The following is a 144,179-nucleotide window of genomic DNA, read 5'->3' on the forward strand; positions in this document are numbered from 1 at the left end:
ATCTGTTTTCAAGTGCAAGGAATAGACTTTTGAAAAATATTATCTGAAAAATCATGTTTTGTTATTTACTTTATTACAGTGCTTGTCAAATGTATCAATGAAAGGACAACTATGTCACACCGGAGTCCATATTGAATCATGATACATAGGCCATTCATTCTAACTACCTTGTTTCCTCCTTGAAATAAGAAGCACTCCTTTCTGGCACTTCAGATGATGGTCACACATGAAAATGGAGCACTTATTCGAAATAAACCTGATATTTCAGCGCCATGTACAGTGTGATTAGCCTCTTGATTCAAGATGCAGTATTACCCCATTCACATAAGTTCTCTCCATTTGAACGTCAAGTGAATTCAAAATGACTGGAGGTTGAGAGCCACTGAGTGAGAAGAGAGCACCACCCACAATTGGATTACTGTACCATTCTTTCAGAGTGATTACAGCAAAGGCGCAGGTTTATGTCCCAAATAGCACCCTGTCATGTCGTGCACTAGGAATAGGGTGCCATTTGGGACACGGCCCGCATCTCCACTGTGGCTTTCTTCATTCTGTTATAAAGGATTAACCACTGTGCAGCTGCAAGCAGACGAAGGAAATTACATCATCCAACACTGAATTTAGCTAGTTTCTGCACAAATGAAAAAATATACACAACTGTTCAAAAGTTTGGGGTCACTTAGAAATGTCCTTGTTTTTGAAAGAAAAGCACATTTTTCGTCCATTAAAACAACATCAAATTGATCAGAAATACAGTGTAGACATTGTTAAAATTGTAAGTGACTATTGTAGCTGGAAATTGCAGATTTTTATGGAATATCTAAATAGGCGTACAGAGGCCCATTATCAGCAACCATCACTCCTGTGTTCCAATGTTACGTTGCGTTAGCTAATCCGAGTTTAACATTTTAAAAGGCTAATTGATCATTAGAAAACCCTTCTGCAATTATGTTAGCACAGCTGAAAACTGTTGTGGTTTCGATTACAGGCTCAAAATTTGATTTGATTTGATTTGAAAATGGTCAGAAACAAAGCACTTTCTTCTGAAACTTGTCAGTCTATCTTGTTCTGAGAAATTAAGGCTATTCCATGCGAGAAATTGCCAAGGACCTGAAGATATCGTACGACGCTGTGTACCACTCCCTTAACAGAGCAGCGCAAACTGGCTCTAACCAGAATAGAAAGAGGAGTGGGAGGCCCCCGGTGCACAAATGAGCAAGAGGATAAGTACATTAGAGTGTCTAGTTTGAGAAACAGACATCTCACAAGTCCTCAACTGACAGCTTCATTAAATAGTACCCACATAACACCAGTCTCAACGTCAACAGTGAAGAGGCAACTCTGGGATACTGGCCTTCTAGGAGTCTTATGGCTTGGGGGTAGAAGCTGTTTAGAAGCCTCTTGGACCTGTTTAGAAGCCTCTTGGACCTCTCTGAGGTAGCAGAGAGAACAGTCTATGACTAGGGTGGCTGGAGTCTTTGACACATTTTAGGGCCTTCCTCTGACACAGCCTGGTATAGAGGTCCTGGATGGCAGGAAGCTTGGCCCCAGTGAGGAACTGGGTGGTTCGCACCACCCTCTGTAAGTGCCTCGCGGTCGGAGGCCGAGCAGTTGCCATACCAGGCAGTGATGCAACCAGTTGCTCTCGATGGTGCAGCTGTAGAACCTTTTGAGGATCTGAGGACCCATGCCAAATCTTTTCAGTTTCCTGAAGGGAAATTGGTTTTGTCTTCATGACTGTCTTGGTGTGCTTGGACCATGTAAGTTTGTTGGTGATGTGGACACCAATTAACTTGAAGCTCTCAACCTGGTCCACTGCAGCACCGTCGATAAGAATGGGGGTGTACTCTGTCCTCTTTTTCCTGTAGTCCACAATCATCTCCTTTGTCTTGATCACGTTGAGGGAGAGGTTATTGTCCTGGCACCACACGGCCAGGTCTCTGACCTCCTCCCAATAGACTGTCTCGACGTTGTCAGTGTTCAGGCCTACCACGGTTGTGTCATTGGAAAACTTAATGATGGTGTTGGAGTCATGCCTGGCTGTGCAGTCATTAGTGAACAGGGAGTACAGGAGGAGACTGAGTACGCACCCCTGACCGGCCCCTGTGTCGAGGATCAGCATGGTGGATGTGTTGTTATCTATCCTAACGACCTGGGGAAGGCCCATCAGGAAGTCCAGGGTCCAGTTGCAGAGGGAGGTGTTTAGTCCCAGGATCCTTAGCTTATTGATGAGCTTTGAGGGCACTATGGTGTTGAATGCTGAGCTGCAGTGAGTGAGTAGCATTCTCACATAGGTGTTCCTTTTGTCCAGGTGGGAAAGGGCAGTGTGGAGTGCAATAGCGATTGCATCATCTGTGGATCTGTTGGGGAAGTATGCAAATTGGAGTGGGTCTAGGGTTTCTGGGATAATGTTGTTGATGTGAGCCAAGACCAGCCTTTCACAGCACTTCATGGCTACAGACATGAGTGCTACAGGTCGGTAGTCATTTAGGCAGGTTACCTTAGTGTTCTTGGGCACAGGCACTATGGCACTACTAAGGCACTACTAAGACACTTGCTAGTTGGTCAGCGCATGCTCGCAGTACACGTCCTGGTAATCTGTCTGGCCCTGCGGACTTGTGGACATTGACCTGTTTAAAGGTCTTACTCACATCGGCTGCGGAGAGCGTGATCACACAGTCTTCCGGTACAGCTGGTGCTCTCATGCATGTTTCAGTGTTACTTGCCTCGAAGCAAGCATATAAGTAGTTTAGCTTGTCTGGTAAGCTTGTGTCACTGGGCAGCTCTCGGCTGTGATTCCCTTTGTAGTCTCCAATGGTTTGTAAGCCCTCCCATATCCGACAAGCATCGGAGCCGGTGTAGTATGATTCAATCTTAGTCCTGTATTGACGCTTTGCCTGTTTGATCGGAAGGCATAGCGGAAGGCATAGCGGGATTTCTTATAAGCTTCCGGGTTAGAGTCCCACTCCTTGAAAGCGGCAGGTTAGTGCGGATGTTGCCTGTAATCCATGGCTTCTGGTTGGGGCTTGTACTTGGTCACTGTGGGGACAATGTTGTCGATGCACTTATTGATGAAGCCAATTACTGGTGTGGTGTACTCCTCAATGCCATCGGAGGAATCACGAAACATATTCCAGTCTGTGCTAGCAAAACAGTCCTGTAGCTTAGCAGGCAAAGGGTGGCTATTTGAAGAATCTCAAATATAAAATATATTTTGATTTGTTTCACACTTTCTTGGTTACTACATGATTTCATATATGTTATTTCATAGTTTTGATGTCTTCACTATTATTCTACAATGTAGAAAATAGTAAAAATAAAGAAAAACCCTTGAAAGAGTAGATGTTCTAAGATTTTTTTACCGGTAGTGTACAGTAGGCACACGGTAAGCGTTTAAAAATGTACATTTCTACAATTATCGACTTTTAATGTAGTGGGAGATACTGTATAGTCCATGTGAAGTACGTTTTGGAGTTGAGTTTTTCTTAGCTAGGTTTACACCTGTTGTATTCTGTGCACGTGACAAATAAACATTGATTTGATTTGGTTCTGTTAATGTGACAGGAGCGATCTTGTTAATATATTGGTATAATAATCATACATGCAATCATTAAAGCTTCAATCTAATATCACTAATGGCCAATATGGTAATTGTGGACCATTAAATGTCTTAACCTTCACATAATGTCTCTTTAGTGAATTTATGACCAGGTTTTGTTTTATTGCTTTTCACACATTCTTCTCCAACTTTTGGTCATTTCTATAATTGCATTTGATTTTATGTGATGCAATTAGTGAACGGAGCAAACATTCAACATCTATTAAAAGGAATAACATGTTTTTTTAATGTACAGATAAGTGCTGTGTGGTTAGTAAAAGTTGGAACAGGTAAATAAGGTTTTTTCACCTCTGCAATGAAAACGAAATATTCTGCTCTCCAAAACAATTACGAAGCTTAACTACTGTAACTAAATCTTGAGTAACAGCACCTGCATAAGCTTTGTTAGTTACATTTGAATATGCAGGAATGTATATTCATTTATTGATGTAAAAAAATGGGTACCAACTCACTAGTACATATCCCATTGTTCCACTTGCAGCAAAGGAAAAGACCAGCCAAGTTGTCTTACGCTTGACAGATTCAATCTGCTCTGTGATGACTGAATAATTAAAAAATCTAACGTATGACCATCTGGCAGCTGTGAATGCTACACATCCAGACTAGTTCTTCAAATAGCTTTTGTGACCAAACTAGCCTAGTGACTGAGAAGCCTCATTATCGATATTATATACAACTGTATTAGGAGGTTGATCATCTTCTAATGTACTAATTGATATTTGTGGCACTGCGTCCAAAGTTATGCTTTGGATGCATCTTTATCAAATACCGACTTCAGTGCCAAATTATCTAGGGCATTGTCAGTAGAGCTGATGATATGGGTTATCTGCTAATTGTCCTATTATATAATGTCATGACAGTGGCAAGCATGAAGCCCCTAGAAAGTCTTTCAAATAGTAATTGGTACTATTGGTTTTATGGATATTTGAGGACTTCTCCCTGTCAATAACACACACAATTTGCCCTGGTTATGAATTATTTACATTCTACATAGCTGAGGATTTTTATATAAAGGACCACATGTGTTTTTATGGTAGGCTAATTTGATTCACATTTGAACATGGAAGTTGCACTAGCCTACTTCACAAGAAACTTATTGCACTTGCTCCGACCATCACCTTTCTTGTCTGAGCAGAGCTGCATGTCTTTTCCGCATCCAGCTTTCTTCTCCAAGAAACACGCCCAAACTCTCAACATCAGTCGTCCGTCAGAAGTCTGCTGCTACTGGTCGAGGTCTGTGGTGGGGGGCGATCCTATTGTATTTGGAACTCAAAAGCTTGAACGCGCATATTCCAACAGCACAGTATTTGTTCAAGGTCCCCTAAAACCAGAGAACAGGAGTGGACGTACTTGAATGCAGATCTAACATTTCCGCGGGACAGCTCTGAGATTCACCAACAACATTAATATCCCAATAATTTAGCAGATTTACACCTGTCTTCTTATCGCCAAGACTGGTGACAGTCTGGAACCATCGAGATGATTGTTTAGAATACTTTGAGAGCATATGAAAACAGCCGACCAGAACATTTTCTAGACGACTCGCTCCGGGACACTCTTCCGGCAGTGTGTGAGACGGAGAAGCACCTGCTCTAGCCTGCGGGAAGTTGATTATGTGTAGGCGCTTTCTGACCTCTACTGCGTCAGTTTTTGTGCATTTCGCTGCTGAGAGGATAGCCGGGTCCCGAGGAGGATGCCGAACAGGTACAGTAACATTTTGCTGGTTCAAAACATTTTTTTAGACGTGTCATGCGCTTCACAATGTCGGTACAGCGCTGGGTCCTGACTAGGCTGTTTTCTACCGACTAATTCGTCACTAAGGCATTTAGACAGGTAACTAGAAGGAAGCATAGGCTGTATTGACATATTTTAAGTTTTCATCCCAAAGTAACTTAGTTCATAGAAATAATAGGCCTTTGCATTTTCCTCCATAATTCCAACTGTCAGGGCAGAGCTCAAATTGACCTTCTAGACATCATTATTTTTGCCCATGATTTAAAAATATAATATGTATAAACAAACAAACAAAGGTTTTCTTTTTGTCGGCCTTTCAGTTCACAGTTAAACTAACTTCTGTATTGGACACAAAGTATACTATATCTCCATCTAATAACCATGTAATAACCTCCAGAATTTCAAACATATTTCCACTAAATTCATTTGTAACACTTTATCACCTGTTTATAGTTGATGTATTATAAACATGCACAGCCTCTACAGTATGGGTTTATGCTGTTATTTGCTGTAAATTGCTTTATGAATTCTTATAGCATGTTTTAGTATATACCATACTATGGGAGTGATAGAGATCACTAAATGCATTACACAGGCAGTTCATAAAAATTGTTGATGATAAAACAAAACATCATATAGAGATAGCTTTTGAGATACATTCACTTACAGATTGCTTTTTAGAATGTACTATAATACACTATATAAAGAAAAGTATGTTGACACCCCTTAAAATGAGTGGATTTCAGCCACACCCATTGCTGACAGGTGTATAAATCGAGCACACAGCCATGCAATCTCCATAGACAAACATGACCAGTAGAGTGGCCTAACTGAAGCGCTCATTGACTTTCAACGTGGCACCGTCATAGGATACCACATTCCCAACAAGTCAGTTCGTCAAATTTCTGCCCTGCTAGAGCTGCCCCGGTGAACTGTAAATGCTGTCATTGTGAAGTGGAAACGTCTAGGAGCAACAACAGCTCAGCCGCGAAGTGGTAAGCTACACAAGCTCACAGAACGGGACTGTGCAGAGCGTAAAAATAACCTGTCTTCCGTTGCTCTTCCGCTGTTCGAAGAACAGATGTCCACATACTTTTGGTCATGTACTGTATTTTCTTAGACCTGTTCTCAAAGTTTTCACTTTCATCCAGCAAATTAAAATCAATAGAACCTGATTACTCTGATGTGCAAATAGAGCTCCCATGTCAGACATTTTCAGATCTTAAAACAGGTCTGGGCTTCTAGTGATTGGGTAGGTAGATTGAAGAGGGTCTTTGCTTTATAAACACAATATTTACTGTATTTTAATGTATCATTCACAGGTTTACTCTTGAGGTTTCTCTGTGTTCTCTTTTGAAGGATGGAGACCAAGGCATTATTTAGACAGGAAAGTGCTGGTTGTATTGCACCCTAAGTTTGCTTTGTGCTATCCATTCATATTTTTCCAATGCCAATGAAATTCATGAGTTTTAAGTGATACCAGACCGACCAACACAATGCAAACACACATACATACATACACATTACACACACACACACACACACACACACACACACACACACACACACACACACACACACACACACACACACACACACACACACACACACACACACACACACACATTATCTATCCTGGTGCCTAGTCACTTTGCCCTGCCTTCATGTACTGTAAATATGTACCTCAACTACCTCTTACTTCTGTACATCTGTTACCGGTACTCACTGTATATACTATAGCTCCATTCTTGTGTATTTTATTTTATTCCTCCTGCGTTAGTATTTTATTTGTTATCTTTAACCTCTGCATTGTTGGGAAGGGATCGTAAAGCAAGCATTCCACAGTAAAGTGTACACAAGTTGTATTCTGCGCATGTGACAAATACAATTGGATTTTGAATTGATTTCGATTTGATATGTAACAATACCACCAAATAATGGATAACATCAACAGTTTCTCTCTCTCTCTCTCTCTCTCTCTCTCTCTCTCTCTGTGTCTCTCTCTCCCCTCTCTCTCTCTCTCTCTCTGTCTCTCTCTCTCTCTCTCTCTCTCTCTCTCTGTCTGTCTGTCTGTCTCTCACTCTCGCTCTCTCTCTCTCTCTCTCTCTCTCGCTCTCTCTCTCTGTTGTCTCTCAGCCTCCACTCTCTTTCATTTCTTATGTGTAGGCTCTTTATTCTGTGTGTTCGTTTTTATCTCTTTGTGTCTTTCCGCTCATTTCTCTGTGGTGATTTAGTTTCATTACTGTCTACAGATGCTTTTTGCAGTGTAGATTGGGCTGTCATCATTATTCTGCATTTATATATATAGGTATTTTATAGGTATTTTGCAATTAGTTAAGTGTCCAACCTCATCTATAACAGTCTGTGTAAACAAAGACATAAACCACACAGACCAATACTGAATAATGTGCAATGGCAGAATGAACCACATTAGTATCTACACATTGCAGTACCATGTTATTGGATGTTCAACATGGGTAAAAAGACAACGGCATAACTACCTTAAGCCACCTGCCTCTGTGTTCTCCAGCTCAGTCTTGAACATGGGTGCAACTCAGCCACGCTCATGGTCCTAAACAATAACATAGCCGCTATTGATAAAAGACAGTGCAGCCGTCTTCATCGACCTGGCCAAGGCTTTCGACTCTGTCAATCACCGCATTCTTATTGGCAGACTCAATAGGCTTGGCTTCTCAAATGACTGCCTCGCCTGGTTCACCAACTACTTCTCAGATAGAGTTCAGTGTGTCAAATCGGAGGACCTATTGTCCGGACCGGTGGCAGTTTATATGGGGGTGCCACAGGGTTCAATTCTCGGGCCGCCTCTTTTCTCTGTATATATCAATGATGTCACTCTTGTTGCTGGTGATTCTCTGATTCACCTCTACGCAGACGACACCATTCTGTATACTTCTGGCCCTTCTTTGGACACTGTGCTAACAAACCTCTAAACGAGCTTCAACGCCATACAACACTTTCCGTGGCCTCCAACTGCTTTTGAATGCTAGTAAAACTAAGTGCATGCTCTTCACCCGATCGCTGCCCGCACCCTCTCGCCCGACTAGCACCACTACTCCGGACAGTTCTGACTTAGAATATGTGGACAACAAATACCTAGGTGTCTGGTTAGACTGCAAAATCTCCTTCCAGACTCATTAAGCATCTCTAATTCAAAATTAAATCTAGAATCTGCTTCCTATTTCACAACAAAGCCTCCTTCCCTAATACCGCCAAACATACCCTCATAAAACTGACTATCCTACCGATCCTTGACTTTGGCAATGTCATTTACAAAATAGCACCCAAAACTCTACTCAGGAAACTGGATGTAGTCTATCACAATGCCATCCGTTTTATCACCACAGCCCCATATACTACCAACCACTGCGATCTGTATGCTCTTGTTGGCTGGCCCTCACTGCAAATCCGTTGCCAAACCCACTGGCTCCAGGTCATCTATAAGTCTTTGCTAGGTAAAGCCCCACCTTATCTCAGCTCACTGGTCACCATAGCAACACCCACCCATAGCACGCGATCCAGCAGGTATATTGCACTGGTCATCCCCAAAGCCAACACTTACTTTGGCCGCCTTTCCTTCAAGTTCTCTGCTGCCAATGACTGGAACAAAATGCAAAAATCACTGAAGCTGGAGTCTTATATCTCCCTCTCTAACTTGAAGCATCAGCTGTCAGAGCAGCTTACCGATCGCTGTACCTATACACAGCCAATCTGTAAATAGCACACCCGACTACCTCATCCCCATATTATTACTTCCCCTCTTGCTCTTTTGCAACCCAGTATCTTTACTTGCACATCATCATCTGCACATCAATCACTCCAGTATTAATGCTAAATTGTAATTATTTTCGCCTCTAGGGCCTATTTATTGCCTACCTCCCTACTCTTCTACATTTGCACACACTTTACATCGTTTTTTCTATAAAAAAAAAATTGTGTTATTGATTGTACGTTTGTTCATGTGTAACTCTGTGTTGTGGTTTTTGTCGCACTGCTTTGCTTTATCTTGGCCAGGTCGCAGTTGTAAATGAGAACTTGTTCTCAACTGGCCTACCTGGTTAAATAAAGGTGAAATAAATCAAATTAAAATAAAACATGGGCACCAGTAGACTTCACTAGAGAGCTTGATATCCTTCTCCTTCTCAGCAGAAACTGTAAGTAAAGGATGGATCTCATGAAAGGAGTGTCTTTCCCCTCTCCACTCACCTTCCACCCCACATAGGCAACAGTACACCACAGGGATGAACTAAGGGCTGCTGAATTGTCGAACGCCTAATTTGAGATAATAAATGCCATAATGGCAAACAGTGGGAGGCAGCCAGGGCACCATATTGTTGTATTGATCTTAATGATTCCCGCTGGGTAGGGCTGCAGCAGGGTTCCCAGGCAGGAAGCTGAAAGCTGAATACAGGCCAGTCTCTGTTGACCTTCTGGAGGTAAAAAATGAGGTGTCCTGCTACTGGCTGATGAAACAACAGGCCTGGCTGGAGAGCTTGCCAAGCACTGTAAAACTCCCATGAAAGAAATATATATATATATATATATATATATATATATATATATAGAGAGAGAGAGAGAGAGAGAGAGAGAGAGGGAGAGAGAGAGAGAGAGAGTAACCTGTCACTCAGAGTTTACAGTGTCCTTTATGGTGAATACATTTTCTCCATCTCTCAAAACCCAAGCTAGTTATGTTACATTTTATTCACGTTTGGGAGCAGAAGCATTAATTTAATGTATTTAGTATACAAGATAAACCATTAAAAACATACACAGTGGAAGCATGCCCTTATGAAGCAGTGTCATCATTTCTGATCCATAATAATCCAATGTGTTTGCAGAACAACAACAGAGATGAATTTCTTGCTTGCAATGAATGCAATTAGAGAAAGAGAAGAGATGGGCAAAGGTGTTAAAAGCTGCTGCATATCATGTAAGAAATGTGTCAGTCCTCTGTGCTGACACCCCTATCTAAGTCATCTACCTGTGGCTGGTGAGTTATAGCTAAGGTGACTGTGGTCATTATTCACAGACCGATCTGCTCTTCCCTTGCATTCTGTTCCTCTTGGGTCTGATCAAGTGTGCTCTGTTATACCTCCCAGTAATGATTTGTGGAGGTCTGGCTGTGTAACGTCTGAAGGACAGCGGTGCGTACTAGCACCTTCCATAACAATATCACAATCCACATCCTTTGGGCATATGGGTTTCATTCTCAGGATTCATCTGAAGCTATTTAGACGCCCTGGGTTTACCATTGGAATCCTTACATTAGAGTTTGTGCTTCTGATTCTCCTTTTCTTTTTTCCAATTGAGCTTCTCTTTCAAACACACATTTTTATTTCACATATGATATAAGCAAGGTTTAATTAGAAATACAAAAATGCATGCCATAGTATTGGTGATATGTTGAGTAGCTTTTGCTACAGGTTTTCGAATCAGTCGCAGGGTAGATCAGGAATTATATCCTTTTTCGTTTGTGTTTGGATGAACAATGAAAGTGATAGCTCTCCCTCTGCGGTGCTTGTGGTTTTAAAGCCGTTGAATGAAAACGCAGGGAATTACCCCTATCATGGCTCCATATTTACTACCAGTGCTCTGTACTGTGTGTAAATGACTTTGGAATGCATAAATAATGACGACGACTCCTCCTGTGAGTGATGCCTACGACCTCGCTCCCTCTCGTGTTCCTCACCGTCCCTGTTGCAAGCTCTCGCTGTTCATTACTTATCGTACCCCACCCAGTCTCTGTTGTAGGCTAAACCATGATAGCGCACCTGTAGCAGGGCTTCTATTAGGAATAGTGAGTGATCTGAGTGGAGGAATGTGTGTACTGTTCTGCACTGTATGTTCAGTTCCCATGGACCCAATGCAGAAAGCTGCAGAGAGAAGGTCAACATTCATAATAACAGGCATAATCTCCTCTATGTATGTCAGTCATCCCTTGTGTGTCTCTGTCCAGCTCTTTCCACAGCTTTCAATCATATGACACAAGTGATTGACTGTTGACTGACCATATTGGCCACTGGCTGAATACAAACACAAGATCTATGCCAGAATTAAACATTCATTTAAAACGACATCTTATAAGAGACACTTTATGTATAACATTTGAACGATCTTGAATGATCGATGATCGATGAAAAAACACACATAAAGTGTCTCTTATAAGATGTCGTTTTAAATGAATGTTTAATTCTGGCATAGATCTGGCAACACAAAAAAAGATTCTGGGGAAGATATTACAATCTCCCCTTCCCCCTTCAAAGCTTCATAAAGTCTCACGCTTGTGAATCAATTGATAAACATCAAGTTTTATCCGATCTGCCTTTCTCTCCGGCTGTGTCCAGGGTATCATTCTCCAGCCTGACCTCTCTGTTGACAAAAATGATGAGAGCAAAATTTGTTTGTTGTCTGACTGCAGAGCACTCACTCATCACTTCACAGACAGACAGAGGTTGTGGTGTTTTTTCCCCTTCTCCTCTGTGGCGTGTCGAGTTGCGTCAGGGTTCAGCGTTTTCTTGTTTTCTTTTGCATTAGTGCGTCGCTGCTGAAGTCTTGACCGTAAACAATATACACTGTTGAAGCTTGGTTGACTTATGGTATACATAACTAAATGAGAGTCAGGTTCATCAATTTCACAGAAAGCACCTTCCTGGCCCCCATGTCTGCCAGGAATGAGGGGGAAAAGGACAGAGAGAGAGAGAAGGGACCTCATTTCTCTTCTTCAATTCACTCTGCTGAGAACAAGATATTCTATAATGTTACCTTACAAGTGGCATCACAAACAATACCACCAAGTCATATGTCTGGTTTAGTGTTTACTACAGTATATAGACTTGAGATTATTTTTGGTGATTTATGCTCGTGAAATAACATCCCATTCTTGGCGAAGATGATTTGATATTTTTTAGGACGTCTAGACAAGTCTGTCAGTTTTTTTAATGTAGTGATAGAGTACTCTCCTAACTTGGGCCACACAGGAGCACAGAGTTACGGGGATACAGATTTGATCTGTCTGACAGTAGAATGCAACACAAAGTGATAGAGAAGCGTGATTCATTTTGAGCTGCTATTCACCGCTATCAATTACAAGTTTTATAGGGAGGTGCTCTCAGAGTTGCCATGGCAACCCCATGTCTTTGGGAGAGCTATGCATCCCCTGTAGGGCTTGTGGATGGAGTGCTACAAATTTTACTGCCCTGTATCCTTTTAAAGATTCAAAGTCTTCGTCCAGGGACAGAAACAATAAGCATGAATACTTAGCAGTGTTTTGCAGAGCGAGCATAGTGTGTACCGTGGACCTAGTTTCTCCACTGGGTTCTTTAGGCTTAGCTAGGATTGCTGAGGCTATTTCTTGCAAAAAGATCGGCTTTGACAATTTTGTGCCGAGGCAAGAGTCTTTCAGAGGCAGTCATACAGCGGCATCGGTTCCAAGCCCCGGAGTATGTTGAGTTTAATATTTCCACTTTTCAACAGGAAATTGCCTGCGATAGGACAGTTAGACAAGCCTCTTAGATGGATCCAGGCAAATGAAAATGGATGGGTTGACAACTTGATTCAAGTCAAATAGTATTGAGATACAAATTCTGTACACAGTCTCCTCTGATTTAACCCTCAACCCTGAGTTTGCATCCACAGACTGAAACATCTAGGAATCTGCCATCTTGAACGTACTGCTACTGGTGGCCAGAAGAGGTGAACCTGAAACATACAGAGATGAATGGAGAGACAGGGACATCGAGTCTGGAGTGCTTGATGTCAGTCAGATCTGGCTGAGCCACTGGAGAGTGATGCTGATGAGGAGTAATCTAACCGGCCCTCTATCTCTCTCTCTCTCTCTCTCTCTCTTTCTAGTCTACCCACTTTGAGTTATGGGCGGCATTTATCTGATGGAGTGCTTAGTTGCTGTTTGAGCCTTGTTTTCAGGTCCTTTTTTCACTTACGTTGTATCGATCTCTGTTGCCAGAGTGTTAATGATGAGTCATACTAATAAATGGGATGACCCACACCGTATTCAATTACCTCCCTTTCTTATAGAGATGGCCCCTTGTAATTGAGGTCTAAGCAGATGCACTTAGAAAAGAAGAACAGCAGGCAAAACACAATTACCCAGAGAGCCTTCACACTGATACCAGTAGAGAAGAAATATGGAGCAGAGCAGATCTAAGGTTGTGTAAGTTTATAGTTCTCATTTTTTATTGGCTTTTCTCACTAAAAGATATGAATGATTCGGTGAAACTAGTGAAATAAAATACTGGTGTGAAACTGACAGGATAATAATTTATTGGAATTAATAGGGGAGCACATGCTTTTTTAATTCTTACGGTGTGGTATTTTCCCCAAGTTGACTGTACTGTAGGTTGTGTTGGGAATGTGCAGTCACAGTTGTAGATGTAATGCCGAGGGCCTCCGGTCAGGCTAAGGGTTTATATACATGAATAATTAAATGTAACGAGGCTGTGTAGGACAGAACTGTGTAACCACAAGGCAAAGTGCTTCTGTTCAGCTCGTCATCACTCGAGACATCTTTTGATGTAGGCCACATGGAATGTAAAGAGTCTTAAAGTTGTATGTTGAATTCTACTGACTTGCTGTATATTTTTAGAGAGGAGGAGGAAGAGGAGGAAGAGGAAAAGGGCTATGGGATATTCTTGTCAGTGCTGGCCACACTGTCTGGGTGTGTTATAAGCAGTGGAACTGGGGGGGAGCTGGAGGCTGCGTGACTTTCATCTAATAGCAAGCTGAATAATTCAAGAGAACCAACCAAGGAAGGTTTTAGGTAGAAATGGTCTGGATGTCTCCTGGGCACGTCTGACTTCTCATAGGAAACCAGTTAGAACACTCTGCTGCCCATTTAAACTATGTTCTGAGAAAGAAGTTGACCCAGGACTGCTTTGATTCATGTGAACATGTTTTCCTAATGCATAAGAACGTTGATCACTTAAACCATGACAAAACCTTCATGTTTGATCTCCAGTGCTTATGTGGATCAACGATTACATTTGATTGATTTGTGTTTTGCTTGCAGGCAGCATAACAAACATGAGGATCAAGTTTACAAGGTTTCAGAATATCAGTCTACCAGCTCCTCTAAAATGGATTCATTTCATAGCCAGTTTACTCCCTGAATCTCTGAGAGGGCAGACTCCTCTCCTCATAACTTTATTATATTCTCAGGACAGTCTTGTGTCTGATTGCGTATTCAGGTCACCCTGTTGCAGCCCGAGGGGCGTTAATAAGAGACATGTCAGAGGCCATAAAGGCTGTGAAACTGGAAAGTTTCTGCTGTCAAAACAGCAAAATCCCATTAATATTCAATTGGTCTCACATAGCAGAGCTAGGAGGCTACAGCATTCCTTTAGTCATCAATTAGCCCACGGAGTAGGGCACATAGGCTGAGTGACGCCCAGTGCTCGCCCACGTCAAAGCCCTAAAATAGTCCGTCAGAACACCAGCATTGTCCTTTAGTTTGACGGCCCTGACTCCAGTGCTACCCTACCACCAATAATAATTAGAGAACAATAAGAGAATGATGCTGTTGAGGACACTGTTTTGAATAGACAATGCAATCTGTTGCATGCATTTGAATAAGATATTCAACATTGGGTTAATGCAATAGACTGCAGGCCCTTTCTTAAGGCCGACAGGTGAAGGAAGAGCTGCTAGATCATCTTAACTACAACTCTTACTGGCATCTGATTAACTATGTTAGAACAACTATGTTCTAACTATGTTATGGAGCATAATGGTTTAACATAGACTAAAAAGTATCCTAGATTTTAGTGACGTGTTTGTAGAAGGTAGTGGGTCGTTCCACCAATTCAGTGCCTTTTGTTTAAAGAACGAAAAATAACAGATCCTCAGCACTAATTACTTGTTACTTCTGTGAACTGTCATTATCCTCCCCCCTCATGAGGGACAGAAATGAGAAAATATCTTAAAGATATGTGGGTTTTTGGTAATGGACTTACAATGCAAAAGTTACTGCTTCTTACAGAAGGTAAATAATTTATCCAAAACTAAATATGTGTTGATATTAGTTGTCAGGGGTTTTTATGTCAACATTATTGTGTGTTGATGTACACTGAGTGTACAAAACATTAAGAATCCCTTCCACAAGGTGAAGAAAGCTTTCCACAGGGATGCTGGCCTATGTTGACTCCAATGCTTCTCACAGTTGTGTTGAGTAGACTGGATGTCCTTTGGGTGGTGGACCATACACACGGGAAACAGTTGAGCGTGAAAAACTCAGCAGCGTTGCAGTTCTTGACATAAACCGGTGCGCCTGGCACCTACTACCATACCCCATTCAAAGGCACTTCAATATTTGGTATTGCCCATTCAAAATGGCACACATACACAATCCATGTCTCAATTGTCTCAAGGCTTAAAAATCCTTCTTTAACCTGTCTCCTCCCCTTAATCTACACTGATGGAAGTGGATTAAACAAGTGACATCAATAAGGGATCATAGCGTTCACCTGCATTCACCTGGTTTGTCTATGCCATGGAAACAGCAGATGTTCCTAATGTTTTGTACACTTAGTGTATTTCTGATACCTTTTAAGGCTTTTTCTGGTAGATGTTTTCTACAATCCCTTTTCTATCTGTTTATCCAGAAACCAAAGCCTTTACTTATGCCTAATATGTAAGATGGAAAATGGTTGAAAATGTATATACTGTATGCCTTAATTTCCCCAAAATATGGACTCTTACTGTAACTTTCATTTGACACCCAATTTGATATGCTCCTATGAACTTCCCATGGGTCCTTTTTGATGGATATGCCTTGCTACAGCAAACAATATTACTATCATAAGATCATTACCCTCAAGCAGAACTATCAGGGACCTCGACTTAAAGTACTCTGACACTGTTGGCTTTTTGAAATATTAAAATCATCCTGAAAGCAAAAACTGTCACTTTTGCTTAGAAACTCATGTTCTCACTCGGCCAAACGTACAGTTTTGTGTCTGAACCCTCTCCAGGCCTGAGAGTGCAGTGCCCTTGCCCTTGCCAGTTAAATAAAGGTTAAATAAAAAATGTAAATTAAAACAAGACTCACCTAATGCGTTTCAATGTCAGATCCCACAATTACAAATACTCCCCTTCCCTCTACTTTTGGAGCATGTGCTCAAGTATTAATGTGCAGGGTTGTTTCATGGCTAGCTTTATTTTCTGTATTATTTTTTGTTGTGTCTCCTATTACAGTGGAAATAACCACACTCAAATGCAGTATTCAATTTGGGAATATTAGTGTGTAACATTTGCTGAAACTGTTCCAGTGCACCTCTTGCACTCCCCTGCTCTCTCAGATGCACACACAATCCATCATTACATTTTTTTGTCACGGATAGAATGAGGTGCAAGTGGAGCTTGGCACAAGTCAAGGTACAGTACATCCTCCGGGATGTAACCTACAGGTTTTTATCCTCTCAGAGCTGCAGCCTTGCCTGCTGCATAACATCTTCTTAATCTTACTGAACATAATTCCGTTTTCAGTCATTTTTGTTTCGACATCTCTGTGTTTACACATTGTAAGCATGTTCCATGGTTGTATGCAGTATCTCTCTCTCTCTCAAATGACGTTTTCCTGAGCTGTGTAATATCTCAGAGGTCTCAATTGTAAGTGTTGATGGTATTTTAGTGTTCAAAGTGGTTCTGTTGACTTTCTGTTTCTCTGTTTACTCCACAACACTCCATCAGCCATCCAGTTTGGCCCTTTCAGCTGCATACAATTGTGTTTTTACACAACATCACATTTGCTGGGTTGTCTTTTAAATTTGCTAATTATATTATATGCAGAAATCTGACCGAATGCTAATGTACCAAAACACTGTAACCAACACAATAATGTAACTACAGTAGAAGAAAAGTACACTGTTCAAGCTTTAGGTTCATTCAATTGCTTCACTACTTACCCTAGACTCTGCTACTTACACATGCAGTGTTGAGTTCATATGAACACAATACATGCATGAACTGGGATTTATTATTCATTCTCCCATGTTTCTCTCTGAGTTTTGGATGACGTGGTAGGTGGTGGGGGGTAAAAGCTGAGGCAGCAGAAAAAAAGGCCTTGAGAATAACAGTTTGCGTTGAGCACCGGAGCTGATGACCTCAGGGTCAACAAATGCATTTGCAGGTCATAGGTGCTCTCCATCTCCGACAGCCACTTCCATTAAGCAGCGGACAGCTGAGCGTCTTCCAAGATTAGGTGCAGCCTCTGCATCGCAAGGTGCAATGGAGATGAGGAGGATGGGAGTAAGGGAGGGGGGTATGGACACGGACCGGGGGGAGATGGACTGGGGGGTTGTCTAGGTCAGTAGATGTACATATATACACTACCGGTCAAAAGTTTTAGAACACCTACTCATTCATGGATTTTTCTTTATTTTTACTATTTTCCTACATTGTAGAATAATAGTGAAGACATCAAAACTATGAAATAACACATATGGAATCATGTAGTAACCAAAAAAGTGTTAAACAAATCTAAATGTTTTTTATTTGAGATTCTTCAAATAGCCATCCTTTGCCTTGATGACAGCTTTGCACACACTTCTACAATATAGAAAATAGTAAAAATAAGAGTGAGTAGATGTGATTTAGTGGTTCTCTCTAAATCAATACACATGACTAATCTAGCTCCAGAACCAGCCATTGAGCCAGCTGGCTAATCTTTTGATTATGGTGTAGTTAAAAAAACAAAAACAATAACAGATAACATTAGCTAGCTAACTAGATAATGTTAGCATGCTAGCTAGCTACACTGACAGCTGTCAGTGCCTTATTTGTTGATGTTTATCAACTCCACGTGGAAATTCCCCAAACCCAATTTTTGAATATGTATCAGTAGCCTTCGTCATTCTATAGAGGTGAAACCTAAACATACATTTTCTCTATAGGACAGGAAATTGCATCTAAATAGTGGTGGCAACTTCCTCTGGGGTGTTCCTTTAAATACTATTGAATAAATATATTTACATTCAAGTGTTAGACATCGACAGCTAATGTGTTGGAACCATTACCAATGCAACCAGTGGCATAGACAGACCACAGAACTATAATGCAATGATATGTCTATGGGACAGACCTCCCTCCTAGACTGTGTAGGGCAGGCTACAGTATCCTCAGCCCCAGGGCTTCGTAGTACAGGATCTATAGATGAGAGCAGAGCAGGGCTGAGTGAAGGAGTCTGCAGTGTTGCTGTCCATGGTGCTGATTCAGCCCAAGGAGCAGGGAAAGCTATCACTCAGACTCAACTATGAACACTTTTACTAGAGTGAAGATACATATTTGCTTTTGGTCTGAATAATTCCATGTCTGCGAGTCTGCGAGTGAATAGATCTGTGTCTCAATTATCCCTCATGCTTATCATTTGACAGATATTAGGTGTATTTATTCAATTCAAATATGTCCCTGAGCAGTTCCCAAGTAGTGCATAAGCAGTGCTACTCATTTGTGCAAATATATTGATTTATTTCAAAGGTATGCCGTTGTTCTTATCAGTAAAACTCTGCATCATAGTATTGGTTCAGCAGAATTAAATCCAATAGATGTGGTTCTGTGTCTAAATGGATTTGCTGATCTGTGATTTGTGGGATCGGTAGTGTCCTTTTAACACAATTTCACGGAACAAGAGATTATTGATAACAAGCCATGAATATAATGGCTTGTAGCGTGCGTGGTCAGTGAGGACGGAAGTGTCATACGTTGGGGAAGATTGATGCAGGCCACGCTGTGTGGGGTCAAACACATTTCCAGAGCTGTGGCTAGGAAGCCATGGCCAAGGTAAAACTCTACATCTACATACTATATGTGTAATATATCCTGTCAAACAGTTCTGCACTATGAGCCCAATGCAAGGGGAAAAAGTTGTAAATAAACCCATTGCGATGCGATATGCATTACACAGCTCTGTCTAGACATGATAAAGCCATGAAAAGTTTAGACATGATATTATTGTACAGTATCTGCAATTCAAAGAAAATAGATGACTATCAAAAGTCGGGTTATGAGGCAGAGTTTTTATGAGCTCTAATCATTGGAATGCATGTTTATACCCACTGTAAATAAACCATGGTAACAGTGGCCATGGTTAGATGAGCCTCCGTAAAAACCGCAGAATCCTATTAAAAAATATATTAAAGTGGCCATGTTTTATGAAGTCAAATCCACTCAATATTATTTCCAAGGTTCATAGCTTAGCATTGGGACTTGGGAGGGAGCAACTGACAGGATCTTATTACACAGGATGTATCAATGGACAATAACAATCCATAGATCTCAGGGCCCTCCACATTGAAGTCAATGTCTCTTGTATTCCATTTTACCGGAAAAAGTATTCATTTTGATGTCATCGGTTCCAATCAACAACCTCTCGTGTGATAGCTGAAGAGTTATGTCTCTCTGTTGAGCATTGACAAGTCACTGTGGTGCTGTGCCTCAGAGAAACTATGTTCACCTTCCAGCCATCACAATAACAACTGAAATAGAGCCGTCCGCACTTCTACGCTTCTAACCCACCTGAGCTTTCATTTTCTGCTGGGTTTCTTAACTAGTGATGCATCACAGCACACAGCATGCACAGAAAGGGCTGCTTCGTGGGAATAGCTGTTGCCTTGGCTGTTACATGACTTTTGGCTGAGTGTGTGATTTAATTTACTCTGTGGCCCCAGCTGATGCACTCTTTATTATTTGTCAACACAGCAGAGCATGACTTATTAATGATTTCTTCATGGTTTATTAATCTCACAGTCAAGAAACTTCACTGGGGACCTCTTTGGGGTAAAATTCCCTTTCTCTCCTCCCACTGACAAAACAATTTCATGCTGAAAGAAGTTTTAAAAAACAGTTGTTTTTGCTTTACTCACAACACCTGAGTCACTGTACTCAACACGGTGTAAGGAAAACGATACTCCTGGGAACTTGATCATTACACAGGACTGGATTACTGCTTGTGTGCACTTTGCCTTGCGGCCATCTTGGAGCAGATTGTCCATGTTATTGCAGAGCTGTGTGTGCGGTATCAATCAGGCTTGCGTACCCTTAACCATTCATCCTTCACCCTGTAGATGCCATTTAGAGGCCCTCCTGGTCAATGATTTCAGCAATCTACAATTATCACCGCCTCAACAGTGAGTGGCGGCCATGCCAAATGGAGCCACAGTCGGCCAGAAGAAGAAGCAGTAGTGTGGCTCCCCTGCCCGGCCACCTCAGATCAGGAAGCACTGCCATTAAAAGGCTCTGCTTATTTTATGCATGGCTCCTTTCCTCTACCCTGTCTGCATTATGGATGTGACTTGCTCTTGGAGCACATGGCAGCCTTGGAGTGAGACTATAAATTTACTTTAGAGGGGGTTCTCTCTACCCTCTACAGTCTACACCGAGCACTGAGGTCTGAGAGACAGATGTTCTTTTCCTGATTCTGTTTACTAGGTGGGCTCGGAGCCACCGAAGCCAAGTTTACCACTGTGCTTGTTACTTTGCCTGTATCTATGTCTAGACCAACTCCAACTGTGATGTTCATGCAAAAAAAGCAGAAGAATTTTAGAGTTGGCAGGAAGAAATGTTCAGAATGACTCATTGTAAAACTAGATATTAAATCAGTGATCAAATAGTTCTCTGAGCAATTGTGTTAGTATAAAATAAAATAATTTCCCCAATTTCTTTTGCTTACAATATAGATCAGTATTTGTGTTATTTATTTTCTACATCATTTTTTGCTCATCTTTATCAAGGGTGCCAATCATTTTGGACATATATGTGTGGAATTGTCATGGGTCTAGTTATACAATGACAACCCAGAGACTCTTCTGGTGTTTTTGCGCTTAGAGACAAATAAGATAACTCATCAGTTGGGAATGACTTCATGTTGCTACATCTCAGCTCAAGTGATCAAAGTAGAGAGAAAACAAGCTAATTGGATCTCCTCAGGGAAATCAGGCAGGAAGACAGATCTTGCTTGAAATGTAGTTCAAAACACTGAAAAGACAGTCTAAATATATACAGTACAGTGCAATACTATTTACAGTGCCTTGCGAAAGTATTCGGCCCCCTTGAACTTTGCGACCTTTTGCCACATTTCAGGCTTCAAACATAAATATATAAAACTGTATTTTTTGGTGAAGAATCAACAACAAGTGGGACACAATCATGAAGTGGAACGACATTTATTGGATATTTCAAATTTTTTTAACAAATCAAAAACTGAAAAATTGGGCGTGCAAAATTATTCAGCCCCTTTACTTTCAGTGCAGCAAACTCTCTCCAGAAGTTCAATGAGGATCTCTGAATGATCCAATGTTGACCTAAATGACTAATGATGATAAATACAATCCACCTGTGTGTAATCAAGTCTCCGTATAAATGCACCTGCACTGTGATAGTCTCAGAGGTCCGTTGAAAGCGCAGAGAGCATCATGAAGAACAAGGAACACACCAGGCAGGTCCGAGATACTGTTGTGAAGAAGTTTAAAGCCGGATTTGGATACAAAAAGATTTCCCAAGCTTTAAACATCCCAAGGAGCACTGTGCAAATGATAATATTGAAATGGAAGGAGTATCAGACCACTGCAAATCTACCAAGACCTGGCCGTCCCTCTAAACTTTCAACTCATACAAGGAGAAGACTGATCAGAGATGCAGCCAAGAGGCCCATGATCACTCTGGATGAACTGCAGTGATCTACAGCTGAGGTGGGAGACTCTGTCCATAGGACAACAATCAGTCGTATATTGCACAAATCTGGCCTTTATGGAAGAGTGGCAAGAAGAAAGCCATTTCTTAAAGTTATCCATAAAAAGTGTTGTTTAAAGTTTGCCACAAGCCACCTGGGAGACACACCAAACATGTGGAAGAAGGTGCTCTGGTCAGATGAAACCAAAATTGAACTTTTTGGCAACAATGCAAAATGTTATGTTTGGCGTAAAAGCAACACAGCTCATCACCCTGAACACACCATCCCCACTGTCAAACATGGTGGTGGCAGCATCATGATTTGGGCCTGCTTTTCTTCAGCAGGGACAGGGAAGATGGTTCAAATTGATGGGAAGATGGATGGAGCCAAATACAGGACCATTCTGGAAGAAAACCTGATGGAGTCAGGAAAAGACCTGAGACTGGGACGGAGATTTGTCTTCCAACAAGACAATGATCCAAAACATAAAGCAAAATCTACAATGGAATGGTTCAAAAATAAACATATCCAGGTGTTAGAATGGCCAAGTCAAAGTCCAGACCTGAATCCAATCGAGAATCTGTGGAAAGAACTGAAAACTGCTGTTCACAAATGCTCTCCATCCAACCTCACTGAGCTCGAGCTGTTTTGCAAGGAGGAATGGGAAAAATGTCAGTCTCTCGATGTGCAAAACTGATAGAGACATACCCCAAGCGACTTACAGCTGTAATCGCAGCAAAAGGTGGCGCTACAAAGTATTAACTTAAGGGGGCTGAATAATTTTGCACGCCCAATTTTTCAGTTTTTGATTTGTTAAAAAAGTTTGAAATATCCAATAAATGTTGTTCCACTTCATGATTGTGTCCCACTTGTTGTTGATTCTTCACAAAAAAATACAGTTTTATATCTTTATGTTTGAAGCCTGAAATGTGGCAAAAGGTCGCAAAGTTCAAGGGGGCCGAATACTTTCGCAAGGCACTGTATGTCATTTCAAATCACGTACACAGAGATTAGCATATGTTAAAACAGGCGCAGCGAAATGCTTGTGTTTCTAGCACCAGCAGTGCAGTAAATATCTAACAGTAAAAATACTAACAACTAATTTCAAAAGATGAAAAAAAAAGAAAAAGAACGACGAATGTCGGAGTCCGGAATATAAATATGTGGTGTGTATAGACAGTATGGACAGTATATAAGTAGGAAAATGTATGTATAACAGTAGATAGATAGGATGAGCTATGTCCAGAAGACAGTATGGACAGTTGAAGTCGGAAGTTCACATACACTTAGGTTGGAGTCATTAAAACTTGTTTTTCAACCACTCCACAAATTTCTTGTTAACAAACTATAGTTTTGGCAAGTTGGTTAGGACATCTACTTTGTGTAGGATACAAGTAATTTTTCCAACAATTGCTTACAGACAGATTATTTCACGTATAATTCACTGTATCACAATTCCAGTGGGTCAGAGGTTTACATGCACTAAGTTGACTATGCCTTTAAACAGCTTGGAAAAATCCAGAAAACAATGTCATGGCATTAGGAGCTTCTGATAGGCTAATTGACATAATTTGAGTCAATTGGAGGTGTACATGTGGATGTATTTCAAGGCCTACCTTCAAACTCAGTGCCTCTTTGCTTGACATCATGGGAAAATCAAAAGAAATCAGCCAAGACCTCAGTAAAATAAATATAAATTATAAACACCATGGGACCACGCAGCCGTCATACCGCTCAGGAAGGAGACATGTTCTATCTCCTAGAGATGAACGTACTTTGGTGCGAAAAGTGCAAATCAATCCCAGAATAACAGTGAAGGACTTTGTGAAGGTGCTGGAGGAAACAGATACAAAAGTATCTATGACGTCAGTAAAATGAGTCCTATATCGACATAACCTGAAAGGCCGCTCAGCAAGGAAGAAGCCACTGCTCCAAAACCGCTGTATAAAAGCCAGACTACGGTTTGCAACTGCACATGGGGACAAAGATCGTACTTTTTGAAGAAATTTAATTTGGTCTGAAAATTAGAACTGTTTGGCCATAATGACCATTGTTATGTTTGTAGGAAAAATGGGGATGCTTGCAAGCTGAAGAACACCATCCCAACTGTGAAGCACAGGTTGGCAGCATCATGTTGTGGGGGTGCTTTGCTGCAGGAGGGACTGGTGCACTTCACAAAATAGATGGCATCATGAGGTAGGAACATTATGTGGATATATTGAAGCAACATCTCAAGATATCAGTCAGGAAGTTATGGGTCTTCCAAATTGACAATGACCCCAAGCATACTTCCAAAGTTGTGGCAAAATGGCCCTAAGGACAACCAAAATCAAGGTATTGGAGTGGACATCATAAAGCCCTGACCTCAATCCCATAGAAAATGTGTGGGCAGAACTGAAAAAGCGTGTGTGAGCAAGGAGGCCTACAAACCTGACTCAGTTACACCAGCTCTGTCAGGAGGAATGGGCCAAAATTCACCCAACTTATTGTGGGAAGCTTGTGGAAGGCTACCCGAAACGTTTGACCCAAGTTAAACAATTTAATGGCAATGCTACCGAATACTAATTGAGTGTATGTAAACTTCTGACACACTGGGAATGTGAAATAAATAAAAGCTGAAATAAATCATTCTCTCTACTATTATTCTGACATTTCACATTCTTAAATTAAAGTGGTGATCCCAGCTGACCTAAGACAGGGAATTTTTACTGGGATTAAATGTCAGGAATTGTGAAAAACTGAGTTTAAATGTAGTTGTCTGAGGTATATGTAAACTTCCGACTTCAACTGTACATATAAAGTGAGTAATCAATTAGCTTAATTTCTCAGAAATCAAATTACATTTCAACAAAATAATGTTGCAGGGATGCTAATCTTACATGCATGAAATGATTTCAGAGCAATAAACATTATGTAAAAATTATTTAAGTGAACAGTTTTCAATTACTCATTTACATTATGGCAATTCATCTTTTCATACACTACTTGACCAAAGGTATGTGGACACCTACTCGTCGAACATCTCATTACAAAATGATGGGCATTTATATGGAGTTGGTCGGTCTCCCCTTTGCTGATATAACAGCCTCCACTAGAGGTCGACCGATTATGATTTTTCAACGCCAATACCGATTCTGATTATTGGAGGACCAAAAAAAGCTGACACCGAATAATCGGCCGATTTTTAAAATGTATTTGTAACAATGACAATTACAACAATACTGAATGAAAACGGATTTTAACCTAATATAATACATCAATGAAATCAATTTAGCCCCAAATAAATAATGAAGCATGTTGAATTTGGTTGAAATAATGCAAAAACAAAGTGTTGGAGAAGAAAGTAAAATTGCAATATGTGCCATGTAAGAAAGCTAACGTTTAAGTTCCTTGCTCAGAACATGAGAACATATGAAAGCTGGTGGTTCCTTTTAACATGAGTCTTTGTTATGAAAACTTGAAATCGGCCCTAATTAATCGGCCATTCCGATTAATCGGTCGACCCCTAGCCTCCACTCTTCTGGGAAGGCTTTCCACTACATTGCAGCTTGGACTTGCTTCCATTCAGCCACACGTGCATTAGTGAGGTTGGGCACTGATGATGGGCGATTAGGTCTGGCTCAAAGTCGGCATTCAAATTCATCCCAAAGGTGTTCGATGGGGTTGAGGTCAGGGCTCTGTGCAGGCCAGTCAAGTTCTTCCACACCAATCTCGTCAAACCATTTCTGTATGGACTTCGGTTTGTGCACAGGGGCATTGTCATTCTGGAAAGGGAAAGGGCCTTCCCCAAACCGTTGCCTCAAAGTTGGAAGCACATAATTGTCAAGAATGTCATGTATGCTGTAGCTTTAAGATTTCCCTTCACTGGACCTAAGGGGCCTAGCCCGAACCATGAAAAACAGTTTAGGCCATTATTCCTTCTCCACCAAACTTTACAGTTGGCACTATGCATTGGGGCAAGGTAGCATTCTCCTGGCATCCACCAAACCCAGATTTGTCTGTCGGACTGCCAGATGGTGAAGCGTGATTCATCACCCCAGAGAACGCATTTTCACTGCTCCAGAGTCCAAAACCATTTCATGAAGCTTCCGACTAACAGTTTTTGTGCTGACATTGCTTCCAGAGGCAGTTTGGATCTCGGTAGTGAGTGTTGCAACCAAGGACAGACGATTTTTACACGCTACACGCTTCAGCACTCGGCTGTCCCATTCTGTGAGCTTGTGTGGCCTACCACTTTGCGGCTGAGCCGTTGTTGCTCCTAAACATTTCCACTTCACAATAACAGCACTTACAGTTGACAGGACAGAAATTTGACAGGGTAGAAATTTGACGAACTGACTTGTTGGAAAGGTGGCAACCTATGACGGTGCCATATTGAAAGACACTGAGCTCTTCAGTAAGGCCATTCTACTGCCAATGTTTGTCTATTTTTTTGTACAACTATTTTCTACACCTGTCAGCAACGGGTGTGGCTGAAATAGCCGAATCAACTAATTTGAAGGGGTGTCGATATACTTTTGTATATATAGTGTATCATGCAACTCATGTAATGAAGCATCCAATAAAACTTCATTTTTAATAATTTCTCAAAATGCAATTTGCCTGAAACCATTCTAAACACCGCACCTGATGCAAGCGGCATGCCAGTGACACTGATGGACTGGTTTGTGGTTATGCTAGCTTTAACTAACATTAAATGGCACTTAAGTTTGACACTTTCTATAGACTGTAAGAGCAAAATTGGTTAAACTTCTTCAGGGTAGTGTACTATTTAGGAGAGGGGAGGATTGCTCAGGAGTTTTTTAAATAATAATGTATTATTTTGGGGGTTTTGGTCAATCTGATTGGGTGGGCCTGGCAGAGCCTGGCTCGCCAGGCCTGCTCGCTGCTGAGTCATAACTCTATTTTCAGGGTGGTAATAGTTGACTGGCACATGCAGTCTGTCTGAGCTGGGTAATTACGTGGGCAGAGAAAACTACATTATCTGAACACTTGCAGGCAGCCGCTTTAAAAGCTTCCACGTCTGCCATGGGAAAGAAGAAGAAAAGGAAGTGCTGGTACTTACTTACCATCAAGCTTGCTGTGTGCCCTCGCCCCTCTGTGGAGTTGCTCCCGCACTCTTGTATCTTCTCAGAGGCTGCACCTACTCTATTGTGTCTATTGTGGGTAAACATTGGATTTGTGCCGTTGGGTTGTGTTGTGATGGTGCATAACATTTGGATAATGTGCAGGGCTCGACACTTGCCCCGCTTGCCCGGGAAAAAAATGCCTGTCCTCTGTCGAGTTGATCCAACACTCTTGTATCTTCTCAGAGGCTGCACCTTCTCTATTGTGGGTAAACATTGGATTTATGCCGTTGTGTTGTGATGGTGCATAAAGTTTGGATGATGTGCAATGCTTGACACTAATGCTTGTCCACTTTCCCAGGGCAAGTAAAAAAAAATGTCTCACAACAAGAATATAGATTTCAGTTGTCCGAACGGACAAGTAGAAAATAAATCACAATATCAAACAAATACTCCAATCAGAATTGGAACAGAGAGGCCAACATGGGAATAATATTCAAATCTATTTTTCATAAATACAAAGGCCTACATGTCAAATTGTAGGTGACATGCATATTGGCTACAGCCTCATGTCCAAACCGATGCTGAAAAGAGGGTGGCGCCAGAAAATGTTGCCAAAAGTTAATGAGACTTTTAATTACATAAATATAGCCTAGGCTAAACGGCAGTCGTGTTTGACTAATATAATGAAGGATAATTAACATCTAAAGGCTTGATTCTGTCAACATACTCGAGGCACGGTTTATTCAGATCAAATGGTCACAAGACCAGTGAGTGAAGGACAGTGCCTGCCCTGTTGCCCACTGCACATCACTTACCTTGAATCTGAGTGGAGGTGGTCAGCATTTTTTTACTATTTAACCATAAACTTCAAACCTGGACGTTTTATGTAATTTTATGAAGCATGTCTTACTTTGTTTCAACTTAGCTTAGTCCAGAAAAACTACCACCATAGAAATGTTGAAGGAATTATTTTATAAACGCTCCATATGCCATTGAAACCAGCATTTTCTCATGTTCTATTGGTTTACAAATCAACGTTATTTTATTGTCCAGCAACCAAGGGCATAATCCAACAGTGGCGAACAGTGCATATTGAACCTAGGCCTTCAGTTGGGGAAAACATTCCAATATAGCATATCAAATTTTTAAAAATCGAGAAAATAACAGAAACAGAGAATCACTTAATGCGCCCAACATTATATTGTGTAGGCCGACGGTAAGAAAGGCTAATCTGCTCCCCTCCTCTCTACCTAACTTTCCCTCACAGTCCCCTTAGTTCCCCCACAACCCCCCAGCTATCCATCTCAGCACTTCGGATTCAGCCAATCAGCATGCCCAAATGCACATCTGGACTCTTCCCCCTCCCGCCCCAGGTCAGAGTGTTATAGTCCTCGGAAGAAGACATTGTTTTTGGCTGATGAACAAGTTGACGGTGTTTACTAGAAAGATTGTGCTTGCATCTATGAAAGAGTTGTAGGGCCTACAGTAAGGGATTTTAAGCTGCTAAACGATGCTTAGTTACTAATAGTACTTGTATTGTATTGTAATAGTACTATGTTATCTTGCAGCTAAGGTTTGTGTATATTTCAGATTGTGTATGTTGTTTTATTGTCTAAGTTGCAAGCATTGCCTTAATTGCATGAGAATTTGACAGTAGATGTTATTGTATAGAGATTGTTATTTGTATACCCTGTATGCGTAGCGGTATTCTGCGCTTTCATGGTTCTTGCTACTGTTATGCCATGGTGAGTTCTAGAACCTGCCAGAAGTCTCGGAGACATCTAAGCTCTCGCATGCACGGTAAGATTTAAGACTCTGTGGCACCAGACACAGATCAGATAATATCTCCACCTGCTGGCGCGAGAGGGCAATACATCTAGCCTATCAGAGTAATTCGTTTCTCTCGCAGAGATTTGTATATACTTACACTACATGACCAAAGGTATGTGGACACCTGCTCATCGAACATCTCGTTCCAAATGTGCATTAATATGGAGTTGGTCCCCCCTTTGCTGCTATAACAGCCTCCTCTCTTCTGGGAAGGCTTTCCACTAATTGTCGGAACATTGCTGTGGGGACTTTCTTCCATTCAGAATCGTCTAGAATGTCATTGTATGCTGTAGCATTAAGGTTTCTCTTCACTGGACCTAAGGGGACTAGCCCGAACCATGAACAACAGCCTCAGATCATTATTCCTCCTCCACCAAACTTTACAGTTGCCACAATGCATTGGGGTAGGTAGTGTTCTCTTGGTCTCTGCCAAACCCAGATTAGTTTGTTGGACTGCCAGATGGTGAAGCATGATTCATCACTACAAAGAACGCATTTCCACTGCTCCAGAGTCCAATGGCGGCGAGCTTTACACCAATTCCAGCCGACACTTGGCATTGCGCATGGTGATCTTAGGCTTGTGTGTGGCTGCTCGACCATGAAAACGCATTTCATGAAGCTTCCGACTAACAGTTATTGTGCTGACGTTGCTTCCAGAGGCTGTTTGGAACTCGGTAGTGAGTGTTGCAGGCGATTTTTACGCGCTACGCGCTTCAGAACTCGGCGGTCCCGTTCTGTGAGCTTGTGTGGCCTACCTCTTCTTGGGTGAGCCGTTGTTGCTCTTAGAAATGTCTATTTCTCAATAACAGCACATACAGTTGACCGGGGCAGCTCTAGCATGGCAGACATTTGACGAATTGACTTGTTGGAAAGGTGGCAACCTATGACATTGGCACTTTGAAAGTCACTGAGCTTTTCAGTAAGGCCATTCTACTGCCAATGTTTGTCTATGGAGATTGTATTGCTGTGTGCTCGATTTTATATACCTGTCAGCAACAGGTGTGGCTGAAATAGCCAAATCCACAAATTTAAAGGGGAGCCCACATGCTGTTGGTGATGTCGTGTATTTTGATGTGTGTATGTGTGTAACGGCCGTTGGTGGAAGAAGGTGAGGACCAAAGCGCAGCGTGGTTCGTGTTCATCATTATTTAAATAGAACTGAACGCTAAATACAAAGTAACAAAAAGAACAACCAAAACAGCTCCGTCAGGTGCAAAACACAAAACAGAAAGCAACTACCCACAAAACCCATGTGGGCAAGAGCTACCTAACTATGGTTTTCAATCAGAGGCAATGATAGACAGCTGTCCCTGATTGAGAACCATACCTGGCCAAAAACAAATAAATACAAAAACTTAGAAAAAGGAACATAGAATGCCCAACCTAGTCACACCCTGGCCTAACCAAAATAGAGAATAAAAGGCTCTCTATGGCCAGGGCGTGACAGTATCCCCCCCCAAAGGTGCGGACTCCGGCCGCAAAATCTGACTCTAAAGGGGAGGGACCGGGTGGGCCTTCCTTACGGCGGCGGCTCGGGTGCGGGACGTGGACCCCGCTCCACCTCAGGCTTGGCCCACTTAGGTGGCGCCTCTGGAATGGGGACCCTCGCAGCGGGCCCCGGACTGAAGACGCTCGTAGATGGCGCCACTGGACTGAGGGGTGCCTCTGGACTGAGGGGTGCCTCTGGACTGAGGGGTGCCTCTGGACCGAGGGGCTGCAATTCTGGCAGCTCCGGAGTGAAGGGCGACTCTGGCAGCTCCGGAGTGAAGGGCGACTCTGGCAGCTCCGGACTGACGGGCGGTTCTGGCGCCTCTGGACAGGAGGGCGGCCCTGGCAGCTCCGGACAGGAGGGCGACTCTGGCAGCTCCGGACAGGAGGGCGACTCTGGCAGCTCCGGACAGGAGGGCGGCTCTGAACAGGAGGGCGGCTCTGGCGGCTCCGGACAGGAGGGCGGCTCTGGCGGCTCTGGCGGCCGGACAGGAGGGCGGATCTGGCGGCTCCGGACAGAAGGGCGGCTCCGGATAGGAGAACGGCTCTGGCGGCTCCGGACTGATGGGCGGCTGTGGCGGCTCCGGACTGACGGGCGGCTCTGGCGGTTCCGGACAGGAGGAAGACTCTGGAGGGTCCGGACTGGAGGGAGACTCTGGAAGGAGAAGACGCAGAGACAGCCTGGTGCGTGGGGCTGCCACAAGGCCCACCAGGCTGGGGAGCCCTACATGAGGCCTGGTGCATAGAGGAGGCACCGGATAAACCGGGCTGTGGGGGAGCACTGGAGCTCTGTGCTGGTGTTGGTCTTTCATTTATTGTTGAAAGTTAGTCTTGAAAAGGGTGATCTGAAATTAAACACCAAATACTTCTCAACAACACCTGCTACAGCCACTACCATTGTCACTGACATTGTGACACACGCTACAACAAAAGCTTGGGAAGGCTATCGCTCACTATTGGGTCTCAATCAGAAGGCCTAGACACGTCACATTTTTTTCCCGAACAGTCCCACCCATTGCAAGTCAAAATGTGAGTGGTTCATTCCACTGTCACTCCACAATTCTGCCCTAATACAGTTCAATTGCTGAGGCCTTCTGTCCAGCGTTTGAAGGCCTAGCCAATGGCTGGCTGAGCTACCTAGATTTTTCTACTCAGATACCTCCAAAGAAAAATCCTGATTTTTATATATTTTTTCTGTTCAGTATTAACCCTTCTCTTTCCAACACAAACTGAAAAACAAAAGGTCATTCAAATTATTTTACATATTAAATAGAAATTAAAACAACATTTAATTTGAAAAAATATTAGATATTAATTAATATTAGGCCATGAGGGTTCCCCACTGAATCATATTCATATTAGTAACCCATGCTAGTTGATGCATCTTTAGATCTCCCCTTTCTTAATTTCTGATATATTCATCTCCGTCACATGAAACCACTAGCAGGTATGGTGCGCTTTTGAGAAGAGTGTTTTCCAGCTAATTACATTTTGGAACATTTGCATGTAGCCTACAGCCATGTGTGCATTGTTGATCTGTCAACCCAGAACTGTCCCATAGTCTTTTTTGAATCATATACATATTATTTTGCCCAAGGGATGACATACGTGGTTGGAATTATTTTATAAAGACAAAGTATTTGGTTGTCCTTATGGAAGGTTCTCCCATCGCTACAGAAGAACTCTAGAGCTCCGTCAGAGTGACCATCGTGTTCTTAGTCACCTCCCCGACAAAGACCCTTCTCCCCCAATTGCTCAGTTTGGTGGTTCCAAACTTCTTCCATTTAAGAAATGGAGGCCATTGTGTTCTTGGGGACCTTCAATGCTGCAGAAATGTTTTGGCACCCTTTCCCAGTTCTGTGCCTCGACACAATCCTGTCTCGGAGCTCTACGGACAATTCCTTTGACCTCATGGCTTGATCTTTGTTTTGACACTCACTGTCAACTGTGGGACCTTATATTGACAGGTGTGTGCCTTTCCAAATCATGTCCAATCAATTTAATTTACCACAGGTCGACTCTAATCAAGTTGTAGAAACATCTCAAGGATGATCAATGGAAACAGGATGCACCTGAGCTCAGTTTCGAGTCCCATAGCAAATGGTCTGAATACTTATGTGAATAAGGTATTTCTGGGTTTTTTTTAAACATGATTTCGCTTTGTCATTATGGGGTATTGGCTGTAGATTGCCAAAGATTTTTATTTCTTTAATCCATTTTAGAATAAGGCTGTCATGTAACAAAATGTGTAAAAAGTCTGAATACTTTCCTAAGGCACTGTACTGTATGTAGCATGCTACATTGTACTGCCATATTAATATACTCAAAGTGGAGTTGATTTATGACTTGTGTTGCTGTGTAGATGTCCCTGGATCCTGACCAAGGCCCTGGCCCAGTTTGCATCCCACATTTTTGGGGTGCCAAATGGGAGCCTATTCCCACTACTTTTGACCAGGGCCCTATGGGGACGCATCCCCAGAGTGTGCCTCTAAGCAGCTCTGACTGGGATAAAGTGTGGAACTTCTCAGCTATTAATAATTAGCGTCCGGCACTCAAGGACATATATTTCCCCAGGCTGGATCAGCACATAAATACAGTAACTTGATGCAGGAGGGCTAAAAGTGAACTCACTGGGTGACACTGCAGTTTCTCACCAACCTTTCTTTGTCTTCATCTTGGTCCAATGCCAGATCATGTTATAAATTAGTGGATTAGCATTTGGTCTCCTTTCCCTTTCCCTACCCTGATAAAAACAACAGCCCATATTAGAGCAAGTGGAAAAACCCTGCCTCACAGCTGTAAAGAATGGATAAGACCTGAGTGGATGCTAAAGCCATTTGTTATCATAAAAAAATTGACTGCTGGGTCAAAAGGCATTCAAAAAATAGAGGGGGGATCCTGGCGAGATTAACCTCTTCCCTCTGTTCTACTGGTCACTTGATAATAAGATGGGTGACCTTCGATCATGGATTTGCTACCAATGGGACTCCCGAAACTGCAATATTCTCTGCTTTTCTCAAACATGGCTCTCGGACGACAACACCCCCAATAGCCTATCCAACTCGATGGGTTCTCCATTCACTGTGCGGACAGGACAGTGGAGTCAGGGAAATCGAGAGGGGGAGGGGTTTGCCTCTTCATCAACAACAACTGGTGTGATGATTCGAGCGTGGTGGAGGTGTCGACCCATTGTTCACCCGTCTTGGAATACCTGATGATCAAATACCGACCCTACTACCTCCCAAAGGAGTTTTCAGCTGTTGTCTTGACTATTGTATACATTCCACCTCAGTACAATAAAAATAACAAACTGGCCCTTAATGAACTGTACAAGGCTATAAACAAGCAGGAAGACGTACATCCAGTGGCTTGCTTTTCTGGTTGTCGGCAATTTTTATTCTCGCGTCATCAAGACACTTGATACATGAAGTCCCTCTATGACCTCTGCAGAGTCATCAACCGAGCAAAAGGACAATATAGGAATACGGTGGAATCCTATTACACAGGCTCTGACACTCCATTACGGATTACAAAGGAAGATCCAGCCATGACCTGCCCACGATGCCTCTCTACCAGACAAATTCCATGCATTTTATAGACACTTCGACAATAATAACACCGTGCTTGGTGTGTGGGCCGCCACCGACTTAGAGGATTGGGTGATCTTGCTCTCTGAGGCCGACGTGAGTAAGCGCTTTAATCAGGTCAACACCCGCAAGGCCGCAGGGCCCGGTGGTATTCCAGGGCGCGTTCTCAGAGCATGTGCAGAACAGCTGGCAGGCATATTCACAGTCATTTTCAACCTCTCCTTGTCCCAGTCTGTAATACTCAATTGTTTTAAGATGGCCGCCACCACCATTCCTTTTCCCAAGAACTCTAAGGCTTCATGCCACATTGACTACCGCCTTGTAGCTCTCACATCTGTAATTATGAAGTGCTTTGAGAGGCTGGGTATGCCACACATCAACTCCATCATCCCAGACACTCTAGACCCACTCCAATTTGCATACCACCCCAACATACGTATAGACGACGCAATCTAAGTTGCACCCCAATGAAACTCTCTTGCCCATGTTCATTCCAATCCAATGCTTTTTAAACTTTAGTAGTAGATGTAAGAAGAGGAAAAACTATAAGTCACGGCACATTTCACAATGTGCAAACTCCAAGCTGTGTTATGTTTATACAATATTAAACATGTATCACTGACTAACCCCTTCATATAGGGTTAATAAAAACAACAGCAAAAACATAAGCAATTCAACACTTTTTACAAATCTATCAGTTCACAGCCTGTGTGTGTGTGTGTGTGTGTGTGTGTGTGTGTGTGTGTGTGTGTGTGTGTGTGTGTGTGTGTGTGTGTGTGTGTGTGTGTGTGTGTGTGTGTGTGTGTGTGCATGTGCGTTCCGCAGATTACACGTGGCACTTAATGCCCTGCCAGGTTGCCCCTCCGGCTGGACAGTGACCTCAGACACAAACTTCGATGTGAGAAAGCTATATTTCTGAAGCACTGTGGTCAAGATGCTTGCTGGGTTCATCATGCTGGCATCTTCCCAAGCACGCCCCTATCCATATCGACGGGACCGCAGTGGAGCAGGTGGAAAGCTTCAAGTTCCTCGCCATAAACATCACTGACGATCTGAAATAGTCCAACCGCACAGACAGTGTGGTGAAGAAGGCGCAACAGAGGATGGTGCGGTCTGCCCAACACATCACCGGGGGGAAACTACCTGCCCTCCAGGACACCTACAGCACCCGATGTCACAGGAAGGCCACAAAGATCATCAAGGAGAACAACCACCCGAGCCATTGCATGTTCACCCCGCCATCAGAAGGTGAGGTCAGTATAGGTGGATCAAAGCTGGGACTGAGAGACTGGAAAACAGCTTCTATCTCAAGGCCATCAGACTGTTAAACAGCCATCACTAGGTGGCTCCCACCCGGATACGTAATCCTGCACCTTAGAGCCTGCTTGCTTCCCCATATACATAGACTTGAAAGCACTGGCCACTTTAATAATGGAACACTAGTCACTCTAATAATGTTTACATATTTATGCTTTACTCATCTCATATGTACAGTGCCTTGCGAGAGTATTCGGCCCCCTTGAACTTTGCGACCTTTTGCCACATTTCAGGCTTCAAACATAAAGATATAAAACTGTATTTTTTGTGAAGAATCAACAAGTGGGACACAATCATGAAGTGGAACGACATTTATTGGCTATTTCAAACTTTTTTAACAAATCAAAAACTGAAAAATTGGGCGTGCAAAATTATTCAGCCCCTTTACTTTCAGTGCAGCAAACTCTCTCCAGAAGTTCAGTGAGGATCTCTGAATGATTCAATGTTGACCTAAATGACTAATGATGATGAATACAATCCACCTGTGTGTAATCAAGTCTCCGTATAAATGCACCTGCACTGTGATAGTCTCAGAGGTCCGTTAAAAGCGCAGAGAGCATCATGAAGAACAAGGAACACACCAGGCAGGTCCGAGATACTGTTGTGAAGAAGTTTAAAGCCGGATTTGGATACAAAAAGATTTCCCAAGCTTTAAACATCCCAATGAGCACTGTGCAAGCCATAATATTGAAATGGAAGGAGTATCAGACCACTGCAAATTTACCAAGACCTGGCCGTCCCTCTAAACCTTCAGCTCATACAAGGAGAAGACTGATTAGAGATGCAGCCAAGAGGCCCATGATCACTCTGGATGAACTGCAGAGATCTACAGCTGAGGTGGGAGACTCTGTCCATAGGACAACAATCAGTCGTATATTGCACAAATCTGGCCTTTATGGAAGTGGCAAGAAGAAAGCCATTTCTTAAAGATATCCATAAAAAGTGTTGTTTAAAGTTTGCCACAAGCCACCTGGGAGACACACCAAACATGTGGAAGAAGGTGCTCTGGTCAGATGAAACCAAAATTGAACTTTTTGCCAACAATGCAAAACGTTATGTTTGACGTAAAAGCAACACAGCTCATCACCCTGAACACACCATCCCCACTGTCAAACATGGTGGTGGCAGCATCATGGTTTGGGCCTGCTTTTCTTCAGCAGGGACAGGGAAGATGGTTAAAATTGATGGGAAGATGGATGGAGCCAAATACAGGACCATTCTGGAAGAAAACCTGATGGAGTCTGCAAAAGACCTGAGACTGGGATGGAGATTTGTCTTCCAACAAGACAATGATCCAAACCATAAAGCAAAATCTACAATGGAATGGTTCAAAAATAAACATATCCAGGTGTTAGAATGGCCAAGTCAAAGTCCAGACCTGAATCCAATCGAGAATCTGTGGAAAGAACTGAAAACTGCTGTTCACAAATGCTCTCCATCCAACCTCACTGAGCTCGAGCTGTTTTGCAAGGAGGAATGGGAAAAAATGTCAGTCTCTCGATGTGCAAAACTGATATAGACATACCCCAAGCGACTTACAGCTGTAATCGCAGCAAAAGGTGGCGCTACAAAGTATTAATTTAAGGGGGCTGAATAATTTTGCACGCCCAATTTTTCAGTTTTTGATTTGTTAAATTTTTTTGAAATATCCAATAAATGTCGTTCCACTTCATGATTGTGTCCCACTTGTTGTTGATTTTTCACAAAAAAATACAGTTTTATATCTTTATGTTTGAAGCCTGAAATGTGGCAAAAGGTCGCAAAGTTCAAGGGGGCCGAATACTTTCGCAAGGCACTGTATATACTGTATTCTATTCTACTGTATTTTTGTCCATGCCACTCTAACATTGCTCATCCTTATATTTGTATATTCCTTAATTCCATTATTTTACTTGTAGGTTGTGTGTTGTGTGTATTGTTGTGACTTGTTAGATATTACTGCATTGTTAGAGCTAGAAACACAAGCATTTCGCTACACCCGCAATAACATCTGCTAAACATGTGTATGTGACAAATTTGATTTGATTCCTGGTGTCCTGCTGCCCCACGGCTGTACGCTCAGATTTTCTGAAGTACAAAACACTGTTTCCCTCATCAGTTGCATAATCTCTGATGAGTGAAGTGCCAGAGACACACTTAGGTCCATCAGGCAAGCTGCTGTAGGGGTTGGATCGAAGTTGGCTGCCGGAGGATTTAGTATGCATGCGAATTGCTCATGCAGTGACTATAGTGCTATTTATATTGGGAAAATTACAGGAGATGTTGTTCCACTTGAAACCAATAGGTTGCTCAACCATATTCATTGTTTCATCACACATAAAGGTGGTGGAATTATGAGGGAATTAAGTCAAGGTCAGAATATGGAGTGTCTTAGACACACCTTCTCCATACCTTAATTTCTTTGATCTTCACCCAAAACGAATAGCGGGTGTATAGCATGTGTCGTGGAAATTCTTACACAGGGACACTCAAAGTCAATGTTAAATGAATCAGTGTTTATTATCAGAGTGCTAGAGAGGTTCCAACAAACTTGACACACCATAGTGCATGATTTAGCTTATTCATCATTCATAATTGATTAACGTTTGCTTCATTCGTGTGACTGACCAATACTGGTTCATGCATGTGGCAGACCAATACCTCACGAGGCTTCTTCTCTCTAAGCTAAGACCTTGAAACTGCGATATCATTCTCAAAACAAGGGTCTTGGCATACTACCAAATTGCAGATAATACAGTGAGGATTTCTCCCAGGCGTTCAATCAGTCACTTGCATGAACACAGCAATTTGTTTATAGAAAAGCACAAACAGAACACTGAAATGAGTTATTTAGAAAAGCATAAACATTTCCATCACATTCCATCCTTTTATTACTTGTAATAATCATTACATTTTAATGTAAGCATTTCATGTTTAGCTTTTATATCATATTTCAATTAAAGTAAGGGAAATCAAAACATAAAACCAGACACTTCATATTTTCAAACCCTTTGTTCTGGGTTATACAATCTAATTAGTATGGTAATACTATCATCATAATAAAGGTTATCTTCTTACGGCTGAAATCCCGTTAACGGGATCGATTTGACAACAGCCAGTGAAAGTGCAGGGAGCCAAATTCAAACAGCAGAAATCTCATAATTAAAATTCCTCAAACATACAAGTATTATACACCATTTTAAAGATAAACTTGTTGTTAATCCCACCACAGTGTCCGATTTCAAAAAAGGCTTGACGACGAAAGCATACCATGCGATTATATTAGGTCAGCACCAAGTCACAGAAAAACCAGAAAAAGCCATTTTTTTCAGCCAAAGAGAGGAGTCACAAAAAGCAGAAATAGAGATAAAATGAATCACTAACCTTTGATGATCTTCATCAGATGACACTCATAGGACTTCATGTCACACAATACATGTATGTTTTGTTCAATAAAGTTCATATTTATATCAAAAAATCTCAGTTTACATTGGCGCGTTATGTTCAGTAATGTTTTGCTTCCAAAACATCCGGTGATTTTGCAGAGAACAACTTACAGAAATACTCATCATAAATGTTGATGAAAATACAAGTGTTATGCATGGAATTAAAGATATACTAATGCCACCACTGTGTCAGATTTAAAAAAAGCTTTACGGAAAAAGCACACCATGTAATAATCTGAGTACAGCGCTCAGGCACCAAAACAAGCAATACAGATACCCGCCACGTTGTGGAGTCAACGGAAGTCAGAAATAGCATTATAAATATTCACTTACCTTTGATGATCTTCATCGGAATGCACTCCTAGGAATCCCAGTTCCACAATAAATGTTTGTTTTGTTCGATAAAGTCCATAATTTATGTCCGAATACCTCCTTTTTGTTTGCGCGTTTAGTTAACAAATCCAAATTCAAGAGGCGAAGGCACTTAGTCCAGACGAAAAGTCAAAAAGTTCCATTACAGTTCGTAGAAACATGTCAAACGATGTATAGAATCAATCTTAGGATGTTTTTATCATAAATCTTCAATAATATTGCAAAAGGACAATTCCTTTGTCTTCAGGTATGAAAGGCTCACTTTCATGGCCGCGCGCATGATTTAGCTCATGGCATTCTGCCAGACATCTTAGTCAAACAGCTCTTATTCGCTCCCCCTGCACAGTAGAAGCCTGAAACAAGTTTCTAAAGACTGTTGACATCTAGTGGAAGCCTTAGGAATAATAATAATTGGAAATGGTCAAAAACATGTTATTCAATTATTCATAACTCTGTCCCAAATTCCCACACTGTCCTTACCCCTTCACTGTGTCCTGTACAACCAGTTTGAGTACAGTGTGTACTGGCGTCTATCTATTTTTCTACAGGAAGCTTATCTCTAACACAAAGACCAGATGGCTGCCTCTAATTTTATATCAGTCCCAATGCTCAATCCCTGTTTGTCATGTAACCTTGTGTTGAAACATTTACCTCTTCACATTACTAAGACATTGCATTATTGGAATGCTTTCTGAAAGCCAATCACCATTCACTTTGTTACTTTCACTGGTCTCCATATCCGTTTCCTTCAACTAGGACTCCCTTCCCAATAGGAAGACCTCAATCACTACTGCTAATAGACACAGATCACTCTCAAACACATTCTGCTTTTCCACCTATTGCAAGGTTTAAAATGAAACAAAACAAACATGATAACTTTCTCTATATTGTAAGGCATTGTTTTAATTTGAGTCTACCTTCTATTTGAGTCTACTTTATATTTGTATTGTCAGTCTCTGTTGGATATTCGCTTTCTGCTTCAATATTCATTATTTTAAGATTAATATTTAATGCTTTGAAGGGGTCATTATGTATTAACTGAGCTGGCACTGTCTATCAGTCTCCTGTAGATACTACAACCCTACTGATGGAAAACTGCTCCAAGGAACACTACTTCTAAGGGCCTCTCAGATGAAGGGGGGGGGGGTTAGGGAGGTGCACAGATTGACTTGTTTATCACCTCAAGGTAAAGCCTTGGGGTGAAATGTAGTGGTGTAATAATGTTATATGATGTACTGTTTTATCTTTTGTTTTATATTGTAGCAGGCTCAAGGGTGTGGGGTTTCCATGTCACCAAGTTCAATAACAAAACATACACCAGTAGCACAACAAGAATGCAAATGGGGAGTTTATTATGGATTTTTGTTCATTGGGGAAGAAGGGGGAATTCACCAATTACTTCACAGTCCACAAGCCATTCTTGTAGTCCATTCCGTTCTCCAGGGGTAATCCTAAAACTCTGGTCCTCAGCCAATCCGGTTCAGTACAAAGGGGTGGTAATCCGTAGTCCAGGTCACAACGGGTAATCTCACAGATTTTATTCTCTCTTCTCCCACTCTTCATAATGCACATTGGTCTCTCCTTACTCTGCCCCTTTATGCAGGCTGCTTCCTCCTTTATCCCCCAGCACTCCCTGGCTTATAACGAACATCAGCCTCGTCTTGTTGGGGCAGGAAGTCCATATAAGGCTCGGGGGTGGAGCCAGCGGGCTGCAAGATATCTCCCCTCAATAACCACTTCCCTCACCATTCCCTGCCGCCTACCACAATATGTAATGTAAGTGCTTTAATATGTTTGGACCCAAGGAAGTGTAGTAATAAATACAAATACAAAGGCTGCCCGTGCACATGTTTTTGTTCTCTACATTCAATTGCATATAATGGTATTGTATATGTAGATACAGTGTGGAAATAGAGAGGTAAGAAGAAAGGAGAGGTCATGAAAATACAGTGCATTCAAATCAAATCCAATTCTATTGCTCACATACATGTGTTTAGCAGATGTTATTGTGGGTTTTGCGAAATGCTTGTGTTTCTAGCTCCAACAGTCCAGTAATATTTCCGGCGCCGACAAAGATGGCCGCCTCGCTTCGCGTTCCTAGGAAACTATGCAGTGTTTTGTTTTTTTACGTGTTATTTCTTACATTAGTACCCCAGGTCATCTTAGGTTTCATTACATACAGTCGAGAAGAACTACTGAATATAAGATCAGCGTCAACTCACCATCAGTATGTCCAAGAATATGTTTTTCGCGACGCGGATCCTGTGTTCTGCCTTTCAACCGGGACAACAGAATGGATCCTATGCGGCGACCAAAAAAACGACTCCGAAAAAGAGGGAAACGAGGCGGTCTTCTGGTCAGACTCCGGAGACGTGCACCACTCCCTAGCATTCTTCTCGCCAATGTCCAGTCTCTTGACAACAAGGTTGATGAAATCCGAGCAAGGGTAGCATTCCAGAGGGACATCAGAGACTGTAACGTTCTTTGCTTCACGGAAACATGGCTCACTGGAGAGACGCTATCCGAGGCGGTGCAGCCAGCGGGTTTCTCCACGCATTGCGCCGACAGAAACAAACATCTTTCTGGTAAGAAGAGGGGCAGGGGCGTATGCCTTATGGCTAACGAGACATGGTGTGACGAAAGAAACATACAGGAACTCAAATCCTTCTGTTCACCTGATTTAGAATTCCTCACAATCAACTGTAGACCGCATTATCTACCAAGAGAATTCTCTTCGATTATAATCACAGCCGTATATATCCCCCAAGCAGACACATCGATGGCTCTGAACGAACTTTATTTGACTCGTTGCAAACTGGAATCAAATCAAATCAAATCAAATCAAATTTATTTATATAGCCCTTCGTACATCAGCTGATATCTCAAAGTGCTGTACAGAAACCCAGCCTAAAACCCCAAACAGCAAGCAATGCAGGTGTAGAAGCACGGTGGCTAGGAAAAACTCCCTAGAAAGGCCAAAACCTAGGAAGAAACCTAGAGAGGAACCAGGCTATGTGGGGTGGCCAGTCCTCTTCTGGCTGTGCCGGGTGGAGATTATAACAGAACATGGCCAAGATGTTCAAATGTTCATAAATGACCAGCATGGTCGAATAATAATAAGGCAGAACAGTTGAAACTGGAGCAGCAGCACAGTCAGGTGGAAGTTGAAACTGGAGCAGCAGCATGGCCAGGTGGACTGGGGACAGCAAGGAGTCATCATGTCAGGTAGTCCTGGGGCATGGTCCTAGGGCTCAGGTCAGTTGAAACTGGAACAGCAGCATGGCCAGGTGGACTGGGGACAGCAAGGAGTCATCATGTCAGGTAGTCCTGGAGCTCAGGTCCTAGGGCTCAGGTCCTCCGAGAGAGAGAAAGAAAGAGAGAAGGAGAGAATTAGAGAACGCACACTTAGATTCACACAGGACACCGAATAGGACAGGAGAAGTACTCCAGATATAACAAACTGACCCCAGCCCCCGACACATAAACTACTGCAGCATAAATACTGGAGGCTGAGACAGGAGGGGTCAGGAGACACTGTGGCCCCATCCGAGGTCACCCCCGGACAGGGCCAAACAGGAAGGATATAACCCCACCCACTTTGCCAAAGCACAGCCCCCACACCACTAGAGGGATATCTTCAACCACCAACTTACCATCCTGAGACAAGGCTGAGTATAGCCCACAAAGATCTCCGCCACGGCACAACCCAAGGGGGGGGGCGCCAACCCAGACAGGATGACCACAACAGTGAATCAACCCACTCAGGTGACGCACCCCCTCCAGGGACGGCATGAGAGAGCCCCAGTAAGCCAGTGACCCAGCCCCTGTAATAGGGTTAGAGGCAGAGAATCCCAGTGGAAAGAGGGGAACCGGCCAGGCAGAGACAGCAAGGGCGGTTCGTTGCTCCAGAGCCTTTCCGTTCACCTTCACACTCCTGGGCCAGACTACACTCAATCATATGACCCACTGAAGAGATGAGTCTTCAGTAAAGACTTAAAGGTTGAGACCGAGTTTGCGTCTCTGACATGGGTAGGCAGACCGTTCCATAAAAATGGAGCTCTATAGGAGAAAGCCCTGCCTCCAGCTGTTTGCTTAGAAATTCTAGGGACAATTAGGAGGCCTGCGTCTTGTGACCGTAGCGTACGTGTAGGTATGTACAGCAGGACCAAATCAGAGAGATAGGTAGGAGCAAGCCCATGTAATGCTTTGTAGGTTAGCAGTAAAACCTTGAAATCAGCCCTTGCTTTGACAGGAAGCCAGTGTAGAGAGGCTAGCACTGGAGTAATATGATCAAATTTTTTGGTTCTAGTCAGGATTCTAGCAGCCGTATTTAGCACTAACTGAAGTTTATTTAGTGCTTTATTCCGGGTAGCCGGAAAATAGAGCATTGCAGTAGTCTAACCTAGAAGTGACAAAAGCATGGATTAATTTTTCTGCATCATTTTTGGACAGAAAGTTTCTGATTTTTGCAATGTTACGTAGATGGAAAAAAGATGTCCTTGAAATGGTCTTGATATGTTCTTCAAAAGAGAGATCAGGGTCCAGAGTAACGCCGAGGTCCTTCACAGTTTTATTTGAGACGACTGTACAACCATTAAGATTAATTGTCAGATTCAACAGAATATCTCTTTGTTTCTTGGGACCTAGAACAAGCATCTCTGTTTTGTCCGAGTTTAATAGTAGAAAGTTTGCAGCCATCCACTTCCTTATGTCTGAAACACATGCTTCTAGCGAGGGCAATTTTGGGGCTTCACCATGTTTCATTGAAATGTACAGCTGTGTGTCATCCGCATAGCAGTGAAAGTTTACATTATGTTTTCGAATAACATCCCCAAGAGGTAAAATATATAGTGAGAACAATAGTGGTCCTAAAACGGAACCTTGAGGAACACCGAAATTTACAGTTGATTTGTCAGAGGACAAACCATTCACAGAGACAAACTGATATCTTTCCGACAGATAAGATCTAAACCAGGCCAGAACTTGTCCGTGTAGACCAATTTGGGTTTCCAATCTCTCCAAAAGAATGTGGTGATCGATGGTATCAAAAGCGGCACTAAGGTCTAGGAGCACGAGGACAGATGCAGAGCCTCGGTCCGATGCCATTAAAATGTCATTTACCACCTTCACAAGTGCCGTCCCAGTGCTATGATGGGGTCTAAAACCAGACTGAAGCATTTCGTATACATTGTTTGTCTTCAGGAAGGCAGTGAGTTGCTGAGCAACAGCCTTCTCTAAAATTTTTGAGAGGAATGGAAGATTCGATATAGGCCGATAGTTTTTTATATTTTCTGGGTCAAGGTTTGGCTTTTTCAAGAGAGGCTTTATTACTGCCACTTTTAGTGAGTTTGGTACACATCCAGTGGATAGAGAGCCGTTTATTATGTTCAACATAGGAGGGCCAAGCACAGGAAGCAGCTCTTTCAGTAGTTTAGTTGGAATAGGGTCCAGTATGCAGCTTGAAGGTTTAGAGGCCATGATTATTTTCATCATTGTGTCAAGAGATATAGTACTAAAACACTTGAGCGTCTCTCTTGATCCTAGGTCCTGGCAGAGTTGTGCAGACTCAGGACAACTGAGGTTTTGAGGAATATGCAGGTTTAAAGAAGAGTCCGTAATTTGCTTTCTAATAATCATAATCTTTTCCTCAAAGAAGTTCATGAATTTATCACTGCTAAAGTGAAAGTCATCCTCTCTTGGGGAATGCTGCTTTTTAGTTAGCTTTGCGACAGTATCAAAAAGGAATTTCGGATTGTTCTTATTTTCCTCAATTAAGTTAGAAAAATAGGATGATCGAGCAGCAGTAAGGGCTCTTCGGTACTGCACGGTACTGTCTTTCCAAGCTAGTCGGAAGACTTCCAGTTTGGTGTGGCGCCATTTCCGTTCCAATTTTCTGGAAGCTTGCTTCAGAGCTCGGGTATTTTCTGTGTACCAGGGAGCTAGTTTCTTATGAGAATTTTTTTTAGTTTTTAGGGGTGCAACTGCATCTAGGGTATTGCGCAAGGTTAAATTGAGATCCTCAGTTAGGTGGTTAACTGATTTTTGTCCTCTGGCGTCCTTGGGTAGGCAGAGGGAGTCTGGAAGGGCATCAAGGAATCTTTGTGTTGTCTGTGAATTTATAGCACGACTTTTGATGTTCCTTGGTTGGGGTCTGAGCAGATTATTTGTTGCAATTGCAAACGTAATAAAATGGTGGTCCGATAGTCCAGGATTATGAGGAAAAACATTAAGATCCACCACATTTATTCCATGGGACAAAACTAGGTCCAGCGTATGACTGTGACAGTGAGTGGGTCCAGAGACATGTTGGACAAAACCCACTGAGTCGATGATGGCTCCGAAAGCCTTTTGGAGTGGGTCTGTGGACTTTTCCATGTGAATATTAAAGTCACCAAAGATTAGAATATTATCTGCTATGACTACAAGGTCCGATAGGAATTCAGGGAACTCAGTGAGAAACGCTGTATATGGCCCAGGAGGCCTGTAAACAGTAGCTATAAAAAGTGATTGAGTAGGCTGCATAGATTTCATGACTAGAAGCTCAAAAGACGAAAACGTCATTTTTTTTTTTTTGTAAATTGAAATTTGCTATCGTAAATGTTAGCAACCCCTCCGCCTTTGCGGGATGCACGGGGATATGGTCACTAGTGTAGCCAGGAGGTGAGGCCTCATTTAAAACAGTAAATTCATCAGGCTTAAGCCATGTTTCAGTCAGGCCAATCACATCAAGATTATGATCAGTGATTAGTTCATTGACTATAATTGCCTTTGAAGTAAGGGATCTAACATTAAGTAGCCCTATTTTGAGATGTGAGGTATCATGATCTCTTTCAGTAATGACAGGAATGGAGGTGGTCTTTATCCTAGTGAGATTGCTAAGGCGAACACCGCCATGTTTAGTTTTGCCCAACCTAGGTCGAGGCACAGACACGGTCTCAATGGTGATAGCTGAGCTGACTACACTGACTGTGCTAGTGGCAGACTCCACTATGCTGGCAGGCTGGCTAACAGCCTGCTGCCTGGCCTGCACCCTATTTCATTGTGGAGCTAGAGGAGTTAGAGCCCTGTCTATGTTGGTAGATAAGATGAGAGCACCCCTCCAGCTAGGATGGAGTCCGTCACTCCTCAGCAGGTCAGGCTTGGTCCTGTTTGTGGGTGAGTCCCAGAAAGAGGGCCAATTATCTACAAATTCTATCTTTTGGGAGGGGCAGAAAACAGTTTTCAACCAGCGATTGAGTTGTGAGACTCTGCTGTAGAGCTCATCACTCCCCTAACTGGGAGGGGGCCAGAGACAATTACTCGATGCCGACACATCTTTCTAGCTGATATGCACGCAGAAGCTATGTTGCGCTTGGTGATCTCTGACTGTTTCATCCTAACATCGTTGGTGCCGACGTGGATAACAATATCTCTATACTCTCTACACTCGCCAGTTTTAGCTTTAGCCAGCACCATCTTCAGATTAGCCTTAACGTCGGTAGCCCTGCCCCGGGTAAACAGTGTATGATCGCTGGATGATTCGCTTTAAGTCTAATGCTGCGGGTAATGGAGTCGCCAATGACTAGAGTTTTCAATTTGTCAGAGCTAATGGTGGGAAGCTTCGGCGTCTCAGACCCCGTAACGGGAGGAGTAGAGACCGGAGAAGAATCGGCCTCTGACTCCGACCCGCTGCTTAATGGGGAAAACCGGTTGAAAGTTTCTGTCGGCTGAATGAGCGACACCGGTTGAGCGTTCCTACAGCATTTCCTTCCAGAAACCGTGAGAAAGTTGTCCGGCTGCGGGGACTGTGTCAGGGGATTTATACTACTATCTGTACTTACTGGTGGCACAGACGCTGTTTCATCCTTTCCTACACTGAAATTACCCTTGCCTAACGATTGCGTCTGAAGCTGGGCTTGCAGCACAGCTATCCTCGCCGTAAGGCGAGTACAGCGGCTGCAATTAGAAGGCATCATGTTAATGTTACTACTTAGCTTCGGCTGTTGGAGGTCCTGACGAATCGTGTCCAGATAAAGCGTCCGGAGTGAAAAAGTTGAAAAAGTTGAGGAAAAAATAAATAAATATATGAACGGTAATTAAAAAGTGAAAACCGTAAAGTTGTCAGGTAGCAAAACAGGTTGGCAACAAAACGCACAGCAACTCGAAAACAATCCATTTATCCGGAGGCTGCATTCATTGTAGCTGGGGATTTTAGGCTAATCTGAAAACAAGACTCCCTAAATTTTATCAGCATATCGATTGCGCAACCAGGGGTGGAAAAACCTTGGATCATTGTTACTCTAACTTCCGCGACGCATATAAGGCCTTGCCCCGCCCTCCTTTCGGAAAAGCTGACCACGACTCCATTTTGTTGATCCCTGCCTACAGACAGAAACTAAAAGAAGAGGCTCCCACGCTGAGGTCTGTCCAACGCTGGTCCGACCAAGCTGACTCCACACTCCAAGACTGCTTCCATCACGTGGACTGGGATATGTTTCGTATTGCGTCAGATAACAATATTGATGAATACGCTGATTCGGTGTGCGAGTTCATTAGAACGTGCGTTGAAGATGTCGTTCCCATAGCAACGATTAAAACATTCCCTAACCAGAAACCGTGGATTGATGGCAGCATTCGCGTGAAACTGAAAGCGCGAACCACTGCTTTTAATCAGGGCAAGGTGACTGGTAACATGACCGAATACAAACAGTGCAGCTATTCCCTCCGCAAGGCTATCAAACAAGCTAAGCGTCAGTACAGAGACAAAGTAGAATCTCAATTCAACTGCTCAGACACAAGAGGCATGTGGCAGGGTCTACAGTCAATCATGGACTACAAGCAGAAATCCAGCCCAGTCACGGACCAGGATGTTCTTGCTCCAAGGCAGACTAAATAACTTTTTTGCCCGCTTTGAGGACAATACAGTGCCACTGACACGGCCTGCAACGAAAACATGCGGACTCTCCTTCACTGCAGCCGAGGTGAGTAAGACATTTAAACGTGTTAACCCTCGCAAGGCTGCAGGCCCAGACGGCATCCCCAGCCGCGCCCTCAGAGCATGCGCAGACCAGCTGGCCGGTGTGTTTACGGACATATTCAATCAATCCCTATACCAGTCTGCTGTTCCTACATGCTTCAAGAGGGCCACCATTGTTCCTGTTCCCAAGAAAGCTAAGGTAACTGAGCTAAACGACTACCGCCCGTAGCACTCACTTCCGTCATCATGAAGTGCTTTGAGAGACTAGTCAAGGACCATATCACCTCCACCCTACCTGACACCCTAGACCCACTCCAATTTGCTTACCGCCCAAATAGGTGCACAGACGATGCAATCTCAACCACACTGCACACTGCCCTAACCCATCTGGACAAGAGGAATACCTATGTGAGAATGCTGTTCATCGACTACAGCTCGGCATTCAACACCATAGTACCCTCAAAGCTCGTCATCAACCCTGGGTCTCGACCCCGCCCTGTGCAACTGGGTACTGGACTTCCTGACGGGCCGCCCCCAGGTGGTGAGGGTAGGCAACAACATCTCCACCCCGCTGATCCTCAACACTGGGGCCCCACAAGGGTGCGTTCTGAGCCCTCTCCTGTACTCCCTGTTCACCCACGACTGCGTGGCCATGCACGCCTCCAACTCAATCATCAAGTTTGCGGACGACACAACAGTGGTAGGCTTGATTACCAACAACGATGATTTCGCTACACTCGCATTAACATCTGCTAACCATGTGTATGTGACAAATAAAATTTGATTTGATTTGATTTGATTTGATTTGGTTGCTGCCCTATATACATAGACTTGAAATCACCTGCCACTTTAATAATGGAACACTGGCCTCCCAGGTGGGGCAGTGGTTAAGGGCGCTGTGCCACCAGAGACTCTGGGTTCGCGCCCAGTCTCTGTCGTAACCGTCCGCGACCGGGAGGTCTGTGGGGCGACGCACAATTGGCCTAGCGTCGTCCGGGTTAGGGAGGGTTTGGCCGGCAGGGATATCCTTGTCTCATCACGCACCAGTGACTCCTGTGGCGGTCCGGGCGCAGTGCGCTACGATGTTTCCTCAGACACATTGGTGCGGCTGGCTTCCGGGTTGGATGCACGCTGTGTTAAGAAGCAGTACGGCTTGGTTGGGTTGTGTATCGGAGGACGCATGACTTTCAACCTTCGTCTCTCCCGAGCCCGTACGGGAGTTGTAGCGATGAGACAAGATAGTAGCTACTAAAAAACAATTGGATACCACGAAATTGGGGAGAAAAAAAGGGGTAAAATAAAACAAATATTTAAAAAATAATAATGGAACACTGGTCACTTTAAAACCTCTTTGTGCTAGGGGGCAGTATTTTGACGTCTGAATGAAAAGCGTGCCCCAAGTAAACTGCCTGTTAAACTCAGGCCCAGAAGCTAGGATATGCATATAGATTTGGATAGAAAACCCTCTAAAGTTTAAAATAATGTCTGTGAGTATAACAGAACTGATATCATCCAGAAAAATAAATATTTCAGCCTACCACTGTTTCCAATGGCTGTCATGTTTAATATGAAGGAAAAACCTCCCAGATTGCAGTTCCTGGGGCTTCCACTAGATATCAACAGTCTTTAGAAAGAGTTTCAGGCTTGTTTTTGGAAAAATGAGCTAGAATTTGTAGTTTTTCCCATTTTGGCTGTCGTGTTTTCATGCTCGTGGATGAGAGTGTGCTCTTTGTTGTTTATATCCAGGAAAGACAATAAAGATTCTCTGTCTTAAATGTTATCGTTTATTTACGTATTAGGGTACCTGAGGTTTGATTATAAACGTTGTTTGTCTAGTTTGGAGAAGTTTATTGGTAACGTTTGGGATTCATTTTGTATGCATTTTGAAGAAGGGAAACCGGTGGATTATTGAATGAAGTGCGCCAGCTACACTGAGTTTTTGGGGACATAAAGAAGGACTTCATCAAACAAAAGGGCCATTTGTGATGTAGCTGTGACCTTTTGGAGTGCCAACAGAAGAAGATCTTCAAAGGTAAGGAATTTATTTTATCGCTATTTCTGACTTTTGTGGCGCACCTGCCTGGTTGAAAAATGTTTTTAATGATTTTGTGTGCGGGCGCTGTCCTCAGATAATCGCATGGTATGCTTTCACCGTAATGCCTTTTTTGAAATATGACACAGCGGCTGGATTAACAAGAAGTTAAGCTTTTTTCTGATGTATGACACTTGTATTTTCATGAATGTTAAATATGACTATTTCTGTAATTTGAATTTTGCGCTCTGCAGTTTCAACGGATGTTGTCGAGGTGGGTTTGCTAGCGGAACGCCTGCGCCAGAAAGTTTAATAATGTTTACATATTTTGCATTACTCATCTCATATGTATATCCTGTATTATATTATATTCTACAGTAGCTTAGTCTATGCCGCTCCGACATTGCTCATCCAAATATATATATTCATTATTAATTCCATTCCTTTACTTTGGATTTGTGTGTAATGTGTATATTGTTGTGAAATTAATTAAATGAAATCAAATCAAATAAAAATTTTATTTGTCACATACACATGGTTAGCAGATGTTAATGCAAGTGTAGCGAAATGCTTGTGCTTCTAGTTCCGACAATGCAGTAATAACCAACAAGTAATCTAACTAACAATTCCAAAACTACTGTCTTATACACAGTGTAAGGGGATAAAGAATATGTACATAAGGATATATGAATGAGTGATGGTACAGAGGAGCATAGGCAAGATACAGTAGATGGTATCGAGTACAGTATATACATATGAGATGAGTATGTAAACAAAGTGGCATAGTTAAAGTGGCTAGTGATACATGTATTACATAAGGATGCAGTCGATGATATAGAGTACAGTATATACGTATGCATATGAGATGAATAATGTAGGGTAAGTAACATTATATAAGGTAGCATTGTTTAAAGTGGCTAGTGATATATTTACATTTCCCATTAATTCCCATTATTAAAGTGGCTGGAGTTGAGTCAGTGTCAGTGTGTTGGCAGCAGCCACTCAATGTTAGTGGTGGCTGTTTAACAGTCTGATGGCCTTGAGATAGAAGCTGTTTTTCAGTCTCTCGGTCCCAGCTTTGATGCACCTGTACTGACCTCGCCTTCTGAATGACAGCGGGGTGAACAGGCAGTGGCTCGGGTGGTTGATGTCCTTGATGATCTTTATGGCCTTCCTGTAGCATCGGGTGCATATGGTGCTTCTGATGGCTATTTAACAGTATGACGGCCTTGAGATAGAAGCTGTTTTTCAGTCTCTCGGTCCCAGCTTTGATGCACCTGTACTGACCTCGTCTTCTATTTGGCCTTCCTGTGACATTGGGTGCTGTATATGTCATGGAGGGCAGGTAGTTTGCCCCGGTGATGCGTTGGGCAGACCACACCACCCTTTGGAGAGCCCTGCGGTTGAGGGTGATGGAGTTGCCGTACCAGGTTGTGATAGAGCCTGACAGGATGCTCTGAATTGTGCATCTGTAAAATTTTGTGAGAGTTATAGGTGCCAAGCCAAATTGCTTCAGCCTCCTGAGGTTGAAGAGGCGCTGTAGCACCTTCTTCACCACACTGTCTGTGTGGGTGGACAACACAGTTTGTCAGTGATGTGTACTCAGAGGAACTTGAAGCGTTCCACCTTCTCCACTGCGGTCCCATCGACGTGAATAGGGGGGTGCTCCCTCTGCTGTTTCCTGAAGTCCACGATCAGCTCCTTTATTTTGTTGACATTGAGTGAGAGGTTATATTCCTGGCACCACACTCCCAAGGCCCTCACCTCCTCCCTGTACGCTGTCTCATCATTGTTGGTAATCATGCTTACAACTGTTGTGTCATCTGCAAACTTGATGATTGAGTTGGAGGCGTGCATGGCCACACAGTCATGGGTGAACAGGGAGTACAGAAGTGGACTGAGCACGCACCTTTGTGGGGCCTCTGTGTTGAGAATCAGTGAAGTGGAGATGTTATTTCCTACCTTCACCAACTGGGGGCGGCCCGTCAGGAAGTCCAGGACCCAGTTGCACAGGATGGGGTTCTGAACCAGGGCCCCAAACTTAATGATGAGCTTGGAGGTCACTATGGTGTTGAATGCTGAGTTACAGTCAATGAACAGCATTCTTACATAGGTAGGGCATCGTGTGATGGCGGTTGCATCGTCTGTGGATCTATAAGGGCGGTAAGCAAATTGAAGTGGGTCTAGGGTGTCAGGTAACGTACAGGTGATATGATCCTTGACTAGTCTCTCGAAGCACTTCATGATGACAGAGTGAGTGCTATGGGGCAATAGTCATTTAGTTCAGTTACCTTTGCTTTCTTTGGTACAGAAACAATGGTGACCATCTTGAAGCATGTGGGGACAGCAGACTGGAATAGGGAGAGATTGAATATGTCCGTAAACACTCCAGCCAGCTGGTCTGCGCATGCTCTGAGGACGCTGCTAGGGATTCCGTCTGGTCCGGCAGCCTTGGGAGGGTTAAAATTCTTAAATGTCTTCCTCATGACGGCCACAGAGAAGGAGGGCCCATAGTCCCTGGTAGCGGGCTGCATCGGTGGCACTGTGTTATCCTCAAAGCAGGCTAAGAAGGTGTTTAGCTTGTCTGGAAGACGTCTGTGTCCACGACGTGGCTGGTTTTCCCTTTGTAGTCTGCCACATACATCTCATGTCTGAGCCATTGAATTGCTACTCCACTTTGTCTCTATTCTGACATTTTGCCTGTTTGATTGTCTTATGGCGGAAATAACTACACTGTTTGTATTCTGCCATATTCCCAGTCACCTTGCCATGGTTAAAAGCAGTGGTTCGCTCTTTCAGTTTTGCTTGAATGCTGCCATCTAGGGTAGGATTTAGTAGTCACAGTGGGTACAACATCTCCTATACACTTCCTGATAAACTCAGTCACTGTATCAGTGTATTCGTCTATCTAATCTTGGAGGCAACCCGGAACATATCCCAGTACGCGTGATCAAAGCAATCTTGAAGTGTGGATTCCGATTGGTCAGACCAGCGTTGAATAGTCCTTCGCACGGGTACTTCCTGTTTGAGTTTCTTCCTATAGGAAGGGAGGATCAAAATGGAGTCCTGATCAGATTTGCCGAAGGGAGGGCATGGGAGGGCCTTATAGGCATTCCAGAAGTTGCGTAGCAGTGGTCGAGTGTTTTAGCAGCGCAAGTACTACAGTCAATGTGTTTGTATTTTTGTTGGTATTTTATTAGGATCCCCATTAGCTGTTGCAAAAGCAGCAGCCACTCTTCCTGTTGATGAGACCCCAACTGGTTGTACGTGTTTAGACAGTGCATCCCAAGAGAGCCATGTTTCCAAGTATGTTATAATCCCTGATGTCTCTCTGGAAGGATATCCTCTCCCTGAGAATGTCAATTTTATTATCCAGAGACTGAACATTAGCGAGTAATATTCTCGTAAGCGGTGAGTGGTGTGCACGCCTCCTGAGTCAGACTAGAAGTCCACTCCAAATACCAGGATCAGCCTCTGGAATCAGTTTAATTGCCCTGGGGAGATCCTACATAGGATCCGATTCGGGAAAGTCATATTCCTGGTCATAATGCTGGTAATGCTGATATCCAAAAGTTCTTCCAGGCTGTCATAAAACAAACACAATTCTTGGCTAATAATGTAAGAAATAACACATAAAAATCTAAATAGTGCCAATTTGCCTAAGAACAAGAAGCATGGTGTAACGCTCAATGAGTGAAATGGGTGTGGAGTCAGGCGCAGAGAGCAAAGGATGCGGGAAAAAACACGCTTTAATGTCCAAAATCAAAGGAACAAAATAGTATACCCAAACAGGCGTAACTATACAAAACAATATAGTACCCTTAGGTAAAAATACCAGGACAGCGAGAAAACCCAACAAACACTAACACCTCTCACAAATACAGAAGAACAAGCCCGCACAAACAGAAGCGGGCTAAATGAACTTAAATAACCCCACCCTACCAACCAAACAATGAACAGGTGAAACCAAATAGACAAAACCAAACGAACACGGAACAAAGGATCGGTGGTAGCTAGTAGACCGGCGACGACGACCGCCAAGCGCGACTTGTCCCGAAGCCACTCCCGCGTTGTCTTGGCTGTTTGCTTAGGGTCGTTGTCCTGTTGGAAGGTGAACCTTCACCCCAGTCTGAGGTCCTGAGTTCTCTGGAGCAGGTTTTCATCAAGGATCTCTCTGTACTTTGCTCCATTCATCTTTCCCTCAATCCTGACTAGTCTCCCAGTCCCTAGCGCTGAAAAACATCCTCACAGCATGATGCTGCTACCACCATGCTTCACCATAGTGAGGGTTTCAGGTTTCCTCCAGATGTGACGCTTGGCATTCAGGCCAAAGAGTTCAATCTTGGTTTCATCAGACAAGATAATCTTGTTTCTCATGGTCTGAGAGTCCTTTAGGTGCCTTTTGGCAAACTCCAAGCGGGCTGTCATTTGCCTTTTACTGAGGAGCGGCCTCCGTCGGGCCACTCTACCATAACTGCCTGATTGGTGGAATGCCCTTCTCCCCTGATTGCTCATTTTGGCTTGGCAGCCAGCTCTAGGAATAGTGTAAGTGGTTCCAAACTTTTTTCAATTAAAAATGATGGAGGCCTTTGTGTTCTTGGGGACCTTCAATGCTGCAGAAATGTTTTGGTACCCTTCCCTAGATCTGTACCTTGACACAATCCTGTCTCGGAGTTCTACGGATAATTCCTTCGACCTCATGGCTTGGTTTTTGTTCTGACGTGCACTGTCAACTGTGGGACCTTATATAGACAGGTGTTTGCCTTTCCAAATCATGTCCAATTCATTGAATTTACCACAGTTGGACTCCAATCAGGTTGAAGAAACATCTCAAGGATGATCAATGGAAACAGGATGCACCTGAGCTCAATTTCGAGTCTCATAGCAAAGGGTCTGAATATTTATTTTCACTTTGTCAATATGGGGTTTTGTGTGTAGATTGATGAAGAATAAGTTTTATTTAATACATTTTAGAATAAGGCTGTAACGTAACAAAATGTGGAAAAAGGGAAGGGGTCTGAATACTTTCAGAATGCGCTGTAGTTGACTGCAGAAATCAACACTGCACCTGCGAGTAGTGTGAAGATGGTTATCATCTCTACAGGCGAATGTTGGGATATATCCTGTATTCCTGTGCCTGCTTCACAGGTTGTATTCTACCTCATCAACACACAGGGCTGTGGTTCATAATTAGGTAGGTGTAAGACACGGCAATCTGTTGCATGGAGAGCTGTCTCTTTTTTAATTATTAAAATGAATATACTCTTATCCCTATTTGCATAAGTTAAATTAATATTTGTTCTGCACCGCTAGGCAAACACATTCCCGTTCCTAACAGTGTACAAGCTTTCTTACTTGCAATGTGTGCGTTTTTGTGGATCCTACAGGAGCAATATTCTCCATAGCTCCACTGATAGCAGAGAGAGGACACAGTTCAATGGCCTTAAATATGACCCTATCATATATGATTAATCTCCTTTCAATGCTGTCATGACACTAACTATTTTAAGTGATTCAAGTACTGTGCATTCCTTGAGGTCAGACCAACAACACCAGTTCCTTTTGACCTTTTGACCCTGTGACCTTTGGGGTCATTATAGAGCTCTGTAATCACAATATTGCCTGCCTTCCTCCTATCTCCATCTCTGCCTTCTGCTACTAGTCCATAAGGATCAAGGAAATAGAGCCCAGCATATGAGTCTTATTGATTGTCATGAGCCCCCTACTCCAAACTGATGTTATAATATTCTTGTGATGGAGCATAGTCCCATTGCATCAGTCTGCATGGAATACATTTTGGGAAGGCTTAAAGCCAGTTCAAATCAATACATTATATAAAGAGAAAGGTCTGTGAATAATTTGGGGGGGGATTTTGTGCTTTCGTGTCTGTATTGCATTCCTCCCTGAGCCTCAGAGTTCTAAGCTCAGAGACTTCCTATTGTCTGGGAGAATGTAGCTAGCAGTCCAGCCTGCCTGGGCAGGTTACATTTACAGCTTGATACTTTTGTGATGGTCAAAGTGGTTGAAGGTGAAGGCAAAAGTCATTACAAGGTAGTAGACTTGCTGTGTAACTAACCACTGTGGCCCATCTGTTTACATAATATTGTCTGAAAGTCAAATTGAATCATACTTAAGACCCCTTGTTTCCAGGGTGTCCAGGCGCTTGGCGGACCAAGACTGTTTCAGCGGAGAGAGAAACAGCATTAAAAGCATAATAATTAAGTCTTATAAGTACAAGCAGTGCGGTTGTAAATAAATTATTTCCAGAAGCTTCCCGGATAAAACTGCTTGTGTTTATGCTAATGTTTTGTTATAGCAATGAGTTCTGTGTTATTCTCGTCTGCTTGGAAGCATTTAACACAGCACAGAATCCCCCTGGTGTATGCCAGTCTATTTATCATACCTGCTAGAGGTGAATGAGCTTCTCCCTGCGTGTGAGGTAAAGAGATGTATTAATAATTTAATTTACAGATGTTTACTCTGATTTATACCACAGTATTGTTGAATACTCGTTTCTGATGGGTTAGAAGGGCATTCTAGAATGGACAAGGTTCTTTATTAAAGTGTTTTAAGTACATACCATTACAATTAGATGTAGTCCTGAAACAATTATGACTCCATGTATTTTTGTTGTCTCAAGGTGACATAGATGTATGTAGGTGAGTTTTTTATGTTAATGTATTGTTGTGCGGTACTTGAGTACTGCACGTGTTTATATGGTCGTAGTAAGTGTTGCCTAACAGATGCAGTGGAAATTACGGCGCCGGATTAGCTGACCTTGTTGTCTGGCCTTGACTGTTTATGTTGCTGCAGGTTACCTGTCCTTGGTGGTGACTTTGTCCTGTTCAGTGTTCACTTGTCAACAGTTGAGCTGAGAGGGGAGATGGCTGGCGAGCCCTGCTGCCTGCCTTTGTACACACTGTGAGGGGTGGTTGGGTGCCAGCATCGTCTGGGCTGGGGGGTGGCAGGCCACTAAATCTCCCCCACACTCATCCATCAATCTTCCCATATTTCTGCTCACTTCTCGCTCTCTCTCTTCCTCTCTCTCTCCCCTATCTCACTCTCTTTCTCTCTGTCTCTTTCTCGCTCTCTTTTTCTCACCTTCCCTCCCCTTCTCTCTTTTAGCAGAGGCTGAGAAACCTCTCTGTCTACACAATTCCTGGGCTGCATGATTAATCCCACCTCTCATATCTCTGCTGATGTGTCAGCACTGTCACTGGTTTATAGGATTATTTTCAGATCAAGTGACAGTTCCACACTAAAATATCACCAAATTAAGATCACTGGCATGTGGAAACAACACAAATATAATTCTATATCGTAAATAAATCTTTGAACCTGGTTGTTTTAACACTTCATTGGCCAGTAGTGCTGCTGTTATTCACTGGATATCAAATACATGTAGTGTGTGTATAATCAGTTTACTATTAGCCAGTGGAGACATGTTTATTACCTATACAAGTACATTCAGAAAGTATTTAGACCCCATGACTTTACCCATATTTTGTTACGTTACAGCCTTATTCTAAAATTGATTAAATAAAAAATGTTCCTCATCATTCAACACACAATACCCCATAATGGCAAAGCAAAAATACCTTATTTACATAGGAATTCCAACCCTTTGCTATGAACCTCGAAATTCAGCTCAGGTGCATTTTTTATTTTATTTTACCTTTATTTAACTAGACAAGTCAGTTAAGAACAAACTCTTATTTTCAATGACAGCCTAGGAACAGTGGGTTAACTGCCTGTTCAATGCCAGAACGACAGATTTGTACCTTGTCAGCTCGGGGGTTTGAACTTGCAACCTTCCGGTTCCTAGTCCAACGCTCTAACCACTAGGCTACCCTGCCGCATCCTGTGTCCATTTATCATCCTGTGGTAAATTCAATTGATTGGACATGATTTGGAAAGGCACACACCTGTCTATATAAGGTCTCACAGTTGACAGTGCATGTCAGAACAAAAACCAAGCTATGAGGATAAAGGAATTGTTTGTAGAACTCCGAGACAGGATTGTGTCAAGGCACAGAGCTAGGGAAGGGTACCAAAACATTTCTGCAGCATTGAAGGTACCCAAGAATGCAGTGGCCTCCATAAGTTTTACTTGGACGAAGTTTGGAACCACCAACACTCTTCCTAGTGCTGGCTGCCCAGCCAAACTGAGCAATCAGGGGAGAAGGGCCTTGGTCAGGGAGTTGAAGAAGAACCCAATGGTCACTCTGACAGAGCTCCAGAGTTCCTCTGTGGAGATGGGAGAGCCTTCCAGAAGGACAACCATCTCTGCATCACTCCACCAATCAGGCCTTTATGGTAGAGTGGCCAGATGGAAGCCACTCCTCAGCAAAAGGCACATGACAGCTCTGTTGGAGTTTACCAAAAGGCACCTAAAGGACTCTGACCTTGAGAAACCAGATTAAAAACCTGTTTTTTCTTTGTTATTGTAGGGTATTATGTGTAGATTGATGAAGAAAAAAAATATTTAATTAATTTTAGAATAAGGCTGTAAAGAAACAAAATGTGGAAAAAGTGAATGGGTCTGAAAACTTTCCGAATGCACTGTATAAGAACATGTTATACAGATGAGCTCTACAATGTTTGTTTTGAGGTTTTGAGAGAAACTTTTCTGATCAGAGTTTATTTATTTATCTTTCTTGTCAGTTTTCCATAAACTTTTTACTTCTAAGTATTTCTCTATAACCTCAAGTAATATTTTCAACCCACATCTTTATCCAGAGCATGTTTACTTTGAGCTTGTAGCAAGTCACAGGGAGCATTCTGTTGTGTAACTACTTGAAAGTTTGTCAGGGTAAGTTTGTCAACTTGGTGGAAGTGTGAAGCACTTTGACGGGAGGGAAGGAAGGGAGCTTCTCCCACTGGAGTTTAATCCAAGGCAAGGCCCTGCAGTAGCCCCGCTGTGTAGCAGACAGATGGGGAAGGATTTTTACTGTGCAAGTTTTAGAGAAACGCTTACAGTCTGAGATCTGACTTACCTGCATATGCATGAAGTGAATTTGCTAAGTGTGTTGAATCCGCCAGAAAAAAACGTGAAATAAGCTCCATCTCAAACACATTGTTTTGGCACAGCTCTGTAACCACATTTCAGACTGTTCAAGCATGTTTGAGTTATCACCCATCAGGATGGATTTAGCCCTGCTACTGAAGGGGGCTGGAATTTCATTTCTCAGATCTACCAGAGAAATAATTTTCTCCTTTCCATCCGCCATAAAATACAGGCATCTGTGAGACAGAGGCCTACCTATCAATATTCTTCATTTCTCTTTGGAACTGGAGGGATTTATCTCATGTTTACCCAGAATGCTTTCCACAACGATTAAGAAGCAGGAAGGGAAGGATATAAATGGAGTTCTGTAAGCTGTCCTAAGCGTGTTGACAGATGACAGCAATTATGGAAAAAATCAAATACACAGAATTATTCAAGAATATGAGAAAAAAGAAAATGATTATTTCATCTGAGCTTTCAGATATTTTCTTCCCCTCAGTCGGGTTTTTTTCATATACAGAGTATCTGTGCTAGGCCTACTAAACTGGGCTGAAATGTGACAACAGCTTGCGGCTAATTGTATCGACAGAGAAACATACATCATTTAGGCCATTTACGTTTTCATCAGCTGAATCATTATCACTTTGACAAGACCAGCTGAAGGAGAATGGCATTATGAAGTCTGCATTTTCTGCTTTGTTTATGATCAGCTGGCTGTTGAATCACGATGGAGGGATAACAGTGTTAGCTCACCTTTTGGAGCATTGTTTTGTATGCAAGTAACTGGCCACAAGCAAATGGCACTAAAAGTAACGATGCAATGACCTTTAATTCTATGCAAATGGGATGCCTAGGTCCCAGACCTGAAACGTTCAATCAATGTGATCAAAGGCGGCCATCGGCCATCCTGTTGTGCTCTAAATGTTCCAGCAGAAATATCAAAGTTCTGCACTACTTACTGCCCCTCTCTCACCTTCAGGTGCTGCAATATTTCATCAACTCAATAGAATATATTGTTGGGCTGGCTTATTTATGGATCGACGGTGTTCCCTTTTAGTTTGCAGGGCAGAGCTCGGCCACACTCTAATGAGGCAGAACACGAGCTGAAATCAATAGCTGCTCCAAGTGCAATGCAACGAGTTCTAAGCCAAGGCAACACAGCTAAGACACCAATAATTAAATGTATTTCACCATGTATAACAGCAGACTGGTTAAAGGTTGTAGGACCAGAGAATTACTCTGTAGATGCTGCCTGGCTGTCAGAATGGAGGTTATTCTTCTGTTGGAGGGAGACCATTTCACACTGGCCCTGGTACTGAAGAACGTTTGCTTCTAGGGTTAGTGTACGTTGAAGGCCTGTTAGTTTTCACTGTAGGAGACAGAATACTTTGGCCCCGATGTTAAAGCTTGATGTAGCACAAATTACTAACATAGGAGCCGTCGTACAGATTTGCTTGGTTGCTATCTCTGTGTGCTGTACAGCATGGAAATGTCAGATGATTCCCTCAAGAAGAATAGAGTGTTGGTTTGGAACTGCCCTTGCCTCTCCCAATCGCTCCACACTTCAGGGTGAATCAAGGAGTATCCATCAGTCTCTGCTAATAAGGAAATGGAGTCAATCCCACCTTACTGGACTAGTCATGGGTATCAGGAATCAAGGTAAGACCCAAGTGCAGACTGTGTGAAGTAACAATGTTTATTGTAATCTCAGGAGCAGGCAAACGACAGGTCAAGGCAGGCAGGGGTCGATAATCCAGAGCAGGACGGCAGGCAGGCTCAGGGTCAGGTCAGGCAGAGGTCGGTAATCCAGAGCAGGAGCAAATGTACAGGAGGGCAGGCAGGCTCAGGGTCAGAGACAGGCAGTGGACAGGTGGGTGGGGGGGGGTACAGTGTCAGGACAGGAAAAGGTCAAAAACCAGGAGGATGAGGAAAAAGAGAGACTATGGAAAAACAGGAGCTGAGACAAAACTTTGGTAGACTTGAACAAACAAGACGAACTGGCAACAGACAGACAGAAAACACAGGTATAAATACACAGGGGATAATGGGGAAGATGGGCGACACCTGGAGGGGGTGGAGACAAGCACAAGGACAGGTGAAACAGATCAGGGCCTGACAAGGTGGTGTAATACAGATGTTCAAATTTAAACTATATGTAACGTCTGAAGAAGAGGACCAAAGCGCAACGTGTTCATGATTATTTATTCAAACTGAACACTGAAACAAAAGAACAAAGTGGAACAAAGCGAAACAGTTCTGTCTGGTGCAAACACAAAACAACTACCCACAAAACACAGGTGGGAAAAAGCTGCCTAAGTATGATTCTCAATCAGAGACAACGATAGACAGCTGCCTCTGATTGAGAACCACACCTGGCCAAACACACAGAAATAGAAAACATAGAAATAAAGAAACTAGAATTCCCACCCTAGTCACTCCCTGGCCTAACCAAAATAGAGAATAAAATCCTCTCTGTGGCCAGGGCATGACGCTATAAGAGATTTACTGCTTGTTTTAGGTTTTGGTAATACAGTATGTCATTTTAAATAATACACATTGCACTCAGTTCTTGGAAATAACAGATATTAACATCAGGGTCTGCAAGAGAACATAGCAAGCTTTTGCATCATAACCTCAGTAATGTCTTCTATTGACACAAATAATCGAAAAAGACCACTTCCCTGTTTTATAATCAGCCTGTTATAATTTCCATATTTCCTATTATTCAGGAGTTTCATAAAACAAAGGAATATTCAGGGCCATTGCTCCAGGCACTGTGGCTTTATATTGCTGTATCCCCGTGCTAGGCAACCTTCCTGTGGAGGGCCATAATTGAAGTTGATATCATGAGAGGAACAGGACGAGGTCATCGGAGGAATACATCCAGCACGTGGCCAGATGACACGCTGGTGTAACCGAGCAGTCTACTGCCACCAGGGCGAGGGTACACAGTGGCGAAATGGATGCATAAAGCACGGCCTTTTAAACAGGCCTTTGCCTTAGATACTTTGGCATAATTACATTGTGTGCTGTATTAGCTATAAGAGAATGTAGTTTGAAGGACAACACATATTTTTTAAAGAGAGTTGAATGACTGTGTTCTTCTGACGTACTGCATATGTATGACAGTGCTCTTCACATGCAATAGACTTGATCTTTTAGGAGACTACAACAGTGAGAGGTTTTTATGGAAGGTTTTGTCTGATTAGCTTTGGCAGAAATAAAGTTTGAGTTGAAATAGATTTGTTCGGGTTTGAGAGTAAATAGCAACATGTGCTAACAGTTTAATTCCACAGGTGATTAATTAACAGTCTAAATGGCTTGCAGGTTCTGTAGCCCAGATGGGGAAAACACAATATATTATATTCTGGAGTTCCAATTCACACTATCACACACTGCATGTTGTTTTTTGTGTGTTTTTTTTCACCCCCCAAATATTCAACGGATTCTAATCATACACTTGTCTAGTTTCTACTGACAGGATTATACTGTGCATCCTCTCACTGAAGTAGGAAATTGGATACATACTATATTTCATTACACTCCAATACATGAACAGTTAATAGAGTTGATCTCTGCCTACATTTGTAGAAGGTATAGACTGTAATATCTCCTAATGGGCCACTAGTGACATCTTCTAGACAGAGCCTGTAAATTACAGTGCGACGGTATGTAAGAGCGTATGTATGAAGTCTTTATCCTACCCCAGAGTGCTTGGACTCTATGAGATATTCCTAAGATCACAGTCAATGCATGGCTTAGATATGTTTAGCAAGCACTGGGTTTACCAGGCACGTACACAAAATGAGAGAGAGAGGAGAGGGAGGAATGGTGTTATTCAGCAACACAGCAACACACTGAATCCATTATTCATGAGCCGTGTACTCACTGCAGTCTTCATTTCATGTAACAAGGCTTTTCGATTCCATCCACCCGGCTTTGGAGGCAGAGCACCCTTCTATATGAAAGCGTGGGTTTTGCCTACCTAATGTGGCCATATAAATAATGAATTGTAATAAGTGGAGCGTCCAAGCTTCTATGTTTTATTGCCTCCCTCCCTCTGCATTGCCCTGGCATTCCAGAACTGGCAAATATGTCTGGAAATGGCCAGAGCACATTAATAATAGAGAAGGCTTTAGTTGTTTTGAGACTCGACTTCTCTCTCTAGCATGGCTTCAGAGCTGCACTTCTACTCCAAACAGCAGGGTTTTCACCTCCGCGTTAATGCCCTTTCCTTTTATCTCTTCCATTGTGCAAATGTTATGATGGATATAATATGGGGCGTAATACATGTTTTTATACAAAGCTTTATAAGTCGTTCATTAAGTCACCAGAGCCACGTGCTGTGGAACTGAAGGGAAGTTTTGGAAGCAGGACAAATGTCAGAACCTATTTGAGCAAAGTTATACTATGCAGAGCAATATCCGTACCTCTTCTTCTCTTTCTTCTCCTTCTCTCTCTTCCTTCCCTTTCAGTCTTCCACTGAGCTCCAAATTCTCAGCTAGGACAAATGCGTGGTCCATCAGTGCTGTCTCTCTGCAGAGAAAAAAAAATGTCATTATTGTTCTCCATGCATTAGATAAATCCACCTCTCAACACTGTGACACATGGATTGACTATAGACTATACTACTTTGAGATTTTAGGTAATACTTCTCCGTGTGGCTTTGAGCAATGATTGTTCTAACAGATGGCTGAAAAGAAGTTATAGGACAGGAGCTGCTACTGCCCATGTTGTCGTCCCTGATGAAGGAGTAGGGATGCACACAGAGGTTAAAAACATGGATTGTAAGTTATTCCTTGCTGCTTTATTCTGTTTCATATGCAGCTAGTGAGCTGGTTTTAATCATACTGCTAATAGGTTTGAGAGAAAAAGAGCCTGCAACAAATTCACAAATACCCCAAAATATGATAACACGTTGGGATATGATTTACAAAAGAAGCACGCAAACAATGTTCTCACATGGGGTTTTGTAGATGGACATCATGTTTATTTCAGTTTGATTGTGTCTGACAAAAAATAAAACAGAGCCTCTTTCTAAAAGTGAATCTGTTTCAAAGTCTGTATTAGACGACATCGACAGGAGCGCAAACAGGCCAGAATAAATATTTCATTCCTAGTTGAGAGGTATTCCACAAACAGAAAAACATGGCTACATATATTTAGAATACATTATTAATAGCGCATCAGCTATTTAATGCGTTAGTATTCTCCGAAGACTCAATTTGATTTGACTGCTTTGCTGTATGAGATGGATCTTATGAGCCAGTTCTTCAGTGACACCATTAGTCGGGAGTGAGGGGTGATCCATTAGAACTCATTTTCTGTTTCGCTCACCCAGGTGATTCTGTTTTACCTTTAGTAGTGATGGACAAATCCTCTAAGAGTATGACATATACTTTGGTGATGAAGCTAATGCATAATGACACCAGGATGGACTTTGTTTGGCAACATGGTGAAACAGGCACTTAAGGAAAGAATCCGAATGTGCCGCCAATTAGTTTAGAGAGTGGCAAACCACCAGAAGCTGCCCGCCCGGGGCGACAGCACACTAGGCACACTTATTGGCCTAGATGGCGTGAATCTCCCCAGTGTTCAGTGGTAGAGAGAGGGTCTTCCTCCCACAGTGGGGTCTAACATTGTGTGACAGTTCCACTAATCAGCCGATCCGCCGCGGCAATCTCCACGCTGTGGTTGGTCAGTACGATCAATCGCCTGATTGACCGGAGGCATTGACTGGGCTTGATGGAGTGTGATGGAGGAGGACGAGAGTCTAGAGACAATGAATTGTTAAAGGAGTGGATACATGATGTAAACTGAACTGACCAGCATTGGGACTACAGTAGCTATGTACTCTATGTGGGTTTAGCTATTGTCCGCTGACATTTTAATCCAAAAAGGAAGCATGTTGTCAGTGGTGGAAAGTACTTAAGTTAAAATACTTTAAAGTACTACTTTTACTTCACTACATTCCTAAAGAAAATACTGTACATTTTACTCCATACATTTTCCCTGACACCCAAAAGTACTCGTTACATTTTGACAGGAAAATGTTCCAATTCACACACTTATCAAGAGAACATCCCTGGTCATCCCTACTGCCTCTGATCTGCAGGACTCGCTAAACACAAATGCTTTGTTTGTAAATTATGTCTGATTGTTGGAGTGTGCCCCTGGCTATCCGTCAATAAAAAAATAAATGCTTAATATAAGGAATTTGAAATGGTTATACTTTTACTTTTGATACTTAAGTACATTTGAGCAATTCAATTTACTTCTGATACTTAAGTATATTTAAAACCAAATACTTTTAGACTTTTACTCAAGTATTATTTACTGGGTGAATTTCACTTTTACTTGAGTCATTTTCTGTTAATGGTAATGGTGGTGAGACTTTAATGAAAGTTCCTAGTTTCACATTTGTTCATGATTATTAAGTTATAACAGTGATGATTCAACTCAACAGGGTTAAAGTTAGCTGGACAGCAGACACCACTGAGGCAATTGCCCTGGAGCCCATTTTGTCTTCTCCACCTTGTTCACATCTCCCATTTTTCACTCTCGTAGACCAGACGAGGCCTTGAGCGGTGCACACTAACAAGGCACCAATTACAGAGAGAACATGGTGCTCAGGATCAGCTCATTACAGGGACTGAAGGAGTGCTTGCTTCGCTTCAGTCCGTTACAGCAGGGGATAAGTATCTACAACCATTCAAGTGCAGGGAACAGTGATGGGGATCTCACTCACTCCAGTTCTCCACTGTGAATTTCCATTTAGATTCCCTGCGAGAACAAAGTGCTTGTGTGATTGAAACATGAGATTGAATCTATCGATCCGGCGCTTGATTCAATATCATTGTTTTCCACCCCAAATGAAAAAAGTGTCAAATGCTAATATTGATTTGATTGGACGTGGCTGGTCTACTATTAAAGACATAGGAGATAAGACTATAACAGCATTAATAGGGATGTCCTGCTGTGCTGAGATGGACTGTTTGCTGACAACCTGATAGAGCGATGAAATCCTGGACACCAATAGGTCTCTGCGGATCGGAATGGATGAAATGTTAAACAGCTTGGTGGGGTAGATTCTTTATGCAAGGCAGAGCAGCAGACCTGTCACTGAGAATCAGAAGGATCTTGATGGCTGTACACAGAGAATGTTCTGGGTAAGAAGAGCCTGCTGCATATATGGGTTAAAAGGTCCATGTGCATTTTGTTGTCTCTTGCCAGGGGGTCCCCCCACCCAGAACCCCTTCTCCCCCACACCTCTCCCCCACCAAATCGACCCTGGGCCCATTACCCATGAGCACCCAGGCAGACTCCAATAAGCCTCATCTTCACCACTGCTGGATGACAATTGAGAGCTGTGTGCACATGCATTACCACAGTAGTAGTTACATTACTCCATTTTCATACCAATATCTTGTGATACATTATCGTGTGCAATATGTCTGAAATTGATATCTTTATATAATGTACTGATGCTTCAGCACTAGGATATAAAACCTTCTTAAATGCAGATACCCTTGGATGTTGCATTGCATTGCACATGAAACCTTCAGAGAGGAAGAAGCAGCCAGTATGAGGAAATGCTAACCCAAAAGGCTGGGATATGTTTCACATGACCCACAGAGTTGCATCTCAAATGTCACCCTATTCCTTATATAGTGCACAACTTTTAGCAGAGCTCTGACAAGAGCCTCAGAGTCTGATAACTTACACATTAGTCAGCTTTTAACTTCCACGTGCACCTGCCTTGATCTGCTGTCCCTCAGACCCTTCATAGACCAGCTTTAAAATCATGTATGTGTCCCAAATCCCAAATGGCCCCTTATTCCTCATATAGTGCACTAATTTTGAACAGCTCTATGTGCCCTAGTCAAAAGCAGTGCTTTTTAGGGAATAGGGTGCCATTTGGGATTCACACCATGTGAGACCGATGACCCTGCTAGGATAGGCCCTCTCACTCTGAGCTGTGTGTGGATGGCAGAGTTTATTTACCCAAGTGTGTGCATGCATAAGCCCTTGATATGATCTGGTCTTGTTATCACTGGGCTAATGGCGAATGTGCTTTCATCTTTTGATAAAACACCTGCTTGTTTCTCTCTCGTGCCATATCATGGGAAAAGCATTGTTGCTGATCTGCAAGATGATCCAGTGTTTGCTGACTGGAACAAATATGAAAATACCTTAATAACAGATTATTAATAACAGATGTATTTTATATACAATTTAACAAAACAAATGTAGTGATCTTGCAGTCTTGGGCGATGGTCTTCCATAGCTTTAGGCGATAGGCAGTTCAGAAAGATAGTGGCCGCGTTCCGGAGCCTAGGCGTTGCTGACGCCTGACAGATCTGACAGCGCCCAGTATCTTGAGAGGAGGAAGCATAGATGGTACAGCCAGACAGGGAGGAAGAGATATCTGACAGAGGCCATAAAGCTTTTCATCGAGCACCTCGTTGTCTTTAATAGCCACAGCTTCTTGTCTGTAGGTAGGCTGGATCGTCTACTACTGAAATTTAGCAGCCTCCTGGGTGATGCTTCGGCAACTGTAAAGCACCAGTAACATCACCACACCTCAGCAGTGGTCCAGAAAAACCCTCTACGAAGCGAGCCTTTGCATCCTCTCACACCGCAGTCCACTTCCCTCTAGTTACTGGGGCAGGGAGCCAAAAAGCTGATGCTGTTGATCTGGTTTTGCTGCATCATTCAAATGGCTAGCTAGCTAAGCTCAATAAAAGCAGACTTGCCGTAATCAGTCCTGCAATTCAGTGGGTCACCACCAGATATTTCAGTTCATATATCAACAAAAAAACTCTCTGCCTAGACTACCTCACGGCGCCATGGCAACCCCGGAACCTCCGCATACCTCAAAACACACACACAGTCCACACAGACACACATTAATGCACGCTCATGCAGGCATGTCTCCTTTTAGATCCTGCCAACAAAAAAAGCCCTCTAGTCAGCGTGCTATGTGTAGATGACGGTATCCGTCTAGGAAACATACAGGCACGACACTGTTCTACAGAACTAAGCTTGTCTCCCCTGGATATCTGGATTAAGTTGTTTCCACTTGACAACCTCTGTTTTAGCCGTGCTTGCCCAGTCTCCTAGCTAGCTGTAATAGTGGGGGGCAGAGCAGTGCCCAGTACAGCCAGGGAACAAAGTTCATGTAGCAGTAATGAATTGAATCAGAGGAGTTGAAGCAGCAGCAGTGGCTCTGCCTCTCGGGAGGTTGTGATTGTACAGCACTGCTCCTCTGGTGGAGTACCAGACACACAGACAGACATACCGACATCAGCCTGCCGATGGCCGAGCCGGGCGCTTTACTGAGCACTGAGCACAGCCAGCCAGCCTACATGGCCCAGCCGGCCTTCAGAGGAGAGTCTGCTGATAGGGAAGGGGGGTTGGGGGGCACAACTGTTAGGGGATCCAGCTGCTCCAGAACAGAGCCCATCTGTCAGATGTGGCCCAGGTTCTCCCCAGAGAGGAGAAAGGCAGCCAGAGGCGCCCCATAACCCCCTCGTACACCCCCACCCTATTGCATTCCCACACAACTAAAGTACATCACGTGCCCCCCTCTCACAAGTAACATTTGCATATTTAACTATAAAAGTAAAAAAGGCCTTTCTTCTATTAGCATACTTATCTACACTGGTAAAAATCCCCCTTCCCTGATACGTGTAAATATTGGACTATAAATTGTGCCTTCCTATGTTATAATGATGCTAAAATGTCTATTCTATTCTACTGAGTCATTTACGTTATGTTCGTATTATTTTATTATTTCTTATTGTTGTTGCATTGTTGAGAAGGAACCTACAAGTAACCATTTAGTTGGACAAGTGTATACCATGTGGTACCTGTACATATACTTTATATACAAAAGTATTTGGACAGCCCTTCAAATTAGTGGATTCGGCTATTTCAGCCACAAACAGGTGTATAAAATTGAGCACAAAGCCATGCAATCTCCATAGAAAAACATTGGCAGTAGAATGGCCTTACTGAAGAGCTCAGGGACTTTCAACGTGGCACCGTCATAGGATGCCACCTTTCCAACAAGTCAGTTCATTAAATTTATGCAGTGCTAGAGCTACCCCGGTCAAGTGTGGTTATTGTGAAGTGGAAACGTCTAGGAGCAACAACGGCACAGAACGGGACCCCGAGTGCTGAGGCGTGTAGCGAGTAAAAATGGTCTGTCCTCAGTTGCAACACTCACTATTGAGTTCCAAACTGCCTCTGGAAGCAACATCAGCACAAGAACCCATCGGTTTCTCGGCCAATGAGTTTCCATGGACAACAGCCAAACACAAGCCTAAGAACACCATGCGCAATGCCAAACGTCGGTTGGACTGGTGTAAATCTCTCCGTCATTGGACTCTGGAGTGTGGAAACGTGTTTCCTGGAGTGATGAATCACTCTTCACCATCTGGCAGTTCGACGGACAAATCTGGGTTTGGCGGATGTCATGAGAATGGTACCTGCCCCAATGCATAGTGCCAACAGTAAAGTTTGGTGGAGGAGGAATAATGGTCTGGGGCTGCTTTTCATGTTTCGGGCTAGGCCCCTTAGTTGACAATGCAGGGTATCTCGTTAGTCGTCAGTGTCTGTGACGATGCAGGGTATCTCGTTAGTCGTCAGTGTCTGTGACGATGCAGGGTATCTCGTTAGTCGTCAGTGTCTGTGACGATGCAGGGTATCTCGTTAGTCGTCAGTGTCTGTGACGATGCAGGGTATCTCGTTAGTCGTCAGTGTCTGTGACGATGCAGGGTATCTGGCATGGTTAGTCGTCAGTGTCTGTGACGATGCAGGGTATCTCGTTAGTCGTCAGTGTCTGTGACGATGCAGGGTATCTCAATGTTAGTCGTCAGTGTCTGTGACGATGCAGGGTATCTCGTTAGTCGTCAGTGTCTGTGACGATGCAGGGTATCTCGTTAGTCGTCAGTGTCTGTGACGATGCAGGGTATCTAATGACAGTTCACAACACAACACCTCCAGTTACAGATGTCTGTTTGCATTAACAAACCTCAGCAAACCACAGCCACATGAAGAACATGGTTGCTCCGAATGCAGTTAGCTGTGGTTTTGCGGAGGTTTGTTAATGCAAACAGACGTCTTTAATTGGAGGTGTGGTGCTCTCCTGTGCCGCATTTGTAAATGACATCTCATTCCTCTGTGAAGTAAGCTAAGTCTAAGTCACAGAAATAGAGAAAGTATTTGTCTTACCTCGCAACGACGGTGTCTGTACTCGATTGAGGGACGAGCGTCCATAGGAGTTACGCCACCTGTCGGAAGACAATGTGATAGAATCAGGGTGACTGCAAGTGTTATCAAGCAATTGACTTCAAGGGATATCTCCAGTTTACTTAGACAAAATGAGGTTGTGAATATCGTTTGTTTGCACACATATGATTCGTATTTCATCAGTGTGTGGGATCTATGGTGCCATTCATATCATCTTCAGAAGGGGTGGGGAAATTAGATGTAGAGTAAATGCCACCCTATAGACAGACTTTGTCTTGAGGGGTAGAAGCATAAACCTTGTATCTCTCTCTCTCTCTATCTCCAGGCTGTGAGTTTATTGCATCAAGGTCGCAGCAAAGTCAGCAATAAAGCAGATATTGTCTTTTGAGTTAATTGCAGTGATGCTGTTTATTATTTCACCCCACTAGTTAACTTCCTCCAACCATGTCTGCATGACCTTTGTATGGATATTCTAAAGACCTCTCAAAGGGACTCCTACCAATTAGTGTCTTTATATTTGGCGTTGTGTCTGATAGCAGCTTGCCTGGAGTTAAAAGGGAAAGCTGGCATTTATGAAGAGCTGAAGCACTTTCAGGATGTCTAATTGAGCCTGACATTAGTAAAGTCGCTTGACATTAGTCATGTCCTGGAAGGATCAAGCCTTCACAAGACATGAACGGCTTAGTTGACCTGAAGAGATAGCGCTTTTTCTGCACAATGATGTGATTATACCCCCCCCCACTTACCCTCAAAACAGCGTCAATTCATCAGGGCATGGACACTACAAGGTGTCGAAAGGCTTCCACAGGGATGCTGGCCCATGTTGACTCCAATGCTTCCAACAGTTGTGTCAAGTCAGCTGGGTGGTCCTTTGGGTGGTGCACCATTCTTGATACACACCGGAAACTGTTGAGCGTGAAAAACCCAGCAGCGTTGCAGTTCTTGACACAAACCAGTGTCAAGGGTTTGTGGTACTACCACACCCCGCTCAAAGTCACTTACATTTCTCAATTGTCTCAAGGCTTAAAAACCCTTCTTTAACCTGTCTCCTCCCCTTCATCGACACGGATTGATATGGATTTAACAAGTGAATCAGTAAGGGATCATAGCTTTCACCTGGTCAGTCAATGTCATGGAAAGAGCAGGTGTTCTTAATGTTTTGTGTACTCAGTGTATCATTTTGATATTAGCTTATTATGTTCCGTTGTGTACTGTGTTTGTCTTTACTGTGGAGCCAAAGCAGCCACCAGCTGCTTCTTTTGATATGTAAATCATAACATTATCCCAATGTTCATGGCTTCTCTGCTGTCTATTTCCCCCAAATCACATGTTGATAATTCTCTCACTGTTGTGTCACATACAGCTGGAGTGTGAGGAGTGGGATCCTCTCCACGGAAATGAACAGCTCTTTTGAAATGTATTTTGAAATAACAGAATGCAGCACAGCGTAGACTTATTGAGTATAGGGTCATTCACTGTCCATGTCAGTGTGGTATAGAGCTTCAAAGCTGACTCACTGGATGGACACAAGCAGGGGTGTGCGTGCAAGCAAGCGTGTGTGTGTGTGAGTGTGTGCATGTGTGTGAGGGGGTGTGTCTGTGGACAATGAGGGGTGGCGGCTGGGCTGGCTGCAGCCAGGAGCGGACTGAGGCATGCAGACACGTTGGTGCCAGAGGAGAGTTCAGGACAAAGCCAATGCAGTGTGCTGGTGATAAATAATGTAGGTGTAATATCACAAAATGAAGGCTTGGTGAGGCTGGTGGAAGGGCTTGGGTGGAGGCTGGATGCAAACAGAACAGTAAAATCATTCCCCAGTGCATAAGCATACAGATCAATAATAATAATAAACCTCACACACAGTGGTGAATTATTCATAACCATTCTGTATTTTTTCATCTCTTTCATCCCTCCACGTTGTCCTCAGATGGCATTACTGGGCATTAGATGGAATAATGGCACCAAAGTCTGTCTCCATTAAACTTCATTGGGATTTTTTTCATTAACAAAGAGCCACTTCGAAATGTGAGAGATCCAATAAAGTTGGTATATGAATATGTTCAGATGAATGGGATGGAATGTTGTTTGGCCTACATCAATAGTCTGTATCCTTCCTTGTGCACCGTCTACTGCCCAATCCCAGTCTTCTGTCAGCAATGGAGAATGAGATTCCTATTAATCCCAGTCTTCTGTCAACTATGGAGAATGAGATTCCTATTAATCCCAGTCCTGTCAGCTATGGAGAATGAGATTCCTATTAATCCCAGTCTTCTGTCAGCTATGGAGAATGAGATTCCTATTAATCCCAGTCTTCTGTCAGCTATGGAGAATGAGATTCCTATTAATCCCAGTCTTCTGTCAGCTATGGAGAATGAGATTCCTTTAATCCCAGGCTTCTGTCAACTATGGAGAATGAGATTCCTATTAATCCCAGTCTTCTGTCAGCTATGGAGAATGAGATACCTATTAATCCCAGTCTTCTGTCAGCTATGGAGAATGAGAATCCTATTAATCCCAGTCTTCTGTCAGCTATGGAGAATGAGATACCTATTAATCCCAGTCTTCTGTCAGCTATGGAGAATGAGATTCCTATTAATCCCAGTCTTCTGTCAGCTATGGAGAATGAGATACCTATTAATCCCAGTCTTCTGTCAGCTATGGAGAATGAGATACCTATTAATCCCAGTCTTCTGTCAGCTATAGAGAATGAGATTCCTATTCCTGTGTCAAGTAGACTGTCAATTCTAGTGGTAGTTTCTCTGCTGCTGGACTCTTGCCAGCAGCAGTGTTACAAATAAATGGTATGAGGTAAATCACTCAACTCAATGTACTTGCCCCAAAAGTAAGTGAATTTCACCTCTAATATTCAGCAGTCACATTACATGAGCATAACTCAAGATGGGACATAATTCTGAATAAAATATAGTAATTTGCTGTGAACAATGACTCGTTTGAGTAAAAATGTTCCTCCTGGAAATAGTTCCTCATATCACTTCTTTGTGTGGATCATTACCATTTCCTAATGTTCCGCTCAATCCCATAGACATTCTGTTTCCCCAATGGTTTATTTGAAGTGGAGAAAATGGTATTGATCTGACATGATAGTTTGGATCAGAGACAATGTGTTTCTCTAGACAGTTCTTACGGTATCCATGTGATGTGACACTCCACAGCTTCTGACTGTTGCTGTTGCTGCTACTGCAGGTGTCCCTGTGCCCTAGCCGCCTGTCTGTCCTCATGGTCCTTGTGACAAACAGGGAGTAGCCTAGCAGCCAGTAGCCCTGAGACCCTACTCTGTGAGGCTCTTGGGGGGCAGGCAGGACCAGAGACTAGGGAGGGTTGGGGTGGGGATAGGGGGTTCTGGGGGTCTTCCCTGGCTTGTCTATCAACACTGGCCCACTCAGGTGTTCTACTATGAGCTCAGACGACCATGGACTCCACTGAGACCAACTGCAGCACTGATCTATTCTTACCACCCGACCACAGCATGATGTCCTGAGAATTAGAACAGCAGCATAGCGGTGTACACCTAATTAGCAGAACACAGCAGGCACCTTAATAAGTCAACAAGATTTTATGCAGTATCACTGTCTATAAGCACATGTTACAGTACACTAATATGAGGGCTTTATTATAGGGTGCAATAGTCTATATTGAAATGACTGTTATTATGTAGCCTGTGGATATTAAACATTTACTCGATGTAGCATATAATGATCTCCATGCTATTTGCAATTGCAGAGGACGCATTGTGGTAAAAAAAAAAAAACATTGTATTTTGAAGCCTATGCTGTACTTCAGAACTTATGTCAGTCAAAATAAATGTGGGAAACAAATAGTCTGCCCTCTAGCTCTGATTTGCATACAATAAATATTTGAGAGGTAAGAATGCTCTGAGACAGTTACAGACATGCTCTGGAACCTTTTCGACTAGTAAGTCATTTTTAAACCTCCCGCTTTGAGCTGGATGTGTCAATGTGTAGTTCAGACATGCGTAATCTATGAGCAATTTTCGGGGACCACTTTTGGCTTGTGAACGTTACTTTCTGAACTACTGGCTAAAAAGTATACAAAAGGTCAGGAGCATAGATGACAAAAAATAGAAAATTACTGAATAAAAGGTTATTTATCCAAGAACTGAAATATCAGAGTGCCTTATTATGGATATCCATGCTTTGATGTAAAAAAAATCTACACAAGAGACTACCAGATTTAAGACTTGAATCCCATACATTAATGTAAATTCCTTGTGTTGTCTGTTAAACTGTATATTTGCTCAGAGTTGGACAGAGCAAGACTTTTTGTAAAACTGAGAAACTAAAAATAAATGCATCTTGTCATAAACTTGCTTCCAGAATCCAGTAAAATTGTCAAGGTGAAAGTGATTCCTTCTCAAAATGTGTATTGATGCTGCTGTTCAATTTATTTGTATACAATTCCATTTCCCTCTCAAAGGACCTTCCTGCTTACAAATGCATCAAAAATATGTCAGTCTTCATTTCCCTCTGTCACTAGTAGCTGTACACTCTCTACTCTGATTATTCAAACTTTTCTCTTTGTCAAGTCCATCAAAGGGAATATCTCAGAGGCTCATCTCGGTTTATTTAGGTCACATTGTGTGAGTCTGCTGCTCGATTGCCTTCTGAGACTATTGTGCTCCTAACTTAGTTTTTGCGGCTATAGACTACATATACAGTGCCTTCAGAAAGTATTCATACCCCTTGACATAATCCACATTTTATTGTGTTACAGCCTGAGCTCAAAATGGATGAAAAAAATAAATAATTATGTCACGCATCTACACACAATACTCCATAATGACAGTGAAAACATGTTTTTAGACATTCTCACACATTTATTGAAAATGTAAGACAGAAATATCAAATTTATATAAGGATTCACACTCGAGTCAATACTTTGTAGAAGCCCCTTTGGCAGCGACTACAGCTTTGAGTAGTCTTGGGTATGTCTGTATCAGCTTTTGGGATTATCTCCCATTCTTCCTTGCAGATTTTCTCAAGCTGTGTTACGTTAGATAGGGAGTAACGATGAACAGTAATCTTCAAGTCTGAGTTGTCCTTATGTTAGGTCCTGATCTGGCTATGCCATATTGGTGTGGGCTACACCAGTTCATTTAGCAGACAAGATTTGTTTAGAATTCTGTGGCATTATTGGTATTATTTAAAGTATGAAGAATACAATTGAACATAGCTAAATCAAATAGAAAGGATGTTTTCTCCAAGCGATTTGAAGAAGTGTGCACATTCGGCTATTCTGTGCTGAGCGGTTAACAAAGAAACAGGTACTACTCTATGCTTCATTTAGAGTTATTTATGTAACTTTATTTGTGAAACAAATATTAGGCTATATGTTTAGATTTGTTATACATTCTAAGGCTGCATGATGTGACTCTAGTGATGTTTTTTTTAAGTTGCATGAAAGGCATAAGCTCTGCTTTGTTTTTTTTTGAGCAGGCTGTACACAAGTCATCAGTCTTTCATTCACAATTTGACAAGCACTTGATAATGCCTCAAATTCCCTTTGTGTGGCCGTAATGCCCCCTAAAAAATGCATGCCTTTTGCGGCCAGTTTTGTGCCCTTGGGCTGAATATAATAATTATAATTCCCAGTAGTGTAAGTACTTAAGAATACTTTAAAGTACTACTTAAGTATTTTGGGGGGGTATCTGTACTTTACTATTTATATTTTTGACTACTTTTACTTTTACTCCACTACAATCCAAAAGAAAATATTGTACTTTATACTCCAAACATTTTCCCTGACAACCAAAAGTACTCGTTACATTTCTAATGCTTAGCAGGACAGGAAAATGGTTAAATTCACACACTTATCAAGAGAACATTTGGTCATCCCTACTGCCTCTGTCCTGGCGGACTCACTAAACACAAATGCATCTTTTGTTGGAGTGTGCCCCTGGCAATCCGTACATTTTACAAACAAGAAAATGTTGCCGTCTTCTTTGTTTAATATAAGGAATTTAAAATGATTTACACTTTTACTTTTTCTTTTGAAACTTAAGTATATTTTTTCAATTACGTTTAGACTTTTAGTCAAGTACTATTTTACTGGCTGACTTTCACTTTTACTTGAGTAACTTTCTATTAAGTTATCTAAACTTTTACTCAAGTATGTCAATTGGGAGCTTTTTCCACCACTGATAATTCCCTTCTCCCGGCTGCATGCTCCAAAGCACCTCTCACTCACGTGGCTCTCCATCATGTGATCAGGTCTTTCTCAAAGGCTACAAGTGAAGACAGACATCTGGGACGCAACTGTGTGTGTCCTTATCCAATTCTGAGGCGCATGAAGATTTTGGAAGAACTGTCCACATTTACTTTCGTCAAGATGAGTAGGACTATATTCTAATATTGTCACCCATCAGACTATTCTTGATTTTAAATTGTTTTTACATATACTAAATCATATACAGTGGGGAGAACAAGTATTTGATACACTGCCGATTTTGCAGGTTTTCCTACTTACAAAGCATGTAGAGGTCTGTAATTTTTATCGTAGGTACACTTCAACTGTGAGAGACAGAATCTAAAAAATCCAGAAAATCACATTGTATGATTTTTAAGTAATTAATTTGTATTTTATTGCATGACATAAGTATTTGATACATTAGAAAAGCAGAACTTAATATTTGGTACAGAAACCTTTGTTTGCAATTACAGAGATCATATGTTTCCTGTAGTTCTTGACCGGGTTTGCACACACTGCAGCAGTGATTTTGGCCCACTCCTCCATACAGACCTTTTCCAGATCCTTCAGGTTTCGGGGCTGTCGCTGGGCAATACGGACTTTCAGCTCCCCCCAAAGATTTTCTATTGGGTTCAGGTCTGGAGACTGGCTAGACCACTCCAGGACCTTGAGATGCTTCTTACGGAGCCACTCTTTAGTTGCCCTGGCTGTGTGTTTCGGGTCGTTGTCATGCTGGAAGACCCAGCCACGACCCATCTTCAATGCTCTTACTGAGGGAAGGAGGTTGTTGGCCAACATCTCGCGATACATGGCCTCATCCATCCTCCCCTCAATACGGTGCAGTCGTCCTGTCCCCTTTGCAGAAAAGCATCCCCAAAGAATGATGTTTCCACCTCCATGCTTCACGGTTGGGATGGTGTTCTTGGAGCCCACGAGGTGAAATCTTACATGGAGCCCCAGACCGAGGGTAAGGTGATCAAATAATTATGTCATGCAATAAAATGCAAATTAATTACTTAAAAATCATACAATATGATTTTCTGGATTTTTGTTTTAGATTCCGTCTCTCACAGTTGAAGTGTACCTATGATAAAAATTACAGACCTCTACATGCTTTGTAAGTAGGAAAACCTGAAAAATCGGCAGTGTATCAAGTACTTGTTCTCCCCACTGTACATGCCCGTCTGCCAATGAACATCTGAATGATTCAGAGGACAACAGGGGGAAAGTGTTTTGGTCAGATGAGACCAAAATGGAGCTCTTTGGCATCAACTCAACTCGCCGTGTTTGGAGGAGGAGCAATGCTGCCTATGACCCCAAGAACACCATCCCCACCGTCAAACATGGAGGTGGAAACATTATGCTTTGGGGGTGTTTTTCTGCTAAGGGGACAGGACAACTTCACCGCATCAAAGGGACGATGGACGGGGCCATGCACCGTCAAATCTTGGGTGAGAACCTCCTTCCCTCAGCCAGGGCAATGAAAATGGTTCGTGGATGGGTATTCCAGCATGACAATGACCCAAAACACACGGCCAAGGCAACAAAGGAGTGGCTCAAGAAGAAGCACATCAAAGTCCTGGTGTGGCCTAGCCAGTCTCCACACCTTAATCCCAGAGCAAATCTGTGGAGGGAGCTGAAGGTTTGAGTTGCCAAACGTCAGTCTCGAAACCTTAATGACTTGGAGAAGATCTGCAAAGAGGAGTGGGACAAAATCCCTCCTGAGATGTGTGCAAACCTGGTGGCCAGCTACAAGAAACGTCTGACCTCTGTGATTGCCAACATGGGTTTTGCCACCAAGTACTAAGTCATGTTTTGCAGAGGGGTCAAGTACTTATTTCCTTCATTAAAATGCAAATCAATTTATAACATTTTTAACATGCTTTTTTCTGGATTTTGTTGTTGTTATTCTGTCTCTCACTGTTCAAATAAACCTACCATGAAAATTATAGACTTATAATTTCTTTGTCAGTGGGCAAACGTACAAAATCAGCAGGGGATCAAATACTTTTTTCCCTAACTGTATGTAAATGAGATATTTTTGCATTTCATTTTCAATACATTTGAAAACATGTTTGCGCTGTCGTTATGGGGTATTTTGTGTAAAGGGGTAGTACATAAATCTATTTAATCCATTTTGAATTCAGGCTGTAACACAACAGAATGTACAATAAGTCAAGGGGTATGAATACTTTCTGATGGCAATGTAATACTAAAGTACAGTTAGAAGAAGACTGGCCACCCCTTCGGAGCATGGTTCCTCTTTTTTTAAATTTTACCTTTATTTAACCAGGCAAGTCAGTTAAGAACAAGTTCTTATTTTCAATGACGGCCTAGGAACAGTGGGTTAACTGCCTGTTCAGGGGCAGAACGACAGATTTGTACATTGTCAGCTCGGGGGTTTGAACTTGCAACCTTCCAGTTACTAGTCCAACGCTCTAACCACTAGGCTACCCTGCCGCCCCAGGGTAGCCTAGTGGCCTCAAAGTTTCTTCCTAGGTTCCTGCCTTCTAGGGAATTGTTCCTAGTGTTACAACCTGGCTCTAGATTGTAACAAACAATGGGATACCACACACTGAGTAAAGGAATAACAAAATGAATTTATTCCATAAATAAAGTAAACACTTACAAAAATAATCAGATGAGGCATGGTCAGTAAATTAAGTGTCAACTGCCCGAAGTCACAACCAAAGGAATGCATGGAGAGAGGGATTCTCTTGCTGAATATGGGGGGAAGACTTTATGCCACAGCTGAGTTTTCACAGGTGTGCCCCATCAGCACTGACGACACTGACGACCACCAATCTCTTGCAGGAAGTAAGCACAGCAAAACCCAGAAGTGTCACGTTCACTATCTTCAAATTCCCTGTCATAAATGAGCTAAGGCGCAGCGTGCATGTAATTCCACATTTTTTATCCTCGGTGGTGGCTCCGGTTCGGGGTGTAGCCCCTGCTCCGCACGCTTATCCCTCCGCTTCCGTGGAACCGGGCCTTGGATCTTCGCCGGAGACTCCGGACCGTGGATCGTTGCCGGAGGAGCCGGACCATGGATCGTCGCCGGAGGCTCCGGACTGCAGACCGCCACTGGAGGCTTCGGACTGTGGAACGTCGCTGCAGGCTCCGGACAGGGGACAGTGGCTGCAGGCCCCGGACTGGGGAACATCAATGCAGGCTCCGGACTGGGGACCGTCGCTGCAGGCTCTGGACTGGGGACCGTCGCTGGAGGCTCCGGACTAGGGACCGTTGCTGGAGGCTCCGGACTGGAGACCGTCGCTGGAGGCGCCGGACTGGGGACTGTCGCTGGGGGCTCTGGACTGGGGACCATCGCTGGAGGCTCCGTGCCATGGATTTTCACTACAGGCTCTGGGCCATGGATCATCACTGGAGGCTTCTTGCCATGGATTATCACTAGAGGCTTCTTGCCATGGATCATCACTAGAGGCTTCGTACGTGGAGCCGGAACAGGTCTCACCGGACTGAAGAGACGTACTGCAAGCCTGGTGCGTGGAGCTGGGGTGACATTGTGGAGGCCTAGTACGTGGAACCGGAACAAGTCTCACCGGACTGGGGAGATGCACTGGAAGCCTGGTGCGTGGAGCAGGCACCGGATACACTGGGCCGCGGAGGCACACTGGAGGTTTCGAGCGTAGAGCTGGCACAACCCGTCCTGGCTGGATACCCACTTCTGCACTGGCACAGAGTGCACCAGCCTGTGAATGCTCACTGGAGACACAGTGCGCATCACCCCATAACACGGTGCCTGACCGGTCACATGCTCCCCACGGTAAGCACGGAGAGTTGGCTCAGGTCTAAACCCTGACTCCGCCAATCTCCCCGTGTGCCGCCCCAAAAAATGGTTTTTGGAGCTGCCTCTCAGGCTTCCGTGACCGGGTCTTGTCCCCTGACATAATCTTCTCCCTAGTCCAGCTCGTCCTCCAAGTTGGCGCACGCTGCTTGGTCTTTTTGTGGTGGATAATTCTGTCACGTTCACTATCTTCAAACTCCCTGTCATAAATGAGCCAAGGCGCAGCATGCATGTAAGTCCATATATTTTAATCGTAGTGAACCTTCACAAAAAAACAGGAAAACAGAAACCGAACGAGACGCAACTGTGGCGCACACAAACACACACAGAAAATAAATAATTACCCACAACATTAGGTGGGAAAAGGGCTGCCTAAGTATGATTCCCAATCAGAGACAACGATAGACAGCTGCCTCTTATTGGGAACCACACTCGGCCAAAAACAAAGAAATAGAAAACATAGAATGCCCACCCAAATCACACGCTGATCTAACCAAATAGAGAAATGAAACGGCTCTCTAAGCTCAGGGCATGACAAGAAGGCAGAGAAGGGAGGGGACGTCACATTAGTCACTGTGCTTCTTCCCCTGCATTGCTTGGGTTTTAGACTGGGCATCTGTAATGCACTTTTATATTTGATAAAATACATTTCATAATAAAGTGTTGACTGTTTATGTTGACACTGGGGATTCATAGAGAAAACCCCATATGGCCAGTGCACAACTCTTCTTAGCTCTTGATGACCAAAATGTAAATTTAACATGTCCTGATAAGCGCAAACACGATCATGCTGCAGAGGTTCACAACATGGGTCAAGAAAACTGGTCTGAAAGGCAATTTACGATACATTACTCTACTCTAAAACTAATTGGACCACGAGTCTCTCAGACATCTTTGCAGGGCTAAAATAAGTAAGGGTTCATCATGTGAAAGAGGCAATTAATTCGGACACGATTAGACTAACACTGTGGATTCAACAGTCTGAGTGAATAGAAGGAATTGAAATACATCAGTATTTGGTAAGACTACTAGAGATATGGGGGTAGCAGGGGAATATGTTTCCCACAGATTTCCTACAATTGAGTCAAATGTAGGTCATCTGTCCCTAACCATAGCGTAGTAGAGGATAGGAAAGAATGGACACCCTGGAATTCTAAGGGTGTACATGAAGTGTACTCTAAAGTAGGTTGGGACTTCAAAAAAACAGTACATTGATTTTGAGAGTCAACTTCAGCATTGTAAGTAGGAGCATTGTTCTGCAAATGACACCCTCTATAAACCAAAGAGCCATTAAAATGAAAGCTCCCCCCAGGAGATCTGTGAATCGCTCCCCAGCCCTCTCAAAGATATCACCTGTAATGAAAAACATTTCATTTCCAAATGGGAATCCACAAACAAGGGGACTGAACTGGCCCTCTGGCTAAATGGGTTTATTCTCCTATATTGTTAGACTGATAAAATAGCAATTGCTTGGCTAGAGTCCCTTTAGAGGCCAGGCAAGGCAATATGACTTATTTTGTAGTTACAGCGAGAGTCAAAAGCCCACTCGACATGCCTGTTATGTGTTATATTAAATCAAAAGAAATGCTATTCGTCACATGCTTTGTAAACAGCAAGTGTAGACTAACAGTGAAATGCTTCTTACAATGCAGAGCACGACAACACCCCTTACCTACAATGCAGCGAGTAAAAAAGAAAGAGAAATAATAGGAAAGTAATAACACATAATAATATAAGTAATAATAAACACACAATGAGGATGTAATGGTTTTCTTCTGGGGAAAGAGAGGCGGACCAAAACGCAGCGTGGTGGTTATTCATGGTACTTTAATAAAGACACTATACATGAATAAACTAACAAAACAAGAAATGTGCAAAACCAAAACAGCCCTATCTGGTGCAAACACGGAGACAGGAACAATCACCCACAAACACACAGTGAAACCCAGGCTACCTAAGTATGATTCTCAATCAGAGACAACTAATGACACCTGCCTCTGATTGAGAACCATACTAGGCCGAAACATAGAAATACCCAAAACATAGAAAAACAAACATAGACTGCCCACCCCAACTCACGCCCTGACCATACTAAATAATGACAAAACAAAGGAAATAAAGGTCAGAACGTGACAGTACCCCCCCCCCCAAAGGTACAGACTCCGGCCGCAAAACCTTAACCTATAGGGGAGGGTCTGGGTGGGCGTCTGTCCGCGGTGGCGGCTCTGGTGCGGGACGCGGACCCCACGTCACCATTGTCTTAGTCCGCCTTATTGTCTGCTTCCGTGGCCTCCTATCCACGGTGACCCCTCTAAATGACCCCACTGGACTGAGGGGCAGCTCGGGACAGAGGGGTGGAAGCTCTGGACAGAGGGGCGGAAGCTCTGGACAGAGGGGCGGAAGCTCTGGACAGAGGGGCGGAAGCTCTTGGCTGAGGGGCTCTGACGCCTCTGGGCTGAGGGGCTCTGGCGCCTCTGGGCTGAGGGCTCTGGCACCTCTGGGCTGAGGGGCTCTGGCGCCTCTGGGCTGAGGGGCTCTGGCGGCCCCTGGCTGACTGGCGGCACTGGTGGCCCCTGGCTGACTGGCGGCCCCTGGCTGACTGGCGGCACTGGCGGCCCCTGGCTGACAGGCGGCACTGGCGGCCCCTGGCTGACTGGCGGCACTGGCGGCCCCTGGCTGACTGGCGGCACTGGCGGCCTCTGGCGGCGCTGGGTAGACGGGCAGCTCAGGCGGCACTGGGCAGACGGGCGGGTCAGGTGGCGCTGGGCAGACGGGTGGCGCAGGCGGCGCTGGGCAGACGGGAAGCTCCGGCAGCGCTTGAGAGAAAGGCTCTGGCAGCGCTGGACTGAGTAGCTCTGGCGCCTCTGGAATGAGGGGCTCTAGCGCCTCTGGACTGAGGGGCGGGAGCTCTGGTAGCGCCGAACAGGAGGGAGACTCCGGCTGCGTTGGAGAGGAGGAAGGCTCTAGCAGCGGCGGATAGGCGGGAGACTCCGGCAGCGCTGGAGAGGAGGGAGCACCTGTAAGGATGAGATCAGGTCAGAACGTGACAGTACCCCCCCCCAAAGGTGCAGACTCCGGCCGCAAAACCTTAACCTATAGGGGAGGGTCTGGGTGGGCGTCTGTCCGCGGTGGCGGCTCTGGTGCGGGACGCGGACCCCACGTCACCATTGTCTTAGTCCGCCTTATTGTCTGCTTCCGTGGCCTCCTATCCACGGTGACCCCTCTAAATGACCCCACTGGACTGAGGGGCAGCTCGGGACAGAGGGGTGGAAGCTCTGGACAGAGGGGCGGAAGCTCTGGACAGAAGGGCGGAAGCTCTGGACAGAGGGGCGGAAGCTCTTGGCTGAGGGGCTCTGACGCCTCTGGGCTGAGGGGCTCTGGCGCCTCTGGGCTGAGGGCTCTGGCACCTCTGGGCTGAGGGGCTCTGGCGCCTCTGGGCTGAGGGGCTCTGGCGGCCCCTGGCTGACTGGCGGCACTGGTGGCCCCTGGCTGACTGGCGGCCCCTGGCTGACTGGCGGCACTGGCGGCCCCTGGCTGACTGGCGGCACTGGCGGCCCCTGGCTGACAGGCGGCACTGGCGGCCCCTGGCTGACTGGCGGCACTGGCGGCCCCTGGCTGACTGGCGGCACTGGTGGCCCCTGGCGGCGCTGGGTAGACGGGCAGCTCAGGCGGCACTGGGCAGACGGGCGGGTCAGGTGGCGCTGGGCAGACGGGTAGCGCAGGCGGCGCTGGGCAGACGGGAAGCTCCGGCAGCGCTGGAGAGAAAGGCTCTGGCAGCGCTGGACTGAGTAGCTCTGGCGCCTCTGGAATGAGGGGCTCTAGCGCCTCTGGACTGAGGGGCGGGAGCTCTGGTAGCGCCGAACAGGCGGGAGACTCCGGCTGCGTTGGAGAGGAGGAAGGCTCTAGCAGCGGCGGATAGGCGGGAGACTCCGGCAGCGCTGGAGAGGAGGGAGCACCTGTAAGGATGAGACGGAGAGACAGCCTGGTGCGGGGTGCTGCCACCGGAGGGCTGGTGTGTGGAGGTGGTACCGGATAGACCGGACCGTGCAGGCGCACTGGAGCTCTTGAGCACCGAGCCTGCCCAACCTTACCCGGTTGAATGGTCCCGGTCGCCTTGCCAGTGCGGCGAGATGGAATAGCCCGCACTGGGCTATGCAGGCAAACCGGGGACACCGTGCGCAAGGCTGGTGCCATGTAAGCCGGCCCAAGGAGACGCACTAGAGACCAGATGCGTAGAGCCGGCTTCATGGCACTTGGCTCGATGCTCACTCTAGCCCGGCCGATACGCTGAGCTGGTATGTACCGCACCGGGCTATGCACCGGCACTGGGGACACCGTGCGCTCCACCACATAACACGGTGCCTGCCCGGTCTCTCTCGTCCCCCGGTAAGCACAGGAAGTTGGCGCAGGTCTCCTACCTGGCTTCACCACACTTCCTGTGTGCCCCCCCAAGAAATTTTTGGGCTGCCTCTCGGGCTTCCTTGCCAGCCATGTTCGCTTCGCCAACCTCATTCTCCTGTAACCTTCCGCGCACTGCTCCATCGAATCCCAGGCGGGCTCCGGCACTCTCCCTGGGTCGACCGCCCACCTGTCTATCTCCTCCCAAGTTGTGTAGTCCAGATTCTGCTCCCATGTCCCGAAATCCTGACATCGCTGTTGCTGTTCCTGCTGCTGCTGCCTCTGTTCCTTCTCCTGCTGCTGCTTTTGCTGCAGCTGCTGTTTACCACGCCGCTCGGTCCTGTTAAGGTGGGTGATTCTGTAAGGGTTTTCTTCTGGGGAAAGAGAGGCGGACCAAAACGCAGCATGGTGGTTATTCATGGTACTTTAATAAAGACACTATACATGAATAAACTAACAAAACAAGAAATGTGCAAAACCAAAACAGCCCTATCTGGTGCAAACACAGAGACAGGAACAATCACCCACAAACACACAGTGAAACCCAGGCTACCTAAGTATGATTCTCAATCAGAGACAACTAATGACACCTGCCTCTGATTGAGAACCATACTAGGCCGAAACATAGAAATACCCAAAACATAGAAAAACAAACATAGACTGCCCACCCCAACTCACGCCCTGACCACACTAAATAATGACAAAACAAAGGAAATGAAGGTCAGAACGTGACAGGGGAACGATAACTTGGTTATATACATGGGGTACCAGTATCGAGTTGATGTGCAGGGGCACGGGGCAATTGAGGTAGATATGTACATATTACTAGGAATAAACTGACTAGGCGACAGAATAGATAATAAACAGTAGCAGCAGCCAATGTGATGAGTTCAATAAAGTTCAATCAAAACAGGTCAATGATAGTCCGGGTAGCTATTTGGTTAAATATTTAACTAACTATTTAGCAGTCTTATGGCTTGGAGGTAGAATCTGTTCAGGGTCTGCTGGTTCCAGACTTGGCACATCAATGCCGCTTGACATGCGGTAGCAGAGAGAACAGTCTAGGACTTGGGTGACTGGACTCTTTGAAAACATTTTGGGCCTTTCACTGACACCGCCTGGTATTGAAGTCCTGGATGGCAGGGAGCTCAGCCCCAGTGATGTACTGGGCCGTACCCGCTACCCTCTGTAGGTCCTTGCAGTCGGATACCAAGCAGTTGCCATACCACGCGGTGATACAGCCAGTCAAGATGCTCTCAATGGTGCAGCTGTAGAGGATTTGAGGGCCCATGACAAATCTTTTCAGCGTCCTGAGGTGGAAGAGTTGTTGTCGTGCCCCACGACTGTGTTGGTGTGTGTGGACCATGATAGATCCTTAGTGATGTAGACACAGAGGAACTTGAAGCTCTCGACCCACTTTGCTCGGTCCTCCATTTCCTGTAGTCCACGATCGGCTCCTTTGTCTTGCAGAGGGAGAGGTTGAAGTCCTGGCACCACACTGCCAGGTCTCTGACCTCCCTATAGACTGTCTCATCAATGTCAGTGATCAGGCCTGTCGTCAGCAAACTTAATGATGGTGTTGGAGTGATGAGCGGCAATGTAGTCGTGGGTGAACAGAGAGTACAGGAGGGGACTAAGCATGCACCGCTGAGGGGCGCCTGTGTTGAGGGTTAGAGTGGTGGATGTGTTGTTGCCTACCCTCACCACCTGGGGGCGGCCTGTCAGGAAGTCCAGGATCCAGTTGCAGAGGGAGGATTTCAGTCCCAGGGTCCTTAGCTTTGTGATGAGCTTGATGGGAGAGGGCAGTGTGGAGTGCAATAAAGGAGTGCAATGGAGATTGCGTCATCTGTGGATCTGTTGGAGTGGTATGCGGATTTGAGTGGGTCCAGGGTGGGTCCAGGGATGATGGTGTTGATGTGAGCCATGACCAGCCTTTCAAAGCAACAGATATGAGTGCTATAGGGTGATGTAATCACGCTCTCCGTAGCCGATGTGAGTAAGACCTTTAAGATGGTAATCTGGCCCGGTGGCCTTGTGAATGTTAACCTGTTTAAAGTTCTTACTCACATTGGCTACGGAGAGCATGATTACACAGTCGTCCGGATCATCTGCTGCTCTCGTGCATGGTTCAGTGTTGATTGCCTCGAAACAAGCGTAGAAGGCATTTAGCTCATCTGGTAGGAACCCTTCACTGGGCAGCTCACGGATGGTTTTCCTTTGGTAATCCGTGATGGTTTGCAAGCCCTGCTTACATCCAACGGGCTACCTCGTATTGTATTTGGAAGATCTAAGCCGGATATTCCCAACCTGGGGTACGCACAATGCCGCCGGAGGTACGCCAAATAAAAATTGATTTTCTAATGGGGCTATACATTTGGGTGTATATTCTTTTCTCACCTGAGTAGCCTCGTTTCACTGCCAAAAAGAAAATTAAATCATCTAGTGTTGAGCGAAATAACAACACAATGTAAAATACAGGTAGCCTAGTCAAATAATTAACATCCAATCACATTAACCGATACTCTCTCGCGGGAAACCTTCACTCTTGCGCAGATATTTAATAACGAAACATGCCAATTTGAAAAATAAGCCACAGCAGTGTTTGGAGTGAGAATTAAGATGACTTTTGAGTAGTAAGACCTGTATAAAAGAAACAGGTACCATTAATAAGAAGGGGCTAGAAGCTACCGAGTGGCTAGGACAGGCAAGCCCCATACTATTGTGGAGAAAATAATTATTCCTGCTGCTGTTGATATGGCTGGGACAATGCTGGGGGAAAGGCCCAAAAATATATACAGACAATGTCTTCATCAAACAACACTGTTTCTTTTTTTCTTTTTCCCCCTTTTCGTGGTAAACAAATGTTAGTAGTTACTATCTTGTCTCATCGCTATGGGCTCGAGAGAGACGAAGGTCGAAAGCCATGCGTCCTCCGAAACACAACCCATCCAAGCCGCACCCGAAGCCAGCCACACCAATGTGTCGGAGGAAACACCGTGCACCTGCCGACCTGGTTAGCGTGCACTGCGCCCGGCCCGCCACAGGAGTCGCTAGTGCGCGATGAGACAAGGATATCCCTACCGGCCAAACCCTGCCTAACCCGGACGATGCTAGGCCAATTGTGCGATGCCCCATGGACCTCCCGGTCGCGGCCGGGGGCGACAGAGCCTGGGCGCAAACCCAGAGTCTCTGGTGGCACAGCTAGCACTGAGGGAGGCCCTAAACAACACTGTTTCATGACACATCAGAGACATGGCATGAGATGTTTTGAAACAATTACACTTGTCTGACCACTTGCATGGTGATGTTTTTTCTCACCTGAATGATCTGAATCTAGCATTACAGGGACTCTCCACAACTATATTCAATGTGCTGGACAAAATTGAGGCTATGATTACGAAGTTGGAGCTCTTCTCTGTCTACATTTTGTGTGCAAATGAACTCAAGCTTACGGACAATGTCAAATGTGATATAGCGAAGCACCTGAGTGAATTGGATGCGCAATTACGCAGGTACTTTTCCGAAACAGACGACTCAAACAACTCCCACTGTTAAAAAACGGATGCCTTTTGCAACCACGTACCTATGTGAGAGTGGATTCTCAGTCCTCATTAGCATGAAAACTAAATACTGGCACAGACTGTGGAAAATTATTTAAGACTGAGACTCTCTCCAATACAACCCAACATTGCAGAGTTATGTGCATCCTTTAAAGCACACCCTTCTCATTAACCTGAGGTGAGTTATTCACAATTTTTTATGAACAAATAAGGTTTTATATGTAAGATGGCTAAATAAAGAGCAAAAAGATTGATTATTATTATATTATTATTTGTGCCCTGGTCCTATAAGAGCTCTTTGTCACTTCCCACGAGCCGGGTTGTGATAAAAACTCACAAATTCATATGTTTAATAAATGTATTGTATTGTGTGTGTGTGTGTGTGTGTGTGTGTGTGTGTGTGTGTGTGTGTGTGTGTGTGTGTGTGTGTGTGTGTGTGTGTGTGTGTGTGTGTGTGTGTGTGTGTGTGTGTGTGTGTGTGTGTGTGTGTGTGTGTGTGTGTGTGTGTGTGTGTGTGTGTGTGTGTGTGTGTGTGTGTGTGTGTGTGTGTGTGTGTGTGACAGGCTTACAATTATGGCAAAAAAACAACATTTGAGAGTGTGCTGAACCTGGTGCTAGAGGGGGTACGCAGCTGGAGGTTGAATGTTTGAACGGGTACAGCACTATTAAAGGTTTGTCAACCACTGATCTAAGCCATCTGCTAATTGGTTTTGGAGACTGATCTCTCTGGGTCCACAGGGGTAAACAGTAAAGGCTGTGTAATTTGTCAGTTGGTGGTTATTCTTTGGGGAGGAAGTGGGCTTCCATTTGCTGATCATAACAGCAGTTACTTTCTATTGTAAAGCCTACAAACATCAGTATGTTGTAGACCTGCAAAAATGATATATCTAGACTCAAATGTCAATAGCCTAAGTCTACATAACTTTGCAAAGCAGAGTGTTCTACTGCTCCCTCTTATAATTGTTCTAAAATATTAAACATCTGCAACTACTAAAAACCACTATTATGTCTCAACCTGGAGCCCGATAAAAGACTTGTAGAAAAAAAACGGTGATGTCTGTGAGAGTCACAGTACTTTGATGTCATTCTTAGATAATGAAATACTGCCCCCGCTTGGTTTAACAGGGGAACAGGTTTTACTTTTACATCATTGAAGGTCAAACGAGTCATGCTGTACACGATAAAGACACAGCAGTTTTATTTTGTATGCTAATCACAACAAGGGAGATGTGCTGAGGCAGATGGTTATTGATGATCTTACACTATTAGCACCAACAGTAGTCTCTGTGCGCAGTTTAAAAAAAAAGATCAATATGGATTTCGTCTACCGGATAGGAATAGAATAATTAGAATGGGTCCCAATTCAGAATGAATACAATGAGTCCCAGTTCAAGTAAATTATTTGTATAATGGGAGTCCACATTCAAGTAAATTATTTGTATAATGGGAGTCCACATTCAAGTAAATTATTTGTTTAATGGGAGTCCCCATTCAAGTAAATTATTTGTACATTCTATTCATTCTATTTCTATGCATGTACTCCTGTTCGATAGCTGTAATCAAGATAGACAAAAAAAAATGTTTACCTGGCCCTGGGGATTAATCCCTTTCCGCTCTAAAATGTAAAAAAACACACATATAATGTTGTGAATACTAGGACCTGTTCTAGATTACAACAGTAGATGAAGTGTAGCCTACAATGAATTGAGGTCAGGTTTTTCTGTTTCTTTTGATCATTTTTGTTTTGTTCCCATGCAGCAGCTTCTCACAGTGATGCTTTCTTTTCATAGAACATGATAGTGCGTGTGTGTGTGTGTATATGTGTGTGTGTGTGACAAAATGGTTTGAACATCTAGTTAACAACATCCAAATATACAATTTCTATCCTGTTTCCAGACTTTGGAGGTGAACTATTTTCACGTGGCACCAATTTACAGTATGTATTCTAGACTGCTGGTTTTTCTTTAGCTCCTCAATCCTCTGAAACGTTATAATTGAATGGAAGTCACAGTAATCTAGAAAGTTATTATATATATATATATATATATATAGTTTAATTAGCTAGAATAAGAAGTTTAACTTTCTATATATATATATATATATATACAGTACCAGTCAAAAGTTTGGACTTTCCAGGGGTTTTCTTTATTTGTACTATTTTCTACGTTGTAGAATAATAGTGAAGACATCAAAACTATGAAATCATGTAGTAACCAAAAGAGTGTTATACAAATCAAAATATATTTTATATTTGAGATTCTTCAAAGGAGCCACCCTTTGCCTTGATGACAGCTTTGCACACTCTTGGCATTCTTTCATTCAGCTTCATGAGGTAGTCACCTGGAATGCATTTCAATTAACAGGTGTGCCTTGTTATAAGCTAATTTGTGGAATTTCTTTCCTTCTTAATACGTTTGAGCCAATCAGTTGTGTTGTTCCGCTAGCGGAACCCCTTACCAACAGCCAATGAAATTGCAGGGCGCCAAATACAAATCAACAGAAATCTCATCAATCAAATTTCTCAAACATACAAGTATTAGCCACCATTTTAAAGATAAAATTCTCGTTAATCCAGCCACAGTGTCTGATTTCAAAAATGCTTTACAGCAAAAGCTCCACAAACGATTATGTTAGGTCACCACCAAGTCACAGAAAAACCCAGCAATTTTTCCAGCCAAAGAGAGAAGTCACAAAAAGCATAAATATAGATAAAATGAATCACTAACCTTTGATGATCTTCATCAGATGACACTCATAGGACTTCAGGTTACACAATACATGTATGTTTTGTTCGATAAAGTGAATATTTATATCCAAAAATCTAATTTTACATTGGTGTGTTATGTTCAGTAGTTCCAAAACATCAGATTTTTAAAAAAAATGTCACGGAAAAAAAGCATACCATGCAATAATCTGAGTACGGAGCTCAGAGCCCAAAATAAATAAAAAAATAAAAAAATAAAAAATATCTGCCATGTTGCGCCGCAGTCAACATTAGTCAGAAATAGCATTATAAATATTCACTTACCTTTGATGATCTTCATCAGAATGCACTCCAAGGAATCCCAGTTCCACAATAAATGTTTGATTTGTTCGATAAAGTTCATAATTTATGTCCATATACCTCCTTTTGTTAGGGCGTTTGGTAAACAAATCTAAACGCGTGCATCTTCCAGCGGAAAGGTCGGACAAAAATTCCAAAAAGTTAGATTACTGGTCGTAGAAACATATAAAACGTTGTATAGAATCAAACTTTAGGATGTTTTTATCATAAATGTTCAATAATGTTCCAACCGGAGAATTCCATTGTCTGTAGAAAAGCCATGGAATGAGAGCTAACTCTCTCGTGAGAGACTGACTGCTTTCTTGGCCCAAGCAAGTCTCTTCATCTTATTGGTGCCTTTTATTAGAGGTTTCGATCAAGGCCTGATTCACGCAGTCTCCTCTGAACAGTTGATGTTGAGATGTGGCTGTAACTTGAACTCTGTGAAGCATTTATTTGGGCTGCCATCTGAGGTCCTGTTAACTTTAATGAATTTATCCTCTGCAGCAGATGTAACTCTGAGTCTTCCTTTCCTGTGGTGGTTCTCTTGAAAGCCATTTTCACCATAATGCTTGATGGTTTTTGCGATTGCACTTGAAGAAACTTTCAAAGTTCTTGAAATGTTATGGACTGACTGACCTTCATGTCTTAAAACATCTTTGGGATAGGGGGCAGCATTTTCACTTTTGAATGAAAAGCGTGCCCAGAGTAAACTGCCTCCTACTCAGTCCCAGATGCTAATGTATGTATATTATTAGTAGATCTGGATAGAAAACACTCTAAAGTTTCTAAAACTGTTTGAATGATGTCTGTGAGTATAACAGAACTCATATGGCAGGTGAAAACCTGAGACAAATCCAACCAGGAAGTGTGAAATCTGAGGTTTGTAGTTTTTCAAAGCTTGGCCTATCGAATACACAGTGTCTATGGGTCAAATTGCACTTCCTAAGGATTCCACTAGATGTCAACCGTCTTTAGAAACTTGTTTGAGGCTTCTACTATAAAGGAGGGGGAATGAGGGCTGTTTGAGTCAGTGGTCTGGCAGATTGTCACAGGCTCAGTGGTCTCAGTCTGACTGATGGAAATCTGTCCTTTTGTCTGATGAGTCCGAATTTGAGATTTTTTCTTCCAACCGCGGTGTTTTTGTGAGATGTAGAGTAGGTGAACGGATGATCTCCTCATGTGTGGTTCCCACCCTGAAGAATGGAGGAGGAGGTGTGATGGTATGGGGGTGCTTTGCTGGTGACATCTTCTGTGATGTATTTAGAATTCAAGGCACACTTAACCAGCATGGCTACCACAGCATTCTGCAGTGATACGCCATCCCATCTGGTTTGCAGTTAGTGGGACTATAATTTGTTTTTTAACAGGACAATGACCCAAAACACACCTCCGGGCTGTGTAAGGGCTATTTGACCAAGGCGAGTGATGGAGTGCTGCCTCCACAATCACCCGACCTCAACCCAATTGAGATGGTTTGGGATGAGTTGGACCACAGAGTGAAGGAAAAACAGCCAGCAAGTGCTCAGCATATGTGGGAACTCCTTCAAGACCGTTGGAAAAGTATTCCTCATGAAGCTGGTTGAGAGAATGCCAATAGTGTGCAAACCTGTCATCATGGCAAAGGTTGGCTAATTTAAAGAATCTAAAATATATTTAGATTTGTTTAACACTTTTTTGGTTATTACATGATTCGATATATGTTTTTCCTAGTTTTGATGTCTGCACAATTATTCTACAATGTAGAAAATAGTAAAAATAAAGAAAAATCCTTGAATGAGTGGGTGTGTCCAAACTTTTGACTGCTACTGTATATATATATATATTCTCAGTCGGTTTTGTCTGTTGCAAAACGTTTTGCAATGGAAACCTTTTACTGTTTACTCTATGAACGAAACGGAACCAAACGGGGAGGGACCTACCTGAATTTGCCCAATAGAAACTATATTTTTTGTTGGAAAACGTTTTACGTTTGGAGTAAACGGTTTCTGTTGCATAACGTTTTGCAACAGACAAAACGTTTTACAACGGAACCCGACTAACCCCAGCCGTCTGCTCTAATGGCACTGCAGCACTTTGCAGGCTCCTGTGAGTTTGGCTTAATCACTTGTAAGACTTGATTTAGTGTGTGTTAATAAACATTAGTCTGTCTCTCTCCTCGCCAGTGATTAGTGGTTTATGTGCTCTGCTCTCCCGTCCCCAGGCTGAAGACGCAGTCCTGAAGATTGATGGAGGGTCATGCTATTCAAACAGCAGGCGTTGCTGAGACAGAAGCTCTTCTTGTTGGGCAGCCTTGCTATTGGGAGTCTCCTCTATCTAGTGGCCAGGGTTGGGAGCTTGGATAGGTACGTTGTTTGCTGAAAGCAATGCCTGTTGAATGTCAAGTATAGAATGATTTTAGTTTATATAAATGATATAATATTTTTTTCAAATATCAAAATCTTGATCATATATGATTAGATTATGATAAGACTTCATTGTATTTAACAATGTGTTTAAAGTTAATTCAAAAATGCTCTAAAGTTTATTGATGAAATTATTATATAGAACTAAATGTCTCTTTCTGTGTTTTCCCCTCCTCCAGGCTGCAGCCTATTTGCCCCATAGAGAGCAGACTGGGCCCTCCTCATCTGCCGGAGCAGTTCCCTCTCCGGACCCTGCAGTATAAGCGTGGTCTGCTCCACGAGATCCGCAAGGGCAATGCCACCAAAGAGCAGATCCGCCTGCACAACCTGGTGCAGCAACTGCCCCGGGCCATCATCATCGGAGTGCGCAAGGGGGGCACGCGCGCCCTGCTGGAGATGCTCAACCTGCACCCAGCTGTGGTCAAGGCCTCGCAGGAGATCCACTTCTTTGACAACGAACAGAACTACGCCCGGGGCATCGACTGGTACCGGGAGAAGATGCCCTTCTCCTTCCTCCACCAGATCACCATTGAGAAGAGCCCCGCCTACTTCATCACAGAGGAGGTCCCCGAACGCATCTTCAAGATGAACTCCTCCATCAAGCTGTTGATTATTGTGCGCGAGCCCACCACCAGAGCTGTGTCCGACTACACACAGGTGCTGGAGGGCAAGGAGCGTAAGAATAAGACCTACCACAAGTTTGAGAAGCTGGCCATCGACGGCAACACGTGTGATGTGAACACAAAGTATAAGGCGGTACGGACCAGCATTTACACCAAGCACTTGGAGCGCTGGCTGAAGTTCTTCCCCGTGGAACATTTTCACATTGTGGACGGCGACCGTCTGATCACAGACCCGCTGCCTGAGCTGCAGCTCGTCGAGCGCTTCCTCAACCTCCCCTCCAGGATCAGCCGGTATAACCTGTATTTCAATGCCACCAGGGGATTCTACTGCCTGCGATTTAACAATGTCTTCAACAAGTGCCTGGCAGGCAGCAAGGGGCGCATCCACCCTGAGGTGGACCCCTCAGTGGTGGCCAAACTGAGGAAGTTCTTCCACCCCTTCAATCAGAAGTTTTATCAGATTACTGGGAGGACGTTCAACTGGCCCTGAGAAACTAAGGGAAGGTCTAGGCCTAGCCTATTTGAACTTCTTAACTGAAGTTGTCCTGTTGGCATTTTCAAGATGTCAACCACAACAATATTAAAGGATATTAAAAGCACTTTGATTGAATTTAATACGTTGAGGAGAGTGGGGTAAGTCGAGCCGAAGGGTTAGTTGAGCTACTCCTTGTTTCTAGGAAACCATATACAAAATGTACCATGTGACCAAATATTAAGGAAGAGGTCGTCATTTCATGGAGTCTATGAAGAAAAAAACACATGGACAAAGTGGTAAGCAAGTTAGGGCAAATGAATGTATTGTGTTATAGGTTTCATGTGGCTTGTATCTAAACCAAGGTGGATTGTTTTGTATATCAGTTGGGGTCTCTATAAGCTACACTATGAGGTCCTAAACCTAGCATGAAAGCGCATCCTCGTACCTGTGTGGGCTAATATAGTATAAATGTTTGCCTTGGGGTAAGTTGAGCCAATGGCCACCATACCCCATACAGATTATGATTACATTTAGTCAGGTTTATGCATAATATGCATAGTATTTTTGCAATGTGTCATGCATATGAACTCAATATACTGCATTTGTATTGTTATAGAGCAGACCTAATCATTCCCTGTGTATACAAATGTAAAACATGCAGGGATCTAGCCCCCCTTTAGGTTCTTGAGAGAGCAGCCAAGGAAGTGAGAGAAGGGAAAAAGTCCATTCCAGAAGCACCAAGGGATGAAAAAATGTACTGAATGACGCTGAGCTACATTGCCAAAAATGAAAACAAACATGTACCTGTGTGAAAGAGAGGCTGTGACAGAGTAGCAGAGACACACAAGGTCTTATCTGATGACATGGAGTATGAGCTGTATAAAGAGAGGCTGTGACAGAGTAGCAGAGACACACAAGGTCTTATCTGATGACATGGAGTATGAGTTGTATAAAGAGAGGCTGTGACAGAGTCTCTTATCTGATGACATGGAGTCTGAGTTGTATAAAGAGAGGCTGTGACAGAGTAGCAGAGACACACAAGGTCTTATCTGATGACATGGAGTCTGAGTTGTATAAAGAGAGGCTGTGACAGAGTAGCAGAGTCACACAAGGTCTTATCTGATGACATGGAGTCTGAGTTGTATAAAGAGAGGCTGTGATAGAGTAGCAGAGTCACTCAAGGTCTTATCTGATGACATGGAGTCTGAGCTTGCTAAACATATCCAGAATATCGCAGACCAGCTTCATGGGCTTAGTAGCCTCAAATGCAGTGAACTTGCCTACGAATTGGCACATCGAAACAATATCACTGTCCCAGACAACTTGTCAAGAAATGCAAGGGTAAGTCATATTTAACAGATCCATCTATATCTGAATATAGGCATACATTTGAAATTTACAGTACAATATACCTCACCCCCATTCCATGAATTAAACTTTGACCAACCAGCACCATCACCCACTGTCACAGGGCACCTACACCAACTTACCCCAAGGTGGCTCAACTTTTTCCCTATGCTCAATTTACTCTGGGATAAGTTGTGCAAAGAGACCAATTTTGTTTTTGACAAACTATGTTTTTAAAACTGTTATGTTTACATGAATTATGATTATTTCCAGGGATACACAACATCCTGAAATATATGTAGATATCTTTGTTAAAAAGAATACTATATTGCCGTAGTGAGGCTGAATGTAAAAATGGCTCAACATACCCCACTCTCCCCTGTGAGAATGACAATGTGACCAAAATCTGTAATGGAATCAATGTATGTTTGTTTCTTAATATGTAAGGGGGCATAAGAGGATAAAGGATTTGTGAGTTGTGTGATTACAAAACAATTCAGTTTAATGCACCTGATCTTTCTTCATAATAATTCACCTGTCTGACACTTGTGCCCGTTATAAACTCTGCATTTTGCCATCATCTCAGCCAATATTGAATGAAGGGTATACTACAATGAGCGATAAACATGAGATTATGTTAAGTGAACATGTGGATTTTAAAAGACGAATTGTCAGTCAACAACACATACATTTAACATATTTAAAGGCTATATCATGAAGCTTTATATGTGGCAATGTTTCATATAAAAACAACCTTGACAAAGACGTAGGCTTACATGTTCTTGCAGTTCTAAGTGTGATAGTCTTGCATTTATTAGTCCTCTCATTTTGGTTTTGCTTTTCTCCTGCATGTGTATTGAACATACAATTGACAAAGCATGGGCTCTCTAATGTAGTTTTGTGTTATTTCATTTATTCCAGTATCATTCTTTAAACATGTGCTACTTTTATTTGTTTCTATGTTGTTTTTAGGTAGTTTAATTTTTCTCAAACTACCATGACGTACTTGTATCTGTAATATAACCCAGAAATCTGTAGAAGGGTAGGAGATTCTCATAAGGGAATGGGAACATAGATTTCTCATAAAATTCTGACTCCGATGATGTCCTCATACATCAAGCATTTAAATGTTGAATAAGAGATTTAAGTGGTAACTTTGTTCTCGTTCTTTTTCTCCAGTATTAATAACATGTTTGTCATTCCCCTTGGTAAAAAGTCACAGTAAAAAAAGTAATTTGTTAGTTACTGTCAAACCATCTAATGCTTATTCTACTACAATTAACATATTTGTCTTATGTGCAAATAGCCATCCTGTATCATAAGTGTGTTGTTCTGTAACAAAAAATTATTGAATTAAAATGACATTTAAACACGTGTCAGCTGAGTCATTCATTATTTCTGTTTTGTCTCGTAATCTATTGTGTGGTTCAAAGACTGAGACTCTTCCTTGATCAAATCAAATCAAATGTATTTATATAGCCCTTCTTACATCAGCTGATATATCAAAGTGCTGTACAGAAACCCAGCCTAAAACCCCAAACAGCAAGCAATGCAGGTGTAGAAGCACGGTGGCTAGGAAAAACTCCCTAGAAAGGCCAAAACCTAGGAAGAAACCTAGAGAGGAACCAGGCTATGAGGGGTGGCCAGTCCTCTTCTGGCTGTGCCGGGTGGAGATTATAACAGAACATGGCCAAGATGTTCAAATGTTCATATATGACCAGCATGGTCAAATAATAATAATAACAGTAGTTGTCGAGGGTGCAACAAGTCAGCACATCAGGAGTAAATGTCAGTTTGCTTTTCATAGCCAATCATTAAGAGTATCTCTACCACTCCTGCTGTCTCTAGAGAGTTGAAAACAGCAGATCTGGGACAGGTAGCACGTCCGGTGAACAGGTCAGGGTTCCATAGCCACAGGCAGAACAGTTGAAACTGGAGCAGCAGCACGGCCAGGTGGACTGGGGACAGCAAGGAGTCATCATGCCAGGTAGTCCTGAGGCATGGTCCTAGGGCTCAGGTCCTCCGAGAGAGAGAAAGAAAGAAAGAATGAGAGAATTAGAGAGAGCATACTTAAATTCACACAGGACACCGGATAAGACAGGAGAAATACTCCAGATATAACAAACTGACACTAGCCCCCCGACACATGAACTACTGCAGCATAAATACTGGAGGCTGAGACAGGAGGGGTCAGGAGACATTGTGGCCCCATCCGATGACACCCCCGGACAGGGCCAAACAGGCTGGATATAACCCCACCCACTTTGCCAAAGCACAGCCCCCACACTACTAGAGGGATATCTTCAACCACCAACTTACCGTCCTGAGACAATCAAATCAAAAGTATTTATATAGCCCTTCGTACATCAGCTGATATCTCAAAGTGCTGTACAGAAACCCAGCCTAAAACCCCAAACAGCAAGAGATGTAGGTGTAGAAGCACGGTGGCTAGGAAAAACTCCCTAGAAAGGCCAAAACCTAGGAAGAAACCTAGAGAGGAAGCAGGCTATGTGGGGTGGCCAGTCCTCTTCTGGCTGTGCCGGGTGGAGATTATAACAGAACATGGCCAAGATGTTCAAATGTTCATAAATGACCAGCATGGTCCAATGATAATAAGGCAGAACAGTTGAAACTGGAGCAGCAGCACGGCCAGGTGGACTGGGGACAGCAAGGAGTCATCATGTCAGGTAGTCCTGAGGCATGGTCCTAGGGCCCAGGTCCTCCGAGAGAGAGAAAGAAAGAGAGAAAGAGAGAATTAGAGAGAGCACACTTAAATTCACACAGGACACCGAATAGGACAGGAGAAGTACTCCAGATATAACAAACTGACCCTAGCCCCCCGACACATAAACTACTGCAGCATAAATACTGGAGGCTGAGACAGGAGTGGTCAGGAGACACTGTGGCCCCATCCGAGGACACCCCCGGACAGGGCCAAACAGGAAGGATATAACCCCACCCACTTTGCCAAAGCACAGACCCCACACCACTAGAGGGCAACCACCAACTTACCATCCTGAGAAAAGGCTGAGTATAGCCCACAAATATCTCCGCCACGGCACAACCCAAGGGGGGGGGCGCCAACCCAGACAGGAAGATCACATCAGTGACTCAACCCACTCAGGTGACGCACCCCTCTCAGGGACGGTATGAGAGAGCCCCAGTAAGCCAGTGACTCAGCCCCTGTAATAGGGTTAGAGGCAGAGAATCCCAGTGGAAAGAGGGGAACCGGCCAGGCAGAGACAGCAAGGGCGGTTCGTTGCTCCAGAGCCTTTCCGTTCACCTTCCCACTCCTGGGCCAGACTACACTCAATATCACCCACTGAAGAGATGAGTCTTCAGTAAAGACTTAAAGGTTGAGACCGAGTTTGCATCTCTGGCATGGGTAGGCAGACCGTTCCATAAAAATGGAGCTCTATAGGAGACAAGGCCAAGTATAGCCCACAAAGATCTCCGCCACGGCACAACCCAAGGGGGGGTGCCAACCCCATTTCATTAATAATCACTGGGTCATTGTATTAAGTCTGTCATTTCAATTAAATTAGAACTAGAAATCCTGGTACCTTCATTAATTGCCCACATCTCAGCAAATACATAATTCCACATATACAGGTGGGCAAAACAAGTATTTAGTCAGCCACCAATTGTGCAAGTTCTCCCACTTAAAAAGATGAGAGGCCTGTAATTTTCATCATAGATACACTTCAACTATGACAGACAAAATGAGAAATGAAAATCCAGAAAATCACATTGTAGGATTATTAATGAATTTATTTGCAAATTATGGTGGAAAATAAGTATTTGGTCAACAACAAAAGTTTATCTCAATACTTTGTTATATACTCTTTGTTGGCAATGACAGAGGTCAAACGTTTTCTGTAAGTCTTCACTGAACACTTTTATTTCATCTTAAATAAAATATTAAATTTATCTTAATATAAACATAAATAAAATATATTTAGTCTCAAATAAATAATGAAACATGCTCAATTTGGTTTAAATAATGCAAAAACACAGTGTTGGAGAAGAAAGTAAAAGTGCAATATGTGCCATGTAAAAAAGCTAACGTTTAAGTCCCTTGCTCAGAACATGAGAACATATGAAATCTGGTGGTTCAATATTCCCAGTCCGTCAATATTCCCAGTTAAGAAGTTTTAGGTTGTAATTATTATAGGAATTATCACGTGTCGTCTATTTCTCTCTATACCATTTGTATTTGACTATTGGATGTTCTAATAGGCACTTTAGTATTGCCAGCCTTATCTCAGGAGTTGACAGGCTTGAAATCATAAACAGAGCTGTGAAGCAAGCATTGCTAAGAGCTGCTGGCAAACGCAGTAAAGTTTGAATGAATGCTTACGAGCTTCCTGCCACCTACCACTGCTCAGTCAGACTGCTCTATCAAATCATAGACTTAATTTTAATATAATAAACACAGAAATACAAGCCATTGGTCATTAATATGGTCAAATCCGGAAACTATAATTTTGAAAACAAAACGTTTATTCTTTCAGTGAAATACATAATCGTTCCATATTTCATCGAACGGGCAGCAACCCTAAGTCTAAATATTGCTGTTAAATTACAACCTTCAATGTTATGTCATAATTATTTAAAATTCTGGCAAATTAGTTCACAACGAGCCAGGCGGCCCAAACTGTTGCATATACCCTGACTCTGCGTGCAATGAACGCAAAAGAAGTGACACAATTTCCCTTAATATTGCATGCTAACATGAATTTATTTTTAGCAAAATATGCAGGTTTAAAAAATATACTTCTGTGTATTAATTTTAAGAACTGCATTGATGTATATGGTTAGGTACATTGGTGCAACGATTTTGCATTTTTCGCGAATGCTAGCAACTGACCTTGGCTCCTTGTTGTACTCGCGTAACAGGTGGTGATCCTGCCATGCAGTTTCCTCGTGGAATGCAATGTAATCGGCCATAATCAGCGTCCAAAAATGCAGATTACCGATTGTTATGAAAACTTGAAATCAGCCCTAATTAATCGGCTTTGCCGGTCTACCTCTAGAGTTGTTCACCCTTTTCAAAATACCCCATATCCCTGCCTCTTTAAGGTGCTTTCCTCATTTCAGTGCCTAGACCTGTATCCTGGAAGGAAATTTTCAGGCCACTGAGACCGGTGTACTTTCATGGTTTACTTAATACAATGAAAAAGAAAAAGAGAGCCTCACACCTTAGGAGCTCAGATGCAATAATTGTATAAGTACAGTTTCTACAAACAAGCTGTATAATGGGGTATAATGACAAACACAGCGGGTCACTAATTTATATACTTTTAAAGGATTTACTTAATACCAGGATTTACTTAATACCAGCTGACTAAGCATAATGTCATTGTTCCACCAAGTGTGTGAGGACATTAGAGCAGTCCCCAACCCCAAAAAATATTGGTCCACCGAAAGTTGTCTGTTCTTTTGACCAATTAATCGGTCAACATTTTTAAATGTGTATTTTTCCATATATAGACATACCCTATGTGTTTTAATAAAATCAACTATATGCATTGAGCTTACGGTTTGATGAAATAAGACAAATGCCTCAAGAGGGCGTCAGAGGTCTAGAAGACCAGAAGAAAAACATTCAACTTTACCCAACTATTCTCCTCCCGCTACTGCTGGCTTTTGCAGATTATGCCATTACTTTCTTGAAGTTGCCGGTAATAGGCTACATGAGGAGTTGGCCACCTTTGTCATGTGAAATGACAATTTATCTTACCATTTCTAACAATGTGCATGTCAGTTATGGTTTTCATATTCACATCTTCATTTAATTTAATAATGTCTTCATATCTCAATCATTGTCATGTGGTTATTGAAAATTCTATCTAAATCAAAAATGATACAAACCTTAAAAGTGGCTTCTATTGCCCACTATGTTAAAATATACTACATAAAGCCAAGAAATAAAAACATTGCAGCCGCAAGGTAGAAATATAACCTATTTCAGTCCAAGTCAAGCACTGATAAGAAGTAATCAGGTAGGCCTATTTTATGACGTTTCCACTGGATCAGAGCATAACATTTTCCCCTTTCAGGCAGAGTGGTTATGGAGAAGGAGAGAGCTGGAACAATTTTTAAAATACATTGAGGAACTATTGTAACTCTTAATGGATGTAAAAACAGACTTTGTTTGCTTGAAGTTTGAGGTGAAGAAAACCTTACTTTGAGAAGCTCTACATGTCATTAATTGGGGTGTGTTAAGCCAATCAGAAATACTATCAGATCCCCAAATGGGCACATTTATACGCCAACATTTACAGGCAGGCCAGGTAGCCTATAACAGGCAGGCCAGGAAGGCCTACTTCTCTGTGTGCGCGTCCTAGCTCAACATTGACAGGAGTTCTCCAAAAACAAGACAATAACTAAATTGACTAACTCGTAAATGGAATGAAATAAACCAAAACTTATTTCTCACAATTGAAGCATAGGTTTTGCTCTCTGCAAACAATGTGCCCACTCTGACAATGATAACGGGAAGACTGGAATAATAATATTGAATGCATTAACAGAAATTACCATAACCAAGGTAACATTGTAGATTAGAAATTATAGGCATTAACATGAAATGTTCTACTGGTGATATATGTCATGGGGAATTGATCTACACTAACAATCAAATGCAAACAATTCACATGGATTAGTTCACTGAGATGGGTGCAACTTTTCCCGTCCCTTCCTTATGTTTATCTTTCTTTTCAGAATTGCCATACAACGATTACTTTGAGTAGTTTGGGCCTGACTTCAAGCTGCACATCAGCCCATCTAACATGACCAACCAGAAAATATCAGAGTACATGGATAAGATCAAGTAAGGACCGAGTCTGTCAGATGTATCATATCGTATGTACTTCAGTAACTCCAGTTGGATATGTCATATTCATCAATTTTGCATTGTGAGGTTGTTGCATCTGCATTGCCAGTACTGTATGAAACAGGTATTCTGGTGGGGGTGTTGTAGTCTACTTACTTTTTCCTTATTGTCACATTATCCACATTTCTTAGAGCCTTCTCGTGGGCTTTTGGGCTGATGGTGGTTACTGCACCGATATTCGTTGCGTTAAAAGCATTGTCCTTTGTTTGAGAACCCTTCTGTTTAAGAACCGGATGCTACCCAACGCCCCGGGAGTGGTGCAGATGCAGGCTATCCCTGAGGATGCCATCCCTGATGACACAGTGGACGAGGATACAGAGGACCCTGACAAACTCATGTCCGGTAAGACACGCCTCCTCTAACCCATCACAACCTCTGAACCATCTCATTGACCTTCCCTGTAAATACTCTCTGTTGCAGTTATATCACTCAGGGGGTTCTATTTAATTTGTATTTTCTTTTGCCAGGATTGTAAACTCTACTGTTTTCCAGTGAGTCCTCGGTTCCATTCGTATTGTATCAGCGGCTGTATTTTCCATATTCAATCCTATTGGATCCCATTTTAGATCCTATTGCCAGCAGCAGCATCTGAATTGTGACTTCCTGTCTCGTTTCAAACAGTGCTTCAGACAAGAGGATAGCCTGCGATAAGGAGTTCTCTGACTCGGAGGACAAGGGACAGGAAGGAATGAGGAACGTGGCCGATAACAAAAAAGAACCAAGCGGCCCCGGGTAGAGGAAGACAAAGAGCGAGAGGAGAAGAAAGAGTAAGTTGTTGAGTATTCAGAACTTATCCTGAATACAAACCTGGCAAGAGCACTGAGTTCAATGTGATAATAGAAAAGCACCTAGCAATATTTCATCCAAGTGGTGATAGCTTGATGTAATGCCGCTTGTGATGTAGCTTCCTGATTTATGTGTATATTTGTGCTGTTAGAGGTGAAAGAGGAGAAAGCAAAAGAAACAAGCACTGAGAAAACTGACACAAAGGCAAGAGTGACTGTGGTCTCTGCTATATTCACTTGTCAGGACTACGCTTATAGTTGGGCCATGCATTTATGATTTATTAGAGGTAGTCACAAATGTATTCAGACCTGATAGTGTCTTATTGGAGGTGAAATGGCACTCTCATTTTTCCATCTGTTCTTTCTAGTGTGAAGACTGAGCAGACTAGTAGTACCTGATTCAGCCACATAGTGGCACTGTGATCTCTCCATGGACAGTCCCGAGTGTGGCAGTAAGGGCAGCTCATCTCGGCTGATTATACTCCCTCGTGTCAGACTCCACAACTGAAGCATTATATTTATTGTCAGTGATCTGTATCAAAGATAATTTCTTATATTGACAAGGTGGTCGAGGGACCACTCTAGCAATGGAAATGCATGCCCTCAAAGATGGAAGGCAGGCGAGATCAGGTGGGACCATTCTAGCAATTTTATGAGAGGGCAGATACGCATGTGAACAACAGACAACTCTGATATAAAGTTGTTTTTTAAAAGTTGCCGAAATGCTACGTGCATCCACTTATGTCAGTCATAGAGCCAGAACATAATTATAAATCATTTGTAGACTACAAATTGACAGAAAGAAGCCCAAAGATATCATTTTTTACTAAAACATAATCATTTCTAATTTTGCTTACATTTGTACATGATCATGTGTCTCTATCTATTATCCATAGGAATTCTTGGGAAAATATTTTATCAGAGCTTTTATCCGTAAACTGCATAGCGGACCCAGTTATAGCGTTCTCTTTCTTTTCATCAATATTTATCTTAATGGCTGATAAACACGCTCCGTTAAAGCGAATTAGGCAAACAAATTTAACTAATTCTTGGTTTTCCTGTGATTTGAAAATCCTTTTCCTGCAAAAGAATCAAGCATGGGCCTTTGGCGAGGAAAACTGGTGAAGCATCGGATTGGCTGCTTTTTAGGCAATTGAGAAATAAATGGACCGGAGGAATAAAAAAAGGCTAAATCTAGGTATTTTCTTGATGCTATGACAGAGTCTGCTGGTGATCCCGCTAAATTCTGGAAAACTGTTAACTCACTTAAACCAGGAAACTCCTTGACTTCCCTACTGAAGAAAATTACATCGGAATCTGGGATCATCAGTGGCCGAACTGAAATTTGTGATGCTTTTGATAAGCATTTTAATTCTGCTGATTTTCTTTTTGAAATAAAAAATGGCCAACATGGTCCTGACCGGTCTATTGTTTCAGCCCCTCGGCCTTCAGCTGATGTGGAAAACAGTAAGCCGGTTTTTAATTTTCAAAAAGTCACAGAAGATGATGTCTTATCTGCACTAGCTGCTATAGATTTTAAGGCACTGACAATCTGGATCCATATTTACTCAAGTGTGCGGCACCTATCATTGCTAGTGCAGTGATGCACATCTTTAATCAAACATTAGTGGTAGGAAAGATTCCTAAAGCTTGGAAAACAGCTTTTGTTTTACCACTCCTCAAGGGAGGTGATGGTAGTGAATTGGATAATTATCGGCCCATCTCTAAGCTCTCCTGTTTGGCTTAAATTCTAGAGTCATTGGTGAATAGGCAACTACAATCTTTTTTAACTGCTAACAATACTCTTTCTATCAATCAATCTGGCTTCAGACCTAAACACAATACCACTACGGCCACTGTACATGTTGTAAATTATATTACTAATGCCCTAGATAATAGAAAGTACTGTGCCGCCTTGTTCATAGATTTGTCTAAAGATTTTGACACTGTAGACCATGCAATACTTTTGGGTAAGCTGTCGTTAATAGGACTGGGATCGGATGTCTGTCGTTGGTTTCATGACTATTTACGGGATAGAGGTCAGGCTGTTAGAGTCGACGGCATCCAGTTGGAGCCATTGGAGTTGGTTAAAGGGGTTCAACAAGGTTATATACTTGGTCCATTACTGTTTACTCTCTACATAAACAATATCGGTGATGAGATAAGAAAGTGTAAAATGTATTTATATGCTGATGACACTCATGTACTCTATCGCTTCAACGGCTGACCAAGCATTATCACTATTGGAGACAGATTTTAAGATATTACAAGGGTCTTTTATATAGCTGAAACATGTTTTAAATGCAAAGAAAACACATTTTATGATTTTTAATAGATTCAAAAAGTTAGTTGAAAATACACTTGCACTTACGAGCTTAGATGGTTCTCGAATGAATCAGGTCTCTGCATATAAATACTTAGGGATGTGGTTGGATGATAAACAGTCTTTTAAAATGCATGTTGATGAACTTTGTAAACGGCTAAAAATCAAGCTAGGCTTCCTCTATAGAAACAGGACATGTTTGTCCTCTACAAATAGAAGACACCTTGTGCAAGCTTAGACCTTTGTTGAAATAAAGGTTGAATAATTTCCCGAATTGAAATCACTTGGAGCTGACTTCATATTGTTTTTACAGTCTTATGTCCAACAATAATAAAAGTCTTTTTGTTTTTTTTTATTGCTCAGAAGGGGGGGGGGCAAATAAAACCCGCTGGCCGCCAGTTGGGGAACCCTGTTCTATTTGATCAAAAAAATCTCACTTAGCAAATTAGAAATTACATTTTATGTTCACCGATTTCTACACTTTCTCATTGACCTCCATACAACAACACCTAAATTCGTGGTCTTATTTTCGTGGACAGATTTTAGGCAAAAAAAAAAACACTATCTTCGCCTCGTCCTCTCTGTATATTCTAGTTGTTGTGAAGGTTTCCTTTATGTACTGTAACAGTTGATTTCTAGGATTCACAAAAACAACCTGGATTTACCATGCTTCCCTTTGCTACTCCTTGAATGCACTTATAGTGTGACATGCTTTATCTTCTGAATGAAATATCCACCGTTTAATTCATGAAATGTTTTTAGAGAAGATGATGTGGGTGTTCCCGTAATTGAACCTACTATCATTTCATATTTGTTGAAAATGTGATATTTTGCATTTGCCAATTAAAACCTTTGTATACTAATTCTTAGTGTGAATGTATGAATTGGAGTAGTTAGAAATCAGTTAAAGTATGGGCTAAATATGCTAAATCCACCATGATCATTCAAATGATTTATACCCATTGACTCCTGAAGAACATACATTTTAAATGCCATGAGTTTAGGTCAAATGTAACCAACCCTATCATAATCCAATATAAGGTTGTTTTACTCTGTTTACAAATAATAATGTACTGTATTTTCAAATATGCATAATGTACTATGTCAAATCTAAGATACAAAACCCACTAGAGATTTTTGTGGTTGATGCATTACATGGCAGCCACACGATGGCGTTATAACACCTACAATACACAGGTCATTATTTTCATCAACACACACCTACAATTTAGGCCTATTTATTTCAACCGCCATGATTGCTAGCTAATACAACCTTGATCTTCAAGTTGTGTGGACTTTACACCTGAAGAACAGACAAAGTATGTTTAGATTTGCAGTCCAGCAACTTACTAGTATTAGTGATTACATGCACCTGCAAGTGGGAAACGAGCATGTGTGGATTTAAAAAATTGGAGTAGCATGTGCACATGTTTATTTTTGGCCTACCCATAGCTGTGGGAAGATATGTTGGGTTGCGGCCTTCCACCCTCGCTTATATGGTGCTCCCACCTAGGAATAATAAAGGCGTAGTTCACTGATTTGATTGAAAAAAACACGACGACCGGAGTAATAAAGGCCTGTCCCCCCCAAATTTTGGGGGTAAAAAACATGAAAAAACAAACAAATAAATGGGCATGCTGCAGCACCCTCAGCACCCCTACTTCCTGCAACTATGGGCAACTAGAATTGGTTCTGAACTGACAATTTATGAGGAATGTATAACATGCTCTTTAGTTTTGTTGCAATTATTGCTATGTTGTATAACATAACTTGATACAGAATGATATATGCTACAATGTTGCAGCTCCCCAACTGCTCATTGAGTCATTTGCCAATTTCACTTTACTTGGAACCTGTTGCACAGGCCACTGCCACAGTTTTGACCAAGAAGCCACAATCTTCATTAGGTAGTAGGTAAACTTGGCTAATATGAAATCTTTCCTATTTCTGCAACAAATGAACAGGAACAGATGCCAAATGACTAGTCTGTTGTGAAATAGGCCTTTCCTTGAAAAGGTTTGTACCCAATGCATCTGACATCAAAATATGTTTTGTGTCTGCAACACCATTCATTGAGTCTCTGAAGCTGAAGAGCATGGTATCAGGTTAATGAACACCTCTTTACAGAATATATGGCCCATATAGGCCCTAAGCTACAATAGAAACTAACGTATAACATGTAAACACTGTAGCCGGGCCTTCTACTGCCAGGTGTTAGCCCAGCTACTGTAAAATAGGTAAATTTTAGTCTCTAAACTTGGGCACCTTGCGAACTTTGACTAGGTTACTTGTGAGCTAACCTGGCTGGAAGGGACCCCTGGCCCTGAAACAAAATCTGTGATAAGCATATTGCATTGTCCATGTGTAGCTTCAAACCACCGTATTGATGGTTTCTTTTAATGTCTTGGGTGGGTCTGTGATCGATTCATTGTTCAACGTCATTGCAAAGTATTGAGTCTGCAGTGATGGTCTCTTGCTACAGCAATGAGCTGCTCAATAGATCTGCACTGGCTTTTTTAATATTTTCAGTTAAAATTGTACCAGTCACAGAATAACTATTGTTCTACAATCTCACACCAGTCAAAATATAATTAGCAAACGTGAACGTAGTTAATGTCAGTGATGTAGACAGCATCTGATGTTGAGGTGGAATAGCACTCTAATAGTGGAACTTGAAATGAAAAAAAAACCTGATCCCTGTGACAAGCGCATGTACAGTGCATTCTGAAAGTATTCAGACCTCTTGTTACATTACAGCCACTTTGTTACATTACAGCCTTATTCTAAAATGGATTCAAATCTACCCCATAATGACAACGCAAAAACAGGTTTAGACATTTACATAAGTATTCAAACCCTTTACTCAGTACTTTGCTGAAGCATCTTCGGCAACGATTACAGCCATGAGTCTTCTTGGGTATGACGTTAATAAGTTTGCACACGTATTTTGGGAGTTCCTCCCATTCTTCTCTGCAGAGCCTCTCAAGCTGTCAGGTTCGATGGGGAGCGTCGCTGCACAGCAACTTTCAGGTTTCTCCAGAGATGTTTGATCGGTTTCAAGTCCGGTGCCACATTTCCTCTAGACGTGACGCTTGGCATTCAGGCCAGAGTTTAATCTTGGTTTCATCAGACCAGAGAATCTTGTCTGATTGGTGGAGTCCTGAAGAGATGGTTGTCCTTCTGGAAGGTTCTCCCATAGGAACTCTGGAGCTCTGTCACTCCGTGACCAAGGCCCTTCTCCCCCAATTGTTCAGTTTGGCCGGGCAGACAGCTCTAGGTAAAGTCTTGGTGGTTCCAAACTTCTTCCATTTAAGAATGTTGGAGGCCACTGTGTTCTTCAATGCTACATTATTTTTTTGCTAGCCTTCCCCAGATCTGTGCCTCAACACAATCCTGTCTCTGAGCTCTATGGACGATTCCTTCAACGTTATTTCTTGGTTTTTACTCTGACATGCAGTGTCAACTGTGGGACCTTACATAGACAGGTGTCTGTCTTTCCAAATCATGTTCAATCAATTGTATTTACCACAGGTGGACTCCAATCGTTGTAGAAACAGTTCAAGGATGATCAATGGAAACAGGATGCACAGGAGCTCAATTTCAAGTCTCATAGCAAAGGGTCTGTAAGTTGTATTTTTTATAAATAAGCTAAAACCCTGTTTGGGGGGGGGGTGTAGATTGATGAGGAAAACAATGTATTTAACCAATGTTAGAACAAGGCTGTAACAATCAAGTGTGGAGAAAGTCGGGGGGGGGTCTGAATACTTTCCAAAGGCATTGTATTCCAGTCCGTACTTGATTTTAAAAGGCTTTGAACAAGTTAGACCCAGTTTATGTTAGTTGTAATAATGTGAGTTTAAATAGATTTGGCCAAACCATTGAGGAGTCCATGTTGGACTTTTGTATATGACTGAGGGGCATTGACACTGGCTTTGATCATCAAAACCATCTCGGTGTTGTTGCCCAAGGCAAGGTGCTTTTGCAAACATACCGTAACGTTTGAGTATGTAGAAAAGGCAGTTAGCCTGAATACACTACTGTTAACACACTTGTATCCAATGATGACAAGTCTTCACTTAGCTGTTGAACCGCCATCTTTACAGTTAACTGAACAGAAATTGGTTAAATGAAAACACAGATGCTGCACAAATTTTATTCACATTTATTTTTGCTTTTAGTGTGCTCACAGAAAATTAGAACACCTTAAGCAGGAGTTAATAGCAATTTTTGTAAGCAAAGTTACATTCCATCTCTAAGTCAAATTGGTAAAACCTTCTCCAGTATTTACAAAAGAAAAGAAAGAGACAAGATGCTACACAAACATTGCATCTGATAGAGATTCCTTAATTCGTTAAAGACCACTGAAAAGCATTGTCTGCTGTAATCAAAACATACCACAGTATATAAACAGTAACCATTCCACTTATCACAGCTTGGTTGAGTTCAAAATTGCTTAAAAGGTCTTCCAGGATGAATTTGTTTCCGTTATCTTACAAAAATGAGCGGGTGGAAAAAGAGCTGCAAACTTCATGTGCTTCTTGAGATCAAGATTTCATTTGTACAATAATCACAGTTAAAAACACCCCGCCTATACATACTTACACTTTATTAAGGTCATAAAACCAGCAATAAACAATAAAGCCTATACAACTTGTATTTCTACTGAATCACTGACTGGTACAGCTAATGAGAAGTGAAGAGCTCCTATGATTTCTTTTAAATTACTTCCTAAACCTAGCTCTGGGAATTTAATATTTTGCCTCATAGTAAAAATGACTTAGTGTTGTAAATCGCATGGTACTCTCGTGGTACACAGGTGTTGGTCGTTTCATTCAAATTTTTTAAGATTACTCTTTACATCAGTCTGTGGCACAATTGTACCTTCTATTCCATCCCCTGCCCACCCCAAAATCCCCTTCATTTACAACTCAACTTTTCCCCACCTCCTTCATACCATGGGGATGTCCATACATTTTGACAAGTTTACATTTTGTATAAAAATGCAAAAACAAAACATTTAATACTGATGCAAAAAATATATGGCAGAGCGTGGATGTATTTTTCTGTAGTTTTACATTTAAGCCACCCACCTCTGCCCGTTGGAATGGTAGTAACAATGGACCGAGATAGGTTTTGTGGAGGGGGAAGGGAAAACCAAAAAAAGGAAAGCTTTAAAATATCCCTGGTTGTAGACAAGTTCTCCAAAGCCATCAACTGGCACCACTCCGACATACAAACAGGGAAATGTTCTTTGATTATCTTTTTTTCTCCTTTTTTAATTTTAATTTATTCTGTTTTGCTCTGAGTTTCCAGCTTTACTCAACAGCGGCCTCTGCAGTAACGGGAGCTTCTGGACTGGATGCAGCCTCTGTTGCAGGTGCAGCCTCCTCCGAGATGGGTGCTTCCTCTGCAGCAGCAGGCTCAGCTGGCTTTTCTTCTGCCTTTGGCTCCTCAGTGGCTTGGGCTACCCTGGCCTCCTCAGCGGGGGCTGCTGCTGTTTCCTCAGGCTTGGCCTCTGCAGGGCTAGCTGCTTCCTTGGCCTCCTCCTCAGCAGCAGCAGGTGCAGCCTCTCCCTCAGCAGGCTTGGCCTCCTCACCCTCTGCCGTGACCTCTGGGGCCTCGGCTGTCTCAGCCTTGGCCTCCTCAGTGGACGCAGCAGCCTCCTCACCCTCTGCCCCATCGCCAGTCTCCTTTTTGGTTTTCTTGAAGGAGAAGCCACTGAGCTTGAAGGACTTTTTGAATGAGAAGCGCTTCTTCTTCTTTTTGGGGGTCTCGTTGCTGGTTGCAGCCGTGGCTCCCTCCGGCTTGGTGGCCTCACCCTCGGCTGCTGGAGACACAGTCTCTGCATTCTCTGTCTTCACCCCATCTACTGCCGCCACTTCTGCAGGCGCAGCCTCCTCTTTTGGAGCCTCCTCAGCTGTGGTGCTGCCATTGGCCTGCACCTCCTTGCCTGCCTCGGCAGCTGCAGGAGAGGCATCCCCATTCACTTTCACATGGCCATTTTCCTAAAGAGAAATTGAAGTCTTATCATACAAGTAACAAACGTGGAAATATAGTGTGTGGCGTGGACCATTGCCACACAGTTACACAAGGGGCAGTAGACACCACAAATTCAACTGAGACAAAAGCATATAGCCTCATCTCAAGTTTTTACCTGTTTAGTATCACTGGGCTTTTAGGCACGTGCGGCGGTAATTAATTTGCGAGTTAAGAATTAATCACAAGCGAGAATGAGCTGATTCTAGCAATGACGGAGGCAATGTTTCGGGTGTTTCACTAGGGGGCGATGCGCCTCTGCCAGTCTCTCCAATACCGAAGCACCAACGCAAAGCAGCTGCTCATTAAAACAGCAGATGCTCATTAATACACCCGACTACGCAGAGCAACGTCTAGATGGATATCTCAAAAACTACACAGAACCTTCAAACAATCATTTTTTTTGTTGCAATATCGCGTTCATAAACACCACGCTTTCCAACACTTATAAGATCTACAGGACGGGCGCATTATTCGAATGTGGCTCCGCTGCCTTCAGTGTCATAGTAACCATCCCTGTTCTCTACACGAGCATCTGTAACAAAAGGCGAGGTGACGTTAGCTAGACCGTGGCAAGCCATTGTTGGCGTCGTGCATCTCCCCCATTCACTTACCGATAGCATCAAGTTACTACATTTGTGCTCAGTTTTAAATATGATTTTGATTCAAAATATTATCGATCCAATTGCCATTTAACAATTCATAGCCACCTATGGACCGACCCTACAATGTGATACCAATTCCCAATGTCTCAATCAGACATTTCAAACAAAGGCTGTGGATTAACGGTGTGGAAATCCCCACATCGCAAATGAATCAATGAAAACGAGTTTAATTTACAGCATTTGTATGCACATAATTATCCAAATCAGTTTGACTTAATATATTTTTTAGAAATTACATTTCAACTCAATGATCAAATAGTACTGATTATATAGAACATGTAATCTTGTGAATCAATGTTTTCCCATCGTGGTCGTTTGCTCCAACAGCCCGGCGTGCGTCTCCATAAGTGCCCACAATAACGCAGAGAAAACTTTTACGCAAACCAACCGTATACATATATTTCATTTAACAAACGCAATTACCTGTCCATTGGTCTTGGTTGGTGAAGCGGCAGCCTCTCCAGGCTTTTCAACCGCGGTTTCGCCATTTGCAGCTGTCTTGGAGAATTGCGCTCCCATGCTTTCGCTCCAACAAAGAAACTCAACAGATCCAAAAAACGAACAAAGACCACTAGCCTCTTTTTTAAACGCAAGCTCTTTGCGAAGGTTCCTCTTTGAAAAGTTTACTGGAGAAGCAATCAAAGTCCAGTCGCAGTGAACAAAATGGGAAAATGTCAGAAAACCTGCCAACTGAAGATAAGTAATAAAAAATCCCAGATTTGTGGCTTTCGCTGTAGACAGGGTGGAAAATGGAGAAATTTCCCTTGTTGCTAATAAGATGCGGAGTCCAACGCCCAAGTACACAGATGAATGAGCATTCCGAGCGATGACGGCATCCGCGCTCAGATACCGCCAATCAGAGTCCTCACACAGAAAGTGGGCAAGGCTTAAAAACGAGTGAAACAATGGATTTTTTTCAGATTGTAACAAATATGAAAAAAATAATCTTGTCGCGGCAACAAATTTTACTTTCAAAATCACAAAATTAAAAAAAGTCGACCGAGAAGGTAATTTGGGCAATTATGGTGCATACAGAGGTTTGAAATACGTTTTAATCAATCATAACAAAGTCATACCTAATTATTGATTAATAATGATCCATTTGTTAGGGTGACATTATTGTTTGTAACAATTTAATCTCAATTATGTAATGTGAATATGAGGAATCGGCATTTGCATTAGGCAGAAATTGGTGTTTGGCTTTTTGGCTCGGTGAGCTCGAGCAGCCACCACTTTCAGAACGTGCTCTGAATACAGCCAGATTCACTTGAAACAGACAGTGTTCATAGAAGGTATATTTAGTGGCGGCTGTTTTTCATATTGAAAAAATACTGCTTATGTGAGACAATCAAATATTGATAAAATGCACATTTCAACCCTTTGCCATCTTGTAAGAAATGAATCTCAAATCACAATATGCACCACATTTAAGTTACGTTTATATATGTTTTGTAATTTAAGATGTTTATTTTGAATAAAGATACCGTCGAATGGATTGCATCATTCTATGTATTCTACAGTATACAAAACGTCAGTTAGGATATTAATAATGAGCAATTATGGTGCAGTTTTCCTCTCAATGCACACCGTGTGTATACACAATAAATTGACTTAACGAATACTATTTTAGTGTCCCGTTATGCCTACCAAACGAAACGAGAGGGAGGGGCGACAGGCTTAAATTAAAGCTATATAAAATGCAATAGCCTTGGCTACTGAATACATGTTTAAAGTCAGAGGTTTCAAAAACGTTGCTGTGGAAATTCTCAAATGTCTTGACAACATGGTCTAACTGTACTTTTCCTTCATTGATTGCAATACTTATTGCATGGCAGTGATATATGTGTATGTAGTCTATGGAAAGAATCGTATTTGGATTTATTGAACACATTTTTTTTTCTCAACTCAAACATTCAGTGTTCTCCTATTGTCTTGTCGCTCGGAATCATCATGTTTCCATGGTAATCTGACCGGTTTAACTGAGGTCAAAGATTCAAGGAGAGGCGAGTAGTAGACTTGCACAAAGCTTTCAGCACACGGTCAGCGTGTCAGCAGAGTAGTGTCATTCGAACGCGGTATGCAAAACTCCACGGAATCTTGAGGAGGGTGAATGAGAGAACTCGTTATTGAGCGTACTAGAGCACAAATGCTGGGTGGTGACTTGTATTTTCGTAAAGTTAGGTCTTCGGATATTTTATTACAGTCAGCGGCCGTGTTCGAGATAATCAAAACGTAATGCATCATGGGTAAATTGTGACTGACTGATGTACAAGTAATAATGAGTAGTTATTTATGACGCAATTTTCTTTGTAGATCTGTCGAACAAGTCCAATGAGAAGGACATGACGCTGCGATTCAATTGTCAAAAGTGGAGAGACTGACTGTAATGTAAGGCTAAATCATTCAGGGGATCTACTTTGCTGAGGACACCCCTAGTTGACTGATTGCGGAAGTTGCATACTTTTTGGAGACTAATTTGGAACCCAAGTGGTCACCATTCTGCTTTTCTTCTCTGCTTTTCCAAGACACATTAGCTGGACTGAAATAATACTTTTACTGTATTGAAACCCAGTTAAATATATGTTCTCTTGAAGTATGTTAGAGATGATTATTAAGTGAATTTAGAAGATAAAGTTAAACCTTGATGTGTTTTTGCCTTACTTTGCAAGCCATATTGGTTTGTGTAAGCATCCAGAAATATTATGCATGATATGATTTATCACTAGTGTGTATGTATGTCTGTCTTTCTGTCTTGCATTCATTTTGCAAGTTGCTATATTTCCATTGTGAAGATGTGTGGTAACAAAAGCACAGTAAAGATGACCATCTCCTATTCACACTTCCCTGTCTGGCCATGGTTCTGCAAAATAGTTTGTCCACAGTTTCATAGTTGTGGTGTTACACAAACACACACACACACATTCCCCAAGTTGGACAAATAGCTTATGGCACTTTGCTTATTTCACTTATCTGAGAGATAGGAATGGTGACAAATGATGGGTGAAGACTTTCTCCTCTCAGGTGACAGGTCAGGGGCAAAGAGCCTTTCAGGGTCAGTGATAAAACTGATAGCCATTCTCTCCCTGCACATTCCTTTCTCAACAGCTCCCCTTGGAAGAATTCTGATCAAATATCCTCTGTGTACAACGTAGAACACCAAATAATGCATACCCGCTATTGATCAAAATCCAGAAAAGAACCGTTAAATTCTACAACCACCTAAAAGGAAGTGATTCCCAAACCTTCCATAACAAAGCCATCACCTACAGAGAGATGAACCTGGAGAAGAGTCCCCTAAGCAAGCTGGTCCTCTGTTCACAAACACAAACACACCCCACAGAGCCCCAGGACAGCAACACAATTAGACCCAACCAAATCATGAGAAAACAAAAAGATAATTACTTGACACAGAAAAAAATAATTAATTCCTGACCACATTGACAGACCCAAACCTAAGGAAAGCTTTGACTATGTACAGACTCAGTGAGCATAGCCTTGCTATTGAGAAAGGCCACTGTAGGCAGACCTGGCTCTCAAGAGCAGGCAGGCTACGTGCACACTGCCCACAAAATGAGGTGTAAACTGAGCTGCACTTCCTATCCTCCTGCCCAATGTATGCCCATATTAGAGACACATATTTCCCTCAGATTACACAGATCCACAAAGAAACTCCCATATCTACTGGGTGAAACATCACAGTGTGTGCCATCACAGCAGCAATATTTTTGACCTGTTGCCGCAAGAAAAGGTCAACCAGTGAAGATCAAACACCATTGTAAATACAACCCATATTTATGCTAATTTATTTTCCCTTTTGTACTTTAATTTGTAAATCGTTACAACACTGTTTAAATATCTAATATGACATTTGTAATGTCTTTATTATTTTGGGTCTTCTGTGAGTGTAATGTTTACTGTTCATATTTATTGTTTATTTCACTTTTGTATATTATCTACTTCACTTGCTTTGGCAATGTTAACATATGTTTCCCATGCCAATAAAGCCCCTTGAATTGAATTGAAAGAGCAGTGTGTTGGGTGAGATGACATATCACAGTAAACACTGTGGCAGCCAATCAGGAGCTACAGCCACTTAGAGTAGTCACTCAGCTACACTCTTGAGCTCTGAGTCTCCCCCTTGTCACTCTCTCAGCTAAATGATGGTTTAACAAGCTCCAGTCGTTTTGGCAGTGGTGGAGAGGGGAGGAGGAGGGAGGGGGGTTCTGCAGAAGGGAGGAAGTGGTCTCCCGAAAGTTTCAGTTACTCACAGCACAGGCTTGTTGACATCTAGTGATTGGCCCTAGGGGGAAGTGAGTGTTCAAAAAGGTACACGGTTTGCAGTGCAATTGCAGCACCAAAATACAGTCAACTGTACTCTCTTGTATGAGCCTGATAAAGAAATAAAATCAAATTGCATTGGTCACATGCACATGGTTAGCAGATGTTATTGCGAGTGTAGCAAAATGCTTATGCTTCTAGATCCGACAGTTTAGCAGTATCTAACAGGTAATATCTAACAATTCCACAACAAAACCTAATATCTAACAAATTCCACAACAAAACCTAATACACACAATCAAGTATAGGAATGTGATGAGAATATATAAATATAAAGTATATGGATGAGCAGTGACAGAGCGGCTAAGATGCAATAGATACTAAGATTATATAGTGAAGGATACAGTATACAGTATATACACTAGCGTTCAAAATGTTGGGGTCGCTTAAAAATGTCCTTGTTTTTGAAAGGAAAGCATATTTTTTGTCCTTTAAAATAACATCAAATTGATCAGAAATACAGTGTAGACATTGTTAATGTTGTAAATGACTATTGTAGCTAGAAACAGCAGATCTTTAATGGAATATCTACATAGGCGTAAAGAGGCCCATCATCAGCAACCATCACTCCTGTGTTCCAATGGCACGTTGAGTTAGCTAATCCAAGTTTATACTTTTAAAAGGCTAATTGATCATTAGAAAACCCTTTTGCAAGTATGTTAGCACAGCTGAAAACTGTTGTTCTGATTAAAGAAGCATTAAAACTGGTCTTCTTTAGACTAGTTGAGTATCAGGAGCATCAGCACTTGTGGTTTCGATTACAGGCTCAAAATGGCCAGAATCAAATAACTTTCTTCTGAAACTCAGCAATTTAGCAATTGCGCTAACGTTAGTTTGTAACTTCCTTCAAACTACACACAGAGACATAAAAATGATATCCACAAGTTCATCTGGCTCTGGAAAAGTAGATAAAGGGCTTCATTGCCAAAATCCCGAAGTAAACCTTTAATATATAGTGATAACAATATCTAGCTTTCTGTTAACAACAGCACCAAAGTATGACCAGAATCACTGAAATCCTCTGAATACAGATCCACACTCTCTTTGTTTTCTTTTTTTACTTCCCTGTTTCTTATTGGTTCTGTCAATGTTGACTTTTTTCTATTGCCTCATAGGAAAACATTCAATAGCCTTGCTCTGAGCATTTCTTCAGCATTTAGGAATGCAATAATTCATTTGTTAAGGGTCAATGTTGTGTAACGGCACTGAGGGCAGGAGGAAGCAGAGAGGTGAAGGCACTGGGCGATGGAGGGAGAGCTGTGAATAGCTGCACACAAAACACTAGGGAGGAGCCTGGTGACCTGGCTGAATAGGACAGGGACATGAGGTGAAGGGAACCTCTTTAAAACTCAATCTGCCCAACCGTAAATGTTAGTCCACACAGCTTTTCCATCACCATTACAGGAATCCTATTAGTTGTGCCCATTGTGTCCTCCACTCAACCTCAATGGCTAAACTAATATTTGTCCATGTAGTTGTACCAACAAAAGGTACAGGAACCAGACACCCCAGTCTGCACAAAAGATGTGGAAATATAATACTCTATTTCATAAGCCTGAGTTTTTTGTGTGAGGTAGAGGAGGAACAGCTTCTGCTGGGCTAATAATTGCAGGTCTCCACTCCCCTCTGTGGATCTGACCTTGATTCCTGCTCCCTTTGCTTTGTTTCTTCCTCTGCACCACTACCCCACCCCTCTGGGTGCATTGGGGGAATATCTCCTTCTGTTTTGGGTGTGCCTCTGTGCTGACACAGATGGCGATTCAAGCCCCTGCATTTCAAACACCACAGTGTGCTAGCCTAGCTTATCTCTCACAGCGACTCCACTCTCCACATGGATGGCTTTTATTTATCCACCAGATCACATTCTGAAACAGAAGTAGTAAGATATGTGACATTTTTAAAGCCCTGATTTCTGCCATCTTGTTGAAGCATTTAAGCAGCGGGACTGGGTGTGCATGCAACATGATTTTACCCTCCCTCTCCACTCCCCTATCCCCTAGGACCCATCCCATGCAGGGCCTGTTAACTATCCCCTCAGCCTCTTCACATCTGTGAGTGGGAGCAGCGCAACACCGGAAGGAACACCATTCAATTGTTGTTATGGAAATGCTTCTATTATGCAAGTGAATTACATTTGTGTTTTACTGCAAAGTGTTTTTGGAATTATGATCATGTTTTATATTCCCCACAGTACCACATTGTAGGAAATTCACTGGAAAGTCAAAGTCCCAGTGCTCCCAAGTGTGACTTAAATGCATCATTGTATTTAGGTGTTTACATATTAATGATCTTGGTAAACATTCAAGTACTCCACAGATATGGCTCTTTTGCAACTTGTGGATAAAATCTTTCAAGCCCTGAACTACAATGAATACGCTCTTGGCATTTTGATTTATTTATCCAAAGAGTTTGACACGGATGATCATGAAATATTACTTTCTAAATGGCATTGTTACAATTTTCATGATTATACATATAATTGGCTATATAGTTATGTTTATGGTAGAGAACAATGTGTTTATGCAAACGGCTGTGCATCTACCAGAGCCAAGATATCCTGTGGCGTGCCGCAGGGTTGGATAATTGGACCGTTGTTATTCCTAATCTATATCAATGACCTTGCTGCTGTCTTCTACCGTACTTCCCATTTTTCTTTGCTGATGACACCAATTAGATTTTATCACACAATCATTTTGATTCACTAATTAATGAAGCCAACACAGGCATTGCCAAATGTTATGAATGGTTCAATATATTGTTCATTGTCATAAATTTGTCATCTCTTAATCTCTGGTTAAATTACTGAAAATAGTGAGTGTGTGTATGTGGGGGCATGGGCAGCTGGAAGTAATAGTTACACAATCCCAAGGTAATGTAAAATGTTTCTCATTAGTACAGGAGGAAACAGTCGCTCCCATTCAACCTTAAAGCATGAAAGCATTCCATCCACACATCCTTGAAAGAGACCTCATTATTATTCACCTTGAATGCTGAAGCATCTATCATCGGTATCTTTCACAAGCAGCCAGATAGCAGAAGGGATCAGGCTCAGTCAGATCAATTGTGCTTCTCTGATCAGTGACACTAAGATGGCCCTCTCCTATGACTGATGGAGAGTACACCGCCACCCCTTATGGAGAGATACAATTGATTAAAAGCAGGCCCTGGGGTTTGGAGTGGAGAGTGGTGGTGGGGTTGGAAGGGGCAGACTGTTGTTTGTGTGGCGGTTCGATAAGACTTTTTGTCTGCACACATCGCTGACTCAGCACAGGCTGCAGCTGCAGGAATGCCACCGTCTGACATATGCACCAGAACAGAACCGTCATGTGTCTGTCTCCCAGAGTAACTGTTCAGCCCGACAGCCGCGGTGGGTGCCAAGCTCACTGTTTCAATCTGACCACCGTCCTGTCCGTACCCCCTCTTAGACCACAGGGAGAAAAGCCACGGCATTGTGTAAGCTTATGATCCAGGTATCTTTGGTATGCCAGTAAGTGTCGATGCCACCCCAACCAGTGTTATTTGTAGATGTAATGAACGAATGGTGGGCATAGAGCTATGTGCACTGAATGTTTACAGTCATATCGTTAGTCTATCTGACTGACTTCTTTCCCAGGATAATCACTGCTCTTCCTAGCTAGAATCAGGAAGTAAGGACATGATAATGGCCAGTGGCAATGCTTCAAAAGAACATGTGCTGCACATATTGGAGTAGCATTTCTGCCCAATGTGTGACAGTACAGAGTTGTCACAACATGATGGCTGGCTGGTTAAAACTTTATCACAGTAAATTATCATGATATACACAATACAGCCTAGACATATCTGCTTCCCAAATGGCACCCTATCCCCTACATAGTGCAATACTTTTCAGCCCAATGGGCCTGATCTAAGTAGTCCACAATAAAGGGAATAAGGTGTCATTTGGGGGACACATATTGTTATTCTTGACCATGGTACTGACTGAGCTGGGCTCCTCCTTCCTGGGTGTGGTGCTCTTCACTCCCTTCAGTCTCCACTCACTGCCCCCCAGCAACCAACGGTCCCCCTATGGCCTGAGGAGTAAACAACCCTGCCCCCTCTCCTTTGATCCCCTGCCACCTCTCCTTTGATTGTCCCATTGGCCAAATTTGGTATTTGGTATTTTATTAGGATCCCCATTAGCTGTTGCAAAAGCAGCAACTACTCTTCCTGGGGTCCACACAAAACATGAAACATAATACAGAATGACATAATACAGAACATCAATAGACAAGAACAGCTCAAGGACAGAACTACATACATTTTTAAAAAGGCACACGAAGCCTACATATCAATGCATACACACAAACTGTCTAGGTCAAATAGGGGAGAGGCGTTGTGCCACGAGGTGTTGCTTTATCTGTTTTTTGAAACCAGGTTTGCTGTTTATTTTGTTGCTCCCAATTAATGACAAACACGTGTCTGGGATTTTTGACCTCTGACCTCAGTAAACAGGCCTGCCGCTGCGTGTGTTGCGTGAGATAAGAGGTGGTTTAAAGCAGGAATTTAAGGGGCACAAGAACAGGGACAGAGTACCTAAAAAGTTCTATACCTGCACCATTGACAGCATCTTGACTGGTTGCATCACTGCCTGGTATGGCAACTGCTTGGTATCTGACCACATTGCGCTACAGGGTAGTGCATACTAACCAGTACATCACTGGGGCCAAGCTCTCTGCCATCCAGGAACTCTATACCAATCGGTGTAAGAGAAAGGCCCTTAAAAATGTCAAAGACTCCAGCCACCCAAGTCATAGACTGTTCTCTCTGCTACTGCACGGCAAGCGGTACCGATACACCAAGTCTGGAACCAACAGCACCCTGAACATCTTCTACCCCCAAGTCATAAGACTGATAAATAGTTAGTCCGGGTAGCTATTTAATTATCATTAACCCTTTTTGCACGAACTCTTTTGAGAAATGCGCTGCTGTTACTGTATATTATCTATCTTGTTGCCTAGTCACTTTATCCCTACCTACATGTACATATCTACCTCAATTACCCCTGCAGATCGACTCTGTGCTGGTACCCTGTGTACATAACCAAGTTATTGTTACTCATTGTGTATTTATTCCTTGTGTTATATATATTTTTCTTCTCTGTTTTGTTGGGAAGGGCCTGTAAGTAAGTACTTCACTGTCAGTCTACATCTGTTGTTTACCTTGTAGCCCCCACAAGGCATTCCAGCTTCCCTCTCATCAGTTAAATCAGAGATAAATAACCACACCTTTAGGCCATAAGTGGGAGGAGTCTTCTCCAAATGTGATTGATGGATGGATCAATTGGCACATTTTGCACTTGTAACAATTATTGACAAAAAATATATTGTGTTTTATTGATGTAAATCCATTGATTGAAAATCACAAAGCAGGAACAAAGTTGGGATGTTTTTGATCAAAAGAGTTTTAAATGCTGCCACATGGGTGAATTATGGAATGAACACAAGTCTTGATCGATATGGCAAAGTCAATGATGGCAATGGAGATTTGTGTTTTGCATGAATGAGTTGTTCGAGCCAGTGTTTAGATATATGGATATGTTTACAAGCAAAATACTTTTTGGAACTGCTCAAGTTCTCCCGGGTACTTTAAAGAGGAAGTTCACCCATATTTCCATGTAAACCTATTTTCACTTGTTCAAAATGGGTGAACTTCCCTTTTAAAAGTGCTTTGAATCTCTTCCAATTAGAGAAAGTATCCTTAATTGGCATGATTGTGCCTTGAATAAAAACATCACTCTTTATCGGAGGAGTAGCTTCTATTTAGGCTCAGTGTGTTGGTGATGACACACAGTGAATGATGCTCTCCAGATTACCTAGGCTCTGGTTGTCTGTTCTCAGACAATGGTGACATAAACTGAACGTTTCCCTTTTTTCAACAAAAAATTCCAGTGCACAATGCTGATGAATCAAACATGGTTTCAGTGGTTTGCAGTCAAGCATTTTGAGTACGAGTCGGTCGGTAGTCCAGCTCCAAACAAGATGACTATCAGTTTGCTTCGAATCCAATTGACTTAGTTTTCATACAGAAAATAATTACTGCTTGGTGTAAGCACTTGATTTGGTTCTCATGTTACTTGTTGCAACCCATTGGAGGCAAAAGTGTGCATGATTTAACATAATTACAGAATTTGAATAACTCTCAATGAGTCGTTCACCATGGGGTGGAGAAAAATAAATACATAACCAGTGGAGGCTGCTGAGGGGAGGACGACTCATTATAATGGTCGGAATTTGACATTTTAAATGTATTTATTTCACCTTTATTTAGCCAGGTAGGTCAGTTGAGAACACATTCTCATTTACAACTGCGACCTGGCCAAGATAAAGCAAAGCAGTGAGACAAAAAACAACAACACAGAGTTACACATGGGATAAACAAAAGTACAGTCAATAATACAATAGAAAAAATCTATATACAGTGTGTGCAAATGGAGTAAGGAGGTAAGGCAATAAATAGGCCATAGTAGCGAAGTAATTACAATTGAGCAAATTAACATTGGAGTGATAGATGTGCAGATGATGATGTGCAAGTAGAAATACTGGTGTGCAAAATAGCAAAAAAGTAAATAACAACATTATGGTTGATGAGGTAGGTAGTTGGATGGGCTATTTACAGATGGGCTGTGTACAGCTGCAGTGATCAGTAAGCTGCTCAGATAGCAGATGCTAGTGAGGGAGATATAAGTATCCAACTTCAGCGATTTTTACAATTCGTTCCAGTCATTGGCAGCAGAGAACTGGCAGGAAAGGCGGCCAAAGGATAGAATGGAGTGAATGGAATGGTATCAAACACATGATTTTGGAATGGAGTGGTGTTTGATATCATTCCATTCACTCCATTCCAGCCATTACACTCCATTCCAGCCATTATTATGAGGCGTCCTCCCTTCTTCAGCCTCCACTGTGCTAATCCAAAGAATGTAATGCAAATATAATTTCATAATGATGGTGATGTATCAGGGAGTTTGACGATATCTTCCATCTTTTCTGCTTGGTTGGTTCAGAGGCCCAGCCTGCACAGATATATACATAGTTACACAAGAGGAGAAAGGAGTTCCTCTTCAACCCTTTATCTCAATTTGGCAGTGCTCATTCTTGCATTTTGAGTGTTTTAAGTCTTACATAAATGACAAAAAAGGACAAATTAGTAATGGCGATGAATAAATGCACGTTGCAGTGCTCTGAGGAATTCCACATGTAGGATTTTAGATACATGGTATATCCTATAATGTATCATTTGGAATTAATCAATTTAGCTGGTAGAAAATGTGCAAAAAACTAAACACCAATCCAGGTTCAGAATTTAATGTTTGCTGTTTCTGCTCCTCTAAACAATAAGTAGTGTGACTCAATGACGCAAGTTAGCCTCTTAGCTAATTCCGGATGTCCATTAAACCTTGTTTTTGTGTTTTTGTGGTGTGGTTAGACCTACTAATCTATCTGGAAACCACAATGTGGCATGTGCATCCCCTGCTACTCCTGAAAACCTGACCCTAAGCAACACTAGGGTCAGGTTGCAATGAGAAACTTTGTCACTTCCTATGTCGATGAGGGAAAAAAAACTTTGCTGGGGACTCTCCCACGAGATTACGAGGCAGACATGTTTGAACATCGCGATTCAAAACCAAAGTTTGCAGGAAAAATCTTTGCAGTGATTTTAGTTAAGGTAGTTGACACAAACTAGCCACTTGTGAAATGCACTCATGCACCATCTTGCTAGCTACTGTTTTTTATTTTATTAAAGCGGATAAAGTAGGGACGTAGGCAAAAAGAGTCCATCATTGAAACCAGACCCTAGTCGCTGTATTGTTGTTGTGAGAGGTGCTCTGTTCTGGCAGCCAGTCAACTAGCATAACAGTAACCTTGGAGAGAGAGATTGTTTTGGGTGGTGGGGGAGGGAGGCAATTGCCTGGATAACAGCTTGCGAGCCCCTGCCTGCACAGCCCTGATGCACCTGTTGTTTGTCCAACAGCAGCAATCATGTAAGTAAATAGCCCATAAAGCCTCAGTATTGAATACACCAAAGTAAAATAATCCTTATTTGTATAGGGTAACTCCCGGAAGAAAAACATTGGCCAAAAATAGTATTTGGCAAGAAGTCAGATTGTATCTGTGAGCGAAGGCTTAGCAGAGGGTCAATAAAGCCGTTTCATCTACAATATAAAGACTCACTTCCTTTCATTTGTTAGGTTAGCATAGAAAAGCAACATCAATCACCTGTCAAATTGAAATCAGTGATCAGGTAATCGGGCATGCTCAAGACCACTTAACTGGGGAATTGGCCAGATAATACAAAAATGTCTGAAACTGGAAACACTTATCTCCCTCACTAGCTTTAAGCACCAACTGTCAGAGCAGCTCATAGATTACTGCACCTGTACATAGCCCACCTATAATTTAGCCCAAACAACTACCTCTTTCCCTACTGTATTTAATTAATTAATTAATTTTGCTCCTTTGCACCCCATTATTTTTATTTCTACTTTGCACATTCTTCCTACTTGCTATATTGTATTTACTTTGCCACCATGGCCTTTTTTTGCCTTTACCTCCCTTATCTCACCTCATTTGCTCACATCTTATATAGACTTGTTTCTACTGTGTTATTGACTGTATGTTTGTTTTACTCCATGTGTAACTCTGTGTTGTTGTATGTGTCGAACTGCTTTGCTTTATCTTGGCCAGGTCGCAATTGTAAATGAGAACTTGTTCTCAACTTGCCTACCTGGTTAAATAAAGGTGAAATAAATAAATTAAATAAATAATAATAATGTCAAACGCCAGGTAATATAGAATACATAAGGTCTAATTATGGTATGTTTCTGTTGATTAGGCCTGCATAGGCTGTACACCGAATCTCTTCCCTTTAAATCCTAAAACACTAACGTTACACAGGCAGGCACTGCACATCCACGGATATCATCATCAGAACAGAATGGAGTGGATCCACTCTGTGTGATCTTCTCTGTCAATTCTATCACCATGGTATCCAACTAGCTACAGTGAGACTACTATAACGGATTGTTGTGCAGCTGCACTTCCTATGAAAAGCAATGCAATCCAAAGTATCTATCGTCAATGTAACTGGGCACACCACGTAATTTCAACGTGGATAATTGGGTAATATGGTAATATTTGGTTGTGGCGTTGATCATTAAGATTACAACCTATATCCACGAACAGCCAAAAGTTAGCAACGTTTTCTATGTGTTATTACTATGCTTTCAACCATCTAGGAGCACAACCAAATTCCAATTCCTATACGTACTATCTTGAACATGTGCACTTTATATTATTACATAACAACAGCAACCATGGATGTATAACTCATTTTAATGTTAGTTTGTAAGATAGCCTTCATTTTAGGCTATTTACTGTATTACAAAAAAAATCTTGCTGAGATAGTTGTATGATTAAGACATGAATCTACTGTGAATCTACAGTCACTGTTATTCTGCCCCGTAGAGAAAGTCCCCTTAAAAGTTGTCATTCATGTTCTTTGGCAGATTATTAATGGTACAATCCTCTGGGGCCTTTCGGTAGAAACAGATGAAATCTGGATTTGAAAAATAAAATTAGAGCAAATGGATTGGTTTGGGATAATACTGTAGGCCTACAGTTGACTGACTAGCATGTGCGTTTGGCTAATGTGAGTGTGGGCTGGGGCATGCTTCAGCTTCATCATGCAGATCAGATCAGATCAGTCCTATACCGTTCACCCTGCTGCTATCACACAGATCATCCCAGATTACCACTGTAATTAGTTCATCTCAAGACAGGATCAGTCCTTAAACCTGTAGAAAGAGATAAAGACCCGGAGCCAGGAGTTTTATCAGTTTGCTGTACTGTATTGTAGCCAGTTAAGCGCTTAAAGTAAAAATCTGAAGAGAAAGTTTATAGAAGCCACTTTGGAAAGGTAAACAGTGCTTTGTAGACTATCAAACCAGTTGTTTCCAGTGGATTTACTGCTGTTAACGCAGATAGATTAACACAGAGCAGCCTAGCTGACAGTAGCCAGCTTATTCTTCACCAGAGTGTCAGGGTTAAGAGCTTGGAGAGCTTCTCTTCTGCTCATTTAACATCTGTTTCTGTTTGGCTGGTCAAGAACCTACTTTATTGGATGTGTTGTCTGCCTAAAACACTCCGGAATCTGTGTTCAGTCTGTCTGTTCATGGACTCCAGGGTTATACATGATTTTCAGGAGCTAAAAGAGGAGCACCAAGCTCACCCATGGGTTTGTCATGAAAATAGCATCGCAAATAGTATCGCAAACATACTTCTCCTCAATGTCCATTCTGCATACGTTAAGTAGTTTATGTTGACTCTGCCCTGATTTGTCAACACAGTCTTAATCTGCCAATGATGTTTTCTTCCGTTTTTCTACTCTGCTCCTTCATTAGCTGCAGATGTGGTCCTTTATTGGCAGCTAGTTAAGAGAACATTCTTTCTAATTGGCCCTTAGTAGCCTCTCTGATCTTTCAGCTCATTCAGCGACAGCTAAACCCCTACATACTTCTTCTTGCTCCTTAAATTTGTTTGCTCAAGAGGACACCGCATCAATATTTTGTCCAGTCCGGCATTGTTTATCGATATAAAAAGTGACATGAAATCATCACCCACCCTAGCTGATAATAGATGACCATTGTCTCTGAGTGATGACTCATCTTGAGCTGATGGCCGGTATGAAAAACAAAGTATTCCTTAGCCTCTACTACATTGTGATTACTAATACAGTTGTAGGATTTTTTGATGAGGAATATTATTATTGACTGCATTCACAGTAAATGCTGCATATATTGGCTCAATCGGAAATTACCTTTACATTTATATTGCAAGATCTCTAAAGCTTCAGCGTTACAGATTGAATAGAGCCATAAATCACTGTTGCGTGTAGTTCTAAAATATAGTGAATCAGGGGTCTATTCATGACGTCTTACAATGGAAATTGTTTACCGTTTAGGAACCAAACGGAAGCAAACAGAGCAAATGGAACAAAACAGGGAATTACCTACCTGAATTTGTCCAATAGAAACTCTTGTTTTCTCTGCAAAACGTTTTCCGTTTGAGTCAACAGTTTATGTTGAAAAACGTTTTGCAACAGAATCGGCGTAATGAATACACCCCAGTTGTTTGGGTATTGGTATTGTTTATCTACCTGGCAACAACTGCTCTATTATCATTGGTCAGATGTTTTCTAATTGTTGGGAGAGAACAGGAAGTAGTTCAGTTGATTCACATAGCTGGACCAGAACTATGAGTTAGTTCTAAAATGGCGCTCCTTGAGAGGGACAGAACAAGATTTATGTCAGGAGAAGTGCTGTATTATCATAAGGATACGTATACTTGGAGGAATGAAGGAAAAAAAGAGAGGCAGAGGTGGTCGAAGAGAGAGAGGGAGGAAGAGAGGGAGCTTGAATCGGTTAAAAATGGCGGAGAAAGGGGAGATGGTTTGTTAAAGAAGAATGGTAGAAAGTGTAAGCAGAGTGAGCTGTATGCCGGATCGAAGATAGGAGGAGACATGGAAGTGAGTAGGGGCGATATGTCTGATGGGGTTGGTGTGGTGAAGTTCTCGGAGCCCGAGGCTTGCACCGAGGGTCAGGATAAAGATGAGTCTGTGGTGACAATGGGGACAAATGATGTGAATTGTTTTGCTCTCAAGAAAAGGGCACTATGGAAAGGAGTGATTACTGGGGTAGCAGTAAATGTAAAAGTTGTTCAACTGTAGGGGAAGATTCCCAATGTTTGGTGCGATGCAGACAGGGTGGCGTGAGTGGTGAAACAGAAGACTTGTTGCCTGTTCTTTTGAGTTTTGTTGTTGAGTCTTTGCTGGACAAAGTGATGTAAGGATATACAGTGCCTTCGGAAAGTATTCAGACCCCTTTTCCAAATAGTTTTATGTTACAGCCTCGTCAATCTACACACAATACCCCATAATGACAAAGCAAAACAGTATAAAAAAAAATATTCAGACCCTTTAGTCAGGACGCTGTTGAAGCACCTTTGGCAGCGATTACCGCCTGAAGTCTTCTTGGGTCTAACACTACAAGCTTTGCACACCTGTATTTGGGGAGTTTCTCCCATCTTTCTCTGCCGATCCTCTCAAGCTCTGTCAGGTTGGATGGGGAGCGTCGCTGCACAGCTATTTTCAGGTCTCTAGAGAGATGTTCGATCGGGTTCAAGTCTGGACTCTAGCTGGGCCAAAGGACATTCAGAGACTTGTCCTGAAGCCACTCCTGCGCTGCAGCAGGTTTTCATCAAGGATCTCTCTGTAAATTGCTCCGTTCATCTTTCCCTCGATCCTGACTAGTCTCCCAGTCCCTAATGCTGAAAACATCCCCAGAGCATTATGCTGCCACCTCCATGCTTCACCGAAAGGATATAGTGCCAGATTTCCTCCAGATGTGACGCTTGGCGTTCAGGCCAAAGAGTTCAATCTTGATTTCATCAGACCAGAGAATCTAGTTTATCATGGTTTGAGAGTTTTAGCTGCCTTTTGGTAAACTCCAAGCGGGCTGTCATGTGCCTTTTACTGAGGAGTGGCTTCCGTCTGGCCACTCTACCCTAAAGGCCTGATTGGTGAAGTGCTGCAGAGATGGTTGTCCTTCTGGAAGGTTCTCCCATCTCCACAAAGGAACTCTGGAGCTCTGTCAGATTGACCACCGGGTTCCTGGTCACCTCCCTGAACAAGGCCCTTCTCCCCCGATTGCTCAGTTTGGCCGGGTGGCCAGTCTAGGAAGAGTCTTGGTGGTTCCACACATCTTCCATTTAAGAATGATGGAGGCCACTGTGTTCTTTTGGACCTTCAATGCTGCAGACATTTTTTGGTACTCTTCCCCATATCGGTGCCTCGACATAATCCTGCCTCGGACAATTCCGTCAACCTCATGGCTTAGGGGACCTTATATAGACAGGTGTATGCCTTTCCAAGTCATGTCCAAACTATTGAATTTACCACAGGTGGACTGCAGATATCTCTGATTTTCTTCCGGAGAGATATCAGGGATTATAACATACTCTGTTTCATGGAAACAATGCTCTCTCAGGATATACCGTACTGTCTGAGTCCGTTATGCCAGTTGGGTTCTCATTTAATTTCATTGCGCAGACAGGAAAAATATCTCTCTGGGAAGAAGAAGGGAAGGGGTGTATGTTTCATGATTAACTACTCATGGTGTGATTGTGATAACATACAGGAACTCAAGTCCTTTTGTTCACCCGACCTAGAATACCTCACAATCAAATGCCGACCGTAGAGAATTCCCTTCAGTTATAGTCACAGCCGTGTATATTCCCCCTCAATCCGATACCACGACGGCCCTCAAAGACCTTCAGCGGACTTGATGCAAACAGGAAACCACATATCTCGAGGCCGCATTTATTGTACCTGGGGATTTTAACAAAGAAAATTTGAGAAAAAAGTTATCGAAGTTCTATCAACACATTGACTGTAGTACTCACGCTGTTAAAACACTCGACCATTGCTTCTTCAACTTCCTGGATGCCTACAAGGCCTTCCCCCACCCTCCCTTTGGCAAATCTGATCACGACGCCATTTTGCTCCTCCCTTCCTATAGGCAGAAACTCAAACAGGAGGTACCCGTGCTAAGGACTATTCAACACTGGTCTGACCAATCAGAATCCATGCTTCAAGATTGTTTTGATCACGAAGACTGGGATACAGTATGTTCCGGGTAGCCTCCAATAACAGCATAGACAAATAAACTTATACAGTGACTGAATTTATCAGGAAGTGTATAGGAGATGTTGTAACAACTGTGACTATTAAAACCTACCCTAACCAGAAACCGTGGATAGATGGCAGCATTCGCACAAAACTGAAAGCTCGAACCATCGAATTTAACCATGGAAAGGTGACTGGAAATATGGCCAAATACAAACAGTGTAATTAATCCCTCCGTAAGGCAATAAAACAGGCAAAACGTTAGTATAGACTAGGTGGAGTAGCAATTCAATGGCTCAGACATGAAACGTATGTGGTAGGGTCTACACACAATCACGGACTACAAAGGGAAAACCAGCCACTTGCTTCTAGACAAGCTAAAAACCTTCTTCGCCCACTTTGAGGATAACACAGTGCCACTGATGCGGCCCGCTACCAAGGACTGTGGGCTCTCCTTCTCTGTGGCCGGCTTGAGTAAGACAGTTAAGTGTGTTAACCCTCGCAAGGCAGCCGGCCCAGAAGGCATCCATAGCCGCATCCTCAGAGCATGTGCAGACCAGCTGGTGGGAGTGTTTATGGACAATCTCTTCCTATCCCAGTCTGTTGTCCCCACATGCTTCAAGATGTCCACCATTATTCCTGTACCCAAGAAAGCAATGGTAACTGAACTAAATGACTATTGCTCATTTGCACTCACTTCTGTCATCATGAATTGCTTTGCGAAACTAGTCAAGGATCATATCACCTCTACCTTACCTAACACCTTGGACCCACTTCAATTTGCTTACCGCCCCAATACATCCACAGCGATGTAATCGCCATCGCACTGCACACTTCTCTCTATCCCATCTGGACAAGAGGAATACCTACAGTATGTAAGAATGCTGTTCATTGACTATAGCTCAGCATTCAACACCATAGTACCCTCCAAGCTCATCATTAAGCTTGAGGCCCTGGGTCTGAACCCCGCCCTGTGCAACTTGGTCCTGGACTTCCTGACGGGCCACCCCCAGGTGGTGAAGGTAGGAAACAACACCTCCACTTCGCTGATCCTCAACACTGGAGCCCCACAAGGATGCGTGCTCAGCCCCCCCCACCCCGTTCACCCATGACTGCGTGGCCATGCACGCCTCTAACTCAATCATCAAGTTTGCAGACCATCACTAGCATCACTAACCATCACTAGCACATTAGAGGCTGCTGCCCTATATACAGTTGAAGTCGGAAGTTTACATACACCTTAGCCAAATACATTGAAACTCAGTTTTTCACAATTCCTGACATTTAATCCTCGTAAAAATTCTCTGTCGTAGGTCAGTTAGGATCACCACTTTATTTTAAGAATGTGAAATGTCAGAATAATAGTAGACATAATTATTTATTTCATTATTTATTTATTTCATCACATTCCCAGAGGGTCAGAAGTTTACATACACTCAATTAGTATTTGGTAGCATTGCCTTTAAATTGTTTAACTTGGGTCAAAAGTTTCGGGCCTTCCACAAGCTTCCCACAATAAGTTGGGTGAATTTTGACCCATTCCTCCTGACAGAGCTGGTGTAACTGAGTCAGGTTTGCAGGCCTCCTTGCTCGCACACGCTTTTTCAGTTCTGCCCACAAATTTTCTATGGGATTGAGGTCAGGGCTTTGTGATGGCCACTCCAATACCTTGACTTTGTTGTCCTTAAGCCATTTTGCCACATCTTTGGAAGTATGCTTAGGGTCATTGTTCATTTGGAAGAGCCATTTGCGACCAGGCTTTAACCTCCTGACTGATGTCTTGAGACGTTGCTTCAATATATCCACAAAATCTCCCTTCTTCATGATGCCATCTATTTTGTGAAGTGCACCAGTCACTCCTGCAGCAAAGCACCCCCACAACATGATGCTGCCACACCCGTGCTTCACAGTTGGGATGGTGTTCTTCGGCTTGCAAGCCTCCCCCTTTTTCCTCCAAACAGAACGATGGTCATTATGGCGAAACAGTTATATTTTTGTTTCATCAGACCAGAGGACATTTCTCCAAAAAGTACGATCTTTGTCCCCATGTGCAGTTGCAAACCGTAGTCTGGCTTTTTTTATGGCGGTTTTGGAGCAGTGGCTTAATCCTTGCTGAGCGGCCTTTCAGGTTATGTCGATATAGGACTCGTTTTACTGTGGATATAGATACTTTTGTACCTGTGCCCTCCAGCATCTTCAGAAGGTCCTTTTCTGTTGTTCTTTCGCACAAAAGTACGTTCATCTCTAGGAGACAGAACGCGTCTCCTTCCTGAGTGGTATGACGACTGCGTGGTCCCATGGTGTTTATACTTGCGTACTATTATTTGTACAGATGAACATAGTACCTTCAGGAATTTGGAAATTGCTCCCATAGATGAGCCAGACTTGTGGAGGTCTCCAATACTTTTCTGAGGTCTTGGCTGATTTCTTTTGATTTTCCCATGGTGTCAAGCAAAGAGGCACTGACATTTGAAGGTAGGCCTTGAAATACATCCACCGGCACACCTCCAATTGACTCAAATTATGTCCATTAGCCTATCAGAAGCTTCTAAAGCCATGACATAATTTTCTGGAATTATCCAAGCTGTTTAAAGGCACAGTCAACTTAGTGTATGGGTAGCCTAGTGGTTAGAGCATTGGACTAGTAACCAAAATGTTGTTCAAATCCCCGAGCTGACAAGGTACAAAATCTGTCGTTCTGCCCCTGAACAGTCAGTTAACCCACTGTTCCTAGGCCGTCATTGAAAATAAGAATTTGTTCTTAACTGACTTGCCTAGTAAAATAAAGGTAAAAAAAAAAAAAAAGTAAACTTCTGACCCACTGGAATTGTGATACAGTGATTTATAAGTGAAATAATCTGTCTGTAAACAGTCTTTGGAAAAATTACTTGTGTCATGCACAAAGTAGATGTCCTAACCGACTTGCCAAAACTATAGTTTGTTAATAACAAGAAAGTGGTTGAAAAACTAATTTTAATGACGCCAGCCTAATTGTATGTAAACTTCCGACTTCAACTGTACATAGACTTGAAATCACTGGCCACTTTAATAATTGGAACACTAGTCACTTTAATAATGTTTACATATTTTCTCATATGTGTATACTGTATTCTCCCCTATTGTACTGTATCTTAGTCTATGCTGCTCCGATATTTCTCATCCAAATATTTATATATTCTTAATTCCATTCCTTTACTTTAGATTGTGTGTATTGTTAGATATTGATCGATAAATGTTACTGCACTGATGGAGCAAGAAACTCAAGCATTTCGCTACACCCACAATAAAATCTGCTAAACACGTGTGTATGACAAATACAATTTGATTTGACTTCTAAATACCTTTCGCTTTGTCATTATGGGGTATTGTGTGTAGATTGATGATCATTTTTAATTTATCTAATTCCTTTTAGAATATGGCTGTAATGTAAAAAATTGGGAAAAAGTCAAGGGGTCTGAATTCTTTCCGAATGCACTGTTACTCTTCAAACCTGATTATTAGTATAGAGCTCTGCTCTATTGCAATGTCTATGGCAATGATAATGATAATGACGTTGCCAAGTGTGAACAGTATGTTTTTGTAGCCTACTATGTTTTCATGGTTTTTTGTTTTTTTTAACCACACCAGACAAAAGTTCCCTAACTGGAAGAATAAAGTTAATTGATTGAAACAGGGCCAACAAATAGCGCGTAGCAGAAAGCTTGTAGGTAGCATAAATTATGAATACAAGATCCATCAAAGATGAAACATAACTTGAAATTGCAGTAGGCACTGGAGGAAATAAATTACACTTCAGACAAGACTCAAATAATTTCCCGTTATTATTCTTAGGATTTAAGGATTGCTTTATATTACACGTTTTGACAGTGGGAAGGATACAAACACCGAACCATTGATGGACAACAGAAGATGCCTGTATCAATCTGCTGAACTAGAACACAGGATAAAGTCTGAAAGATAGTTACTAATTCAAAATGTCTTCTTCTTTAAAGCAGGATGTCTGACACTGAATCTCCTCTCCAGCATCTCAATGGTTTTGTTATATTTCAGTCTTCAGTGATGTATATAAAGTGTAATATTGGGATTCAAATTCAAAATGGAATATATTTAAACTCTATATCTGACATGGTACAGCTGTCTTCTTTTTTTGTGAGGTGTATACTTAATACGTTACATTTGTTTCAAAGTAGATTTGTTTAAGACTACCAAGAAACACTCTGTGTGACCCTGATTTAGCCCACTGCAGTAAAAGGTTATTCATCGAAAGCAGTTTTATCTCAACATGAAAGCCTGCTCTCCTACACTCAAGCACCACCAGTCATTATGGTTCACAGAGTGACATCCATCTTGGCTAATATTTGCTGTACTCTTTGTTTGTCAACAGATCTTTCACACCTAGTTGCAGTGTTTCACAGAGCATTTGATTGTGTTTGCTTGCCTGTGTTTGTGTTGAGCCTACTTTTCTGTATCTTTGTTTGATTTCTCCCAAACTGTCACTGAAATTCATGTGGTTGTGGCAGTAGTACAGTCCCTGTGTTGTATTGACTATAAGGGACTGCTGTATTTAACTGAGTGAATGCCAGTTTGGAGGAAACAAACATTTAGCTTGTAATTAGTGACACTATTTGAATGATTAATTTAAAACATTTAAAAACATGCACCATTAACATTCAATTTCAACCACTGCTCTACAAAGGTGTATTTCTCATCAGGGTTGGAATTACATGGCACATCTCCCCGATGACGACATGACAACCAAATGGGCCAACTTGTAGACACAAGGTTGCCATGTAAATAGACACTCTCAGCCTATGACGTCCCCTGTTCTGCTGAATGTTTAGACAGTTATTTTTATCAGCATTGTGAGTGGGGCGATGACACCTCATCCACAGAGTCGTGACACTCTTGAGAGGCTGTTGGCAGACAAACAGAAGTGAACAGAAGGCCACTTCTGCTCTCCTCTCGGTGGAGATGACATGTGGGCCACAGATGCAGGTCTGTGAGGCCCTGTGGACTGTGACAGCAAGCTGGCGTCTCACCACACAACAAATCAGTGGTGAAGCTATGTCATGTTCCTCACAGGCCATTTGGCACCCATCCCTGTTTAGGACAGGAATAAACAACTTTCATTTTCATTCTCAAACACTGCAGCTGCCCCATACAGTAAGCGTCAATGGACGATGCACAATTACAGCCTCTGGTCAGGTGTAAGCCGATTGTGAGAGAGAGGGCAATTGTTGATAGATTAGGTATCAATTAAGCTCAATATGGAAGACAACAGCCCTGATAAATGAAGCAGGATGTGTCTCAGGAGTCCTCTGGAGGTAGTTAGTTGTCTGCTCTGCAGCTGATTGAGCCCTGGATTAATGGAGGGTGTTTAGCTCCCAGTCTTCAGCCTATGGCATACTAATGTTGTTATCAGTCTGCCTGTGAACAGCCACATCGTCAGCCACAGCTACTGATACAGAGACAAGCAAATTAAAGCTTGTTTGGACCTTATGTCTGTTGCAGATAAACTAAAGATGGCGTCAGACTGGTTTTGAAGGGGTCATTGACTTTCAAGGGCTATGGGGAGTGGGGATGGGGAAGTTCACAGATGCATGTTTTGCTTCAGAACTAGATGTAGGCCTATGCTTCAGTGTCTGGGATAGGTCCCTCTAAAAAAATGTTTTATTTAACTAGGCAAGTCAGTTAAGAACATATTCTCATTTTCATTGATGGCTTAGGAACAGTGGGTTAACTGCCTTATTCAAGGGAAGAACAACAGATATTTAACTTGTCAGCTTGGAGATTTGATCTTTCAACCTTTGGGTTATTAGTCCAACGCTCTAACCACTAGGCTACCTGCTACCCCCAATTTTCAGGTGGCATAAAAACTAGGGAACTCATCTCTGGCATTTATTATGGTCGTAGATAAGAAATTATACCGTGAAACAGACTGATTGCATTATATTCCGTCTCGCTTGTAATTCACTTTGATGGATGGAAGGAAATTCTTAATTATATGATACACATGAACCATTACCCTTGCCTGGGTTTAATCCCCTGGCTGGAGTTATACTGCTCTGCCTGGCCTGCCACTATGGCTTCATAGATCCGTGTGCTCATTGAATCGGCTGGGATTAAAGGGTTGATCACAATTGGGCTGTGTTTCCCCAGACAGTACCTCACAGACCTCTTGTACTCCACCACAGGCTAATTGTGAGCCCTTTAGACTAGATCAGATGGTTCACTTGTATGATTCCTTTACGATGTGGAATGCGAACAGTCCCCCATGCTATAGGGTATATATACATACAGTGTATGTAGCCTGGAATGCCGGATGTGCATTGTTGGGGGCTTTTGAAAGGTCTTCTAAGGTCCATGAATGTTATGTTCCCAAGCCCCCTACATATTGTATCTGACAGCCAACTAATTGCTTTGGGTTGAGCTTTCATGAAAAGAATGGCAAGGCCATGGCCTGCATGGAATTTCTCGGGGAATAAAGAAATCAGTCGACATGGAAACAGTGTCATATGGGGTAAGCATCTAACACAATAAGAACATCTTCAAATGATAGGCCCTAACAAAACTATGTTTTGGCTGTCCACATATTTAAAAAAGTATCTCTGTCATTTATGTCTGGGTCAAAATGGATGTGACCTTTTTTCCACCTTTTTACCATTAAGGAAATACGATAAACCCCCCCCTTAAAAAAAAGAATCACCTTTTGTGTCAGGTGCACGGAAGTGTTTTCTGTAGGGATTTTGTTGTGCTGCTCTTTGCCCGTTGAGAATAAAAGGTCTCCAGGTGTCTGCAGTGATAGCACACTCCCTGGTTACACAATCATCCTTTTGTTTGGGGAATTCAGTTACAAGTGACAACACTGTTGGAGGAGGGTCTAAACATCTCTAGGTTGTGCGTCAGCAACACAGTATTTGGAGAAGAGAAAAGGCTGATTTAAAACTGCAGGAACCAATACAGGCGATCCCGCCCTCTCCTTTCAACGAGAATCACCATGAAAGCGTAAATATGAAACGTACATCTCTCTGCACTTAATTTCTAGTAGGAAATAGAACAGTCATCAATATGATATTTCTAATGGTCAATGGGTTTTTGTGGTCAAAAGAAAAACTATGAGCATACAATGGCATGATCTGTTGCCAGAAAAACTTTTTAATTCCATATTGCTTTCAACTATGTAGTGCGGTTTTTTCTGTGTTAGTTCTGCTGAAAACAATCATTGAACATCTCAACGTTTTCCCTAGAGTTGTGGGTAATCCATGTTGATGTATGTGTTCTTGTCTTTCTGTGTTGCGTTTCGAGTCCTCAACAAGTCCTCAACAATGCAGACCACAGATACAAGATATAAGATAGGCCTATGTCATATTTGTTTACTCTTTTCAAAATGATCTAAGGTAGAGTGATGTGCTGTTGGAGCCATTTTTATTGATATTGGACATATTTCTATGGTCTAGCCTATATACACCAGCAGTTTCTTAATTTTGAGTGGGCTAACAATAAAAACATTTACGCAATCAGCTGTCTTGCAATAAATGTTCTTCAGAAAATAATCAAGCTGCTCTGGCATGAAACACTGGTTACTATAAGTAACTTAGAAATATACACTATATATACAAACGTATGTGGACAACACTACAAATGAATTATTTCAGCCACATGCGTTGCTGACAGGTGTCGAGCACACAGCCATGCAATCTCCATAGACAAACATTGGCAGTAGAATGGCCCGTACTGAAGAGATCAGTGACATGGCACTTTCATAGCATGCCAACTTTCCAACAAGTCAGTTCGTAAAATTTCTGCCCTGCTAAAGATGCCCCGGTCAACTGTAAGTGCTGTTATAGTGAAGTGGAAACGTCAAGGAGAATAGTCAGCCGCACTACTCAGCCGCAAAGTGGTAGGCTGCACAAGCTCACAGAACGGGACCGCCAAGTGCCGAAGCGTGTAGCACTTAAAAATGGTCTGTCCTCGGTTGCAACACTCACTACTGAGTTCCAAACTGCCTCTGGATGCAACATCAGCACAAAAACTGTTCGTTGGGAGCTTCATGAAATGGGTTTCCATGGCCGAGCAGCCGTACACAAGCCTAAGTTCATAATGCGCAATGCCAAGCGTCGGCTGGAGTGGTGTAAAGCTTGCCGCCATTGGACTCCAGATCAGTGGAAACGCGTTCTCTGGATTGAAGAATCGCGCTTCACCATCTGGCAGTCCGATAGATGAATCTTGGTTTGGTGGATGTCAGGAAAACCCAAACTGGCCAAATAGAGACAACTGTTAAGTTTGGTGGAGGAGAAATATTGGTCTGGGGCTGTTTTTCATCGTTCGGTCTAAGCACCTTGGTTTCAGTGAAGGGAAATCTTAATGCTACAGCATACAATTACATTGTAGATGATTTTGTGCTTCCAACTTTGTGGCAACAGTTTGGGGAAGGCCTTTTCCTGTTTCAGCATGACAATACCCCTGTGCACAAAGCGAGGTCCATACAGAAATGGTTTGTCAAAATCAGTGTGGAAGAACTTGACTGGCCTGCACAGAGCCCTCACTTCAACCCCATCGAACACGTTTGGGATGAATTGGAACGCCGAATGCCAGCCAGGCCTAATCACCCGACATCAGTGCCCGACCTCAGTAATACTTTTGTGGCTGGATGGAAGAAAATCCCCGCAGCAATGTTCCAACATCTACTGGAAAGCCTTTCCAGAAGAGTGGAGGCTGTTATAGCAGCAAAGGGGGGACCAACTCCATATTAATGCCCATGATTTTGGAATGAGATGTTCGACAAGCAGTCGGATGTGGACAAGCAGTGTCCACATACTTTTGGTCATGTAGTGTAAGTAGATATTATAGATAACTTTGATTTTTGCTTGAGTGAAAGAATGAAACAAGTTTTCCACGGTAAAGGTATTTCGGGAAACCAATTTAGTGTTTATGTATCCCCCCCCCTAAATCAATGTGATGACGTTGATTCAATGTGGTAAACTTTTTGGATCTAGAAAAAGTCATCAGTGTAAGGACATTTTGTCTTAATTCACCCAATATTTAACCTTTATCCAATGACATGGACATTTTGGGTTGATTTCATGTTGAATTCACACATTAGTTGAATTCACTCAACCAAATGTTAATCAAAACTAGACGTTCAACTGACGTCATTGACCAGTGGGTCATCACCAAGTATGGCAACCATATCTCATTCACTGTGCCTTTTTCAATTCTGAAGTAATTGTAGGCTACTCTTATAACTGGTTAATAAGTGCATGTTGTCAAAAATGTCTGATTCTTACACAGCACATTGTGTGGTCAATGGTCACTGAGATTCTTGTTAGAAAAATAGGACTGATCAATGTTATTTTTTGAGACACTGGCTTCTTCCCTGTTTGCTCGCTACACTGTTTGCTGTATCCAAGCTTTTATTTGTCTGTCATTTGCATTTAATGCCAGTGCTGAACCTTACTACACTGTTGTATAATACATATGCAAAACAGGCATCAGGTGTACGCAAAACATTTCCCAAATCTATTTCTGAGGGACTTGTGTCAAGACTACCAATGTTGTTTGTGACGGAGTGCAATCAGCACGCAGTGAGCTGTGACAAATCCCACAGTTGAATCAGTATTAAGCTGCTGAAAATGGCAAGTCAGGAGCTTGGAGGAATAATACATGATGCTGTGTTATTCCTAGTTCTTTGACATTTAAGTGTTTGCTATTGAATAAGTTACTCATTCATAGTTGTGAATCAGCATGATGAGAGAGAGTCCTTCCCTGGTTTCACCACCACCCTTTCACTGTCAGCATCCAATCTGTGTTTTCTTTGGGACAGGGACACTCTCAAAAGTAGTGGATGCCACTAGGCCTATTCACTGACTTTAGCCTGCCTATTTTTGTGTTGTTCTCTTTGGTTTGCTAGTAAAAAAAAAGTTCATTGTTGCAAGTTTTCCGGATGTCAAAGATTGACCGAGGTTGAATGACTGTGGTGCTGAGGGCTTTGGGAGACCCTCTGGGAGTCTTTTGAACGTCAGTTATAGAAAATGCCTAAATAAGCTAAGATATTTTCATATAAAGCAAATGAAGCAAATTATTAAACAGGTCATTTTGGACTCTCTGAGTCTTCCTCTGGAAAGTTCACAGTTAGTCAAAATAATTTATAATTTTGCCCTAAAAGAGAGTATTAGCAGAGGTATGGCTCTTGACTAGCCGAGGCTATTCAGGTCTTTTGGACGTATTTTCACACAAAATGTGACTTAACCTTAATGGATGTTTAAAACCCTGATGTGCCCGGATGATGTTATCAGACACTGTTCTTTTAAAACATAATATTTCACATAGTAATCTAGGCCTATAGAGACAAACACCTCCCTGTGCACTGTATACTGTCATGTGATAAAAGTAGCCGTGCTGAAGCTAGATTAGACAGATGGATATTTTCACTCTGAAACAAACATCATATGGATACTCACAAACATACACAAAGACATTAATAATCCATTCAGAACACGATGTGGGAAATCACATCGAAGGCCATGAAAAACTATGTTGGAGAGAGAGAGACTGCATAACAGTATCAGGGAGTATTTACTGTGACACAACGAGGCGATTTAAGGATTTGTTATGATGGCCCTTGGTGGCCCTCTTTCAATTTGGTAAGTTGTCATGTCCTGTTGCTGACAGACTCAACACTCAGAAGACCTGCCATTCTCTAAAGGAAAAAGTGAAGGACTGTTAAATAAATAAGAATGGCATCTTTTCCTATGATAACCCTTTAATATTGTCACGACTTCCGCCGAAGTCGGCTCCTATCCTTGTTCGGGCGGCATTCAGCGGTCGACGTCACTGGCTTTCTAGCCACCGCCGCTCCATTTTTCATGTATCCATTTGTTTTGTCTTGTTCCCTGCACATCTGGTTTTCATTCCCCAATCAATCTACATGTATTTATTTCTCTGTTCCCCATCATGTCTTTGTGTAAGATTGTTTGTGTTACGTGTATTTTGTCTATTGGTGTTTTTGTTATGCGCCAGACATTTGTCTATGTTTTGGGCACGTTGCTTGTGCTTTTGATATTTTACCGGAACAAAGTGTGCACCTGTTCACTTCACTCTGCTCTCCTGCACCTGACTTCGCCTCCAGTACACATCCAGTGACAAATATGAAGTTAAGATGTGCAGAACCACCTGTTTGCTTTTGCAGAGCTTATGCCATTCATATGCCTTATACTGGACCTGAACACAATACAAGGCACATTTTCCTAAATGTGTATGATTTGGCTCCCCTGTGCATTTAAAAATTAATAATGTTATTTTAAAAACTATCCAAAACTACACTCAGAATGTATTTATTTGGACTTTGTTATGGATATCTAATTCCATAGGAGTATCTTAAAGAAAATTATTAATTCATCTTGTATATTTTAATGGATCTCTTATCATGTGTATACAGTGCCTTCGGAGAGTATTCAGACCCTTGACTTTTTCCACATTTTGTTACGTTACAGCCTTATTCTAAAATTAATTTAAAAAAACATTTTTCTTCATCAATCTACATTCAATAACCCATAATGACAAAGCAAACAAGGCTTTAGACATTTTTGCTCGTTTATTTAAAATAAACAACTGAAATATCACATTTACATAAGTATTCAGACCCTTTACTCAGTACTTTGTCGAAGCACCTTTGGCAGCGATTACAGCATTGAGTCTTCTTGGGTATGATGCTACAAGCTTAGCACACCTGTATTTGGGGAGTTTCTCCCATTCTTCCTTGCAGATCCTCTCAAGCTCTGTCAGGTTAGATGGGGAGCGTTGCTGCACAGCTATTTTCAGGTCTCTCCAGAGATGTTCGATCGGGTTCAAGTCCAGGCTCTGGCTGGGCCAATCAAGGATGTTCAGAGACTTGTCCCGAAGCCACTCCTGCGTTGTCTTGACTGTGTGCTTAGGGTCGTTGTCCTGTTGGAAGGTGAACCTTCATCTCACTGTCAACTGTGGAACCTTATATAGACAGGTGAGTGCCTTTCCAAATCATGTCCAATCAATTGAATTTACCACAGGTGGACACCAATCAAGTTGTAGAAACATCTCAAGGATGATCAATGGAAACAGGATGCACCTGAACTAAATGTTTAGTCTCATAGCAAAGAGTGTGAATACAATCTACACATAATACCCCATAATGACAAAGCGAAAACCTGTTAAGATTGCTGAGGATTTTATTTAAATTAATCAATTTTAGAATAAGGCTGTAATGTAACAAAATGCGGAAAATGCAAGAGGTCTGAATACTTTCCAATGGCACTGTTTTTTGGGAGGGAAAATACAAATCTTTTGTTATCTTAGTAAGGCAGAAATATTGAATAATATTGAATAACCTCAGGCTTAACTTTCAAGACCTGAAAAATGTCCACAGAGCAGTAATCAAATGTAATGCTGATAGCAACCCACACAAACATTTAACTGCTTTAGCAGTACCTCTGCTCTCCACTTCAGCCACCACACCCCCACACCCGTCCTCCCCGAACATCCTCTTTCACTCCCTCCTGTATACCGCCACCCTTCCTCCAGCCCCCCGACAACTTCTGCACAACTCAGTCACCACCTGCCGCTGCTCTGGAGAATCCCCCTGACCTAGATTCAGAGCAGAGTTTACTATGTGCTCCAGTCTGGGCTGTTTTCACTCCGCTGCCAGCCTCAAAGCCACAGGGTGCTCGCACATCAGCGCTCTGACCCACATCTCCATGGCAACAACTCCACAATGCCCCAGTGATGCACTGGCGGCTGGCGAAGGGACAGAAGGAAGGGGAGGGAAGGTGAGGGATCATCCTGACCTTCCAAGTGGCAAATGGTGGGCTGCTCCTCCCATATTGATGTTGCCCCCACCCTCCCTCCCCATCTCTCTCTCTCTCTCTCTCTCTCTCTCTCTCTCTCTCTCTCTCCGTCTCTCATTCAGGCTCCTCCATTTTTTGTTGGGGAATAATTAAAGCACATATGCAGATGGATGTAATTCCAATATGGCGGATGGGTGACCTAAAATTATGGTGGTGGGCTGTTGAACAGGGAGAGAGTCTCTCTGGCCTATTCTGAGGTGGACACTGAGAGCAGTGATAGTGAAAGACTCAGCCTCTCTCTTGTCCATTTCTCTTTTAAGCTACGCGGATAGCGCCTGCTGCTCCTCCC

General features: G+C 42.6%; 2 protein-coding genes and 1 pseudogene across 2 annotated transcripts; 2 read left to right on the forward strand and 1 right to left on the reverse strand.

Annotated features, from left to right (window-relative positions):
* Positions 1-4,787: 4,787 nt before the first annotated feature.
* LOC112250056 (heparan sulfate glucosamine 3-O-sulfotransferase 5) lies at positions 4,788-95,270 on the forward strand. The gene is made up of 3 exons (XM_024419894.2): positions 4,788-5,323; positions 93,620-93,761; positions 94,001-95,270. The coding sequence occupies exons 2-3, from the start codon at positions 93,655-93,657 to the stop codon at positions 94,932-94,934; spliced, it is 1,041 nt and encodes a 346-aa protein (XP_024275662.1). The 5' UTR covers positions 4,788-5,323; positions 93,620-93,654; the 3' UTR covers positions 94,935-95,270.
* A 7,583-nt stretch (positions 95,271-102,853) lies between these two features.
* Positions 102,854-104,329, forward strand: LOC112249849 (annotated as a pseudogene).
* A 6,089-nt stretch (positions 104,330-110,418) lies between these two features.
* On the reverse strand, positions 110,419-113,791 carry LOC112250057 (myristoylated alanine-rich C-kinase substrate). Its single transcript, XM_024419895.2, has 2 exons — positions 113,397-113,791; positions 110,419-112,277 (listed from the first exon to the last, which is right to left on the reverse strand). Exons 1-2 carry the CDS (start codon positions 113,490-113,492, stop codon positions 111,588-111,590), a joined length of 786 nt encoding a protein of 261 aa, XP_024275663.1. The 5' UTR covers positions 113,493-113,791; the 3' UTR covers positions 110,419-111,587.
* Between the last annotated feature and the right edge of the window lie 30,388 nt (positions 113,792-144,179).

The sequence above is a fragment of the Oncorhynchus tshawytscha genome, linkage group LG05 (genome assembly GCF_018296145.1).
Source record: "Oncorhynchus tshawytscha isolate Ot180627B linkage group LG05, Otsh_v2.0, whole genome shotgun sequence".
Classification (NCBI taxonomy): Eukaryota; Metazoa; Chordata; class Actinopteri; order Salmoniformes; family Salmonidae; genus Oncorhynchus; species Oncorhynchus tshawytscha.

Bases quoted from the DNA above. Each gene is read 5' to 3' on its own strand.
- LOC112250056 (XM_024419894.2), top strand. From the start codon at position 93,655: ATGCTATTCAAACAGCAGGCGTTGCTGAGACAGAAGCTCTTCTTGTTG. The intron at 93,762-94,000 runs GTACGTTGTTTG...CCCCTCCTCCAG, and splicing joins AGGGTTGGGAGCTTGGATAG to GCTGCAGCCTATTTGCCCCA.
- LOC112250057 (XM_024419895.2), bottom strand. From the start codon at position 113,492: ATGGGAGCGCAATTCTCCAAGACAGCTGCAAATGGCGAAACCGCGGTT. The intron at 112,278-113,396 runs GTAATTGCGTTT...ATTTCTCTTTAG, and splicing joins CAACCAAGACCAATGGACAG to GAAAATGGCCATGTGAAAGT.